The sequence below is a fragment of the Leptodactylus fuscus genome, chromosome 7 (genome assembly GCF_031893055.1).
Source record: "Leptodactylus fuscus isolate aLepFus1 chromosome 7, aLepFus1.hap2, whole genome shotgun sequence".
NCBI lineage: Eukaryota > Metazoa > Chordata > Amphibia > Anura > Leptodactylidae > Leptodactylus > Leptodactylus fuscus.
The window spans coordinates 57,859,783-58,003,961 of NC_134271.1; the positions used below are offsets into that span (position 1 = coordinate 57,859,783).

At 43.2% G+C, this 144,179-nt stretch overlaps 4 protein-coding genes across 4 annotated transcripts in view; 1 reads left to right on the plus strand and 3 right to left on the minus strand.

The window, feature by feature from the left end:
• The window catches only part of DYNC1LI2 (dynein cytoplasmic 1 light intermediate chain 2), a 25,195-nt gene extending 24,109 nt beyond the window's left edge, over window positions 1-1,086 (minus strand). The window contains exon 1 of the mRNA XM_075281956.1: window positions 977-1,086. Coding sequence (XP_075138057.1) covers window positions 977-1,062 — 86 coding nt within the window. The 5' untranslated portion in view covers window positions 1,063-1,086. The remainder of the gene's footprint in view (window positions 1-976) is intronic.
• A 24,998-nt stretch (window positions 1,087-26,084) lies between these two features.
• LOC142213558 (uncharacterized) lies at window positions 26,085-32,424 on the plus strand. Its single transcript, XM_075281927.1, has 2 exons — window positions 26,085-26,241; window positions 30,355-32,424. The coding sequence occupies exon 2, from the start codon at window positions 30,363-30,365 to the stop codon at window positions 32,031-32,033; it is 1,671 nt and encodes a 556-aa protein (XP_075138028.1). The 5' UTR covers window positions 26,085-26,241; window positions 30,355-30,362; the 3' UTR covers window positions 32,034-32,424.
• A 10,825-nt stretch (window positions 32,425-43,249) lies between these two features.
• TERB1 (telomere repeat binding bouquet formation protein 1) lies at window positions 43,250-84,198 on the minus strand. The gene is made up of 19 exons (XM_075283400.1): window positions 84,150-84,198; window positions 83,856-83,969; window positions 82,514-82,642; window positions 82,286-82,417; window positions 78,978-79,038; window positions 78,783-78,895; window positions 78,520-78,642; window positions 78,141-78,293; window positions 77,438-77,569; window positions 76,943-77,068; window positions 73,984-74,144; window positions 72,593-72,743; window positions 70,610-70,925; window positions 69,693-69,742; window positions 68,416-68,496; window positions 66,282-66,446; window positions 60,013-60,075; window positions 56,139-56,185; window positions 43,250-43,450 (listed from the first exon to the last, which is right to left on the minus strand). The coding sequence occupies exons 1-19, from the start codon at window positions 84,196-84,198 to the stop codon at window positions 43,250-43,252; spliced, it is 2,367 nt and encodes a 788-aa protein (XP_075139501.1).
• Window positions 84,199-91,934: 7,736 nt separating this feature from the next.
• On the minus strand, window positions 91,935-113,530 carry NAE1 (NEDD8 activating enzyme E1 subunit 1). Its single transcript, XM_075281953.1, has 20 exons — window positions 113,450-113,530; window positions 112,412-112,515; window positions 110,508-110,568; window positions 108,257-108,287; window positions 107,951-108,022; window positions 104,530-104,609; window positions 104,106-104,215; window positions 103,170-103,279; window positions 101,890-101,952; window positions 101,752-101,815; window positions 100,975-101,066; window positions 100,416-100,475; window positions 97,637-97,770; window positions 96,522-96,597; window positions 96,351-96,390; window positions 95,353-95,439; window positions 94,734-94,826; window positions 93,396-93,510; window positions 92,258-92,307; window positions 91,935-92,127 (listed from the first exon to the last, which is right to left on the minus strand). The coding sequence occupies exons 1-20, from the start codon at window positions 113,497-113,499 to the stop codon at window positions 92,018-92,020; spliced, it is 1,602 nt and encodes a 533-aa protein (XP_075138054.1). The 5' UTR covers window positions 113,500-113,530; the 3' UTR covers window positions 91,935-92,017.
• Between the last annotated feature and the right edge of the window lie 30,649 nt (window positions 113,531-144,179).

The window sequence follows — 144,179 nt, forward strand, 5'->3', positions numbered from 1 at the left end:
GGGAGGTCCTAGCAGTAACTTTGTATGCACAGTCGTAGAGGGGAGGCTATCAATCGCCCACTGGACTCAATTACTGCATCTAAGCATAGAAAGAAAAGAGAAATAAACATATAAATAAGATAATTCTTTAATAGTCCCACCGTTGGGAAACCTCAGAAATGACAAGTCACACAGAATCTTTTCTCACAAAACTATATATCAATCTGTACAAGCCCCACCTGATCTGTAACATGATGTCTACAGACTAGGCAGCATTTTCATAGTGGCAGCTTCCCTTTAATTATCGGAATATTAACCCATAATATAGATGTAAAAATTCAACCATTTCCTTAATAATTCAATCATATTTCTCCCAATTACTAGAATATAATATATTGTTAGGCCATGCCAGGATCACCATGGTAGTCAGAACGCCAGAAATGTAAGTTTCCAATGACAAAAAAGAAGTTGCAAGAAAACCGTAGATCCAGCGACCATACTGACATGTCAGTGACATTACCCACTCTGTTATGGCTGCTGTGTTTATTAGTCCCATTATGGGAATGCACCATAGACAGAAATACAAGACAAATAACCTGGCTTGTATATATGTGTGTGTGTGTATATATATATATATATATATATATATATATATATATATACACACACACACATTACAAATGTAGTGCAACAATATGGACATTCTCCAAGTATAACAGTGATTTGACTGATAGATGACTGACATATCCATGGCCTTCAGCTGATGGAGAACTACAACTGCCAGGATCTCTCTGGGACCACAAGCCCCAGCATGAACCCCCCGATGCCAGCTGTTAGTAGTCTCCTTCAGCACCCAGCCCCTTCCCCATTCTCAGCTGTCATTATGATAATGCCGGACAATGACATCTCCCAGTGACAGAGTAAACTTTCCGTCCACTCCCAGCTCCCATGGACGGCGCCATATCATATCCTCCTTGCAGTAGTGCAGGCTCCTCACCATAAACTCTGCCCCTCGTCTTCTTCGCCCCCCACTCCCGGTGCCTCCCCCCGGTCAGCGCCCAGCAGCTTCCTCTCCGCCGCCATCTTGCCACTGCGGCCACCACAAAGAATGACATCACCCGGTACTCTTGGCAGGACCCACCTTTGAGGTGACCTTTGAGATGCCTAAGACGAGATGAAACGCTTTCCGCTCCAGTGATTACAGAAATTAGCGGAAGACTAAAGAAAAGAACCTGGTAAAAGCTTCTGCAGTTTGATAAATGTATTCAGAGAGAATTATTGGTAGAGTCTGGGATCAGGCAATAGTTCGGCTAGCTTAGGCGTCTGGGTCTTCAGGACAGGGGTGAGGTCTTGTCAGGAGGAGCCGCCCTTATTCATACATTGCCATCTGGTGGCAGGATGGTGGTATTACATGATATAAAGTCCAGGCGTTCCAGAATTACACTGCGCACCACTGAAATTGCATCACCGAATATGTCAAATCTAGAAATTATGGACATCGCAGGATTAATAGATATTTTAATGATAAAAAATATCAATGATATCAAAATAAAATGATAAACAACATTCAACAAACAAGATGACCCTGTCTGCAGGCTTAGCTGTAAGGGAAGGTAATGAATGGCATGCTATCAATGAGGTTATTCGTCATTGTCATGTTATGAATGTACTTGGGCACACGAATCATAAACATTGGCAGCTGGCAGCTCCCTTTGCAATTGTTGACCAATGATGTCCCAAAAGATAATCCTTTAATAGTCCCACAGTGGGAAAATTTCACTATGTTACAGCAGCACAGTCAGTGGCGTAACTAGGAATGGCGGGGCCCCGTGGTGAACTTTTGACATGCCACTCCCCCCCCCCAACTGACACTGACGACCTCGACCGACCCCCTCCTCCGCACTCTATTATGTCCCTTAGTAAGCCCTGCACACAGTATTATGCCCCATAGTGGCCCCTGCACACAGTATTATGTCCATTAGTGGCCCCTGCACACAGTATTATGTCCATTAGTGGCCCCTGCACACAGTATTATGTCAATTAGTGGTCCCTGCACACAGTATTATGTCCCTTAGTGGTCCCTGCACACAGTATCATCCCCAATAGTGTGGTCCCTGCACACAGTATTATGTCCCTTAGTGGTCCCTGCACACAGTATCATCCCCAATAGTGGCCCCTGCACACAGTGTTATCCCCCATAGTGGCCCCTGCACATAGTATTATACCCTATAGTGGCCCCTGCACACAGTATTATACCCCATAGTGGACACCCATAAACAATTATTATACTTATGTTTCTTACCTGTTCCCCGACTCCTACGCTGTCTTCTCTGCTGCCGTCCTTCTTCTATGACGTCGGAGGTCACATGAACCGGGAAGCAGGCCGGGTTCATGTGACGTCAGAGACGTCAGACAAGTAGGAAGGAGGCCTGGCAGGATCGTGGAGAGGTAAGTAACAGTGTTTGTTACGTTCCCTTACCTCTCCCAGTCCGCCGATCATTATACTCGGGGGTCTGCAAAGACCCCAAGTATAATGATAGTATTTGTGGGGCTCTCGGTATCACTTACCGATCCTGGCCCAGCCAGGATCGGCAAGTAGATAGGACCCGTAACGGCCTATTAAAAAAAAAAAAACGCAGCGGTAGCGGCTGTCACCGGGCCCCCTAATGGCCCGGGCCCTGTGGCAGCTGCCTGCACTGCCTCTGCGGTAGTTACACCCCTGAGCATAGTAATACAGATACAGGATAACACACAGTAATATATTACGGAAGCAAACACACATAAGCTGAGGAGAGAAGATATACTAGGAGTCCATATCAGCTAAGGAACAGAAGAAGAAAGAGGGAAGACTTCATAATCATAATCATTAGTTCTCTGTGCGGAGTGATCTTCACTTGGTTTGATGTAGATTATACAGCCTGGTCGCGGTTGGAAGGAAGGACCTGCGATAGCGCTCCTTCTCACACTTGGGGTGAAGCAGACGGTCACTTACAGTGCTGCCAAGTGCCATCAAGATCTCATACATGGGATGGGAGTTGTTCTCCCGCATGGAGGTCACCACGGACAGTATCCTTCTGTCACCCACCACCTGTACTGGGTCCAGGGGGCTCCCCAGGACAGAGCTGGCCCTTCTGATCAGCATGTCAAGTCTATTTCTGTTCCCGGTTGATATACTGCTCCCCCAGCAGGCCACACTGAAAAAGATGGCTGAAGCAACCACAGAGTTGAAAAAGGCTCTAAGAAGTGGCCCCTGGACTCCGAAGGCCCTCGGCCTCCTGAGCAGGTAGAGTCTGCTGAGGCCCTTTCTTTGCAGCGCCTCCAGGTGATCAGCTCTGTCTAATTTATTATTGAGGAGCACGCCCAGATACTTATAGGTCCTGACTATCTCAATGCATGTTCCTTGGATCTCCACCGGAGTCGGAGCACTTCTCTGTTTACTAAAGTCCACTACTATCTCCTTGGTCTTCCCAGCATTAATCCTAAGGTGGTTCTGCTGGTACGATTCAACAAAATCCCAGTTTAAGTCTCTGTATTCCCTATCGTCGCCATCAGTGATAACTATAGCAGAGTCACCGGAGTACTTCTGTAAGTAACAGCTGGATGAGTTGTGCCTAAAGTCAGCAGTGTACAGTGTGAAGAGAAATGGGGCAAGAACTGTACCTTGTGGTGCCCCCATACTACAGATCACAGTGTCAGACACACCGTCTTGGGCTCTCACATACTGAGGGCGGTTTGTCAGGTAGTCTAGTATCCAGTTGGATAGATGATGGTCCACACCACCAAGGTTCAGCTTCTCCCTCAGTAGCCCTGACTGAATGGTGTTGAACGCACTGGAGAAATCAAAGAACATTATCCTCATAGTATTCCCAGGTTTCTCCAGGTGAGAGAGAGCTCTATGAAGAAGGTGGATGATAGCGTCATCTACCCCAATGCCCGGCCGATAGGCAAACTGGAGGGGGTACAAAGCGGGGCTCACTAGGGCGCGTAGGTGTGTCAAGACCAGTCTCTCTAGGACCTTCATCAGGTGAGATGTCAATGCTACAGGTCAGTAGTCATTGTAGCCCATCGGGTTGGGTTTCTTTGGGACTGGTACCACACAAGATGTTTTCCACAGTTGAGGTACCACTCCCAGCTTTACATGTGCGTAATAACGCCACACAGCTGGTCACTGCACATTTTAAGAACCCCTGCGCTTAAACCATCGGGTCCTCCGGCCTTGTCTGCTTTAATCCTCTTGATTTCCCTACACACTTGAGACTCTTGAGAAGTGCTTGATGGGAGTCAAGTCCAGGGACGCTGAAGGCCGTGGTAACACGTTTATATACCTCCCAACCGGGGCATAACTACCGGAGTGGTAGCAGCTGCCACAAGGCCCGGGACATTAGGGGGCCCAATGGGCCCCTGATGTGTTTGGTTTTTTTTTATAGACCATTACCTGCTGGAGTAACCCCAGCAGGTAACGGGTCCTATTTACTTACTGATCCTTGCTCCTGCTTAGGGCCGCCTGCACTTCTCCTTTAACGGCTGCAACAGTGAACAGGACCAGGAATCAGTAAGTGAGGCCAAAGACCCGCGAACCCCACAAACACTTCTGTCTTTATACTGGACAGTCTTTTCAGACCCCCCAGTATAATGATCGTTGGGCCAAGGGAGGTGAGGGAATATAAAAAACAGTGTAACTTACCGTACCTGCGCTCCAGCAGGCTTCGTGCCTGTTTGGTGATGTCACGTTGGCCAGGCTTGTCCCATGTCAAATGTTCGCATTGGAGCCCCGCCATTCCTAGTTACACCACTGCTCCCAACCATCCCGTATTCTGTGGGACAGTACTGGATTGTGGGCCCTGTCCCGCCCTCTGGGTCGGCGGGAGGTATGTGCCAGTTCCAACTCATCTGCGTCCGGAGAGGATGCAGATGATTTGAATACAATGGGGTCGTCCATGGACAGCACTTCCTGTTCTGCCTATGCTCTGGCCCCGGGAGCTGTAGGCGCAATGTCATGACGTCACTACCATCGCGCCTGTAGCTCCCTGTACACTCCAAGAGGAGAGAAAGAGCAGCAGGGAAGTGAGGAGAGGTGAGTATAAGTGATTTTACTATGTTTAAAGGCGCTCTATCATTGGCAAAAGTCATTTTTAACTAATCACATCCTTGCATAGCCTTTAGAAAGGCTATTCCACACCTACCTTTAGTATGTAAATTGCCTCAGTAGTGTTTGAATAAGTCCGTTTTTATTCACATGCTAATTAGGCTCCTCTGTGTATAGGAAGTTGTCAGCCAGCCCTCCTCTCTATGCTGTGTGTTAGAGCAGGGAGGAGGAGTCAGCAGCAACAGCCTCTGCTGCTCGTATACACAGGAGACGAAGAGCCTCTCCGTGCACGAAGAGACTTCTGGGGTGCACGTAGAGGCTAATTAGCATATGAATAAAAACAGTCTCATTCCAAAACTACTGAGGCAATTTACATACAAAAGTAAGTGTGGAATAGCCTAAGAGCTATGCAAGTATGTGATTAGTTAAAAATGACTTTTTCCAATGATAGAGCCCCTTTAACTGGGGAGGGCATTAGACTGGGGGAGATAAAGGGAGACATTAAAATGGTGGCAGATGTAGGATTGCAATTAAACCTGGGGGCAGATGTAGAGGAGCATTAAGCTGGTGGCAGATGAAGGGGGTCATTAAATTGGTGGCAGATGAAGGGGGGACATTAACTTGATGGAAGATGAAGGTGGGACATTAAACTAGGGGCAGATGTAGGGGGCAATTAAACTGGGGCAACTGTAAAGGAGCATTAAGCTGGTTGCAGATGAAGGGGTCAATAAATTGGTGGCAGATGAAGGGGGGGCATTAAATTGGTGGAAGATGAGGGGGGAATATTAAATTGGTGGAAGATGAAGGGGGGACATTAAGCTCGTGGCAGATAAAGGGTGACGTTAAACTGGGGGCACATGGAGGGGGATACATTTTGCTGGTGGCATATAAAGGGGACATTAAGTTGGTAGCAGATGAAGGGGAACATTAAGCTGGGGAAGATGGAAAGGGTGACATTAAGGTGGTGGCTACTGTGCCAAAGAAATATGCCTTGCATGCCGCTCTTGGTTGCTGACCCATGATCTACATCATAAATAGACACCACAGTAAAACTAGTCTAAAAAGTGCACCTGCAAAATATATGGGAAAAAATGAGGCAGAAGATAAATAACCCCCAACTCACCACCACCCTTACCTGTTCACTAAATTATAAATGTTAGAAAAATTAAGAGTTGACCACTGGGACCCTTATCATTTGTTAAAGAGGACCTTTCACCACTTTTGGGCACATGCAGTGTTACGTACTGCCAGAAAGCCGACAGTGCGCTGAGTTCAGCGCACTGTCGGCTTTCCCGATCTGTGCCCGGTGTAAAGAGCTTACGGTGCCGGTACCGTAGTGCTCTATGGTCAGAAGGGCGTTTCTGACCATTAGCCAGAGACGTCCTTCTGCCTCGCGGCGCCTATCGCGCTGTGCTGTGGAGCGGGGAGGAACGCCCCCTCCCTCTGCTCACAGCGCTCGTCCATAGACGAGCATTATCAGGAGAGGGAGGAGGGCGTTCCTCCCCGCTCCACAGCACAGCGCGATAGGTGCCGCGAGGCAGAAGGACGTCTCTGGCTAATGGTCAGAAACGCCCTTCTGACCATAGAACACTACGGTACCGGCACGGTAAGCTCTTTACACCGGGCACGGATCGGGAAAGCCGACAGTGCGCTGAACTCAGCGCACTGTCGGCTTTCTGGCAGTATATAACACTGCATGTGCCCAAAAGTGGTGAAAGGTTCTCTTTAAAGCTCCCGCTAGCCTCGTTGTCCCACAGACTTAGTGTTGTCATTTCAATGCTGAGGAGTGTATATTATAATATACAGTATTATTACATGACATCATGATGCTGTCCCGGTTGGAGGGATGTATGTCCCGATTTCAACTCAGATCTGCGTCCAGAGGACGCAGATCTGAGTTGAACACATATGCGGCTAAAGCAAGGAGCTGACACAGGTCAGCTCCTCGCTTCGCGCCTCTCCCGCTGACACATATGCGGCTGAAGCGAGGAGCTGACCTGTGTCAGCTCCTCGCTTCGCCGCTGCCGCCGGCTACTGGCTTGTAGACGCGATGTGATGATCGCGTCTACAAGCCAGTAGCCGGCGGCAGTGGAGAAGCGAGGAGCTGACACAGGTCAGCTCCTCGCTTCAGCCGCATATGTGTCAGTGAGAGAGGCGCGCAGAGAGCTGCAAGGGAGCGGAGGAGAAGGTAAGTGTAATGTGACTGGGGGCAGAGATGGAGAGGACGGCATAACACTGGGGGCAGAGATGTGGGGACATGAATCTGGGGGCAGAGATGGAGAGGACATGAATCTGGGGGCAGAGATGGAGGGGACATGAATCTGGGGGCAGAGATGGAGGGGACATGAATCTGGGGGCAGAGATGGGGGGACATGAATCTGAGGGCAGAGATGGGGGGACATGAATCTGGGGGCAGAGATGGGGACATGAATCTGGGGGCAGAGATGGAGGGGACATGAATCTGGGGGCAGAGATGGAGGGGACATGAATCTGGGGGCAGAGATGGAGGGGACATGAATCTGGGGGCAGAGATGGAGGGGACATGAATCTGGGGGCAGAGATGGGGGGACATGAATCTGAGGGCAGAGATGGGGGGACATGAATCTGGGGGCAGAGATGGGGACATGAATCTGGGGGCAGAGATGGAGGGGGGACATTAATCTGGGGGCAGAGATGGGGGGACATGAATCTGGGGGCAGAGATGGAGGGGGGACATGAAACTGGGGGCAGAGATGGGGGACATGAATCTGGGGGCAGAGATGGAGGGGACATGAAACTGGGGGCAGAGATGTGGGGACATGAATCTGGGGGCAGATGAAGGGTGTATATGAAACTGGGGGAGATATAGAGGGGGGACATATAATTTACGGGTGACTGTAGGAGGATTATACTGTGTGCGGGCACATGAAAAATTAACGAGTGGGTGGAGTCAACACAAAAGTGGGCGGGGCTAAATTTGCTGCGGTGCCCTACGCGCGCCGCACATTTTGTCCCTCTTTCGGTTCTTCAAAAGTTGGGAGGTATGTGTATGTCATCAGTTTGGTTTTCACGGACCAGTACATGATATACAAGCATAGGCTTGTATACCACCACAGGTTAGGATGTGTGCAAGAAACCCATACAAACTCCATGCAAATGTTGCCCGAGGTCAGATTTGAATGCAGATTGCCAGTGCTACAAAGGACGGGGGGCAGTCACCAGCCAGCCATAGCTACTGTATCTTGTGGTGTCAGAAATGTAAGCTCCTGAGCCCAATGCAAAATGTGTAACAGAGACCCCTCAACTATCACATTCTCCTTATTTAAAGAGGACCTTTCATTAGATTGGGCACAGGCAGTTCTATATACTGCTGGAAAGCTGACAGTGCGCTGAATTCAGCACACTGTCGGCTTTCCCGATCTGTGCCCGGTGTAAAGCGCTATCGGTCCTGGTACCGTAGCGCTTTACAGTCAGAAGGGCGTTTCTGACAGTTAGCCAGGGACACCCTTCTGCCCAGCAGCGCCTATCGCGCTGTGCTGTGGAGCGGGGAGGAACGCCCCCTCCCTCTCCTGATAATACTCGTCTATGGACGAGCTGTGTGAGCAGAGGGAGGGGGCGTTCCTCCCCGCTCACACTGTGCAGCGCAATAGGCGCTGCTGGGCAGAAGGGCGTCCCTGGCTAAGTGTCAGAAACGCCCTTCTGACTGTAAAGCGCTACGTACTGGGACCGATAGCGCTTTACACCGGGCACAGATCGGGAAAGCCGACAGTGCGCTGAATTCAGCGCACTGTCAGCTTTCCAGCAGTATATAAAACTGCCTGTGCTGATCTGATGAAAGGTCCTCTTTAATACTAATGCCATCTTAAGTGGCTGAAAAGAATACGGGCCCATCAGGCATTAGGGCCCGGGTTAGTGTCACAACAGCTGTAGAGCCACACCTTGTACACCACTGCAGTACATTACAGCCCATGGTTAGACCCAATGGATAGAAACATCCATGATATGTGCCAAAATTCAAATTTTTCCCATGATTACTTCCTAACAAAAAAATAAGACAACTGAGCCTCTTCAAAGCTTTGAGGTTTGGCTGCCAAGGGGAAGAGATTTTGTCAGAATGTTTTTGAAGTTGTTTAGAGACTTTGTGATTCTTTTTATAGACTCTTTAATGGTCCCAGCATCAATGGAAGTACAAACAACAACCATTTATATGGATATTAGTATATATAAAAAGCAGAACTGGATGTGTTTCAGTAATTTGGACTGTGGGAGGAAAAAAGTGTACCCGAGGTAAGCCATGTAAACATAGGGGAGTCATGTGATGCCTTGTCATTAATTTATAACCCAAATCAACTGTAAATTGTCAGCTAGAAAGAGTATAGTAAGAGTCAAGGAAAATAACACATAACTACAGGCGATGGCAATAGCAATGAAAAGTAATTTCAATAATAATAATACGTTTTATTTATATAGCGCCAACATATTCCACAGTAATTTGCAATTTATAGGGTTCAAGTGCAGACAAAGAAATACAGTACAGAGTGATAGTCAGTTCACACAATGAGACTGAGGGCCCTGTTCGCAAGAGCTTGCAATCTATGAGAAGCCTCAAATACAAAATTTCAATATATCAAATTATTCTAAGCCATAAAACCCCTTATGTGTAGGGAAATTCCTGTTGCTACGACTGACTTGTTCAAAGAGCTGATGGATTTATCGTAAAGCATCAGTCTATGCAATCTACATGAGATAAACATAAGAGCAGCACAAAACACCGACTGGTTCCTTGACTGAAACCAATGCAGCTCTGAAAGCAGAACTAGGTCAGGATGAGTTTTAGGACTTTAAATGTAAACTAAAATATTTTCATTCACTCTCACAAGTTGATTGCTACGTACGTCTGAGACACAGATGATGTCAGGTGAAGGATCAGGCATGTTGAATTTTATCATGTCTGATCCTTTGTGTTTCTGGGAGATAAGTTACTGCCTAATGCAGCGTTCACACTTGCGCACTGTCCGGCCTTTGGGTTTTCGTTGTAATCCCCAGAAAAATTGCATAGGGAACAGCTTGCCGGTGGTCAGTTTAAAAACCCATTCAACCCACCTGTATGCAGCCTCTACACGGTGGAACCGTTTTTTGCACGGACACAAAGTAGATGTCTGATAGTGGCTTAGTTCTTGCTTGTTGTGCAGATTTTTAGCCCACAGCTTGTGAATATATGTTGCATATTTTAAGGGTTTACCCCAGTCCGCTTTGCATGAGCAGTTTAACAGTCACAATAAGATATGTGATAAAATAAGCATAAATCATGCAATGAAATGCATGGAAAGCACTCAACAAATGAGTATTAAAGGAAGTGAGGATTTACTGTAGTCACATGTAATCACAATGAAACCCATGGCAGAAAATCTAAAGCAGAACCAACAAATGTGGACGGATCCTAAAGATTTAGATGATGCGCTGCAGTCATTTTCCAAAATGTGGCTAAACACCAGTAACTTGACTTCGACATCAAATAAAACCAGGCTCTGCATCGAGCTTCCTAATTTCTACAAGGCTGCAGTTGTCTTTGTCTATCATGAGGTGGCGCTGCATCTCTTATAACCAACAATACAAGTTAGGGCTTGGTCTCATTCTTTGAGTTCATTTGATTCATTTCTTTGTTTTTATATCTATATATTGAATATCATCTGGTAGATCAAGAGTCCGCATTCTGTTATCAATGTGTTATATTTTTAACATTGTATCTTTAAAAAATAGCTTTTCTGTCAACGTTTTATAAAACATTGTCTTAAAGTTTGAAGTTTGCTATAGATTACTTCAAAAATTGAAATCTTAAAGGGGTTTTGGTGTAAATATTAATGCCATATAGTCAAGTTTCTGACACCCCTGAAACACTAGCGATAAATAGAATTAAGGGGCCGCATCCCCTTCGTTAGTTACACTGTAACTGTACTGCTTGCTGCAGGGGCCCTTCATTCTGCTTATTGTAGGCAATCCCAGGGGTCGGACCCCCACCTAACAAACATTGATGGCCTACTGTAAGGATATTTATAAGCCTTTAAATGTACCAGTGACGAGTAAATGAAGCATTACAGTGTAGATGGGAAACTAGTGAATTTAGTGAAAGATTGTTGTCCTTGCAGCTTTCCGGTGTATAATATATCTATTTTATGTTATTATGTTATCATTATAGAATCACTTGCATGTCACAATATCCAGATGGTTGGGCCTACTCATCTGCTGACTTCAGGCCATTTGCCTCCTTATTATAGTGGCTTCTCTCTCCTCATTATTCAGGGTCTCAGTGTGGAGCTGTACTGTAGCTTCATTGTTTCCTCACAGCTATTGATAGACGCCTATCACTAAGGCGACCATGTTGGAATGCCTGGACCTTTTAAGGACATTGCAAGATTCCTGTTCTTCATCTGGTGTCTACCATGGTACTGCTGAGCTTTCGTAATCCAGCAATGATTTAATCTAGAGCACCAGGAAGCAGTGGGGTCATAATATGGGTGTTGGGGGAACAACAGGGGTCCCTAGGACTGGCAGATGGCACCAGCAATCAGTGGCATGTGATCATGGCCAGCAATGGTACAATGATGACAGGGTTCCCAGAGTATCAGGTGGCACGTAAAGCAAAGAGGTCATTTTGGACCTTCAGGTAACAATGCCCAGCAATCTCTCTTTCCTCTATAGATACTGTATACACTCCCATCAACAGAAGAGCCTGTATCTGGTCACCGCTGACCTAACACCTGTAGGAGAAAATAGTATTCTGACGCTCTCATAAGATTTACCATCCCTTGTTATAGTTGTGGTTTCTGTGGAGATGTTCTCTCACTCATGGAAAGGTTCTCCTTGCTCCTTATAGGTGCTGTAAACAGGACGTACTGGTGACCCTACACTGCTGCCTCCAGAATGCGCTGTAGCCAACACTAATGAATTCCAGGACCCTGTACATAGGATCCCGGAATTCTTTAGCGTTGTAACGTATGTGTAGCGGAACCTAGACACTATCGCCTCAGGCTGCTTCATGAAGGGTACACCCCTGTGGCTGCCTGTGTCACCCAAAATGTCTTGGTGTGTCACCTTTGATACATGTGTCCTAGGTTCAAAGGTTCACCGTCACTGACTTACACTCATAGGATGGGGCTAAACAATGAAAACAGCTATGCATTCACATCCATCATATCAACCATTAGCGAAGCTCAGCATGTACGCTTTTCAACAGTAAGTTCAGCATCTCTACAACTTTATGTACACTCATGTTCATCATTCTGCTAAAAAGGAAGTGTCAAGGCTCGTTCACATCTGTGCCCAGGGTCTCTGCTTTCAGGTTACCATTTCTTGCCCGAAACTGGGCAGGAGATGGAAACCTGCTGGCATTTTTCAAACCCATTCAAATGAATGGGTTTGAAAAGTGTCTGGCTGTGAGCGCAGGTGAGCGTTTTGAGTTCTCCGCGGCGAAATCGTTTTTTGTTTAACCAGACACAAAGTCGGACATACAGTACTTTGTGTCCGGTTTAAAAATAAACGGTTTTGCAGTGGAGAGCTCAAAACGCTCCCCGGCACTCACGGCTGGACCCTGTCTGACAGGTTTCCGTCTTCTGCATGCAGAAGACGGAAACCTCAAAACGGAGACCGGACGCTGGTGTGAACCCAGTGTCAGCAGTAAATTTGTTCTAAACCTAATCACAGAATCTCAAAGAGGCGATTCCACAGGCCTGTGGAGTTGATAGGCCAGACCTTCGACGCCTCCTCCGACTCTTTCATAAGTAGCGGACAGATCCAGTGAAATTTCTGTATTTCTTGAAAAATCTAGTGATATACTTTTGTAAATAAGTAAATATGCAAAAAAAATATACATCTAATTAATTATACTGTATTGATAATTGTATAATAGTTAATCATTGTATTTCAAAGTCAATACCTTTTTTCTAACTCCGTCTCCACCCACAACTGGTCCTGACTCTGAATCCAAGACTTTGACTGCACAACCCTGTCTCCAAATAGTCTTTGGAGCCCCACTTTCATGTAAGTCGCGGTTTTCTTCTTATTCAAATGTGGGAGAAAATGCTTTGCCTTGAAATCCAGAGTCTAAAGCTGGGTTCACATCTGCGTTCGGGGATTCCGTCCCGAAAAATGAAAAATGTGCAGAGTAAGGCAAGCTAAGCCAAGGCACACCCCATTTGTCCTTTCACAAATGATATAGTTCTGTCTGCATACAGCCACCACTACAGGAAGCTTAGAGCATATGAATGAGAGTTATATACATTTGTATGCAGTATCCTACCTGCTGCTGTAGTTAGCCCCTGTGACAATGTCATGGTAAGTAGGGCAAGCTGTTTAGTGCCAGGCTGACTCAAACTGTGGGCTCCAAAGCAGTTGCACATACTAGTGGCTACAGCCTCCCTTGGTAGCATCACTAGAAAGCTGAAACACAATCTGTCATTTGCTTTGTGCCAGATGGTAGTATAACTCAGTACTAAGGCTATCGATCACCATGGGACATGACATTGCTACATGGCAGTGTCCCAATGTACAGCACAAATATTCTTGGAACCATCATTATAATCTTAAAATGAGCCGTGGATAATAGCCATGAATAATAGCTGTGGATAATTTTACAATATAATTTAGACATACTAGATGTACATCTGGAAAGCAAAGCAATTGCTGGACCTTCATACAACCTCTATTTGCCTAGAGAGATAGAAGCAGCCAAGAGTTTTAATGGGGTGTAGTACATTGGGAAGTAAGGGAGAGACCGATCGGGGTTTGACATACATCTCCAGTTATAAACAGTCTTTACACACTAGAATAAATATTTAGCTTGCAGAGGATTGGCTACACACATAGAGATTTATGGAGCCAGCTTGTGGAATCCAGGCAGAGTCTGCAGAGCAGCCAGAGGATTGTCCTGACCTCTTATTGAAGGGATTTTTACAGAGGAAGATGAATTGACATGCAGTGCTTGTAGTGCAGAGTCTGGATTACATAAGTGAGGCACAGCCAGAAGTGTTGACTGTCATGAATATTGTCAGTTGACATTTCCTTCTGACCGCACATTGCCCTAAGAGACAAGGAGACACTGCAGCTTGTGATTGGCTCTGAAACGCGTCTCATGAAGCTATAGAATGTCTTCAGAAATTATACCATGGAGCGTATTTATGCAGGATCAGTATATATATATATATATATATATATATATATATATATATATCATAGTAGGGGAGACTAGGTCGAGCATGTAAACTTATCTCTTTAGCCTGGGTAGTAGAATAAGCCACATCTCTGTGGAAATGTCTTTATAAAGCGTGTCACTTTTTTTAGCCGCCATTCACGGGTGATAATTAGCATCTACTGGTTGGGCTCATGAATGCTACATGAACAGTACCATGATCATAGTCTTAAATTGTAAAATGTATGGTTTCCTAATAGCCCCCTGTTTGATATAATCCTTTCAATAGTAAGTAGATCATTATTGGACAGAATGGAAGATACAGGCCAAAAGCAATGGCTAAGCGTTCTCAGCAATGTCTGCTGTCTGCTGCATCAGCACCAGTGCTTGCAAGGGCACTTTGGGCAGGGGAAGTCTATGGTGATCTAAGGGAACATCATTTATGCTTGTCCAGGCAACTTAGGTAGACAGTGGGAGGCACACTTGGGGCTGACACTTGGTAGATGTGTGTAGTCTTTTTTTCTTGGTCTGGACAGCTGTACCTTGTCCATTCTGGTCACCCAAATGTGTGATAACATTAATTTTTTATCCCATTGCATATCCACTGCATCCGGTAAGAGAATCTAGCTGGCAACATTATATTGCTGTAATGTATTCATGTTAGGCTGGTCTTACACGACCATAGCTTAAGTCCGCAAATGGTCCGCAATTGAGGGTTTTCAATTACGGACCATTTGCGGACACATTATAGTCAATGCGGCCTCGTACACCACCGGATATTTTATCCGTGGTGTGCCGGGCCACAACCAAGGTCCGCACTTTTTGTAACATGTCCGCAATTCATGGCACTGCACGGACTCGTCCATAGAACTCTATGGGCGAGTGCGGCAGCTCACGGACATCTGCGGAGTGTAAGTTGATGATCAGCAACTAGTGTTCAGTGCTTCATACAGTGGCTATTGTACATGGACATCAGTAAAAATAGATCTCAGTATCAAGGCAGCCAAACTCATTGGGTCCATCCAGCTAGTGTTGCTTTGCAATCCGTTTTCTCAATCCACAAGGTGTCAGCATCAGACAGACTCTCCAACATAACAGCTTCCCTAACAACTGTGGTCTCCATGACAGGACCCCTATACTGCTGACTTTTGCTTTGCTTTATGTGGAGGGATGAGGGTGTTCTTTAATAAATATTTCAAATGGGTGGATAACTTCTTTATAAAACTATAGAAAAACTCATGTACTGTATACAGTCCATCAAACCTATATGTTATACATATATTTCCTGTTAATTTTCTGTAATGATCTAATTACATCATGTCTGCTGCTTTGCACTCATTGTATATAAATGCATTATGGCTGATTGCTCCTGGACAAAGCCTACACATTATATATTAGTGTGTGACTGTCAGATAATATCAGCCATTTCCCTCACATGATCTAATGCAGGGATTGTGTTACATCTCATTCACTCTTCTTGTTTTACATATTTTTGAAGATAACCTTGTGAAGTGTTTCATATTTGTGGATTCGTTATAGTGAAACACTTCCAAATTGGGAGAGAGCAATGAAGTCTCCTGGTCTAAACTGCACAAGCTCAACAGTGACCATGAGAACTAAAAATAAGTAGATCCTGGATGCAACTGGTGGTGTGGACGTTATACTGGAAACCACTTGCAGAGGTTAAACAGTCATAGTAATGCAATGGCTTATCTTCAAGCTGTTGGGCCTCAATCCAATATCTGCAACAGGACCCTTTCCATCTACCATGATGGAGGAGTTATTTTATCCAATGGTTTAGCTCAGTCAGCTCATGGCTGGGGTGTGAGTGCGAGGTGACTGTGGGGCTTCATCCAGCTTCCAGAGAGTAGATAAACATGTTCCAGCTCTGCTAGAAAATATAGTGTGTGAAGGAGAGAGAAGTGAAGTATTGTATGCGGCTTGCCCTAAGACAGAGATAGAATACTGCAGACAGTCATTGAGAGGAGGAGTTTGGAATGACTTAATGCAATTTTTGGACAGAGTCTGACATTGTCCAAGTCCTATGAGTAGAGACCCTGTTGTACCATAGGCCTGTTAGGGCCCTCCTGCCAACATACAGAGCAGATAGTTAGAAAAACAGAAGCTATCGGTACAATATTATCTTGGGCATATCCTACTGGAAAAACCATCACCTAGCTCACCCATTCGCTGCTACTTACTCCTAAGTCATTACCTGCACTAACATCAAGGGTCCTTCCAACTTCCACCTGGCTCATGAAAACTGAAGACCATGAAGAAGTGCCCAGGGGGAACTACCATCACCACATCAGATACTCTGCAAGTCTCTCAGCTCTGCACCAACCTAGGATGTGAGCTTGGGGATTTGGTTAAGTCTACTCACTACCTGTTACAACTACTACCATTTCTACTACAAATCCCAGCTTCTGGGTCCCCCCCAGAGGTTTGATGCTCCAATGCAGTGCATCGGCATCCAGTCACGGCATTCGGCTCCAGATTAGGCCCAAGTGAATGGGCCTAGTTGGGAGGGAGTGTCGCACCACAGATGCCGTGGCAGATTCAACTGTGGAATCCGTGGCAAGATAGGCTGAGTTCAAATGGAGTTTTTTGGTCCGGATTTTGACGCTTATGGGATTTGGATTTATGGCATTCACAGTGTGTCTGAACTGACATGTTACCTATATTCTGTGGGTTCATATGATCAGAGTGATACCCAATGTACTGTATATCGTTTTTGCTATTTTTTAACACTTAAAAAATCCTAGACTTTGAAAAAACTATTTTTTTCTTGAAGTCACCACGTTCTGACACCCGAAACTTTTAAAAATTTCCATATACAGCCTGCGTCTTTTTTGCAGGGTCAGATGTATCTTTTTATTTTTACCATTTTGGGGAATGTCTATTTAAAGACCTGATTATGGTGGATGTTAGGACAGAGTTAAATAAAGGGCATTACGTTTTGGTCTAAAATCACATATTATATTAAATAAGACTAAATTGTCTGAAAAGTTAGCCAATATTTAAGTGACAGATGCTGCCAACATAATGAGCTATAAATCCATAGCTAGAAAGGGGTTGTACAGGGTTACAAAAACAAGGCTGCCGCAACACTTTCTTCCAGAAACAGCATTAAAATCGCACTGCAATATAAAATAAAAGTGCTGTTGTATAATAGAATGTGATTTTAATAGGGCCATATGAGGCTACAGTTACGGTACATATGATATGCCATTATCCCCAAAAATCACCTATAGCTGTAATTAGTCATGATTTATTACAGTGGCACTCGAGCCTTAATAGTGTTCATGTTTAACGTATTATTAGCTATACAAAAAAAATCTCTAAAGGATCTCTAATGTCACCCTATTGTTGAGTGCAGTTATCATTTTTGTTCCCATATTAGCACTGCCATCCTGACCCTAATGTCAGTGAACCCTGATCTCCACCTGCTATGCTAATAGGACTGTCCAGGACTCCAGTTTGAACAAGCCTAAAGGTGTGACTTCAGTCCATTGTAATTGTAAATAGTGATTACAAGGTTATGTACAAATTTAGATGCAGTATCCCTCTTCTGCGCAGGTCTCACCTCATGACCCAGCAATGTCAATAGTATCAATATGATGGCAGTATTATCCAGTCTGTCAATGTGACTTGCAAGGTTTAGATTGCACAGGGTTTAAATATTACCTTCTGGACTAATGACCCGCTGTCCACACAGATATCATAAAGGCGATGGCTGTGCCAGACCTGTAATACAGCACTAATACAAATCTAGGAGACCCTGCTGTAACTACATATATGTAGGTCCTAGCAGCCTAACTCTAGCTTTGCACTAGCATTCTGATTTCCATTCTACGGGTGCACTTGGAGACGCAAAAAAGCGGAAACCCCATCCTCTTAAAAAGTGTTTACTCACAGACCCCATAGTCTACAATGGGCTCTGTCAGTTTCCGCCCGTAAAACACAGAGAGAAAATTCCTACATGGGGGACAAATCCCCGAACGGAGACTGAGTGCGACTGTGAACGTAGCCTCAGTTTACATGTAACATCATCTTCCACACCATCAGTTTCCCCTTTTTGCCTCATAGAGTCCACTGGAATATTACAGCATGCATTTAACATATTGGGCACACATGGCATGAATGGGGACTTATCTAGACAATGTAGACTTGCATGCAGATCTCATTTGTTGCAATGCTTGCATTTACAGACACACATTTAAAAAAAGCTGATGCCTTTAACTTATACATACAGAAGTATATGCATGTTTTTTATGACTATATAGAATTATGCATAATGATATGATATCTGCATTATCTGGTGTGAAAGCAGTTTAAGGCCTCGTACACAACTGCGTCGCTAATCTGTTCAGGGAAGTCCGCATAGGGACCCCCTGAATGGACTAACCGAACGCATCGGCAAGTGGTGTGCAGTGAAAGCACATGGACCCCATACACTATAATGGGGTCAGTGTGCTTTCTGCACGGTCTCTGCACGGAACATGTGGACAGAAAAGTAGTTCACGATCTACTTTCCTGTCCGCATGACTCATGCGGAGACTGTGCGGAAAGCACACGGACCCCATTATAATGTATGGGGTCCTACTGCTTCCACTGCACACCACTTTCCAAAGCGTTCGGTAGTCTGTTCAGGAGGGGTACCCATGCAGACTCCTCCGAACGGTTTACTGACGCAGAAGTGAACCAGGCCTTATATGCATTTGTATTACCCCTAATGCGAATTGCTGCATCAGGGTTGCATATATGTCTATTTGGTTCTATTTACAAAAACTGGTCAAATAGGGATTTATTGTTGTGATAATCTAAAAATTGCAACATGAGACCATAGTTGTTCCAAATATGTTTATTGAAGTGTTTTAATACTTTTTGTAATTACAGCCTGTACTTAACATAGAGAAAACCAAAAATGTGTTCAGAAACCTCACAAGCAAAAACACATCCAAAACCACATTAAAAATCTAAATTACAATAACCAAAACCCAGCAAAAGTGTTATGTGTGAGCAATATGTGCCACTTTAGGCTACATGTGACTACTACAAGTAGCCATGTGTACTTCAGTTGCATTTAAAGGAAGTCTATCACCAGGATATTAACCAGTCAAAGTGTATTATAGGATACATAATGCTGAGCAGCATCATACCTTAGATAATCCAGAAGTGGCACCATTTTCCTTGAAAAAGTCAGTTTTAGAAATATGCAAATGAGACTCAAGGGCAATAGAGTATGCGAGATCCCTTGGAGGTACCGACACAGGCATTGCAATGGAGCCTAATTTACATATTTGAGAAAACAGAATCTATTGGATTATCTACGATGGTGCTCAGTGTATTGTTCCTTACAAAGCGCTGTGGCTGGGTTGACATCAAGTTTCCAGGTGACAGACTCCCCATATACTAGAGCTATAGGCAATTTCATTCGCGACTCTTGTCATGCAAGCAAAGATCACAGTCTTGCCCTGCGACTGGTTCACAAATGTAAGCAAATGAAGTTACACTGAACCTAAGGCTGCTGCAACTGTGACGTATAGAGTAAAAAAAAATATCTTGCAGACTTGCAGTCTTGTAGCACCCATAAGGGCACAATGCAACTTCATTCACTTACATTGGTGAAGGAATTGCAGAGTGACAGATAAATCTTTGGTCACACAATGGGAGTTGTGGGCAATGTCTGTAAGACATAGAGGCCGATATTCACTTACCTTTCCCTACTCCCATCCACTGACACCTTTGCTTAGGTCTCCAGAAAATGGTGCCACTACTGGATTGTCTATGGCAGGGGTCCTCAAACTGCGGCCCGCGGGCCACATGCGGCACGCCAAGCACTTCTGTCTGGCCCCGCCGACAACGTCGGCAGGCGTGCATTTGTAATGAAGCTCCTGGGGAGCTCGGGCCAGGCCATGGAGCGCACTTCACTTTACCTATTGGAGGGCACCGCTCCCGATGTCTGTGCGACATGCTCTGCCTCCGGCCCACTGTTTAAAAAGTTTGAGGACCCCTGGCCTATGGCATCTAAGATATGTGCTGCTCCAGGGGTCACTGCAAATTACATACTAGATAACCAGATGTAATATTTGACACCCTCTGGTGGTTTACAAAGAAGCGGTGGTTGAAAGGAGTGGGAAAAGTAATCCAGTAGGTAAAAGCCTAGGGGAGGCATTATATGGTGTGGGGACTTGTAACAGGGGCCTCAAATATGGGCTCTTACAGTAAGGATTCAAACCCAAGACTCTTGCACTCCAAAGCATCAGTGCTGACTACTGAGCCACCGTGAGAAATCTCTCTTCCATGGTATTCAGAAAAGCAGTGAAATATTCCAATATCCTAGACTCTCTGACCCTGGCGTACAACTCTTCTTATTGCCTTGTTTACATCCCATGAAGCCCCAGCCTTAGGGTAAGTCCACACCAAGTTTTTTGGTCAGGATTTTGAGGCCGTATCCGCCTCAAAATCCTGACCAAAAAGACAGCTCCCATTGAGCCTCCGCCTCAGGTTCCGGTCCAAAAATCACTGTGTGAACTTACCCTTAAGTGTCCGTATCCACGTTGAAATTTTTTCCGCAATGTGGGCATGGGAAGCGCATGAATCCCATCCACTTTACAAGTACTGTAAAACGCTGCACTTTTTACCAAATCGTGGCGTTTCCGGCCCGTGGGGCCCCGGCCTTAGTCAGATTTCCTACTTTTTGAGGTAACTTGAAGAACTATCTATAAATTGACACAGCAGTGTGGGTTTAGTCAACTTCAGACACTACGGATATGTTCACATGTTGCAGTTGTACTGTGTTTTTGTATGTTCCCTTCACATATGTGATATACTTGGGTCATGGTAATATTTACTTGATAATTAATCAACATAATGAGTACCATTTTTAGCTGCACAACTATGATGGGGCCACTATATTGTGTGAAGGCAGTGATGGGGCTAATATCCTGTGGGTGGACATTAAAGTGTATGGGGCATTAGGGGGAGAATATTAAAGGGCTTGTCCTGGGTACACAATACAGGACCTGAAGCAGAAAGCTCTGCCTGCTGCCTACTAAATTAGGTATTTATGGCCTATCCTGAGTTAAGACCATAAAAAAATTAAGCCCGACAACCCCTTTAATATTCCTCTCTAATGCCCCGCAAATGTTAATGTCACCCCCACAGGATTTTAGCCACCACACATTATAATGGCCCCAACACTGGTCCCAGTGACAGTTGAATATTTATTTTTCTTTTTAATTAGTTTACATCTCCTGCTGGACAACCTCTTTAAAAGGTTTATCCATCTAATGTTTCTGTCAAATGCCATTATTCACTTTAGTGTAATTGTAGCTTAACCCCGCATTCACATGACCTAGTTTCAGCGTGAAACTTGGGACAATAAATAGCTAGATAACTACCATGTTTCCCTGAAAATATGACAGTGTCTTATATTAAATTTTCATCCTAAATATAGGACATGTCTTATTTTCGGGGGGGGGGGGGGGGACGACAACCCGCTCCATAAGACATGCAGGAGGTTAGGCGAGGGGAGGGGGAGGTAGGCTACTTACCTTCCCCATCTTCATAGCAGCGCTTGTGCTGCTGTTGATCGCGGCGGCAGAAGTGGTGGGCGGGGAGCCTCACTTTGTGGGCATTGCAGCCAGCTGAATGCTGTGCACTGTGTTCCATGTGCACAGGAAAGCTGGCTGCTGCCTCTGCCGTGGTACTGGCTGCTGTGGGATGAGCTGGGAAAGCCAACTCCCCGCAGCATATGCACAGCGGGCATCTCCCAGCTCATCCTACAGCAGGGACAGTGGATACAGTCTACGGTATCACAGCAGAGGCAGCAGCCGGCTTTCCTGTGCACACAGAACATCGCGCAGTGTTCAGTAGGCTACAATGGTTTTTGAGGGATGCCTTATTTTCGGGGGTACCTTATATTAGGCAATTAAACAGAAACCTCCCCATGCCTTATTTTCGGGGAAGATGACCTATTTTTGGGGAAACACAGTATACTGCTAGGAGTCCCTCTCCTTGTATGAATTGGACCAAGTTTCACGCCTGAAACTTGGTCATATGAATGTGGAGTAAGGCTGGATTTATACCGCATGCTGCTTATAACTGCAGTGAATGGTAGCACATGTTACTATACATTTCATCTGCAAGCAGGCAGTTTTAACACATTGGTGGGTCCAGCGCAAAAGTTTTATAAGTCGGTGCCTCCCATCACCACCACTTAGACATACCTGACCTGAACAAATTATAATGCCTCCTTAGGCTAAGTTCACACAGGAGTTTTTAAGTCAGGATTTTGATACGGAATCCGCATCAAAATTCTGCTCAAAAAACCGCCTCCCATTCACTTTATTGGAAGTCGGTCATTTCCTTTTTCTGTGAGCAGTTTGTTCCCACTTGTGGAAAAAAGAAGCGACATGCCCTTTCTTCAGGCAAACTCCGCGGCTGATTCAGTCGCAGACGTCCGCCTCACAACACTCCTTCATGACTACACCCATTCATTTGGGCCTAATCCGGAGCGGAATGCCACAACTGGATGCCGATGCACTATATGCACTGCACCAGCATCCAGTCACGGCTAGCCGTTTTGTGACTGTATTCTGTGGCGGCCTCCGACTCAGAATCCAGCCCAAAAAACTCCCGTGTGAACCCGGCCTTAGTGGTCCCATACACTATAATGCCTCTTAGTCACCTATCACGCAGTTAAATGCCTGTGCAGGTGCCCATGTAATATAATGTCCTCCCAGTAGCCCACACAAATGAACCACCAGTGGCCCCTTAGTCAATATAATACATTTTTAAAAAGCACTTGTCGAGGCCTGAATGGTGTAGCACAGAATGGACATCGCCGTACTTCAGCAGAACGCAGACAGATTTGAAATCGGAACCAAATGCCTGGATTAGTGGGACAATTCCTGAAATTCAGGGGGACACCACTGTCATAGGGTCCATGGTTAAAGCAACCCTGTCTGTATGCTAATGGACATCAATTTGAAAACCTCTGGTTTATTATTCACTCCCGTACATGGGCAGCATGTACTAGAGTGCATTCAAATAAAGGAAAAACATGGATAAATAAAAGCAACAAAAAATAGGGCCTTATTTATCTCTGGAAAAAAAGGCATAAAAGTAGTTTGAATAACCCAAAGGGAAAAAAAATTGTTAAAGCTCTCAAAATAAAAAAAACTGAAAATGTGTCCGGTCTTGTACCAGGAAAAAAGGCCTGGTCCTGAAATGGTTAAAATAAAAACCTCTTGTTTACTGGTTGATAGCATACAGGTGAACTGCCAAGTAATATGTGCATTAGTGCAATTAAAAACCGCATGTAGTTCTTCAGCAAAAAAGCGCCATGTAAATAATACGTGAACAGGAAGTAATTTTCTCTTTTCAGCCCTATGAGACTCACATTGAGGTTTTCCTAGAAATAAAGGGAGAAGCTGACTTACAGCCCACACATGAGAAGATGCGTCCATTGTAGCGTGTGATTGTTGGCCACGTGACAAAGCTGTGGACCAGAAAGAGGGGACACCTCAGAAATATAGCCAGCATTAAAGGGTTTGTCCCATCTCAAGGGTCCTATCTATACTGGTAGCTAGAGATGAGCGAGTACTGTTTGGATCAGCCGATCCGAACAGCACGCTCCATAAAAATGAATGGATGCACCTGGTACTTCCGCTTTGACGGCGGCCGGCCGCTTAACCCCCCGCTTGCCGGCTACGTCCATTCATTTCTATGCGAGCGTGCTGTTCGGATCGGCTGATCCGAACAGTACTCACTCATCTCTACTGGTAGCTTATATAAATTGAAGACTTTTACTAAATATATTGCTTTAGAAATTCTGCTTTATTTGCCTGAAATGTGACCTTATTCCTGCCATTGTTTACACTGCATTGCTATAACCATGGACCTGGGAGATAGGACAAGTGACTCTGCTGAGTCTGTTATCTCTCTATGTAAACACAAAGATAATACTGATCTGCAGAAGGATTGTGTGTCTCCTTGGGGGGAAGTGGGAGGAGAAATAAAGGAGGTGAGAATCAGACACTGCAGGCAAAGGTGAAACAAGGAGATGGGACAACCCCTTTAAGATAACACTTACTACAATTTACATCTACAATTTACTTTTTTGTGGGATTCTACTCTTAGGGTCCAATCACATGGAGTTTTTTGGTGCTGATTTTGATGCTGAATCCGCCTCAAAATCAGCCTTCAAAAAAACCCTCCGAATAAAACTCTTTTGGGAGGCTTTTTTTGGAAGCTGATTTTGAGCGGATTCAGCGTCAAAATCAGCACTGAAAATCTCCTTATGCACCTCCTGATTAAATGGTGTGCACGAGTTAGGCTGGGTTCACACTAGCGTTGTCTCTCCGTACAGGGATTCCGTTCCCCTCTCCACTTAAAAAATGTGGAGAGAAAAGCGCTGCAAGTAGCGTTTTTCTCTCCACATTTTATGCCCTTTTCAGGTGAAATCTGAGCGGGAGCAAAGCGGACCCCATTATAGTCTATGGGATTAACTGGTTTCCACGGGTAACTGCTTTTGTAAGCAGATTAGGTTTCCGTTCATGGATCCCCATGCGGATCCCCCGAACGGAAACCCAAACTCAGATGTGAACCTAGCCTAAGTTCGTTTAGATGTGTTTTTATAATCTATGAGCATTTTGCCTTTTTTTTTTTTGTTTTAAAAAGACACAATTGCCCCTCTTTAATGTAGTCTGACCTGATGGGCTCTTTTACATAGGACTTTTCTATCTGCATTTTTAAAGCGGAATGGGGAACAGAACCCCCAAGCGTTCACTGAGCACAGATATGAACATACCCTTAGACAAAAAATTAGCAAATTTACAAATTCATAACATTTTTTTTTTTTAAGTTTTTCCATTTTAATATCCTATTTTTGTCCATTGTCACTGATCCCTCAATATATTAATTTATTAGGAATCTGTAAAAACAAACACCACACAGACACAAAACCGCTGGAAAAAAAAAAGACCATTTCTGGGTTTTTTAGAATTTTTTTTCAGTGTGCATGTGAATGTAGCCTAAAGGGGTATTCTCATGAACATATCCATGTATGTCTTAAAGATTTTCTCTTCCCGTCTTAGTCTTTTGTCCTTATCGGTTGTCAATGGATACGACCATGAAAACAGGAGCTTTCTATGGTCTGACAATTGTCAGAACCCTGCCATTGTGGCTGATCTTTTAGTGCATGCACTGGCCATGCCTGATAAGGAAATCGTGGCTACAAAGTTAAATATGGTGATGTTTCTGGGGAAACAGCTTTAGGCTAAGGTCCCATGGGTCGTATCCACAGCACTAAAGCGCTGCGGGAAGAACCGCTGCGTGAACGCATTGCGCTTTTAAGAGAAAGTTCACAGAGTTTTCCTCTGCGGACTTTCTCTTAACATTATATCTACGGGAAAGCCGTCGGCGTTTCCGTAGATATAATTGACATGCTGTGATTTGCAAAGCCGCAACGGCTTTGCAAATCGCAGCATGTCCGCGCTGTGATCTTTTCCGCAAAATGGGGATGAGATTCGCATGAATCCCATCCACTTTGCCTGCACTGTACAACGCCGCGATTTTTCCCGCAGCGGAAATCGCGGCGTTTCCGGTCCGTGGGGCCCCGGCCTTAAGATAATGCCGTAGAAGAACCAAATAACAAATCCTAATAAGAATTGTGCCAGATGACACTCTCAGCACTGCTACATCTGTTCATAAATCGAGGTGAACATATTTTCTGTATTCCCTGGAGCGGTGACACATGCAGAGTTGCTGGCTCTTTAAATGGACTAAAGGCTACTAGACTCTCTCTATGCTTTTGAGGTCTTCAATACAGCAGATGTAGGGAGGGGAGTGAGTGTAAAAGGCAAGGAGAGGAGGGGGATGGTGAATACCAGATTGTACCTCTGAGAGGGGAGCATCTGTCACTCTCCATCTTGCTCTCAGTCCTAGCCCAACCACTCCTGGTTCTGCTGCATCTCTCACTCCCAGGCTTGGACACATCTAGCAGGTATGTAATGCAGCTTTGGATGGAAGTAGGGCTGGTACTGGGCACATAGCAGCTGCTGCTGGGGTATGTAGCGAGCTGGTTTGCAGTGTGTGTGCATATAGGAGGAGATGTGCAGATAGTGCTTGAAGCTAGATCCTTTGTTCTGTAGACCCTACTGCAAAGCTTACTGCAGCAATACCAGCGCTCATAGAGAGCAATCCTTTCACATACTAGTCCAAGGTAACCGGCTTTACCATACATTTTGCCGCATTGTATCAGAAATAGGATTTCTTTTTCCCTAATTTTAGGCATTTAGTATACATTAATACCTATTGTAGTAATATTCCTGCTGTCAATCTTTATCTAGTCTTCTACCCAACTGGAGCTAGACTGGGAATACTTCCCACCTCTGCAGCACACTCCCTCTATCCATGTGCTTCTCATACCGGTAGAGTGTCAGCTCTGCAGCCAAAAGCCAATACTATTGTATTATCAAGGACTTCTATGAATAACCCCCAGCCTGGGCACCTCACATCTAGGCAGGGGATCTGAAGGGTTAATCTCTGCAGCTGTGGTTTCTATTGGGCTCTTTGGCTGTCATCTGATTTTTGAGGGACTATTATTTCTTAGATTTTTTTTTTCTTCTTGTAAATTGTACAGCAGATGCCTTGCGTGATAATCTCAGCAATCCTACAATTAACTCCCCCGTATCTAATAATTGTAATTAAATCAATTTGCATCTGGTACATCCGATTTTTCTCCATCTGCTTGTAACAATAGATCTTAACCTTTTAAGGTTCTGACTGTGTCTCCACCCTGAGATGACAATGAAAGGGTTAAACAGTGCATATCGAATGCACATGTGCCATGGGAATATCCCAATCTCTATTGTTCTGGGCTTTAACCCATGCTTTGCTGGAAGGACCATTTAATAGTGACCATGTAATTCTTCTAGCTGACTATATGCACACTCATGGTTAATATCCGTCCAATACAAGACCTTTTATCAGCTGTGTGAATGGAGGCATTTTCATTATGATCTGGATCCAAGAGCAGTGTTACTTGGGTGATCTGGACAAGGTATTGGAGAGAAGTGGTGTAGTTAATATGGAATGCAATTATGCCAGGCGATAATTGTTTTGCAAAATAATATCTTCATAGGCCTTTAAGCACCTGTCATCTCCCAATTGTATCTGCAGTGTATCAGCTTTAGGTATTGTAGTTGAGTATCTGCTAGCCGGCTTATACTGGAAAGAGAGGCGTGGGGTGGGGGTCCTCCTTATTGTACAAGGACATAATACTCTACTATTTTTAAGCCCAAATTAAGATATACTTATTTTTTATTTAAATATTTCCTATGATCTATAAATTACGATTTATTATGCTGTATGTAGTATTTCAGTTCTAAGATTAGCTAATGAGAAATTGACCATTCAAAATGGCTGAACTGATCTGTGTGTGCGGGGGAGGGATTGGTGGTGGTTCAGTGAAATCATCTGGGACCCTTACGAAATGTATTTGATTTGCGGTCTTTTAGAAGTCTCAATCCTCGAGGTTCAAGTCATTTTAAGACTTTTCTATGCACGTGGTATAAGAACATGGGTGGGGAGGGATAAGACTTTACTGCATGTTCTAATTTGGTATTTCAGTCATTGTATGCAATGGTCAAGCATCTTGCTACGAGTGTGCACCCATGTTAATGCTTCAGGGCTGTGCAGACTGCGTGATATGGTGTGGATGGAGAGCACTTAGCTAAAATGTAAAGTGTTCATTTTCGGATTAAGTGGCAGGAATCTGGTTGGTGAGGAGTCAGATGCCAGCTGCCGGGTTCAGTCCACCTAATCTATGGGCACAATGGCTTCAGGTGAACTCATTCTGTCTTGTGGAGCCAAGGATGTGTGGTAGATCACTATGGTGACTGCAAGAACCAGTTATCGGTAATGACTGATGCAGTATGTGCCAGGAAAGCGGGGCAGGTTGTGTCTAAGCATGGATGGACACTTTAATGTGCACTGCTCTGTCCACTATAGGGAACTATGATCTTTTTTATTATATTGAGCTCCATATTGTTGAAGTGTAGATGCCAGAAAGATTCTGTACAGGTTGAACAATGCACTCCCCAGTCTTGCTACCATGTTGGATACCAAAGCTTCAGATTGAATCCAGTGGGCAGACAGTGTTTTTGACGCATAAACCCAATCTGCGTACTAGAAGTTATATTTGGTCACTTCACTTGTCTATTTTACTATTGACTACGGATTCTGTAATATACCATAGGACAAACTGTGGCCTATACATATGAGAGAATATAAGCGACTACAAAAAACATGGCTGCTATCTTTTGGAATTGGCGCCACTCGTGTCAGTTGGCCATTTTTGACACTGTCCATTTCTTCTCTTTGAATTTGCAACACCAAATGTTATTAATGGATAAGAGTGTTGTCATTCCTAAAAGGAAGCAAACCTGCTGTCTCAAACAACCCCCAAAAATTTAAGTTTTATGTCTATACACTTATCAGTTCTGATGACTTGTTTCTCCGTCATTCATGTACAAAATGACATGGATGTTGGGATAGGGTGTGGTGTCATAATGCAGTCAGTGTAAAGGTAGTCATTCAGCTGCCTGTACCCCATAATATACTAATATTGTGGATTACTGGGCTTGCAAACAGCCCCAAGCGAAAGCAATGTTCGGGACTATATTGGAACCTTTCCTTCCCTTTATATTGTATATTTGACTGGATAAGCTCTTAAAGGGGTTATGTGAGGAATAAGATATTTTTTTATTAATTTTTTTTGTAGCGTACTCTGCACCATATGAGCAAACTTGGTAATATACACCATGGTCCCCTGTAGCAATAACTTTTACATTAGAGCTGCGGCCTCTACTAATGCTCTGACTCTGGGTCACGTGACCGGCTCTGCTCTACTCCTGCTCATACACTAAGAAGAGCGGGTTCAGTCACGTGACTCGGGATCACAGCAGTGGCATAAGGGACAGAGAGACAAGATTTCCATCTTCCTCTGTAAGAAGTATCACAACAGAGGACCAGGGTGTATATTACAAAGTTTACTCATCTGGAGCAGTGAGTAAAAAGTTATCACCCAAATATGCCCTTTTCAAATATCCCAAACCATGATGTCTTGACTGGCTGCGCTGCATGTGTTACTCATGTAAATACTGTAGAGCTATGCCCTATGTGTATTATGATTACATTGAGTAGTGTTTTGACAAGTATTTCCGTCTTATAAAATAATGGCATATTACTAGGATATGGCCTCTTGGTCCCCTACATATCTACCACAATGAGGTCGCATTGCTGGGTGTTGCTTCCTAGCTCCATCAGTGCCATCCACATGCGCTACAGTTCACGCATGCTGGGTGTCCAGGCCGGTACAGTGCAGGGACAAAGAGAAAAGGAAATGCATCACTTAATTGGTGCTCTGCCCCATACTATCTTGGAATTGGTGGGGGTTTCTAAAATCAAGCCCCCACTGATCATAAAGTGATGAAATGCCCTAGTTATACAATGGTGAGATTTGGAGCAGAGTTTTCGCCCATTACAGACTCTGCAATATGTGGCTTGTGCCCCCCCCCCCCCCCCCAAGATATTTATAGTAATCTACAAATTGAAACCTTTGAAGTAACAGGAATCTTGCATGTATTTATTCAACAAAAACACACAATGTGTCCAGTAATGTATAAAATGGGTATACTTTAATTGGATCTATACAAATATCTTTGTATGCTGACAAATATCAGGAGACGATGGCCAATCTGCCAGGCAATTAAGAATCCAAGAAGCACAGACTAAAGTTCAGCTTCTTTTCTCTGCATGGAGGAGAAAACCTGGCCATCTGTCAAAGTTTATGGTTCATTAAGGAAAGTAATGAGTGGGTGAGTGGGTTACAGTAATGGGTGCTTCCATTTATGGGACTTGCACACTCTGTCCTCTGTGGCACCTTGGGGGATGCATTTGGCCATTGACCAATTGTGGTTCATGAGCCAAGACTGCGTTGGATGCCAGTTTTTGTGTTTTGTTTTTTTTTCTTAAATGTTTTATGATGGGAAGAGATTGCTAAGAATACTTGTATATTAAGCTAATGTTCTGATCATCTTGTTTTTCTTTGCAGTAATAACAATGGGGGCAAAATTGAGTAAGAAGAAGAAGGGATATTGCCTTGGCGCTGGCAAAGATGGAGAGTCTACAGAAACAACAGAGGTTGAGCAAAAAGAAACAGAGACCCAGGCGGGACAAAAAGATGCAGCAGAACCAAATGGAGAAAAACCCCATACGGACCAAACTCCTAACAATTGTGCAAGTGAAGAACAGAAAGACCAAGCAGAAAAAAACAGTAGAGAGGATCCATCTGGTGAAACTACCAAAGAAGATTCAAATAAAGACCAAAAGTCTGAAAGCAAGCCTGCAGCTGAACAAAAGAAGGTGGAAGAGCCTAAAAAAGAGCAAAATGAACCAGAACATGCCAAGAGTTCAAATACAACTCAGGAAATGGCAACGGAAAGTGGAAAAGAAGTGAAAAGTCAACCTGAGGAAAAACCACAAACTGGTCATGACAAAGAAAAAGAGCCGGTGACAAAAGAGGAGCCAACTAAGGAACCCACATCGGTAGCAAAACAAAGTTCCGAGTTGCAACCGCAAAACCAAGCCGTGCCCGAACCCTCAGCACCTGTACTGGAACCAAAAGAGGAGGTGGCAAAGGTGGAAGTTGAAAAGATGGAGAAAGAACAAACGCCAGTGCCAACAACAGAACCTATTGTAAAGCAAGAAACAAAAGAAACCGTACCGGTACCAGATTCTGCGAAAGAACCAGAAAAACTGACTGAGGTAGTAGAAGCATTAATCACAGAACATGCCTCTGTAGATCATGTATTGCAGGAATCCGTTCCTGCACCAGTAGCGGAGCTGGTAGAACATGGAGAACCGGAGCCTGCCAGCAAGGCAGTGGAACCTGAGCCTGACAGCAAGCTAGTGGAACCGGAGCCTGCTATAGACTTGGTGAAGCCTGAACCTGACCCTACACCAGAACCAGTACCTGAGTCCGTGGAACCAGTAGCTCCTGCCCAAGAAGTTGAAAATGTAGAACCTATGGCAAAGCCTGAACTGGTGCCTTGTCCTGAGTCTGAACAAATAAGTGAAACAAAGCCCGAGACAGAAGCTCTACCTGAACCACTGCCATCAAACGAAGTGCCTGACTTCACTGCTCAAGTTGAAGAAAATGTTAATAACCAAGAAATTTTAGAAAATAGAGATGAGGGCAAAGAAGTAATAGAAACTCTGGCAACTACTACTGTATCTGCCCCAGCAGTTCAGCCATCTGATCAGGATACCACTGCTGCCGAAACTGGTGCCTCTGAGGAAATTAAAATCCAGGATACCATCTCCACAGGGCAGAAAGTAGTAGAAGATAAGGAAATGAAGAATGAAGATAAGGAAGAAGAAAGTGACTCTGATAAACCACCAACAGAGCATGAGGAGAAAGAATGTAAAGATACAGAAGAGGTTCCTGTGGACACTTCAAAGGATGAGAAAGACCAAGCCACCTCTGAAGATACTACAGTCCATAATGCAGCTCAAGATAAGAATTCTGAAGATAAAGCTGAAAACCATGAAATACCTGGTGAAGAATTATCCAATGAAACATCTGTGCCACTTATTATTGACAAGCATGTCACTAATGGCTTGCCTCTGAAAGAAGAAGTGAAGGTGCATCTAGAAAATGGATGTGACAAAGACCTTCATGAGCTTAATGGGCAAGGTGAAAGTCATGAAATTGAAGTACGCAACGAATAAAAGCATGAGTTTTTATTGCTGGTTCCAAGGTTAAATGATGCAAACATCCACAATCTGGTGAACTGTAATACATTGTCTGTGACCAAATCCTCCATTAAAATTTTAGCATTTGGAAGCAAAATAAAAATCCACCCCGACCAAATCTTTTATTAGGGACTCAAACCATAAAATTCTGCCAAATTTATTATAGCCTAACTTATTGAGAGCTCCTAAATAGGAGTGGTATTTATATTCATGTTTTCTATTTGATGTTCCAAAAGGCCAAATGTAATACAAAAGAGTGACCAATGCCCATGAAAAAGTTTCTTGTGAGCTTATCCTGATGTTCAGAATGTCTTAACGCATGAACTTCACAATGTTTTCCACAAATAAAATGTCATATTTAAGTTTATGCAGTGAATCGCTTTATTATAGAAGTTTATTATGTTTGCTTTGTAATGTGAGGTTGGAACTCAAGGCTTGGAGGGGGGTCTACAGTATTGGGGTATTGCTGCTTAACCATGGTCAGAAGGGAGAGCGATATATCCAGAATATCCATATAAGCAGGCACCGCCATATGGAATTAACTCGGGGAGGGGGGGGGGGGGGCGGCATTTTTTGTAGTTTTTTTTTTTTGGGGGGTGGGGGCATTTTTTTGTATTTTTTTTTTTTGGGGGGGGGGGTTAAGTCATCTTTTTATTATATTATTAGAGATGAGTGAGTAGTATTCGATCAAATACCTCCCCTGCATAGTTATTGGTGTAAAAAAAACGCCAGCGAAGGTGGGAGGGGCATTGAATTGTTACTGCGTTTACTGTGTGGTATTCGACCGATTACAGCAATAACTATGCAGGGGAGGTATTCGATCAAATGCTACTCGCTCATCTCTATAGTATTACTATAGGTAGCTGCCAATAACTTACTCACTCACCCATCCATGCTCCTGTCCAAGCTGGCCTCTAGGTGGCGCTGCACTTGCGTGATATGGAACTGGGGTTCTTCTGCATTGGCTATTGGGTGCCCCCGGACATAGTAGCAGAGGCCAGCCTGGACAGGAGCGTAGGTGGGTTAGTAAATTATTCTCTACCTAATATAACTGGCTAAAAAGTATTTTTGTAACTTTCACAAAGCCAAACTAGTTGCTTTATAGATCTGATAATGGCTGGGATTTTTTTATTTTTTTCCTGACGCCCCATGCTGGAAAGCAAAAGCAGAGCTGCAGCTTTCTGTTGCTGAATAGGCTCAGTTGAATGTGTCTCCTGCAACTGAATTGATGCCAAGATCAAGCAGGACCCCCTATATTACTAGGGTGGGGTCCGAATCCACTGAGTGAACAGGCCCAAAAGGTTCCGTAAAACTAGTAATTTATTCTCTTAAACTTTGGGAGTCTAGTGGAAAGTCCTGCTCAGTGAATTGATCTGTAGCAGTGATGGCGGTAAGACCGGTCACTTGACTACTAAATCCAGGATGAGCAGGGTTTAATATAAATAATACACACACACACCCACCTGAAACACTTCTACAAGAAAAGCACATTCATTTTACGAAGTGACCCGTGTTTTACATATTTAATCAATGATGATAATTATGACTAATGAAAGTGCCTATGAGCAGCTATTTGAGACTGGGCAGAGGGCGCGGCTGACCGTAACATTCATCAATAAGATTAGGCTACATTAACTAGATTACATTCCATTCAAGTGACAGGGGCTATTCATGGCCCATCAAAATATACGTCCTGTTCTATTCTTGTCTGGTTTACCTCCATACATTAAGGTATGGGAGAACCGTGTAAACGAGTGCTCCTAGTAAAAAGTGGGGTGTGGGTGTTTTTTTTTTTTTTTGGTTTTTTTTTTCTAGTTCAGTTGTTGAGAATGTAGCCTGATAAGTCTGGAAGTTCACAGAACACCCAAAAACATTATTAGAGAGAGATCGGAAAAGAGATTACCGTATATGCTTTGGGTATATTCACACATTGTAGATTTAAAAAAACAGGAGATATACTGTAGAAAGCTTACTGTCGAAATCTCTCCGTTCAGTTGACTTGAATTGATTTGCATAACGCACATTTTGACAAGAAATTCATTGTGTGGACCCCTATATTGATGTATGGAAAAGAATTTCTGTATTTTGTTTGACTTTTACCATACAGTAAAATGTACCTTTAAAGAAAGCTGACAAAATGCAAAGATCTTGTCCAAATAAACCACACACACACACACACACACACACACACACACACACACACACACACACACACACACACACACACACTTGGATGGCATAGTCTTGCAATATGGCAGGTTTATTTCAGTGACTGATGTCAGGTGATAAATTAGTTGAGGTTTTGGCCTGTCTAGTCTGACTTTGCACCACCTATTAGGGCAGTAGTTCTCAACCTTTCTAATGCCGTGACCCCGCAATACAGTTCCTCATGTTGCGGTGACCCCAAACCAAAAAAATAATTTTGGTGGCTACTTCATAACTGTAAGAGTTAGTTCACAAAGGGGGCGGTATAGCGGATTTAGGCACTGAGAGTCACTGAGGGTCAAAACACGCTTGCCACGACTGTCACGGCTTCCCCCCCGGAGTCGGCTCATATTAATGGGCCGACTCCGGAGGTTGCTGCCGCCAGGCGGACGCCTCGGCTCACTGAGCCGAGGGATCCGCCTGAAGGGCAGCCCGCTTTTTTTTTTTTTTTTTTTTTTTTTTTTTTTTTCCCATGAGCGGCACGCAAAAAACAAGCATGGCGGTCTAAATAGACCTCCATTGTGAGGGGGCGGATTATGACGTGGATTTTGCGCATTAATTTGCCCCCTCTGTGCCCGTGTGAACGGGCCTTAATTTTGCTACAGTTATGATTCGAAATGTAAATACCTGATATGCATTATGTATTCTCATTGCTGCAAATCAAACACAATTTAAACATAGTGATTAATCACAAAAGCTCTCTTCCACAAAATCTGCTGAACCCCCCTAGCATGCTCACACAGCCTGAACCCCACTATTATGCTCACACACAGCCTGAAACACCCCCCATCTTGCTCACACACAGCCTGAACCCCACTATTATGCTCACACACAGCCTGAAACACCCCCCATCTTGCTCACACACAGCCTGAACCCCACTATTATGCTCACACACAGCCTGAAACACCCCCCATCTTGCTCACACAAAGCCTGAACCCCTCTATCATACACACAGCCTGAACCCCCCCTATCATGCTCTCACACAGCCAGGACCCCCCCATCTTGCTCACACACAGCCTGAACCCCCCACTATCATGCTCACACACAGCCTGAAACACCCCCCATCTTGCTCACACACAGCCTGAACCCCACTATTATGCTCACACACAGCCTGAAACACCCCCCATCTTGCTCACACAAAGCCGGAACCCCTCTATCATACACACAGCCTGAACCCCCCCTATCATGCTCTCACACAGCCAGGACCCCCCCATCTTGCTCACACACAGCCTGAACCCCCCACTATCATGCTCACACACAGCCTGAACCCCCTTTCCCCTCCCCTCTTGCTTACACATGCTGTCTCTTCTCTCCATCTTACCTTCCAGTCTCCATTTTTTTTTTTTTTTAAATGTTGATTGTGAGCCCCACATAGAGATCACAATGTACATTTTTCCCTATCAGTATGTCTTTGGAATATGGGATGGAAATCCATGCAAACACGGGGAGAACATACAAACTCCTTGCAGATGGTTTTCTGCCCTTGGCGGGATTTGAACACCAGGACTCCAGTGCTGCAGTGCTAACCACTGAGCCACCGTGTGGCCCCACTTTCCAGTCTCCATTCACTGCAGCTTCCTCTTCCTGTGTAACTCGGCACTGTCCTGAATAGCTCCGCCCACAGAGTCTGATCACATGGTCATGACATCATCACAGGTCCTTCAGCCCACTAGGATCTACCCTGCTGCAAAACGTAACGCGGCTTCTCAGCTGCTAAAGCCATTGGAAATATGTATTTTCCGATGGCTTTAGGCGACCCCTGTGTTTTGGTCGTTCGACCCCCGCCGTGGTTGCGACCCACAGGTTGAGAACCGCTGTATTAGGGTAAGTTCACACAGAGTATTTTGGTCAGGATTTTGAGGCCGTATCCGCCTCAGAATCCTGACCAAAAAGACGGTTCCCATTGAAATCAATGGGAGTCCCTCAGGCGTTTTTTCTGGGAGCCGGAAGAAACGGCTCGAGGAGAGAAGCGAGGTGTTCTTTCTTCAGGTCGTTTCACCTCGCGATTTGGTCTGAAGACACGCCCTCCTCCGAAATAGGCTCATTCATTGGGCCTAATTCAGAGTGCAGTGCGCGGCTGGATACCGGTGCAGTGCACCGGCTTTCAGTCGCGGCTACCCCTATTTTGGATCGGAACCTGAACCCGGCCTTAGTTGACTTACTTTGCACCAGGGTTTTATTGCAGTGGTGGTACACATTGTCACATCTTAATCCATGCTCCCTTCTTGCATCTTTTCAAGTTAGTAAGAAAAATTGTCTTGTATTGCACCAGAAATGTGATAAATCTGGTGAGGGAAAAATATTGTAGAATTGTCAAACACAACAGTAAATGTGGGCCACTGTGTATTGTCCTCCTGTGGCCACCAAGACTGTGAAAACTATATCCTGTGCTAGAAGTCTCCCTTTTCAGTCAGTTCATGGCTTACTATAGATCACTGTACTTGCACTAGTAACTGGCATGTTTGAAGATTCTCTATGAAAACTTTTTCTCCCAACCAACAATCCAGCTAAGGGCTCATTCATATCTGCGCCCGGGACTCCACTCTGCAGGTTTCCGTTTCCTGCACAAAACAGGGCAGGAGATGGAAACCTGCAGGACTCTTTCATACCCATTCATTTGAATGGGTTTGAAAAGTGTCTGGCCGTGAGTGCCGGTGAGCGTTTTATGCTGTCTGCAGCGAAACAGGGTTTTTTTGTTTGTTTTTTAAACGGACACAGAGTCGGACATGCAGTGCTCTGTGTCCGTTTTAAAAAAAAAAACGGTTTCGCCGTGGAGAGCTCAAAACGCTCCCCAGCACTGATGGCCGGACTCGGCATGACAGGTTCCGGCAGAAGACGGAAACCTAATATGGAGTGCCGAACGTGGTGTGAACCCAGCGTTAGCTAAGGAAAGTCCTTATTCCGGAAAGCTGGAGCAAGTTATACCTCAAATCTATGCCAGTTCCTGAATTGATTTGGTTATAACTCCTGCATTATGCAGTAAAGACTTCTGGGAAAGTCGGGCATGATGTTCAGGGTGCTTCCCATAGAGGGCAGCATAACAGAGGCAATATCTCCCTGTTTACATCTTGGGAGGCAGATTTGCATATTCTTCCCATGTTCCCTTGCAGTGGAGCAACTATGGCTGTATAAGTCTCCACACACCTGAAAAGGTGGTCTCTCCCTAAGGAAAGACGTTATCCCCATAATCCAGTTCCAGAATGGTGTAGATTTCAATTCTGGGATGATGAAACTCTTAATAATGTCTTTGTTAAGGCTGGTACTCAGAAAGCCAGTCTTAACATCTGCCCCCTCTAAAGTGTATTTCCAGCATGTACAGATATAGATCACTTCAAATGGCTTTTACCCCAGTTTTATACCATTTAGAACAGTAGTTTTGGTGTCCTCTGATACTGCAATGCTGCCAAGGTTATAGTTATCAAACACTAAAGACGCAGTTGGAATTTTTTTTTTATACAGTATAAACTATTTAGAGACCATATGTTATATATTTGTTTTAATACTGTGATCTTGGTAGCATACAAAAAAGCAAATTCTATACATGAAATCTTCACTGTGAATCTCAGCTTTCATGTGACACCAAACACATGGGTGTAGGTGCTATAAGTGTCACCCTCTATGCCTTAGAGGAGAGAACATTTCACCAGCCTCATACAACTCTCTGCCACAGCATGTTGTGATGGTGGAGTCATTGTGCACACTCAACTGCCGCTATCCATCTTTCATCATGCACATAGCTGTTCCAATACTCCATGTTGTACAGCACTATAACAGCATTCAGTGGTGTGCAGAAACTTAGTGTTTCCTTCCTGTTGGCATTAAAGCTTGACAAGTGCAACTGTAAATCCTAAATCGCACAGCTCTGATGTGTGAGACTTTGGAGAGCCACAGTTTAGCAATGCTACAGACCTAACTCCTGGATTTGTATGGTTCCCCTACACTGACCAGAGTTCACCTTAACCCTCTACAGTTATCTAAACTTGGTTCATTCAAACCATTTTATTTGGATTTCTGAAACCAGCCATAGGTTAGTATTATTTTGTGTCTTGAATAGCATAATATGACTTTTTTTTTCTCCTACAAACAAATTTTAGAAGTATGGTTTCCTTTATCATTCCATGATCTTTTCCATATACGGTAGATTCTTCACCTACAATGATCTTATAACAATCCTATTAATATTATAAATGTGAAAGTTTGTGGGTTTGTGTGTTTGGATGTTCAGATGTTTGTTCCTCAATCACCGAAAAACCGCTCCACTGATTTGGCTCAAATTTTCCACAAACATAGGTAATACACAGGATTGCGCAATAGGCTACTTTTCGTCACAATAACGCACATACGTTTTCCCCACGACCCACACAAACATACAACTCACATCACCATCTCTGCAAAATCACACACTTTGGCCCATAGCAAGCCCCTAAACTTCACATTCCTCTCTACAACCTAGCCCCTAACCACACACAATCACATTCACATATACTTCAGCACTTTCACACTCACCTTCACCATCCTGCAGGAGCCGACCTGTTTCACTCTCCGGGCCAGCCATCTTTACCGACCCCCACCACTGGGAGGATCCGTGGCTCCGCCCACCAGACTACTTCACTCTTTTCACACGCTGTCACGAGCATGGTTCCATACGCCGCTCATATGCCGGCTGCCACACATTGCCTCAGGCCGGCATACCATACAGCAGCGGAACCCGGCCGAACACGGCCAGCCGCACGTAACCCCCGTACTCTGCGGCTGGGAACACAGACGCCTCGGGTAACATCACGCGTGACTGCTGAAGCTGCAGTCACTGCTAAGGGCAGGGCCAGGGATGCAGGTAGCGGGAAAGAGGGGGGGGCCGAGGCGCAGAAGCAAGGCTGTTGCCTCCCGACCCACCATCCTGTAGGAGGGGCCCGCCACAGCCGCAAGGAAAGGGACGTGGGGGGGCACGGGCCGTGCTGCAGGTGGTTCGCGCCAGGGTCAGGGGGGCTGCGGAGGAAGTCGCGGGTAGGAGGGCAGAGGGCAGAGATGGGGGAACAAGAAATATAAGCAGTTCACCGCCACCGCCAACCCGTAGACGAAGTCGCGGGTAACTGCTAGTGATCTTATAAATCCAGATGCTTGGCAATACCTCTCCCCCTTCACCCTACTCCATCTTGAAGGTACTATCACATTAAGCCATTGTCATGTAAGAGCAATTTCATGCTTCTAAGAGACTGACCAAAGACCTCTGAGGAAAGAGACCCTGGAGAGAACAAAAGAATATAAGGAAGCTTTACATGATGGTCTATTCAACAGACAAGTCTTCCAATTCCTTCATAGGAACTAGGCCAAAATCCTATAATGGGGATCTGTTTACTCAGATAACCTGAAATACTGACAAAATACACACAATGAAAAGAGAAAAAAAAAGTTAGGTTCCTGTTTTATAAATCACTGATCATGATAGGATCCTTTGAAGTTCTAAGACGCTTCTTCTTATGAGGACTGTACTATTTTTAACTGTTTAGCTTTAAAGGTGTATCCTGCTGCGTAGTGGTTTAAAGGGATTGTACAAGAATGGAAAACATGACTACTTCCCTCCAAAAAATAGCGCCACATCAGGTTGTGTGTTGGATTGCAGCAGAGTCCCATTCACTTTAATGGAGCAGAGAATAGAAAAGCAAACCTAACCTATGAAACGTGGAGAGGTAAGGCTCTGGTTCTCACATCAATCATACTTTTTGACCCTTTAAGAATCTTTTACTATTGCTCAAGGAGTTTCTGTTACAGTCAAACCTCATTTAGATAGTTACAATATTTAGCATAACCACTGGTCTAATGACCTGAACAAACAGCAATATAGATCCCTAGGGTACTGATAGGCTAAGGCCCCACGGGCTGTATCCGCAGCACTAAAGCGCTGCAGGAAGAACCGCTGCGTGAACGCATTTCGGTTCTTTCTGCAGCGCTTTTAAGAGAAAGTTCACAGAGTTTTCCTCTGCGGACTTTCTCTTAACATTATATCTACGGGAAAGCCGCCGGCGTTTCCGTAGATATAATTGACATGTTGCGATTTGTAAAGCCACAACGGCTTTGCAAATCGCAGCGTGTCCGTGCTGCAATCTTTTCCGCAAAGTTGGGATGGGATTCGCAAGAATCCCATCCACTCTGCCTGCACTGTACAACACCACGATTTGCCCACAGCAGAGATCGCGGCGTTTACGTCCCGTGGAGCCCCGGCCTTATGGTGTTTTTTTTAGAAATGCAGCTACATTATGGCTGTCTGAATGAGGCCTTACCATTGAGGATGCTCCTTGAGGTCCAAGGGCCTAAAGGACAAATGTTATTGGAGTCATTCTGATACAAAGAGCGGTTGTTGCTTCCATTTGCCTTCTAAACAGATATGGAGATAAGATTTTGCAACCCATTGCAATGATGGAGCATAATATATTGGGAGAGAAAAAAAAAATGCAAGTGAGGCTAGTTTCAGATCTGCGCATAGTTCTCCATCATTCAGAATGACTGAGAGCCGGACTACCAAAACAGCAGTTACCCATGGATGCCGGGTGTTTGCCGTTTTATACTGAAACTGACGGACAGAAAAGTCCACCATGCAGGACTTTTCTCAGTTTTTTAGCGCTTTCTGTGAGTAGTTGGAGACTCCAGCACACATGTGAACCTAGCCTGAAAAGTAAATCAGTTTCTCATAGCATCCTAACTGCGACGCAACAAGAACTGTAATGTTTTCCATGAAAAACTGATGTTGCTAAAGAGATAACCATTGGGTCTAAAGGGGTAACTGTTGGGAAAAATTGGTTTCCGATTAAGCACTATTCACACAAACAGTTATGGCAGCTGTTTGACAACCATTTTAAAAACATTAACAATCGCAGATCACATCTATGAAGAATCCTTGAAAGTGGATGAAAATCAGCCTCAAAGATAGTCATCTGAATATAGTCTATGAGTTTATTGAGGGATCTGTAAAAATGTCCCATTTCTTTTGAAGGACTGTTTAAAACATACCGGAAAGATTATGCTGGTGTGAATAGCCCCACTGAAATAAAATTAATCTGAATGCAGCCGTGTGATGGCAGCCATAGAGCTTATTCACATGACAGGTTTTCACAGTGATGTGCTAGCCGTTGTGCAGCACATGGTTCCATTGAAATTAATGGTGTTTTCACATGATGTTTTGTTGGGTTTTTCTTTTAAACAGTCTGTGTCCCTTAAAATCCAATATATAATATGTCATGTTGGCCGTTTTACATGGATCCCTCCATAGATTATGAGGGATCTGGGAAAAAGGATTACCCTCAGATGTACATTGGCCATAAAAAATGTACTGATTTATGCCCAAATACATGGCCCAATTGTGTGAATAAACTCTTATTTTGCATTCGCACGTATCTGCTTTTAGATAAGAAGGTACATGGGCTAAAATATGTCTGAGCCCATATTCTACTAACAAGGTAGCTGCAGGCACTTGTTTTGATGAATGTCCACGCTTAATAGTATTGTATACTGTGTTCTTATCACCAGAGGTATAGCTGTAAGGGATTTGGAGGTAATGTAGAAATTGGCCCAAAAGAACCACTAGTATTATCAATGGCAGATAAATTGAGGGCCCTATTCCAGATTCTGCAATGATACCCAAGAGCTTCAGGTTGTGCCTGGTATCAACGAAGAATATCAGCAATAAAGATTTATTGGTAATAAGTGATTGTTACTTTATTATCCCAGCTTGGATACTCTTGTAGACCAGTCCAGTCTTCGTTCTTCTGTATTCCGCCTGCTTGTAAAGATTACTATAGCAAACCTTGTCTTCTTTTGCAAGTCATGGCATCTATAGCTGATCAGAAGGGGTAAAGTGTCTCCTTAGGGAAAGACGGTACACGGACTTACAAGACCGTGCATAACATGCTAAGAATTCTGGGTAAGAAATATGCAAATAAGAGTTCTTTAGTGAAAAAAGAGGAACTTGCTTGGATAGTATCTCTCTATAGATTAAAGGGGCTCTATTATTGGGAAAAGTCATTTTTAAATAAGCATATACTTGCATAGCCTTTAGAATGGCTATTCCACACCTACCTTTTCTATGCTAATTGCCTCAGTAGTTTTTGAATACGTCCGTTTTTATTCATATGCTAATTAGCCTCCAGCGAGCACCAGAAGTCTCATCGAGCACTCTCCGCTATTCTCTGTGTGTGAGAGCAAAGAGTCTGCTGCTGATGACTCATCTCCCTGCTCTCACACTCACAAAGGAGAGAGTAGCAGAGAGGAGTGCTCAATGAGACTTCTGGTGCTCGCTGGAGGCTAATTAGCATGTGAATAAAAACGAGCTCATTCAAAAACTACTGAGGTGATTTACATACTAAAGGTAGGTGTGGAATAGCCTTTCTAAAGACTATGCAAGTATGTCCTTAGTTAAAAATTACTTTTCTCAATGGCAGAGCCCCTTTAATACATGGTTTTTTTATAAACCATTTATTAATACTGGATATAGGAATATAGTATATAGGATACTAGATACTGGATATAGTATATAGGAAGCTACCTTCCTCCTTTTTTTTTTTTTTACCAATGAAGTCTGTAGCATAACAGACATGTTCTTTATGGCTGCAGTCCATGGTCTTCTAGCTTAGAACAGAGAGATCAGCTTGTGCAGTCATTGCTTTTTACAGTAAGTGACTTCACTGATAAAATATAGGTGGTGACTGACCTTTAACCTGCAAGTAGTGATTTATATGAAAACACTTAATGGTCTATTACTCAGTGTATGCTGCAGCGTACTGTCTAGACAAAATCACCGCTGCTATATAAATTATTTTGCTAAATTCTTCAGAAATTAAAGGTCACATAGAAGAATTACACTTCAGCCATCTTTCATATGTCAGGAATACAAACAATTGCACCATTTTGTGGATCCGTGCAGGCCAATTTATCCAGTGCTTATATCTAATCTCATGTAATATATGATATACAGTATACAGTCTACATAGTATGAGTCACTGCTGCCCTTGTAACTGTTTGTATTTTTTCGCTAAGTCGACATTTCTTCGGCCTTTCTGGAAAGGATATGACCACAAAATAGCATTCCAGTGGTGCCCAAACTTTTCCACCCCGTCCAGAAGATGTGCAATTTCTCTCTCGGTGAAATCTTTGCGTGTTCCCTTGTGAAATTGGCTTTGATCAGGATTTCTGGGGGTCTGTAAGTACAAATAAACATAGGAATTCTGAATAGACAGAACAAGTATTATTGTGTGTTCTATATTTGTGATAGTCTGCAACCTGCTGCTCTCCAGTTGCTGAGATGCTACAACTCCCAGTATAACCTGTCAGATGGAAAGTTATGGATTGCAGACCACTGTGCTACAGATATTATACCTTGAAAAGCCAGAAATGAATGATAATAACCAGGAGGACACCTTGTGAGTCATCCCGGAGGTCTGGAGCAAGAGTAGTGTTAGGTTCCTCTGCTGTACTGATTGAGATGTTCTGTATATATAGTGGTCAAAGTGCACAAATATTTAGCTTTCCTTAAACGTAAATAACAGTAAAACCGGTTACTTATAGACTAAGTAAATCATGTCTACCCTCTGCAAGTTACACCATGTGGTAATATCATAAAAAGGAAGGAGTCAATCTGGGACAGTGTATATAAATCCTCCATATGTCTGACAACAATAGAGGAAACCTATAACATTATCCATTGCTTGGTAAGGCACTAACAACATTTTTTTCTCCACTTATAAGTAATTCTCTTTATTTGAAATCAGAGGTTTACAAGCTGCTTTAGAGAACCTACAACTCAAACTCGGCTGGGTAAATGGGTCGAACAAAGAAAGAAATTCAAGTTGAAGGGCTTTATTCTTTATGTTGGCCCTTACCCCACCAGTAGCCCCATAATGGATAAATGGCCCCTGCCAGTTGTGCCTACACAGTGTCCCCATACAATGAATGGGGCATATCACTGACCTCATACAGAGATGATTGTTAGCACAGTATTTTCTTCACTGCTCCCCAGTTGCCCTCTTCCCCAGCTCTGTGTGTACTGCGGTGATGTGTCATGTGCAACTCATGCAGGAAGGAGCAGGAGGATTTGGGGAACGGAGAGGTAAGTATTGTTGTAGGCCGCTAGCCTAAAGTGGCCTGCAACCTACAAGTCAGGTGGTAGTATGGCCAGTTTCAGAACTGGGTCAGTACTCCTATTATCCCTGCTTGAGCAATCTGGTTGCATTTTAAACAATTGGATCGGCAAAACCAGGAAAAAGCGGCAGCCTCCCAACCCTGCATTAGGAGCCCCATGCAGCCAAGGGGCCACGTGTGTGAGGCCCCTGTTCTATAGCTTGCCCTTAAGGTGTCTACAGATATATGTTGGATACCAGCCCTAATCTTCTGATATGATGGGACCCGTTAACCATATAATTTGTATGCTGCTGTTCTAACTGTCCCAGTGGCAGTTGTCAGTAAAAAAGGTTTTGGGATCTTGAATGTAAAAATGCAAATTTTTTTATTATTATTATTATTATTATTATTATTATTATTACTACAGGATATAGGCTGTCAGCAGCTTATTCCCCATACCCTTTTAAGGGGGCGTTCACACTACCGTCGGTGTCCGACATGTAGTGTCCGCTCCTAGCGTCAGCTCAAAATCTGTCACGGACACTAGGAGCGGACACTAGATGTGTCCGTGACACCTGTCATTCACTTGAATGGGCATCGGGTGCGTTCTTTTGCACTCCGTGCCCGTCCTTCCCTGTCCGCAAGAGAAGATGTCCGACTTCTCAAGCGGACAGAGGAACCCTGCATGCAGGACAGATTTTGAGCGGACACTAGGAGCGGACACTACATGTCGGACACCGACGGTAGTGTGAACGCTCCCTAAGAAGACTTGCATGCTGAGCATGTTTATGGGAGAAGAGGGTCGGGAGGAATAGAGCAACAACAATCTAAGGTAAAAGGTAAATGACCAACTTTAGACAGGATCATTCAACATAGTGAGAAAGGCTCCGGTTGGATGAGCTGCTGATGTTAATCATACATACAATTTACATGTTCTTTACCCAAATATCATTATATACAGTCCTAGAGAAATTATGGAGTGAAATGTGCAAAATTAGCAAAAAAATCTGTGCAATTGACATGTTGGTAATAATAACACATTGATGGCAATCCATTGGTGTTGTTGCAGCATCTACAGAGGGAGCAGAGAGTACTAGAAGACATATGGCACAACTGCAAGACTAAATATAGAAACACAAAAGAAGACAAAGACTGATGACAATACATTGATCAGACCTAATTCAGACATTTTAGAAAAGCTTCATCAGCAGAACAGAAAGGACTATTTTTCAGATCTTTTTGGGATTTCAGGAGTTTTTGCCATCATGTGTTCTGTGATCTGATGGCAGAATGACACAAATGTCAGGGAAAATTAATGGTGGCATCTGTGCTCTATATAGGATTACTCTCAATTCTAAAGGTACATACAAATGTACATTAGGGGGATCGTATGGGATTAGTGAAAAACTCTTGTTTTTTATCTCCATAAACAGTAGTGTTGTTGTCTGTGGATTGTGCCTGGAGTTACATCTCAGCCTTATTCAAGTGAATGGGGCTGAGCTGCAATACTAGACACAACCTATTTCCAAAATTTTAAAAATTATACTTAACGTAGCCTATAGCTATTCATTGTTGGATTTGTGACAGCTCAGTATCTAAAAGTGGAAGAACACCGCTCTATATAAGCATATACCACGTACTGTACCTGAACTTCCAAAGTAAGAGGCTGGATGTGACTTATCTCTTGTCTTTTAGGAGGCGAGTCTCTATCACATTCTAAACCTGCTTTTATTATTGAAAGAAGAAATCCAATTAAAAGAGTTTGGGATCTTTCTTGATGCTTATCCAGTGGATATTGACTGTAGAGAGTCAAGTGTTGGCAGCATTGCAGCAAACTGTTAAATTATTTGTAGCCCTTATCTTGAGTTGCACTGATATAAGCAAAGTAACTTTAGTAATTTACACACAGGGGAGTAGGAGGATTATGGCGCTGCACCATTTAGACAATATACAGCCACTGCAGTTGTTTTTTTGTTAGATCTCCCCCTTACACCATCCATGCATGTTTACGGTGTTAGTCAGCAATGCCGGACAGAGCGTGACTCATTCATCCATTTTGCGGACATAATATCAGATGCTGTTTCCTGTAAGCCTGGCTCTTGCTGGCACAATTAATAGAGGCACTTTAGTTGCTATTATGGGGTGTCATCTGTATTAAGGGGTGGGACTTAAGTATTACACATTTACTGGTGACTGATCTGTGCATTTACTGTAATCCTTTCTGTCATAGTGGTAATTGCTGGGTGTGAATTGGCCTTTATTTGGGACTATATGGGATGAGACTTTCATGGAATGACCTATATGAGCAATCCACTGTCCCCCATAAAGTGTGTTAAACTGGTCACAAAAAGAACTGCCCATACAGTCCCCCTGGATGGTCAAAGTTTACTCAGAGCTTCTGGTAGGTGGATGTTTCGGAGGAAATCCGCCTCAAAAAAACGCCTCCAAACACTCACATTAGTTTCAGTGGGAGTCAGGCAGAAAAAAAAAACTAGAGGAAATAAAACTTACTGACTCCCATTAAAATAAATAGGAAATTTAGGAGGCTTTTTTTTAAAGCAGAAACTCTGCAAAAAAAAAAACTCTCCGTAAATATAAGAGAGTCTGACTTGAAAGGGAAGTCCACTGTCACTTTATGGTACAACCAATATACAGATTTTTTACATGTTCTCTGCTCTCAGTCATGTTAGCCTCGATATTGAGTAGAATACAAGGTTCCCAAGAAGCCAATACTATTAATCATGTTGGCATTGTCCACTGAGATAACAAGAATGTGTCTGGGACTAAGGCCCCACGTTGCAAAACAAAGCTACGTGTTGCGCTTTTTCATTGAGCTTTTGCTGAATTCTTTCTTCCCTTATGAAACACATAGGAAAAATGCTTTCAATTCCACAGCAAAGATTAACATGCTACATTTTTCTGCTTTTGCCCAACTCTTTTTTGTGTGCATGAGACTAGACAAGTTTTCATTCATTTTTTGCTGGTACTGTAAAACGCAGTGTTTTTTTCCACTGCATTTCGACAGTGTGGGGCCTTGGCCTGAAACAGTTTTCAGTTAAAGGAAGTCTACCACCACCTAAATCACTGACATGCCATTGTTTCTTTTGTAGCTTGGTATTCTGTCTGGGAGAGTCAACAAGCGGAGTGCCAGTGAAAACACACGGACCCCATAGACTATAATGGGGTCTATGTGCTGGCTGTGCGCTGACCGCACGAATCATGTGGCCAGGAAAGTAGATTGTGAACTGCTTTCCTGTCCGCATGATTCCTGAGGAGATCTGGCAGCAAGCACACTGGCACACCGCCAGGGTCGGACTGGGATGTCTAGGGCCCACCAGTGGAATTGTTTCACCGCCAGGACCCTGCAGATCAGCGGTACCGAGACAGGGCGGTTAAAGGTAATAACATTTTGGGAGCCTGCTACAGCCTGTATGGCAAGTGAACAGCATGGCTCCTAGAAATGTTACCATTACCCGTAGCTGAAGTGTCCTGGAAAAGCTGATCTGCAGAGGTCCTGGCTGTTGTATCATCACAGATGTAATATTGATGGCCTATCCTAAGGACAGACCATCAATATTAGAAAGATGGATAAATCCTTTAAAGTGGTTGTCCAGGAATTGGAGCAACTCATGTGGTGGGCAGGAGGTGTAAAATAAAAAACAAATAAATAAAAAAAGAATACTCATCTGTCCTTGGCGCTCCGTTTTCCGCCGGTAGTGTCTATTTGGTCTCGTACTGGCACTACTTTCTGGGAGTCCTGCACCTCATGTGATCGCTGAGACCAATTAGGTACAGGAACTCCAGAAATGAGGCCATGAGACTGAAACGACACAGGTGGGGACAACGGGGTGCGGGGGACAGGTGAGAAGGCTCTTTTTAAAAAATATATATATATTTTTACACCTCCCTGGCAGCCACCACAGTGATCACTCCAGTTTATAGACAACCTGTTTTAAGGGGTTGTCTGGGCCAAATATTTTATGGCCACTTCACTGGTCCCCCATAATGTATGGGATACAGTGATGGGGCCATTATACTGTGTGGGAGCAGTGATGGGGCTAACATTGTGCGGAAGGGGGATGTTAAAATGTGTGGGGCATATTAAAGGGGTTTCCAGGGTTAAACTTTTTTTATGGCCTATACTCAGGATAGGCCATAAATACCTCAAACCTCACATTGCAGAAACACAACGTCTTTGGATACTACAGACAAAAAAAATGTGTTTTATGGAACCAGCAAAGTGAATGAAATTTAATCAAATTTACCTCATCCGCACATTGCAGGAAAAAGATGTGGAACAGCCACAAACTCTAAAATGTGAGCGATTCTAAAAACATGGCTACTTTCAGCTGCGCAATTGGGAGAAAGTGCGGGGAAAAAAACACTATGGAAAAAATACATTAAGATTCGCCGCTATTTTTTTCCACAGATATTTTTTTTAGCTGCGTCTCACTGTTGGGCCTCATCCTTATTATCTCAATATACTGAGCATCATACTATAAGGCTGAGTTCACACAGAGTTTTCTGGTCAGGAATTTGATTCTATTGGGAGGGTTAGAGTTCTATTGGGAGGCTTTTTTGGAGGTGGATTCCTGACCAAATAACTCCGTGTGAACTCAGCCTTAGGGCTCGTTCACATCTGCGCCTGGTCTCCGTTCTGCAGGTTTCCATTTCCTGCACAAAACAGAGGCAGGAGACAGAAACCTGCAGGACTCTTTCATACCCATTCATTTGAATGGGTTTGAAAGATGTCCGGCTGTGAGCGGCAGTGAGCGTTTTATGCTCTCCGCCATGAAACCATTTTTTTAAAATCGGACGCAGATTCGAACATGCAGTACTCTGTGTCCGATTTAAAAAAAAAACGGTTTTGCGGCGGAGAGCATAAAATACTCACCGCCGCACCCGGTCTGACAGCTTTCCATCTTCTACATGCAGAAGACGGAAAGCTGAGAACGGACTGCCGAACGCTAGTGTGAACCTAGCGTCAGGCTAAAGCCCCATGTAGCAAGACAAAGCAAAAAGCGCTGCAGGAAAAACCCCGGCGGCAACACATCAGTTTTTCCTGCAGCGCTTATTGCAGAAACTCCGCAGAGGTTTCCTCTGAGGACTTTGTTTCCTTTAGGGTAAGTTCACGCGGGGATTTTTGGTCAGGATTTTGAGGCCGTATCTGCCTCAAAATACTGACCAAAAAGACGGCTCCCATTGAAATCAATGGGAGCCGGTCAGTTCTTTTTTTTCGGGGAGCCGGTTTGTTCCAGGTCCCGGAAAAAGAAGCAAGGTGCTCATTCTTCAGGTCGTTTCGCCTCACGATTCAGCCTGAAGACACACCCTTCTCCCATCTAGGCCCATTTATTGGGCCTAATCTGGAGCAGAGTGCGTGACTGGAGGCCGGTCCAGTGCACCGGCATTCAGTCGCGGCTACCCGTTTTTTGGTCCGGAACCTGAGGCGGCCTCCGCCTCAGGTTCCGGACCAAAAAACCCCGTGTGAACTTATCCTTATACCTATAGGGAAACTGCAGGTGTTTCTGTAGATATAAGTGACATGCTGCAATTTCCAAAACCGCAACAGTTTTGGAAATTGCAGTGTGTCCGCCGTGTGTGTTTTTCTGCAATGTGTGGATGGGATTGCACTCACTGCGTTCAGTAATGCATTTGGGGAGTCCACATGGGGACCCTCCCAAACAGACTACCGAACGCATTAGCAGATGGTGTGCAGTGAAAGCACACATAGACTATAATGGGGTCCATGTGCTTTCCGTGCGGTGTCCGCATAGAACATGCGGACAGAAAAGTACTTTACAATCTACTTTCCTGTCCACATGACTCGTGTGGACACCGCGTGGAAAGCACACAGACCCCATTATAGTCTATGGGGTCCACGTACTTTCACTGCACACCGCTTGCTAATCCGTTCGGGGGGAAGGAGGAGGGGGTTCCCATGCAGACTCCCCAAACAGATCACCGAACGCAGATGTGAACCAGGCCTTATACATATACCATATATACTCACACATATACAATACTATAGCACATATACATTTATATACATTCATATACCATATATGTCATATATATACTTGTATGAATACTATATATACACACATATATACATACACATTATTATAGCATACTGTATATACTCACACATACTTGTATACAAACATACAGTACTCACACAGTATACAAGTCACATACTTTACACAAATGTACACATATATACATATTAAACATACAGATTTTACAAAAAGAATTTGTGTAAGTGAAGGGAGAGGCCATTAGCTGATGCTGAAGAAGATACACTCGCTGTCCTCCGATGTTTACAGCTTCAGCATCAGCTAATAGGGGCCTCTGTGTGTGGAGGCAGATGCTTTGGCCAGGTGCCCGGTTGGGGCCCCTGGCCATCCCGATCGGGCCCCGACCAATGCATCTGCATTGGTAAAATCAAAACTTTCAGTCAGGGCTCGGGGGCCCATCGGGGGATTCCCCGGTTACCCGGCAGGCGAGTCCGAGCCTGCACACCACTTGCAGTTGTGTTCGGTATTCCGTTCGGGGGATTCTGATGCAGACTCCCCCGGACGGAATACCAACGCTGATGTGAACAAGGCTTTACAGTATATTCTAATCTAAGCCATTGAAAATCCATTTTGTTCCACAGGGAGACTGTAGTAGTACACAGTGCTGAAAAGAAGTCTACCACTTTGAAAGTCACTTCTAAAGCACTAATACGCTGCTGCAGGGGCTATTGTGGTTCAGTAAACTTACAGTACTATTTTTTAAAGTCAAAGTGCAAACTTCCTGCTCAGAAAATCAGCTTTGAGGCCGACGACAAATGTTGAGTTTTTGTTGCAGATTAGCCAAAGCGAGAAATGGATTGAAAAGGAATGGGGAATATAAAGGAATGACTACCGTATATTTATCCTTCCTGCTGAATCCATTCCTGGCTTTGTCTAAGAAGAAAAAAAACCACAGGAAACATTGCACCAAAAAATAACAAACAACAAAAACTCACAAAACGTGTGCCTTCAGCATTAATTCGTATGCAATCAACAGTTTGGTGCACATGGAACATGGCTACTACTAACATAGTGCTTGTTTTCACCTGTAGTCACTGTTAAGTGCTAGATGGCATTAGAAAAGGAGCAAACCACTGGGATTAGCACTGTAAGGGTCCATTCACATGGAGGAAAATGGCGCTTTATTTGGCGCTAAATTTGGGAAATGGGGTGGAATTTGGTGTGGAATTTTCCACGCTGAAAAAAAAAGCTTCCCATTGATTTCAATGGGTTCTGCTAGCTAGCACTGCTAGCTAGTGGGAAAAAAAGCTAGCAGAACCCATTGAAATCGATGGGAAGCTTTTTTTTCAGCGTGGAAAATTCCACACCAAATTCCTCCATGTGAATGGACCCATTGACTTCAATGGGTGCTGCTAGCTTTTTTTTCAACATGGAAAATTCAGCGTGGAAAAAAAAGCTAGCAGAACCCATTGAAATCAATAGGAAGCTTTTTTTCAGCGCTGAAAATAAAGTGCTATTTTCCTCCCTGTGAATGGACCCTAAATGGTGGGGACCACTGCGGACAGCATAATAAAGGGTGGGGGTCACTAGGGACAGCGTTATCTATATTGGTGGGGTTCTGCAGAGAGAATCATAGTTAGGGAGCCTTCACACGGAATATACGCTCCGCTCATTCTAAACGTAAAACTCGTTCAGAATGAGCGCGTAAAAACCAGCTCCCATTGATTTCTATGGGTGCCGGCATATGTGCATATCACATTGAAAGCAATAGGGAAAAAACTCTCCCATTGATTTCAATGGGTAGCGCATGTATGCCGGCACCCATAGAAATCAATGGGAGCAGGTTTTTACGCGCTCATTCTGAACGAGTTTTACATTTAGAATGAGCGGAGCGTATACTCCGTGTGAAGGCTCCCTTACTTTGTGGGGGCACTGACAATAACTTTATATAGCTGGGGAAGTTCTAGGAAGATAATTATATCCTAACCACTGCGTGTGTGGGAACTAGAGAATATTATACTATATTGATATATTATAATATTTATTCAATCAGCACTGAACTCACCTTCTTGCAGATATGCCGTTTTTGCACACTGGCTACTTTTTTTATTTGTTTTTCTTAAAGGGGTCAGTAAGATACCTGTAACAGATGTTTTAAAACGTCAGCTTTGTGTTCAGAAAACCCATTTTCACATACCTTTTTAGAAAATTCTGAATTAAAGGGGTATTGCTATCTGAAGGATCATATTAAGAGTTGTAACTTAAACTAACTGAAGTGTTCTAACCAATGCATTGCATTATTGTTTCATTTTTCTGAATATTTTCTCCTTAGTATTTACAGCTCATTGCTTACATTTCAGACCACCTCTGCTATCTATCAGCAGTGGCTGGGCTGGTGATGTCCTTGTTCCCAGCCACTACTATTCTCTTCTCTTCCATGTGATTGACGGCTAATGGAGCAATCTGTCAACTCTGCAAAGTGCACTTAGCACAACTAACAGTGCTTTGATCAGTGCCACTATTATGTCTATATGTAAACAGCACTCTGTAGAGGGCACTAATACCAAGGCTGTGGAGTCAGTAGGCCAAACCACTAACTTTTACTCCTATTTTTCCACAGCCCGATTCCAACTCCTGTTTTGACCCTGACTCCTTCATAAATGGCACCTGGAGTCTGTAACATTTAATATCTCTTCCAACGTTACTTTTATAGTCATTACCTGTGATTGTATGGATATACATATAAGGTTCTTAGCATACTATTTGATAAAATGGTGATTGCCCATCTGCCCAGACAAGGTGATCTCATTCAGATGGGAATCTACATTACACAAACATACCTCTCTTGGGCCTGGGTCTAGGTCTACACAGTGGATTCAAGGCAAGTAGGATTGAGACATACGGTACTCTATTATAATTAAAATAGCCTTAAACAGATTGGAAGAGTGCAAATCCAACATGGAGGAAGCCACACCACCACATGAACAATGCAAAGAGAAATAAAATCAGACAGCATCTCCAATGGAAAATAAATGTACACAGATGCACGCTGTTATGGCTGTATTCAGACACAAAAAAGCAACACTGTGTAGAGGGCGCTAAGACAAATGCAGACATTAGGTATAGAAAGTTTAAACTTCATTACAGCTATAGTCATTATCTGTGTATATAAATGTGTCGTTCTTAGTACACCATTTGATATAATTGTGAGACTCCATCTGTCCCAAGAAGGCAACCTCAATCAGATGGGAACCTATACTATGCAGACATAAATCTCTTGGACCAGGAACTAGGCCTTCTAGACTTGTCTGTGCTCTCGCAACTTGATCAAACAGTGTGCTAAGATCCTCAATTTATACTCACAGATAATGAGTACAATAGTAATGCTCTTTGAACTTCATATATATAATGCTTGCACATGTCTTGGTGCCCTCTACAGAGTGTAGGGGCTAATATGTAATATTACACCATCTGAAGGGACTTCTATGGGGCATTATACTGTATGGAGGGGCCACTATGGGACATTATACCACATGATGGGGCCACTATAAGACATTATGCTGTGTGAAGGGGCCATTATAGACTATTATACTGTATAGAGGCTACTATGGAACATTATACTATATGGAAGGGCCATTATGGGACATTATACCATATGGAGCTTCCACTATAGGACATTATACTGTATGGAGGGGCCACTATAGGACATTATACTGTGTGAAGGGGCCATTATGAATTACTATACTGTGTGGAGGCCACTATGGGACATTACACTGTGTGGAGAGGCCATTATAGATTATTATACTGTATAGAGTCAACTATGGAACATTATACTGTATGGAAGGGCCATTATAACATGAGGAGGGGGCCACTGTGGATCATTATTTTGTGTGGAGGTGCCACTATGGGACATTATTCTTCATGATAGTGTGTTTTTGCATAAAAAAGACAGGCAGTTTTCCAATAAAATGCATTTTGTGCAAACGCACCATGTGAATGCAGCTATATATCGAAGTGAAAGTACCAGTGACCTAGGACTTGATGCAGCTATAGTCGCATCCAGGTACATATTGTGTCCTGGGAACACATATTTACCACTAATTGAGAGCTGCACATGTCCTGTTCATGGCTGTTCACACGGGGTATTTTGGTCAGGATTTTGAGGCTCCTATTGAAATCTTTTTTCAGGGTGCGGTCTGTTCCGGCTCCCAGAAAAAAAGAAGCGACATGCACATTCTTCGAGGCGGATGCCGCGGCCAATTCAGCCTTGGACGTCCACCTAAAGACACTCCCTCCCGACTAGGACCATTCATTTGGGCCTAATCCAGAGTGGAGTGCCGCGACTGGATGCCGGGGCACTGCATCAGCATCCAGTCGCAGCTACTGGTTTTTTGGACCGGAATCTGAGGCGGCCTCCGCCTCAAATTCCTATCCAAAATACTACGTGTGAACCCGAGCTAATGGTGCAGGTGTGCCCTGGGAAACGGTAGTAAACGTATGAGTGCAGAAGCATTACAGGGCAGCACATCTATGTTATGGTTTGTGGTATATGATTTTAGTATAGGGGTTTTCAGCCTTACAATTATTGCATGGCACTAAAAGTACCTTAAACTAGGTTCACTTTGGCGCTGGGCTGTCCAGATTTTCGGAGGAACCTGAATGATGGAGAGCCCGACTGCCAAAACAATGGTTACCCACAGACACCCGAGGACCCCATATACTATAAGGTGTCTACTATTTTTATACTGAAAACAATGGAGACTTTGGCACAGATGTGAACTTATTCTTAGATGTGAAAACCTTTTAATGGAGGGGGTGCCTAATTAAGGACACTCATCAACAAAGAGATCCTGGTGTTTCAGGGAAGCCGGTTACTTTGTAAAAGGATTTCTACCAGATTACAGCTGATTATATTTGGTCCTTGGTAACAAGAAGTAACAAGAAGGGGAGGTCTAGAGAGGACAAACCCTTTAGGGCTCGTTCAATTGGGGCAAGAGTGAGTGGGCGGATTATGACGTGGATTCAGTGACATAATCTACCCCCTCACAATGGAGGTCTATGTAGACCGCTACCCTTCTTTTTTCTGTGAGCGGCAACATGCAACATACAAAAAAGAATTGACATGCCCTTTCTATAAGCGGTTTCCGCAGCTGAATCAGCCGCGGTGTCCGCCTCAAGACACCTTCCTCCACACTAGGCCCATTCATTTGGGCCTAATCTGGAGCGGAAAGCCGCGACGGGATGCCATGCATTACAGCGGAATCCACGTGTGAACTCAGCCTTAATGAAATGATAATAGTACCAGCTGGGGCCCTTACGAGAGCACAGGTCAGGCAGAGAAATAATCTGCCCAATTATTGATAAGAATTAGGGTATACATTTTTAATACATTTAGTGTGGAGATTTTATGGACACGTCTGCTGAAAGGAACACTTCATCCCCCTCAATATTTCTATGGCAGTTTTGAAAACCTATTAATAAACTGCTAAAGACCTGCATACAAAGTTCACAGAATACATGCAGTAACCTCTTCTGAGATTATATGAATCAACCATATTAGCAATGTACACAAAAGCTGCAGACTGACAGAGAAGCAGTATTAGAATGATATTTCAGTCAAATACTGCCCCCTAGTGGTGTATCCTGCATCTGTCTACATGATCACATACAATAGATATCTTTGTATCCATTTAGAGTCTTGTCTTTAAAATGAAAAACAAAGCCACTTTACAAAATGTAATTATTATGTAATTACTTTAATATGTTCATCAGAATATTCCAATAGTTTTCTATTTACAGCTCCTATGCATACAAAGGACAGACAGAAGGAGGATATCTGTAGGATCAGACTGTACAAGGTTGGCTGTCTACTACCATGGAGACAGATAGATATGGATAGGAGCTTCAGAAACAAAACAATGGGGCATTTTTAATTAAAACTTATTACAAAGTTCTTATTTCATTTTAGATAATGTGGAGCTGCAAAAATTGGTTGTGAATATGGACAAAGCCTTTAAACGATATTAACAAATGTACCTCAAGTAGTTGAAATTGTGTTGTATATTAAAGAGCCATCGCAAGTGCTTTGTGCGCTGTGACAAATTTAGCTCCACCCACTTCTACATTGACTCCGCCCATTCTCATCCATTTTTCTTTGTGTCTCCACAGAGTATAATGCTCCTACAGTCACCCTAACATTATATGCCCCCCACATTATAATGTCCCCCTCCAATTGCTGCACAGTTTAAACTGGGGGAAACTAGAGGAGGGCATTAAACTGGGAGCAACTAGAAGGGGATATTAAACTGGGACAGCTGGAGGGGGATATTAAACTGTAGGGGCAGCTGGAAGGTGACCTTAAATAGGGGCAATTACAGAGGGATAGGTCTGTTTAATATCCTCCTACAGTTGCATACCTCCCAACTTTTGAAGAACCGAAAGAGGGACAAAATGTGCGGCGCGCGTAGTGCGCCGCGGCAAATTTAGCCCTGCCCACTTTTGTGTTGACTCCACCCACTCGTTAATTTTTCATGTGCCCGCACACAGTATAATCCTCCTACAGTCACCCCTAAATTATATGTCCCCCCTCTATCTCTTCCCCAGTTTCTTATACACCCTTCATCTGCCCCCAGTTTCATGTCCCTCTTCCATCTCTGCCCCCAGATTCATGTCCCTCCATCTCTGCCCCCAGATTCATGTCCCCACATCTCTGCCCCCAGATTCATGACCCTCCATCTCTGCCCCCAGATTCATGTCCCTCCATCTCTGCCCCCAGATTCATGTCCCCCATCTCTGCCCCAGATTCATGTCCTCTCCATCTCTGCCCCCAGATTCATGTCCTCTCCATCTCTGCCCCCAGTGTCATGCCGTCCACTCCTTCATCTGCCCCCAGATTCACGTTCCACCTCCACATTAAACTTACCTTCTCCTCCGCTCCCTCGCCGCTCTCTGCCCGCCTCTCTCGCTGACACATGCGGCTGAAGGAAGGAGCTGACACAGGTCAGCTCCTCGCTTCGCCGCTGCCCGCCTCTCTCCCTGACACATGCGGCTGAAGTTGCTCGCGTGCTTGCTTCGCCGCTGCGTCTCTCTCTCGCTGACACATGCGGCTGAAGCGAGGAGCTGACCTGTGTCAGCTCCTCGCTTCACTGCTACCGCCAGCTCCTGGCTTGTACATCGCGTCTACAAGCCAGGAGCCGGCGGCAGCAGTGAAGCGAGGAGCTGACACAGGTCAGCTCCTCGCTTCAGCCGCATGTGTCAGCGAGAGAGAGACGCGGCGGAGAAGCAAGCACGCGAGCAGCTTCAGCCGCATGTGTCAGGGAGAGAGGCGGGCAGCGGCGAAGCGAGGAGCTGACCTGTGTCAGCTCCTTGCTTCAGCCGCATATGTGTTCAACTCAGATCTGCGTCCTCTGGACGCAGATCTGAGTTGAAATCGGGACAACCGGGACCGCGGGACATGTCACCCAAATCGCGGAAATCGGGACGGTTGGGAGGTATGCAGTTGCCCTCAGTTTAATGTCCTCTTCCAGTTACCCCCCCTTTATTGCCCTCCCTCCATCTGCCCCCAGTATAATGTCCACCCTTCATCTGCCCCCAATTTAATGCCCCTCCTTCATCTGCCCTAAATTTAATGTCCCCCTTCACCTGCCTTCTGTTTAATGTCCCCCCCTTCATTTGCCCCAAGCTTAATGGCTCCCTTCATCTGCCACCAGTTTAACATAAAAAAAACCAATAGAAGAATATGCAAATCTGACTTCCATGATGTAATTAGGATGTCAGTGCCTCAAGTATGAACACCATTAGAGGGTGCTGACTGAGAAGTGCAAGTCTATCCATGATGTAATTAGAAAGACAGAGTCTCAGTCAAACAACCCTATAGAGGGCGCTCCCCACTGACATCCTAATTACATCATGGAAGTCAGATTTGCATATTCTTCCCATGTTCCTTTGCATAGTGGAGCGCTCATGGCTTAATAAGACTCCACACACCTTAATGGTGGTTCTCTCCTTATGGAGTGACGATATCCCCTCAACCATAAAAAAAAAAAATCACTGATACTCACCTCTCCTCACTCCCCAGCTGCTCCGTTTGATGTCTGCCTCTCTGGAGTGATCAGGAAGCTGCAGGCGTGACATTATCATATCGCGCATAACGCTTCAAGGTCCAGAACACACAGGGGGACACAGTGGTGAAGCAGGAGCTGCTGCAGACAGCTCCTGTTTCATCATTGTATTCAACTCATCTGCAGATCTTTTGTATTGAAGACAATACAGTTGCAGGTAATAGCAATTCAATATTGCTCGCCCACCATACGATGTACACCATTGCACTACCTAAACCCACTGCAACACTCTGTATGGCAAGCAAGCAGCGTGGCTCCAGGAATTGTTAACATTACCTGCAGATGCACTGTCCTGGAAAAGCTGTTCTGCAGGCGTCCTGGCTATTGGACCCCACAGATGTAATATTGATAGACTGTCCTAAGAACAGACCATCAATATTAGAAAGCTGAACAAACCCTTTAAAGAAGTTTCCATCAATTTGGAGCATCCCATGTGGAGGACGGGTGGATGTAAAATTAAACTGGGGGCAGATGGAGGGGAGCATTAGAGAGCAAATGGAGGACATTAAACTAGGGCAGATGAGGGATGGCACATTAAACTGGGGGCAGCTGCCCCAGTTTAATGTTCCCCTCTAGTTGCCCTTAGTTTAATGACCTCCTCCAAGCTGGGGCACCTGGAGAGGCACTTCATACTGTGGGGCAACGGGAGAGAAACATTATAATGGTGTGGCATATAATGTTAGGGTGACTGTAGTAGCATTATATTGTGTGTAGGGAAATGGAAAAATTGATGAGAGCGGGTGGAGTCAACATAGAAGTGGGTGGAGCTTAAATTGTGTGCTGCACATATTGTCCCTCTTTTTATCCTTTGAAATTTGGGAGGTATGCGTAGCTTGTAGTTCACAGGCTCATTGTGGCCTTCAAGATGGGGAGTGGTAGAGAAGGAACTTTGACTTCCTGCTCTTCCAGTAGCAACAGCGGGTCGGGGCGCCACTTCTCCCTAATTCTGAGATCCAGTAGTATTTTTAACAACTGGATCACAGGGCTGAGGAGAACTGTCTGCATCACTTATTGAATCCTGCTCCTGCTCGCAGCTTCCTCTTCCCTCTTCAGCCTTCAATGAGCCCTGTGCAGTGCACATCATGTCATGATTACTTAATGTGTGGTGCATGGGGGCCCCCTGAAGGCTGAAGAGGAAGACTGCAGCGAGTAAAAGTCAATAGGGCTGTTACTGGACCTCCACTGCTTACTTTTTTTTAAAAAAGCAGTGGGGGTCCGTTGGGACCCCTTAAAGGCACAGGGCCCACTGTAATATTCATCGGTACCCTGGGGCACCAGTCCAAGACTGTCGCTAACATCCACATACTTTGAGGTCAGTCTACTATATGCAATAGTGGTATTCAATCCACTGTTTCTTCATTTTTCACCCATACTTTGACCTGTCTGGCATTGTACTGTTGACTAAGAGGCTAAGATCTGACTTGCATAATGAACTTGGCAGGTACTTAAGTGTATATTGTCTAATTCTTGTTAATAACTAAGACTTATTGTATCTATCTAATAGCTCACGGTTAAATCTTGCTTCATTCTGAACGTTCACTTTCCCTCTTTTAAGTGGCGTCAACAAAATATCTGTAAATATAAATTTACATTTATTGGTATAAATGTCCGGAATAGTTTTTTTGCATTTGTACATTACAATTTTCCAGTCATCTGTTAGTGGCAGATGATCAGTAACATTGCAGAATCTATTAAACTGGACAAGCCTGGAGCTGACCATTTACATGTTGCAATGTAATAAATGATAATAATTTGGCATTCCCTGTTTACCCCTGATATCACGGGTTACCTGTAACAGTTCAGGAGGGATCTCTTTAGAATTGAATGAATAAAGGACATAATTGATATATTTATAGGTTTTCAGCTTTCAGATTTGTATCTCCTTAAAGGTAACCTGTCAAGTTGGACCTGGTATCTAATCTGCAGGCAGTATGTTATAAAGTAGGAGGGGCAGCACAGAATGATATACTTAGGAGTCCAGTAGGCGGTCCTAATCTGTGATTGACAGCTATCTCTGTTTGCATGTTCATGTAAGGATATATGTCATTCATTGGGCAGGGCTGTCCACTCGACTTTAGGCACAGACATCTCAGGGGTTTAAATGAATATAACAGAAGTTACACTGATTCTTTTCTTGCAAGACTGTATATCAATCCAGCTACTCTATGACATGCTGCCCACAGATCAGACTGCATGTTCAACATGACAAATTTCTTTTAAGATGGGAATATAGAAAATAGACCAACATGGTCTGCTCAGTGGTACCGTAGTTGGCTTGGTGCCAGACAAGGAATGAATGAGCCTTCCTTCCAGTGTAGAGTTTAGGAGTTTCTACTATGACATAGTGATGGATGGATTGTGAAAACACTCTTGACAAATGTTGTACACAGTACTTTTCAAGTTTATAAGCGCTAGCTCTCAAATGTAATTTATCACTATATGTCAGCGCAGAAGAGATTAAATACTATATTTAAGATGTGGGAGTATTAATCGCTTCTGTACCACTCAAATCACTCGCTATGTCCTGTCGAGTCGTCTCCTGCAACACCTGTACAGATCAAACAGATGTGTCTTCTTGTGGGTTTTGTTGCAGAATTTACAAAAAATTTCTTACATTCATTTTCATGGATACTGCAGAAATGCATGTGTTAGAGGGCATTCACCTATATGTAATGCCTTTTTGCCATGAAAATTCTTGCCTCTGTGCAGAGGTATTCATTTTTTTCACAATATGCAAATGAGCAGTCTGGCGCACCGAGGGCGGTTCCATTACTCCAGACGACTATGCCCACACTGCTACACCTTACAAATTTTGTTACTGCCTTACTGTTTTCTGTAATACCGAATGTTAGCACTAGCTAGCAGGCTCTATATTAGTTTCTAATATAGGATAAAATGCCCCAGTTGTTCAGTGCTGACAGAAGAATATTTGCTGTTTTGGCAGAACAATACAAATGCCTAGAATTCTAGTATATTTATTGCATAGCTGTCAGGCAGCATTTGTAGTCACTGCTCTGAAACAGCAGATATTAGGATGGCCAAGATAGGACGAAACCTAAAGTGACATATAGCAAAGACTGGAGAGTAGGTCCATGACCAAACATGTGGCTGTCCACACGCAACAAGTTGTTTTTCTGGACAGGATGTATTTATCTGAGCTGCCCCTGCTGGGGTGTCTAGACATATTCCTTCCAGCATAGATAAGTAACCATGGAAACTGTCGGCCATGGCTCATAATAGCAGGTGGATATTTACATAGTACTGTATGACTGTCCATTCATTTCTTGGCTAAGAAATAATCCTTAGGATTTTTCAGGATTTCTCTACTAATATATCTATGTCTAATGCATCTGGTCAAACAGAACATATTGCCATTCAGCAACCTGATTACATTCTTCCCTTACTCATCATAGATAATATACGTGTGTAGAATTTCCCATTATACGTATTCAAGTTAAAGTCACTTAGATTCTCTAAGGCTCAGTTCACACTTTGCAGTTTTTGATGCAGTTTATATTAGCCAAATCTTACAACAGATACAAAAAGCAGAAATAGAAAGATTTCAATTATACTTTACCTTCTGCTTTGGCTACAAAAAAAAAATAAAAATAAATAAATTACAAAACTGCATTAGGCCCAGTTCACATCTGCGATCAGGATTCCGTTCGGGGAGTCTGCTTGGGGACCCCCACCGAATGGAAACCTATACGCATTAAAAAGTGGTTACCTTCTGGAAACCCATGGACCCCATAGACTATAATGGGGTCCATGTGGTTTCCGAACAAAACATAAGGAGAGAAAAGTCCTGCAAGCAGCACTATTCTCTCCTCATGCTTCGTGTGGAAACCGAGCGGAAACCACATGGACCCCAATAAAGTCTAGGGGTCCATGGGTTTCCTGAAGGTAACCACTTTTTAATGCTTATAGGTTTCTGTACAGGGGATCCCCAAGCAGACTCCCCAAATAGAAACCCGAACACAGATGTGAAACGGGCCTTAGGCTAAGGCCTCACGTTGCATACTTGTTGCAAATCTGGTCGAGATACTTTGGACTGTATCTTTCTTCTACAAAATACTCCTCATACTTCACCAGCATAATGGCGCATACAAGCTGCAGTTACAGTGAAAGTCAGACACATATACAATAGAAGAATTTCCCGATGTATACAGATGTAGCTGAGATAATCCGAACTTCTGCAATTGGTTAAACTGCTGCACTGTGATATCTTATCACAGAAGTCATTAAAAACATTGAAAAGTCATTGAAAAATGTTATTCCAATAACCTCTCATTGTTTTTTGTTGTCTTCTGTATTAAGATATCACACTGCAGCAGTTTAACCAATTGCAGAAGTTTGGGTTATCTCAGCTACATTTGTACCTCAGACGGATGCCTTGAAAACATTTCATTGTAAAAATATACCAAGCAAAAGCCATATTATTTTATATCCCTTTGACATACTCCAGTACCAGATCTGATCAGATTTTTGTCCATGCTGTGCAGAAAAACAACTAAAAAACTAATTTTTATTGCGGATTCTGCAGGAAAGGGCCATGGACTACATACATTCAGCACTGATCATCATGCAAAACCACCAATTCATTCTTAGCACAACTGTAGCAGAAGTCTGCTTGTCTGATTGCCGTGAATACTCTTGCAATTACACATATGATCTGCCAGAAATGTCATACTACTGCAAAACGTGATGTGGTCTGATTAGACACTGTGCCTTGCCATAACAGGATGTAAAAGTTCCTTCCCCTGATGCCCTATAAAAGGGCTCTCGGAGGCTACTTTTGAGTAGTGTACCTTTTGAAGAGATTGTTCACTGCTATGCCTCTATGACACACTCAAAGACATTTTGTTAAGTTAACAAACTTTGAGTTTTGGACGCATCATTGGACTGGGAGAAGCAAGATGGTTATTTCGATTAATCCCTCAGCATCTCGGATATTTTGACTTGCTAGGAGGAGTTGGGAGCAGTGGTTACATGAGAGCATGTGCACAAGTCGAACAGACTCTGAATCGCCCAGACAGACCACATGTAGAGAGAATTGCTTGATCTGCCAAAAACCACAAGAATCTCCCACATTTACTTTGTCCACTATTCAGACACAGATGGCACCTTCATTTACACACTCCTGTCTCTGCCTGAACCATTTGTAGACGCTTAGCAGAATGAAATTTTGCGTCACAGCGCTAAACCGTTATGCCGTTATACCGTTATTTGGAGTGGTGTCATGAATGAGAAACCTGAACTGCTATGGACCGGAACATATTGTCCTTAGCAATTAATTCAGGTTCTGTTTAGATTCTGAAAACGTTTGGTTTCAAGTATGTAGGCCTTGTGGTGAATGCTTCATTCAGCTACAGTAACAAGCATATGGAGCCTCCTGAACAGATGAGTGTCCCCCTAATCAATAAGTGAAGTAGCCCAACAGGAAAATTCCTGGTAAACTCCATCCCTGTGTGTGGGCGACTATTATCCTGCTGAAAAAATGCGAGTTGGAAGCTCTGCCACGAGAGGTAATATACGAGTATATATGGCTGCAGGATACCCTGCGCATATCACTGGCCTATTAGTATCCATTGTATCACTGCTAGTGGTGACTGTCTGTCATATGTCATGGCTTCCCACCAGTAGTTTGTACATTGTGTTACTTCACAGTAAAGGCAGGACTGAAGCACTCAACATAAGGCCTTTATATTTGAACCAAACTTTGGTTAGAACCCAAACAGAACCTGGATTCATCGCTAAAGATTCCAATCCATAGCAGTCCAGGTTTCTCATTTGTGACACCAATGCAAACAGAAATGACAGTGGCTGGTTGTTAATAGCAGGACACATAATGGGCGCTGTGACACCAAATTTCCTTACGCTAAGTATCTGGAAAAGGTCTAGATAGAAACAGCAGTGTGTAATAAAGATGACACCTGTGTCTGGATGGTGGACAAGGAAACTTTGGTGCTTGTCAGATCTTTGGTGCTAGTGCTTGTCAGATCATATGATCCTCTCAACTGGTGATCTGTCTGGACTATCCGGAGTCTGGTCACCTTGTGTGCTTGCCCTCACATAGCTTCTGACCCCAACACCTCCTAACAGCATCCTGCTTCTCTCAGTCTAATGATACGCCCCCATTCAAAGTCTGTTAGCTGGGAAAAATGTCTGGGTGCATAAGGCCAGGTTCAGACAGGGTTTTTTGGTCTGGAATTTCATGCGGCCTCCTCAGATTCCGGACCAAAAAACGGCTAGCCGAGACTGGATGCCGGTGCAGTGCAGTGCACCGGCATCCAGTTGTGGCACTCCGCTCCGGATTAGGCCCAAATGAATGGGCCTAGTCGGGAGGGAGGGTCTTCAGGCGGACAGCCGGCCGCAGAATCTGCCAGAAGAAAGAGCATGTCGCTTCTTTTTTCTGGGAGTGGCAGCAAATCGCTTGCGGAAAAAGGAACCCATTGATTTCAATAGGAGGCGGTTTTTTGAGCCGGATTCTGACGCAGATTCCGTGTCAAAATCCAGCCCAAAAAACCCAGTCTGAACCCGGGGAAGAAGTAAACTACCTAAAAACAGACTCTGAAAATCTTTTTGAGGGTAAGTTCACACAGGGTTTTGTGTCAGGATTTTGAGGCAGATACGGATCCTGACCAAAAAGACAGCCCCCATTGAAATCAATGGGAGCCACTCAGGTCTTTTTGTAGGGGAACCGTTTCTTCCGGCTCCCAGAAATAAGAAGCAAGATGCTCATTCTTCAGGCCGATTCGCCATCGCAATTCAGCCTAAAGACACTCCTGACTAGGCCCACCTCAGGTTCCAGACCAAAAAATCTTGTGTGAACTTATCCTAAGAGCAACAGAGAGGAACTTTTAGGGCCCGTTCACACGGAATAAACGCGTGTGTGTTTTGGCAAAATACACGTGTAAAAATAAGACTCCCAATGACTTCAATGACATTTTTTTTACACGTGTAAAAAAAAAAACCGTCAAAATATATGTGTAAAATGTCATTAAAGTCAATGGGAGTCTTATTTTTACACGTGTATTTTTTACACGTGTATTTTGCCAAAATACACGCGCATTTACTCCATGTGAACGGGCCCTTAGGGTAAGTTCATATGGGGTGCTTTGGACCAAAACCTGTGGCAGAGGCCGCCTCAGGTTCCAGACCAAAAACCGGGTAGCCACACTCCGGCTAATCTGGACGAGGATGTGTCTTCAGGCCGAATCATGAGGCAAAACAGCCTGAAGAATGAGCATCTTGCTTCTTTTTCCGGGAGCCGGAACAAACTGGCTCCTGGAAAAAAGACCTGAGCGGCTCCCATTGATTTCAATGGGAGCTGTCTTTTTGGTCAGGATTTTGAGGTGGATACGGCCTCAAAATCCTGACCAAAAAACCCTGTGTGAACTTACCCTCAAAAAGATTTTCAGAGTCTGCTTTTAGGTAGTTTACTTCTTCCCCGGGTTCAGATGGGGTTTTTAAGGGTCTCCGTGTGAACTTAACCTTACATCCTCTTGTAGAAAGACTCATTGTCTAGTCAGGCCGCACCTGTAATCATTTACATATCAATACCAAGTTTTGCAGCAATCCAACACTTCTATCTGTGTGCGGTATTTATTTTCAGTGAGTATATATCATTATTACATTCTCACACATACAATTCATTGCATTCCAACAACTCCTTCTTGGTTTTATTTTTTTTTTTGTCAATTAGTGTATTTAGAGTTATTCTACTGTTTCCCTTTTTCTACTATTTCTATTTTTACAAGTGCTTTAAATATCATTACTTTTGTGTGCCGCAGCTCTGGTGCCATACAGTAATTTGCTGTATTCTGTTCTATAATGTTCCTCCGCCTGTAGAATAACCTTGTGACGATCACACAAATTTGGACATCCCATCAAGATCTTGGTGCAGTTTCTGCTATTCATGACATGGCCTGTCACTAGACAGCCTGGAAAACAGATGGGAGATAAACAAATACAATAATAGTCACACAGGACATAATGTACTATGCTGAATCATTCAATTGCATCCATATACAGAGAAGCTGCAGGGGGACAACATTGTGGATGTCAGTGGTGGCAGATCTCTGATGTGGCCCCGGGTTAGTGATGGTGTTTCCTGCCTGATGGTGGTTGAGGTGCCCCATATGTTGTGGTGCATACAGGATTATAGGAAATAGGAGTGAGTGGTAACTTTGTAACAACTCATGTTTCTCTACTCGTCAGCAAAAAACATACATTTTCCAATTCATGTAGAATTCATCCAATAAAGGAAGTATAGGTACGTAAGACCAATGAGCTGGAGCAGGGTGTCAGAGATTTTTCGTCTAGAGCGACCAGGTCTTTGTCCTTGTCATTTTCTCACCTAAGGGTGAATTCACACTGAGTAAACGCTAGCTTATTCTGAACGTAAAACACGTTCAGAATAAGCGGCGTCTAAAGCAGCTCCATTCATTTCTATGGGAGCGGGGATACGAGCGCTCCCCATAGAAATGAATGGGCTGCTTCTTTCACTCCGTGCAGTCCCATTGAAGTGAATGGGGAGTGCCGGCGTATACGGCAAGCTCTGCTCATGCCGGAGCGTACACGCCGGCACTCCCCATTCACTTCAATGGGACTGCACGGAGTGAAAGAAGCAGCCCATTCATTTCTATGGGGAGCGCTCGTATCCCCGCTCCCATAGAAATGAATGGAGCTGCTTTAGACGCCGCTTATTCTGAACGTGTTTTACGTTCAGAATAAGCTAGCGTTTACTCAGTGTGAATGCACCCTAAATTTTGCTTTTTCTCCAAGTCCACAAATTTACCTACAAGGCTCTGGCTGTTGCTTGTGATCAAGTGTAGCTTCAGTAGCTAGCAACCACCAGGGTGCTTCGAAAGTCAGTCACTCCCTCACTTACCTGTGTGTTGCTGGCCAACCTCCCCCTGTCTGTGCACATAAGACACACATACCATTTCTCTTGGCTAGCGGAAAAAGGAACCCATTAAAATCAATGGGAGGCTTTTTTTTTTCCACGTGGATTTTGGCGCGGATTCAGCATCAAAATCAGTGCCAAAAAACTGTGTGTGAATGGACCCTTCCAATAGAGTTCTACTGAGAGCCTTTTTCTGGAGGCGGATTCAGTGTCAATATCAGGGTCAAAAAACTCAGTGTGCATTGAGCCTTAAAGAGCCACTGCATGACAGATTATCCTTACCATCAATTCTTGAGCACCAGGATCTATTTAAAGCTCCTCAAGGCAGTCTGTGCTTGAGTAATATAGATACATAGCTTGCTAGTTCCTGAGAAAATCTTCTGCTTGTGTATTAGTTTAAGCAATCTATCAATCACTAAAAATCTTTGTAATCCAACTGCTTCCTCTCTGTGATTTATTTTTTATTCATACCTGCTCTGCACGTACACATAGGCTAGGGGTACATGACAACTTCTGGCTGTGTGACATTTCAAATTACTAAAAAATGAATGTAGTCATGCCGAAAACCAGCAGGAATAGATTTCTACCAATTGTCAGGTTGTTGTCACGGCACCCCGTGGGTTATTATGCAACCACATGAAAAATAATTAGCTGAAATGTGGTAACGGGAAGTTGCAATTTTATGTTGCACATATACATGTCACCTTATAGCTTTAGCCTTACCCTATATTCACATGATACATCACATGGACATGTTAATTTAATTCTCTGTGAATGGAGGCTATTCACATAATCAATATTTTTACGGTTCATTGTAATGGACCATCAAAATATAGGTCATGCTCAATTTTTCACAGATCCTTCCATACACTGCAATGTATGAGGACATGTTCACCCATGGCTGTGTGAATGTAGGTTTACTGGCTGATTTTTGGTGTCTCCGCCTAACACTATTTTTAACATTGAGACATAAACTTCTTGGAATTATTCATATCTGAAATTACCTGAACATTGTAAAGGCTGTCGAGTGTCCAGAATGCTGCTAATCTCCTTATTGATGATATCAGCACAGATCACCATAGGATCTAAAAAAAGAAAGTAGGAAAAAAAAATTATCTAATTGTTAGTTAATCCTTTAAAAAATGAGATGCATACATTTTTGACAATATTTGGTAAAAGGGAGCTATTTGGTAAAATTTTGCTTTACAGTGCTTTAATATGAGCAGAATTGTACCTTTATGACCACAAACTAATGATGCAACACAGAGATAATCATCTTTTTATGGATAAGTAAATCAGCCTCAAGTGCACTGATTTGTCAGATTTATCTACAGACAGCTATAAGTACTCTGAATGTCACTGAATGGTTGTCCAATGTTGCTCATTTAGCAGTGAATTACATTTTCAGTCTTTGCCTGTATCATAGCTGTCCTTAGGCAAATCTAGTAAATCAAGCCCCGCCCCTTGTGCACTTGCAGGATGGTTTACCTATCTATAAATAGATAATTATTACTGCATTGATTCTTTGGTTTGTGGTCACAAAGATATATTTCTGCTCCTATTAAAGGACCCTACATAGCACTATTATTTGTTTAGGTCCCACAAGCACAAACTTAAAGAATACTCTGAAGACTTATCTCCTCAGGAAAGCCGACAATCTTCAATAGTCCTACTGCCACCACATCACCATCTGAACAGATTCTACCCCCATCTACTGTCTTTATACCCATATACATTGTAAGCCCTTGCTGTAAAAGCTGGTCACTTTTTGTATCAGCTGGGGTCCATGTGCTTTCCGCAAGATCTCCACATGAGTCATGTGAACAGAAAAGTAGATTGTGAAGTACTTTCCTGTCCGCATGATTCGTGCAGACAACGCGCGGAGAGCACACAGACCCCATTATAGTCTATGGGGATCCGTGTGCCCTCACTGCACACCGCTTGCCATCTGCATTTGGTATTCCGTTCAGGGGGGTCTCCATGTGGACTCCCCCGAACAGATTACCAAGGCAGATGTGAACGAGGCCTAAGCTGTCACATGATATCTATCTATCTATCTATCTATCTATCTATCTATCTATCTATCTATCTATCTATCTATCTGTCTGTCTTGTTGGGTATACAAATTTGAGAGCCAGATTTATTTTCCATATGTAGTTGTTTGATTGAGGAACTATTATATATCCATGTGCACCTGAATGTTATAATTGACTGAACAATATATTCATATTATATTTATTTTACATGCTGAACTATGAACCTCTGTCATTTCTTACTTTACCTAGACTCTTCTCTTGTCTAGCTGAAGTTGACTGTTTAGCTCCGTTTAACCTGTAATAGAAAAAACATAATGCTAAATAAATACAAATTTACAGATCTGGGTAAGAAAAAGCTTCTTGCACTCTGATGCTAGAGTCACACCAGAGATGTCTCTCAGTTGTGCTGGTCTACAGAAGACCAAAAGAACAGAGACAGACCACTAAAATAGCGGTTACACATGAACCCTGCATTGACTACAATAGGGTCCATCGGTGCCTCCATTTTTTTTAAAATGAAACAATTTTCAGCGGACACTGTAATAGTCTCCAATGAAGACTCCAGTGTGGATGTGAACGTAGCGTGATTTGTGACTAATGGAGTAATGCTGACTGTACACATGCAATAGCTGTTACACAGTAGTCTGACATGATGCTGGCTAACATTCTATGTGCCCAGATGCGGAGAGGGGAGATACAGTATGTGATGCCAGACAGCTTTGGTGCTAGCTAATCTCCCTGAGAGCAAAAGTGTCACTTCCCAATTCATATCTTTCTTAATATCTGACTTCGCCCCATTTGCTTAGGAAACCCCATTACAGATTAGGCAGGTTTGACCATCATCTCATGAGTATGCTATTGTTCCTAGAGTAGAGTTGTATGATATTATAAAATCATAGTTCTTTTTTCTAGAAACAACACTACTTTTTAGGCATGAGCTAGTTCCCCACGACAAAATACATTTGCATGGAAATACCTTATTACGGTATGATATAGTGGACAGTATGATTGTCATCACAAAAAGATAATGCTACTATATCTGGCAAGTACTGAAATCGGACAGAAGGCAGCAAAGGAAGTAGGAGATGTCACTGTTGAAGTTTGCCAATAGCTTTTAGAGACAAACAGCTTCAGCTGGAATTCAATGTGCAACATACTGTACCTTAAATTTCTGACAGAACATGCTTGAGGACTAGTCTGTGCGGCTTCTCCTGACAGCTCCCTGTGTGGCAGGGGGGAATCATTATGTAAGTTCTCCGTCTCATGATGTGGTAGCGTCTGAGTGACTGCATCCCTGGAAGTAATGTTATTTCTGGAAGAATCTGACCCGCTCCTCTGATCTCTGATTTGTAAATCTGCATGGGTCTCTTGCACTATATAGCTGTCATTGCAAGTTTTACTGAGCCGAACTGATGTTGATTCAGTGGATTTCTGTAGTTTAGCTGTTTCTAAATATATCCGCTGTCTTACTTTTTCCTAGATAAAATAAACTTAATGTTTATGAAGAATGAGCAGAATATATTATACAATACTAGAAATGTTCTTTAACCACTTCAGTACCGGGCCAATTTGTAGTCCAGGACCAGACACGTTTTAGGTTAATTTTGTATGAGCAGTTTTAAGGGCTGTAACGTTTTTCTCATACGTCTCATTCAACTAATTTTTGCGTCTTTTTCCGGGCACACATAGGTCTTTATTTTTATGTTGTTTTTATTTTTGGATATGTTTTAATTTTTTTCTATATCCGGGAAAATATAAACAAAATATGAGGGAAATTGTGTCTGGTTTTCACTTTTATTTTTTATTTTTATTTAATAACACAAAGTGAAACTGAAAAACGTTATAAAATAGTTTTTCCTCTCCATTATGATAATTTATATTTTGTATGGTGTTGCCAGGGGTGGGGCTATAATCTTTAATAACGGCATTTTATTGGCATATTATTTTACTTATTTTTTAAATTATTTTATAAGAGACCTTTGGGGACATCTGATCACTTGTTTTTTTGTACTGGAGGCTGATTTCTCCTATAACTGGGGCTGATACATTTAGCCTCAGTTTCAGGAGGAATACAGCCTCCTGCACGCTGCTATACACAGTATACAGAGCTGATCTGGGTCCTGTAGGACCCAGCAGCTCTTGCAAGACACTGAGCTCGGCAGATCACGTGACCGCCAGGTCAGAGGGCGGCCCCATCATGGCGGCGCGCATAGCTGTGTATATAGTGCTCATTGAGTGCTATATACACAGCGATTATGAAGGCAGGGATGGGAATAAACCTTCCCTGCCTTCTCTCTGGGAGCTCCGGCTGAAGTTACAGCCGACTCCCAGTTTCAGCAATTGCACGATCTCGTGCAATAGCTGTGTTCTGACAGGACCTACCAGCACGTCCTGTCAGAACAAGGCAACCACTATTGTATATAGTCTATGGACGGTCCGGAAGTGGTTAAGTTTTTAGACCAACATCAACACCTAACGTAATAAACAAAAGGTGTGTCAGCTCACTCACATGTCTTCTGGTATAAATGTCCATAGATGTTAGGGTATATAACCTCAGTGGAAAGCCTTAGAAAAATGGAAGATGCACGGAAAATCCAGCCTCTCAGCCCAAGTTGCAAACATGATCATCCAAAATGGAAAAGTCCAGCATCAAATTCCTTTAGTAAAACTTAACTTTTATTGTGAAAAGTTTTTCTGAACATAAAATGTTCCATAAAATATCAATAAATATTCATGATGGCAGAGTTGAATACGAAAAACGTCCGGCTACAACATCAACACCTGGCAAAGCTGGACAGATGCCAGCTCCCCTTACGCCACCTGGGTATTCTGCGGCTCAGAAGAAAAATCACAAGCTAAATTTAACTCTGCGTGTACGACATATTCCTGCTAGTGGAAAAAGGAACCCATTGAAGTCAATGTGAGGCTTTTTTTCCACGTGGATTTTCAGCGCCAAAATCCTCACCAAAAAACTCAGTGTGAATGGACCCTAATATAGTATAATTATATTTTTGTATAATAATAGAGAAGCATACCTGTGAAATTCTGTCTTTGGGTCTTTCATCTCCCTTAGCCAAGCGCTGTGCTGTAATTGGTGAATCATTTAGTGATTTCTGGGCAGTAATGTGATTTTGATGCTGTAATTCTCCATGGAATCCTGGTGTTGTGGAATGGTCACCTACGTAATTTGGGTGGTTTACAAAAGCAGGACGCTGGGGCATAGATGCAACAACTGCTTTTACATGTTTAGAAGCAACATTCTCCCTTTTCTTAGGTTCCTCAATATTGTTTATATTCTGTGAAAAAAATGGAATGATTACATTATCTGTACAACACTGAAATACACGTGTTATATAAGTAAGGGTTAAAAATAATAATAATAATAACTGTGGCTATGATCAAAACTACCATCCAGGTGACGCTAAGCTCATACGAGCACTGGGCTGTCTGTTGATCTGGTCCTTCAGAGAACTAGAACAACGGATAGGCAGACCAATACAACAGCAGATACATACAGAGCCCAAAGGACCTTATTAACTAAAATCAGATCTTTTAAGCTATAACTGCCAGATGAAAAAGTCAAACTTGCAGGACTTTTTCGTCTCGCGATTTTGGACAAACTCTATAATAGCGTCTCCAAATACAGATATGAACGCAGCATTAAGCTTGTAAACAGTGAAATAGGAAGCAGTGATCTGGGGCTGCTGTTTGCAGTGTCCATATTTCAGTGGTCCCCAATCAGTGGCTCTTGAGTCACATGTGCCTCACGACCCTCATATGTTTTCACACCGATATCTGCAAATGTCTGCGATTTCATGATTTATTTTTCCATGTTTCCAATTCCAATTAAATGAGTCTCCCAACCACCGCAAAAATTAAATATGGCTCATAGTGTTCAAGATAGTGTTGGATACCTCTGACTTATACTAAATAATTGGTTTAGATGGCTAGGATGTTATACTACAAGCTGCAAGGGAGTGATAAAGCTGTCTGCTGATTGTTGGGCCAGCTTCAAGCTGAAGAGGGGCTGCCAGTAGCAAGACGTTATCTCTTCTCCAGAGGGTCCAACCACTGGGACTTAACTGATCACGAGAACCGGTGTGTTCTGCACTCTGGTTAGAATGGAGCACCACACTGGAAATACACAATACTGCTCGATTCATGTCAACTGAACCACTCACGATATCTGAGCACTATGCTTTGGTATCTCCAATTAAAATGAATGGAGCTGGGGGGGGGTACATTTCCAAACTCTTACTCCATTCAAATTGGTGTGCAAAACACCCCAGTTCTCATGATCATGGGGCTCCAGCTGTCAGAAGTAATTCCTGTTACCGGAATAACCCTTTAAGCAGCTCCTTTGCATGAAAAATAAATATACAGTACTCAACATGCTTATCCCCAGGAAATATCTGAGTTTGACTTTAGAAAAGAAGGGGTATCTGAATTTGCCATATCATCAGAGCTAAACTGAACAAGCTTATTTAGATTCTAGTTTAAGTGGCTTGCTATAAACACACCTATATACATTCATACCTCATTATATTGTTGCTGCAGATTTTGTATTTTGTGAAATATTTCTTCAGCCTTTGCCCAATAGTCATCCATAAAAGTGTCTCTTTGGTTGTTGTGACTTGCCGCTGGACAAGGATTTACATTTGGAACATGTTCCTTTAAACTGAGAGACAATGTTTCAGCTGTGTGTAGTGTAAAAGGATTGAACGTTAGTTAACTTATTTTATTACTGAAAGTTAAAACAATGCATGTATGTAACATAAAAATAGTAGTGAGAGCAGCCACAGGCGTAGACCATGCAGTGTACAAAACAAGGAGCCTCATAGGCAGCATTCTTATATATCTTCCATAATTAATACTAAGGCCCCGTTTACACGGGGCAAGAGGGGGCGGAGTTTGGCGCAGAATCCACGTCATAATCCGCCCCCTCACAATGGTGGTCTATGAAGACCATTAGCGTTCTTTTTTTTTCTAGCAGCATGTTGCCATTAGCGGAAAGAGGAAACGAACTGCCCTTTCTTCAGGCGGAATCCGCGGTTCATTCAGTCGCGGCATCCGCCTCACGGCAGCACCCTCCGGCCTACTCCTATTCATTCGGCAGCTGCGACAGAATATGCACACGCAGAATTGAGTGTGAATTAAGCCTAATATTTTTCCTTAGAAGGATTCAAAATATTGACTTATGAGTGACTGAACAGCTGTTACTTAACCCATAAAGGACGCAGGGTAGTTTGGACATTAATGCTCAGCGTATTTTTTCATATTTTCCATGTCCGCTTAACAAAGTTCATAACTTTTTTATTTTTCTGTTAACATAGCTAAGTGAGGACTTATTCTTTGCATGTCGAGTTGTCCGATCCCTTTGCGCCATTTTTGGGTATATATAATGCTTAATTAGCTTTTGTTAATGGTTTTGGTCAGTCCATGTGAAAAATGACAATTCTATCATAATTTTTTTGCATTTTGTTTTTATGCCGTTCATTCTGCATTAAAAATTATGTGGCAAATTTGTGCGATAGGTCATTACGGTGAGGCAAGTTGTAGTTTTAGATTATACCGATTTTTGGTATGTGGGACTTTTTGATCACTTATTATTGCTCTTTTTTGGGAAGCAAAATGACCAAAGTACATTAATTTGCACATTGCGGTATATATTATTTTCATGGTGCTCACTGCAATGTATAACTAATGCAATTATTGGATAGTGCAAAATTATATGCACATGGGGATGCCTAACGTGGCTTTTTACATTATGTTCTTTACATTATGGATTTTTTTTTACATTTTTAGAGGGTTTTTTCTTTTTTATTGTTTAATTAGTGTTTACACTTTCTTTTATACTTTTTCAACTTTTCTATTTTTTCCTGTCCCACAAGGAAATTTGACCCCGGGATCTCTTGATCCCCAGTGCATTTTACTGCAATACATTGTACTGCAGCACATTGCACATAGGCTTCCTATGTGTAATAGGGAAAGGCAGCCAGGATGTCATTGATTGTCCTCCTGGCTGCCATGGCAACCGCTTGGATGCCACCACCTCATCATGGAAGGCTATCTTGACCACAACTACCCAGATGCATGATCATTATTGATCATGGCATCTGAGGGTTTGAACTAGTTTCGTGTCTCAGGTGTGTAATACAGCTGAGACCCAGAAGTCATGCTGCAGATCTGTTATGCCTGTGGCATGAAAGCGCATTATTATGTAGCATCAACTGTACGCTTAGTGGAACGTAATAGTGCAGTGCAACGCAGGAAGGGATTAAACACTCCCATACACACATGCTTGGTTCTGCTGTACATGCATGTTTTTTCAATGGGCATAGGGGAGTAAGCCTCTGCCTTAAACCTATATGACATATTCTGTTGTAAATCCAATGTTAAGAAAAAAGTATGCTGCTTAAAGGGAGTCTGCCATGTGGTGAGACATATTACACAAGCAGCACGATTTCATAGGTCAGGACCACATGAATGTAGCACTTTTTTCCCTATGCAATGTCTCCATTGCAAAGATATTCATTTCTTAATAAATATGACAATAAGCACTTGAGTTTGGGTCCATTGCACCAAACTACCATGCCCCACACTGTTCTAATATGCTCTCCTTCTCTTCTTTATTCTTTGAGTGACAGTGCCAGGTTGCTATGCTGAAATGTTGCCTGGCCCTGTGTTCTTGTGTTCATGCTGGTGTATTAGGGCAATGTCGGACATAGCAGTTTGGAGCAATGGAACAGCCCTCAGTGCTCCAGACTGCTCATTTTGTGTATGAATTTTCACGGGGAAAAAGACATTACCTTCAGATGAGCCTGACCTATCTAATAGTGTGGAAGAAAAAATATGTATAAGCGTGTCAGCTCACTTACGTGTCCTAGATAATAATCAGGTGTGGTATCCACAATAATAATCCCGTGTTGTAGTCCTCTTTTCGTTGGTGCGATTTGCACGGAGACCAGCCTCTCAGCCCGAGGTAAATAGTAAAGAGTTGGACGATGTATCCAGCAAACACCTTCTTGTTTAAAACATAGCCTTTAATTTAAAGTATCCAGAATAAAACAAACTTGATAATTGTATTTCAAAAATGGTGCATGATGACAGATGGAGAGAACGACGTCTGGCTGACGCGTTTCGGAGCACTACAAGGGCTCCTTACTCATAGCCAGCCATAGTCCAACTCTTTACTATCTAATAGTGTTGCTGGTTAATATGCTTCACCACGATGACAAAATCTATTTAAGTAGTATATATTTTTTGACGTGGGATTTACAGCAGCGTATGTCTTTCAGAGGCACATATTGGTAAGTCCTCCTGGTGTATACCTCCAATGTACACTGCAGGTGCAACTTTACAAATCTCATTCTCAGTTTCATACAACTGTTCCCTGTCACAGCCAGATCTAGCATTGGGAAGAAGGAAGGTATAGATTTTAGAAACATGCAAAAAATCCCAACCACTGCTGTGTGACCCATTTGTGAAATCTTACTAATATATCTGCAGTTCTGAAGGACGAATGTCGCAGCTTTGTGTAATTCGTCATCCTGTGACTCAGCCAGCACCTGAATCATAAGTGGCAGTCCATTGCTTTTCAGTAGTTCATATTGATTTGTCTCTGTGGATGTTAAGAACAGATCACATAACAGTGCTGAGCTTGTATTTGATCATTGCTTCACTGCTGTGAAAATGTTATTGTGCCTGAGCCGTAACGTGAATGTTTTCGGTAAACAGCACAGCATGCTGATCAATAAAATATGAATGAAGAAGAAAAGATAAAAACACATCAAACCATAGTTATTTCCTGGTGAGTTCTCACAATACCCGCTGATATTATCTGTAAAGACTCTGTGGCATTAACTAGTGGGAAATATAAATGCCTATGAAATAGCAATGTGCCGTTTTCCTTTTGTGTCTATGTAAATTACTAAAGTGGGTAGCGCTCCCATGGAAAATGTGCAGATAAAGAGTTCTGGAGGACACATACCACAGTCTTCAGTGAGGTGTCCTACAGTCAGTACAATGCTGAATTTGTCTTCTGCTTCCAGCGTTGCATGTGACAAAAGGCTTACCAGACTTGATATAATGTTGTGTTTTGAAAGGTGATGTACAGATTTAGCTGTGAGATAAAAACATTGCAGTAGAAATGTTACTACATGTGCTCTAATAATACAGTACATTGCATACCATCAGCCAATAGTGGCATCCACTTGACTAGACATTTATTTTGCTATACAACGTTTTGTCAGATATCTGAAGCTTAGTTTAAATATACACTATACAAAAATTAGACAGAATTAGTACATCTACCTCAATGGGTTTAACTGCCTATCTCTATTATTACCATAATGTGTGATAAGATCATTATTGCCCTGTGGCTAAGCCATTCTCAGTCCACCCATGCATTAAGTATATAGTTATCAGTATTACCGTGTTTTGTATGGTATGAGTGTATGAGTAGAATAGGACTGTTTATAGAATAGGACACTTTATGCATGGTGCTAGGCCAGGTCCACACTGGGTAACCATGTAGTGGTTTGCCACATACAGTTCTTATTAACACCCTATTGTAATGAACAAAGCCAACTAAATACAGTTCCATTGGATATACATACTGTATTGGGGCAGATTTACTAATTCTGACTAATTCATTATTTTTGTCCTGTAGAAACGTAGTCTTTTTCACTTACCATTTTCAGCAATACATGCATCCAAAGTCTTTGTCACCATTATAGCCAGTCTGGAGTCCACTGTTTTCAATTGTATACCATTCACCAGGTGGGAGAGGACTTTAGCCAATATATCCAACCCACCAATAGAAGCAAAGTAGTCCTGGGCAAATTCTAATAATAAAAGATTATTTTTGAAAGAAAAAAAAGTCTATTAAAGTCATACTGTTGATTTTACTACCTGCAAACATTCAAGATATAATGTATATATTCATATAATATAAACCTGGACTATCTTGATTGTTCTATTTCTAGCTTTGCTGTAATAATGAATATAGATTTTACCTTTAAAATGAATTTTTGACAAAACATGACAGTGATAAGGCTGCCACGGACTTACTACTATTTGCAACAGTGAGCCCAATCAGGGAACAGATAGGACGGGCTACGTCATGTTGGAGAGATTCCTCAACCCATTGACTCGCCTGTGGAAATGCTGAACTGCAAAGCTTCTGGTTCTCTTCTGAAATAGAAACACAGAATTAATAAGTTATAGATTGAAATGTAAAAATGGCAACATTCGCTGCCATCGCCCTTCATGGTTGAATAAACCTTATTCATTCACCTGTCAGGAGAAGAACAGAGAATATGAAGATCCCTTACCATTCTGCGGGTTATTGACACATGCACACAGTGCACTGCAGACAGATGACCAAAGTTGATATTGAGGATTTGTGTTTCCTCTGGCCAGATCAATGTTACATGTCAACGTTTTGCTGAAAAGTATTAAAATAAGATATGTAAAAAAAATTGCTTTAAGGATATCATTGGATGTCAAAAATCATTTACATAATTTACCTAAATAAAAGGAGAAGTATATCAATACATCCTGATTCTCTAGCAAGGCTCTGACCAGTCTCTGAAAAAAAACAAAACGCAAACCAGTAAAAAACTTGGGCATTTGTGCATGCTGTATTTGTTAGCATGAGTAACTTATCACAGTACAGCTTAGATTTTTTTTAAGAGCAGAAAAACTAAAATAAAAGCTGTGCTGTGATTGGTTACTACAACTCATTCCAAATTATTATGCAAATGATATTTTTCTCTGATCTTCCTAAATGGCCAATGTAACTGACAGTCAGTATAATGTTAATATCTTCAACCATTAGAGTGTAAATTTAATTTTATTGGACAATTTTCACCAATTAAAAAATCTAAACCTAGTGTTCCAAATTATTATGCACAACAGACTTTTTAAACATTTTATAGGTTGTAAAGAACTGAAATTGGTCATTTGTTGAATTTGCAGCATTCACATTTACTGAAATCAAAAGCTATTTCAAAAACATCTTAATAGGTCAAGTTACATCTTACTACAGGACCCCTTCTTTGACATCACCTACATAACTCTTGCATCCATTGAACTTGTGAGTTTTTGGATAGTTTCTGCTTTAATTTCTTTGTGAGATGATCTAATAGCCTCCCAAAGCTGTTATTTTAATGTGAACAGCCTCCCACTCCCATAGATCTTTTGCATGAACATACTCTAAAGGTTCTCAATCAGGTTCAGGTCAAGAGAGGATGGAGGCCACATCATGAGTTTGTTTCCTTTTATGCCCATAGCAGCCAATGACTCAAAGGTATTTCTTTGATGCATGAGATGGTGTATTGTCATCCATGAAAATCATTTTGTTATGGAAGGCACGGTTTTTCTTTTTGTACCATAGAAGAAAGTGTTAAGTCAGAAACGTTATATAATTTGCAGAGGTCATTTTCACACCTTCAAGGACCCTACCAGCTTTATCTCCATGATTCTGGCTTAAAACATGACTCTGCCAGCTCCTTGCTGATGTTACAGCCTTGTTGGGACATGATGGCCATCCACTACTCCATCCATGTGGACCATCCAGGGTTGCATGGCATTCATCAGTGCCATGCACTGTTTTAAAACTAAATGTATTTCTGTGTCTACTGCAACCATTTCCGCTTGTGAGCACTATTTGGGGCTAGCCATGTAGTAGCTTTATACACAACTGAAAGCCTCTGGAGGATCCTACACCTTGAGGTACATGGAATCCTGGAGGAACCCAGCAGCTTCAAATACCTGTTTGCTGCTTTCTAATGGTATTTTAGCAGCTGTTCTCTTAATCAGATTAATTTGTCTATCAGAAACCTTCCTCATTGTGCCTTTATCTGCACGAACCCGTCTGTGAGCTGAATCAGCCACAAATCTCTTCACAGTATAATGATCATGCGTAAGTTTTTGTGAAATATCTAATGCTTTCAAACCCTGTCCAAGGTATTGCACTGTTTGAAGCTTTTCTTTCCCATATTGCTTGAAACCTGTGGCCTGATTAATAATGTGGTATGTCCATCTGAGGCTGAAGAGCCACGTTGAGAAATCATGAAGAAATATTTACTAAAATTGACAACTGAAGCGTGGTAAGAGGTCCTCTTAAAGGTCACTCTATTAGAACTGATTATTACCTCCACCCATTTAATCATATTTAGTCAGAGAGTCACAGGCATACACTGCATCCTCCAGTCCAGTGATTTATATGGGTGATTGCTTTGTTTGTGATCTGTATGATGTGAGATAAGTTTTATTGTGACTCTTTCTAAAGAAGTTTAGTTAATAATGTGGCCATTGGTCCAGAATAACCTGTGGACCCCTCATCTATGGCAATATATATTTTGATAGAATACCACAAAGTACAACAAAACTGAACAAAAATGCAACATTTCAAACTATGCAAAACAGGGTTCTGCTAAATCACAGTAAAACATTATTGCTCTGTCCTAGGCCCTATTGTCAGAAATTAGATATAGACAGAGAAGGACGACTAACTTAGGGAAAAAAAAAGAACTGGGGAATCAGATCGGATATCAAGCTAGTGGGAGTCTGCTGTTACCTGGAAGGGAACAACCTAATGTCAATTTAGGTCAGTCTCTCCTTGTGATCCTCTAAGCACTCTGGGGGAATCAGAATTTGTGAACGTATCAGTAGAGTTGTTCAGTAGGGCTGTAAGGTATTCCATTTTTCTTATACTGTATATGTGATATATATGCAGGGTTCCTCTGTCCGCTTGAGAAATCGGACATCTTCACTTGCGGACAGGAAAGGACGGGCACAGAGTGCAAAAGAACACACCCGATGCCCATTGAAATAAATGACAGGTGTCACGGACACAGCTAGTGTCCGCTCCTAGTGTCCGTGATAGATTTTGAGCGGACACTAGGAGCGGACACTACATGTCGGACACCGATGGTGTGTGAACGCTCCCTAAGATGTTTTGGCAACTTTTCTCCATATTATTTGCCATGTGTCAGGTGTCAATGGTTGGCCCCAAAAAATCCTCCTTTTTGATTCATATATGGGTGCCTCAGCGGTTCATCGGGGAAGGCGTTTACTAAAATGTTATAAGCAGCAGATATCAGACCCCTTGTAGAAGTCTCCTATATTCAAAGATTCTCAAAGGTAGTTGGGGCAGAGACTCTGGGGCGAACAAATAGGGAGCATGTCAAATGTAAGGGTTAGTAGAGGTAGTGATAGTAACAACTAGGGTCCAATAGGAAAGTAGATCTTAAGGTTTCAAGAATCTCCAATGTCCTCTGGTTTACCACATCTCCTAAGTGGAATATACCCTTTTTGTACATAGGTTTTGATAAAGTACTGCCAAGGCTGCCTGGGAAAAGGAGGTGGGGGTTAAACAAGAAAGAAGGACTGGGGAAATCTTTTGGCGCAAATCCACCCTCTCCCTCCACCATCCTTTAATTTGCCCCACCAGAGACACATGTGAAGATGGCTATATTAGGAAGTTAGGAAGCATCGGTGCCATCCACATTTCCTCTACTTCCACCTTATACCCTGAGACAGCCACTTGCAGTTTCAGTTGTAGCTTGTTGCAAATGCTGTGAGTCAGGAGTCCACCAAACAGTGTTAGAGGTGGAGGTGGAGCCCAGTGCTTATGAATATGCAAAACCGATATGTCACAGCGTTCACAACACATTGCAACACTACAGTATATTCCCAGATAACAGACACACTGTTGAAACCAGCATATGCCACTTCTTCACACTGTCTCAGATAGGGCAGCATAATGTGGTGACAGATTCCTAATAATAAACTGTGAATGAAAGTTTACTGGCGACTGAGAAAGACTTACTGTTATTAGAAACTAGGACAAGGAACACATAAACACACATCCGTTTTAGGTTTATAGAAGATTGCTCATCGGATAAGATTGTGTTGATATCTTCAAAGAGTGCTGATGTGCACAAGGTTTGCTGACAATATACTGAAATGAAAATCAAGACGATGTAAAGACAATACTTTTTGATATTTAACAAGTTACTTGTCAGGAATTGTCAGGTACAGTATAAGACATCTTTACCATTGCTCTCTGCCAGAACTGCAAGTGTATATAAGGAAGCTCCTTTTAATATAGAGTGAGTACTAGATGTTGATAGGTTATTGAGAAATATTAAGCCACCAATTTGTCTGAAGTAGTCACATGCATCACCTGTAAAACAAATAAAAAAAATAGGTGAAACCCATACAAAAGGGGAAACCTATTGCTCTATCAAAAGGATTTATTTATGGGTCTTGTATTTGGAAAACCTTTGAAAAAAAACAAAAAGTGACAGTGACAGCTCTGTGTGCCAAGCAAAATATTACAGTGAAAATATATTGGAGCGAGTACTTTCAATTCCAATACAGTTCCATAAATGGTGCTATCCAAAAATAATGTAAGAGTGGCATTGGGACAATGATCATACATAGGTGGTGCAGGATGAACAAAAAGAACCTACACACTCAACATGACAAGGGACCCAAACTATCTATAGCTGAAAGGGCGCCCAAGTGTTTGCCAGCGTTGTCTGCAAACTGTGGGCACTTTAATGCGCACCACTTACTGAAATTTCGCTGGGCAACCCCTATTTTATACACCACATTTTCATATGAGAGAATCTGGCTCATGTGAGCTCACACTGTAATGACCACCACTGTGAGCAGCAACCGGCTCCCCTACCATTGTGGGATGGAGTCCATCAATTCTGTTAGACATATAGACATGTGGGTATACATACTCAAATGATTCCCTGATTCTCGCAAACTCCTGAGGAGTTCCATGATTATTGAAGAAACTAGTGGGAAGATGTAAGAATTTATTTTTTAGACAGAATTTAACAGAGTGCCTTTTGGGGCGGAACTGGTTAGGGCAGAGGTCCTCAAACTGCGGCCCGAGGGCCACATGCGGCCCGCCAAGCACTTCTGTCTGGCCCCGCCGACAACGCCGGCAGGCGTGCATTTATAATGAAGCTCCTGGGGAGCTCGGGCCAGACCATGGAGCGCACTTCACTTTACCTATTGGAGGGCACCGCTCCCGATGTCTGTGCGACCTGCTCTGCCTCCGGCCCACTGTGTAAAAAGTTTGAGGACCCCTGGGTTAGGGGGTGGGAGTCATTGGGAAAATTAGGTAGAGAGTAGAGTAATCTGTATTTACACCAGGTAAATACATATTTCCCTTGAAGTACCCCTACAGAAGATTTGCAGCATTACAGAAAACCCCAGTAAAATCAATACAGTCCACAGTGAAGAATGGCTCTTAACACTATATAAAAGCAAATAAACCCTTTTCACAAATCGAAGCTTATAGTATCACAAGGCAGACTTGAGCTTCTCATCTGAAGTTTCGTGTGTATGAATCTAGTTAATGTACATAAGTTCCTTACTGTTATCCTGGCAAATAGAGCGAATAGCCACCAAGGTCTCCTTCTGAGAGTCAGGATTGCCCATTTGAAACTTTAGACATTCTAGTAAGAGGTTGAGATCAGTCTTCATTTCTGCTAAAGACAGAAATACAGAAAATAATGTTTTGGATGTTTTTCTCCCATAAGTATGTGTCCAAATTTATTAATAAACATGGCCAACATTTTAGGCAGCAACATTTAAGCTCTATGGAGTATAACACATTAATACATTCGTTTTGAACATATGTTCAATGTTCTTAGATACAGTCATCTTACCAAACAAGGTTATGTTCCTTCCGTGATTTGAGGTCTCTGTAGTGTCCATGTTCTATACAAGGAGACATTATAAGGTATATTAAAGCAGCACTTCAACTAAAACGCGTCACCTTATTGCCTTTCACTCTCTGCACTTGTTTTATGTGCAAGATGCACTGCTTTTCCAAGCAAATGTGACAGATCTTTTGCCGGTGGATCTGACGGTCCCCCTATGGAAATATGAACACAGAGTGCATACGGGGTTTTTTGGTCTGGAAACTGAGGAGGAGGCCGCCTCAGTTTCCCGACCAAAGAACGGGTAGCCACGACTAGATGCTGGTGCACTGCACCGGCATCCAGTCACGCATTCCGCTCCGGATTATGCCAAATGAATGGGCCTAGTCAGGAGGAGGAGGAAGTGTCTTCAGCCGGTTTTGTGAGGTGAATCCGCTTGTAGAATGAGCATGTCTGTTCTTTTTTTCCGGGAGCCAGAACAAACAGCTTCCAGAAAAAAGAACTGACCGACTCCCTTTGATTTCAATGTTAGCCATCTTTTTGGTCAAGATTTTGAGGCGAATTCAGCCTTAAAATCTTGACCAAAAAACTCCATGTGAACTCATCCTAATAGTATACAGCAAGGCTGTTAAATAGGTGTGTGATATTTGTACACATACCATATACCACAGTGTAAAGCTTATCTACAGTAGGCTGAGAATGGTATATAGCAATGTGAGAATAGTATACAAAAATGTAAAGGTAATATACAATAGGCTTAGCATGATACCATATATAGGAGGGTGAGACTAGTATATAGAAATGAGACAATGGTATACAACAGTATAAAAGTAATATATAACACGCCGAGGTTGGTATATAGGCAAAGACTTAACTTGAAGCTCCTAGGCCCCAGAGTAGAATCTGTTATGGGGCCCCTAAATACTACATGCCATTAAGAACTGTGGTATATTTTATATGACAGAGGGACCTCTGCCCCCCCCCTCCCTTCAGGTACTAAGACCTGGTAATGACTGCTACATCTGCACCCCCTGTATATAGAGTGTGCGAATGGTATACTACAGTGTAAAGGTAATATACAGCAGGCTGAGCATGGTATATAGGATTGTGACATTGGTATACCACAGTGTAGAGGTAACATACAGCAGGCTGAGCATGGTATATAGGATTGTGATATTGGTATATCACAGTGTAGAGGTAATATACAGCAGGCTGAGCATGGTATATAGGATTGTGACATTGGTATATTACAGTGTAAAGGTAACATACAGCAGGCTGAGCATGGTATATAGGATTGTGACATTGGTATACCACAGTGTAAAGGTAACATACAGCAGGCTGAGCATAGTATATAGGATTGTGACATTGGTATATTACAGTGTAAAGGTAACATACAGCAGGCTGAGCATGGTATATAGGATTGTGACATTGGTATACCACAGTGTAAAGGTGACATACAGCAGGCTGAGCATGGTATATAGGATTGTGAGACTGGTATATCACAGTGTAAAGGTAATATACAGCAGGCTGAGCATGGTATATAGGATTGTGAGACTGGTATATCACAGTGTAAAGGTAACATACAGCAGGCTGAGCATGGTATATAGGATTGTGAGACTGGTATATCACAGTGTAAAGGTAATATACAGCAGGCTGAGCATGGTATATAGGATTGTGAGACTGGTATATCACAGTGTAAAGGTAATATACAGCAGGCTGAGCATGGTATATAGCAGTGATGGCGAACCTATGGCACGCGTGCCAGAGAGGGCACGCAGAGCCCTCCATGCTGGCACGCGTGCGGTCGCCCGGATCGCTCACCAACAGGGAATCCGGTACAGGATTCCCCGTTGATGAGCGATCACTGCCTTCAGTTGTATGTGCAAATGCACATACAGCTGAAAGCTGTCAGGGTTGGCCGCGGATGGCGCGACCGCGGCCTACACTGGCTGCAGAGTTTGACCTCTGCCCCGACGCGGGCGCGATGACGTCATCAGCGCCGCCAGTGACAAGAAGGTGGATGCCGGCGGCTCTTCAGGGGTGAGTATGAGAGTGGCTCACTGTGTATATGATGTTGGGGGGAGCGCTTATAATACTTGGTGGGGTGTATGATACTGGGGGGGAGTGTATAATACTGGGGGGGCTTACAATACTGGGTGGGGTGTATAATACTGAGGGGAGTGTATAATACTGGGGGGAGTGTATAATACTGAGGGGGCTTATAATACTGGGGGGAGTGTATAATACTGGGGGGGCTTATAATACTGGGGTGGCTTATAATACTGGGGGGTGTACTAAAGAGCATATAATACTGGGGGGGGCCTATTTATAAGCACACAATACTGTGTGTGGATGCCACTGTGGAGCATATAATCCTGTGGGGGGGGGGCACCTACTGCGGAGCATATAACACTGGGGGGCTACTGTGGTACTGTGGATAATATAATATTGTGTGGTGGGCCCACTGCAGAGCATATAATACTGTCTGGGGTCCCCTCACTATTTATATCACACAGTATCTGTTTTATAGCAGACGTGATATTAGTACAGGATGTAAGAATATTACACGGTAACTATAAAACAGATCCTGTGCGATGTAAATAGTGAAAATTAATTGTTCAAAGTACCAAATGCCGAGACCTTTACATTTCAGTACAACGTTGTTTGTATTATTGAAAGCTCTGTAAAGCCCCACATGACTGTAATTTTTGGTCAGTAACTGTCCGCAATTGTGGATCCGCATAGTATTAAGTCTATATTGTCGTGTTGGCACTCCGCAAAAATTTTGTGGGTTTTGGGTTGCAGTTTGGGCACTCGGTCTCTAAAAGGTTCGCCATCACTGGTATATAGGATTGTGACATTGGTATACCACAGTGTAAAGGTAACATACAGCAGACTGAGCATGGTATATAGGATTGTGACATTGGTATACCACAGTGTAAAGGTAATATACAGCAGGCTGAGCATGGTATATAGGATTGTGAGACTGGTATACCACAGTGTAAAGGTAATATACAGCAGGATGAGCATGGTATATAGGATTGTGACATTGGTATACCACAGTGTAAAGGTAATATACAGCAGGCTGAGCATGGTATATAGGATTGTGACATTGGTATACCACAGTGTAAAGGTAATATACAGCAGGCTGAGCATGGTATATAGGATTGTGACATTGGTATATCACAGTGTAAAGGTAACATACACTACAGCAGGCTGAGCATGGTATATAGGATTGGACATTGGTATACCACAGTGTAGAGGTAATATACAGCAGGCTGAGCATGGTATATAGGATTGTGACATTGGTATATCACAGTGTAGAGGTAATATACAGCAGGCTGAGCATGGTATATAGGATTGTGACATTGGTATATCACAGTGTAGAGGTAATATACAGCAGGCTGAGCATGGTATATAGGATTGTGACATTGGTATATCAGTGTAGAGGTAACATACAGCAGGCTGAGCATGGTATATAGGATTGTGACATTGGTATATCACAGTGTAGAGGTAACATACAGCAGGCTGAGCATGGTATATAGGATTGTGACATTGGTATATCACAGTGTAGAGGTAACATACAGCAGGCTGAGCATGGTATATAGGATTGTGACATTGGTATATCACAGTGTAGAGGTAACATACAGCAGGCTGAGCATGGTATATAGGATTGTGACATTGGTATATCACAGTGTAGAGGTAACATACAGCAGGCTGAGCATGGTATATAGGATTGTGACATTGGTATACCACAGTGTAGAGGTAACATACAGCAGGCTGAGCATGGTATATAGGATTGTGACATTGGTATATCACAGTGTAGAGGTGACATACAGCAGGCTGAGCATGGTATATAGGATTGTGACATTGGTATACCACAGTGTAGAGGTGACATACAGCAGGCTGAGCATGGTATATAGGATTGTGAGACTGGTATACCACAGTGTAGAGGTGACATACAGCAGGCTGAGCATGGTATATAGGATTGTGACATTGGTATACCACAGTGTAGAGGTGACATACAGCAGGCTGAGCATGGTATATAGGATTGTGACATTGGTATACCACAGTGTAGAGGTGACATACAGCAGGCTGAGCATGGTATATAGGATTGTGACATTGGTATACCACAGTGTAGAGGTGACATACAGCAGGCTGAGCATGGTATATAGGATTGTGACATTGGTATACCACAGTGTAGAGGTGACATACAGCAGGCTGAGCATGGTATATAGGATTGTGACATTGGTATACCACAGTGTAGAGGTAACATACAGCAGGCTGAGCATGGTATATAGGATTGTGACATTGGTATATCACAGTGTAGAGGTAACATACAGCAGGCTGAGCATGGTATATAGGATTGTGAGACTGGTATACCACAGTGTAGAGGTAACATACAGCAGGCTGAGCATGGTATATAGGATTGTGAGACTGGTATACCACAGTGTAGAGGTAACATACAGCAGGCTGAGCATGGTATATAGGATTGTGAGACTGGTATACCACAGTGTAGAGGTAACATACAGCAGGCTGAGCATGGTATATAGGATTGTGACATTGGTATACCACAGTGTAGAGGTAACATACAGCAGGCTGAGCATGGTATATAGGATTGTGAGACTGGTATATCACAGTGTAGAGGTAACATACAGCAGGCTGAGCATGGTATATAGGATTGTGAGACTGGTATACCACAGTGTAGAGGTAACATACAGCAGGCTGAGCATGGTATATAGGATTGTGAGACTGGTATATCACAGTGTAGAGGTAACATACAGCAGGCTGAGCATGGTATATAGGATTGTGAGACTGGTATACCACAGTGTAGAGGTAACATACAGCAGGCTGAGCATGGTATATAGGATTGTGAGACTGGTATACCACAGTGTAGAGGTAACATACAGCAGGCTGAGCATGGTATATAGGATTGTGACATTGGTATACCACAGTGTAGAGGTAACATACAGCAGGCTGAGCATGGTATATAGGATTGTGAGACTGGTATATCACAGTGTAGAGGTAACATACAGCAGGCTGAGCATGGTATATAGGATTGTGAGACTGGTATACCACAGTGTAGAGGTAACATACAGCAGGCTGAGCATGGTATATAGGATTGTGAGACTGGTATATCACAGTGTAGAGGTAACATACAGCAGGCTGAGCATGGTATATAGGATTGTGAGACTGGTATACCACAGTGTAGAGGTAACATACAGCAGGCTGAGCATGGTATATAGGATTGTGAGACTGGTATATCACAGTGTAGAGGTAACATACAGCAGGCTGAGCATGGTATATAGGATTGTGAGACTGGTATACAGCAGTGAGGTCAGTATACATACGAGTGGGCTACAGGAAGGTGAGGCAATCAGAGCTGTGACTGGTTGCTATGCAACTACCAGTGAGTTCTTCTTGGCAGGTACAGAGTGTCTTCAGTATAGACCCCACTAAAGGCCTGGAAGCTGTGATCTTACTGACTGTCATGGACAAATCCACCAGAGTTTTTTCTGCTGTAGTTTTTCAGACATGGTGGTAGAAGGTCTCTCTACCTCTGCCTATTCCTGCAGGGAGAAATGGAGAATGGAAAAGTGCAGCTCTCCCATATCTTTAATCCATCTATTTATGTTCTACCAATCTAGTACAGTTTACTGCTTACTACTGTGTACAGAGTGTGTACAGAGTATAAACACTGCATAGAACATCCATCACAGGCATGTGCCAGAAATAAGTGGCTATTCCAATGTGCATTGGATTGTGCAAAATCAGTAAAGGGGCAACTCTGAGAATATGTTCTGACTTCTGGTTCTTGTAAGACGTTCTTGTGCAAATCACACATTGTCTTACAGAGGTGGCAGCATTTCGACAGGTGTAGCGGAATGACGATCCTATGCTGGTGTATTTCTTCAAGTTTTTTGTTTGTGCAATGAAAATTTTCCAATATTTTTTGCATCAAGTTCTCACAGTTTTCCAGATCTCTGCTTGGATCCCAAGCTGGCAGCATACTGGTGCACTTGGAAAGAGTTGTACTAGATCACATTGCCATTTGTTTACAAGGTTGGTAGTGTAGAGGTGAATGGGGGTGTATATTCAATAGCAGAGACACTTTCGAGCTTCAAGGAATCATAAGGAAAGATATCCATATTCATATCCAAATCAGGAGGCCCCTATACACATAAGGTGACTGTGTAAACCCTTCAAAATTGGAGTGTTCGATCAATAAATATCAAGCGTGTATGGTCAATACTTTTCACAGTATACTGGTCTAGGCTCAAAATAACATCCAGTGAGCCATTTACACTCGCTCCTATGCTTACGTTGCCTGGTCAATATAAAACCTAGTACAACAAAAAGGTGGCATACATAGCAAATAATGAGATCTGAATGTATGGATAGTGAAATTGAATCGGTCGTAATACTCCACATTTTGTCTGCACCACTGCAGCCTCTACCTAGCTTGTGAGCTCTGCTGCCTACTTGCCATATGCAGCAGACAAGCTGGGGCTCACCTGGAGAGTAGGTTGGAGAGATGAGTGTATTTGTCACAGACAGAAAAGCGCTATAGATTTTTGTGAACTTCTAATAGTCGAAAATCGACAAGAATTTCTTTTCACTGCTGGACCTTGGGGTGTCCATATAACAGATATTTACCGTATTTTTCGGACTATAAGACGCACTTTTTTTCCCCAAAATTTTTGGGGAAAAGAAGGGTGCATCTTATAGTCTGAATGTGCCTGGCCTGGCACCCGCCGTAATAGAGAGGCGGATGCCGGGGAGGGATAGACGCCTGGGCCTGAGACATCGCTACGATCCTCTGCCCTGCCTGAAGCCAGCAGCGGGAGGAGTGATGCTATTCTGCTCCTCCGTCCCCCCGCCGCTGGCTTCAGGCAGGGCAGAGGATCGTAGCGATGTCTCAGGCCCCGGCGTCTATCCCTCCCCGGCATCCGCCTCTCTAGTACAGCGGATGCCGGGTCTGCAGTCTGTCAGCGGCCTCTTCTCCCCCGGGGCCGGTCCCCACCGGCCCCGTACCTGTAAAGTTGCAGGCCGGCTCCTGCGCGGCGATATCGCAGGAGCCGACCTGTCCGGGTGACAGCCGGGAGCCTAATGAGGCTCCCCGGCCTGTCACTGCTGTATTAGTATTGCGGCTGGTCTCTATGACCAGCCGTAATACTAATAGACAGAATGTCCCATAGACGGCAATACACTTGTATTGCCGTCTATGGGACTTGCAATCAAGTGACCGCAGGTTCAAGGCCCGGGGGTGGGGGAATAAAATAGTAAAAAAAAAACAAAAAAAAACTTTAAAAATATGAAAAATAAAAGTTCTAAATCACCTCCTGTCCCTAGAATATATATATAAAAGTAGAAAATCATATGTCATAAACCACCGGGTTTTTTTTCAATACAAGGTGATCTAAGCAATAGATATTCCCCAAAATGGTATAACTAAAAAGTACTTCTGGCCCCGCAAAAAAACCCCACTCTATGCATCCCCGTACAGCTGCAGGGTCACCTGTCAATGTGGCCTTGCAGCTGTTGCAAAACTACAACTCCCATTATATTAAATATTTTACCATTTTTTTTCCCCTATTTTCCTCCTCTAAAACCTAGGTGCGTCTTATAGTCCGAAAAATACGGTAACTGTACACGTTCTTGGATAATTGTTTGATGTGAATGCGAAGGAGATGGTTCAGCCGCACAGGTCTGGCACATTCTCAAGCAAAGGACATTCACTGCTGAAGCAATAAAAATAATACTCACAATGGTTTATATGGAGAATTTTTATTGAAGAGAATTGTTTATTGAAACAATTCTAACTTGGAAAGACCTAACAATGCTAATATACAGGTAATAATGGAACAGACAGTCTACAACTGGAAGGTGGCAGAGGTTTGTAACATGGCGTTGTAAATAAAGCTGTTATTAAATATGACAAACTGTTTAGTTATTATTTTGATGGCTTCTTGTGCAGCAGCGCCTGAAATAAAAAATAGAAGAGAAACAATAATTCACTATACTTACATATTTAAAATGCATAGGTGTATTGATGCATGATAATTATATATCTATATAAACATAAACAGTCATGTGCACAAATGTTGTAATACCTCCTAAGAAGGAAGCAATGGTGTGAGGTTCAGCAGCTCCATATCGACAGCTAGAAGACAAAGAAGTTGTAAATGGTTAACACTATGCTACCAACAGTCAACTTCTGACCTACATCCTGCAAGACAGTTGTCCAGACCAATCTCATCACTCTCCAAGCACAAAGAACCTGAGTGTCTGTTTAGCCAGAGGGACTCCATCTATAGCTAAATTTAGCCTGTTCATCCATGCAGTTCGCTTTTAAGTGACTCTGCTGAAAACACTACAGCGAAAATAATATAGCATTGTTACGTGCTGGTCTGATACAGTCAAAGGGTCAAATGTCTAAAGAATAGGCCTACGTCACATAACCATGGTTTCCAACCTTCCATTTGATAAACAAGGACACTTTCATGTATACAGTTCTGATTCGTGATTTGATAGATATAGAAAAGCTGAATTTGTCACTGAATAGATAATACACAATGGGGGAGATTTAGCAAGCACAATGTGCCATAATTCCGGTGTAATAACATGCTATGAACCACATTTATCAAGTACTTTAGAGACATTAAACTGGGGTCAACTGGAGGAGGATATTAAACCGTGGGGGTAGCTTGAGGAAGACATATCTGCCTCTAGTTGCCCTCAGTTTAATGTCCCCCTCCAACTACCCCCGCTGTTTCATGTCCCCTTCAGCTGCCCCAGTTTAATTTCCCCTCTAGTTCCCCCATTTTAAACTGGGGCATCAGGAGAGGGACTTAATACTGTCGGACATTTGGAGAGGAACATTATAATGTGGAGACATATAATGTACAGGTGTAGGAGGATTATACTTTGTGGGGGCACATGGAAAAATGATTGAGAATGGGCGGAGTCAGCGTAGAAGTGGGTGGAGGTAACTTTTCCGCGGCACGCATAGCCCTCTAGAACCGTTTCAATTTCTCATATGGCCCCATGGGAAAATTAATTGCCCACCCTTGGTCTAGTCTAATTTGCACTGCCAAAAACAATACTGGTAAATGTACCCCCTTTTTCAATAAATGCTCCTTCTTTACAGGCAGCACTGCTGAAAAGGACTCCCATACACAGCATCATACCGGTAGAATAAGAAATGCTAAGGAAGAAAAGGAAGAAGCACAACAAACACAAATCACTTACAACTCCTGTATATAGTCGTCTTTCACACTGAGTGATAATCCGTACTCCTGGAGAAAGCCATTCAGACAGGTCTTTAGTTTCCCAAAATCACCATCTACCTGGTAGTTATAGACACCTGCAAAAGAGACACCAGTCTGTATTTTTAGCCATTACATCTTAAAGAAGTTCAGGAACAGACATTAGAGTATTCTGGGTGAATAGTGCAGATCAAATGCACTGAGCACTGTGAAATCCTCAGATCGCTACAGCAAAGAAGCTTGTGAATCTTGGAAAAAGCTATTCTAATTTATTTCCTGGCAGATCTGTTTGCCCCCATGGTTAGCCCATTATAGTCACAGGACACCACAACCCCACCCAAAATAAGCTACTTTATTCCAGCTATTGATTACTGATCCAAATGTCATTATTATCTCTCCTTAGACAAAACTCTCATTTTATAGGGGTTGTTATTCTTTTGTACTGTAAAAGCCCGAAAGCAAAGCAGCCCCCAGAACTTTAAAAGAAACAGTCATCAGATTTGGGCCATTTCACCAGCAGGAGTGCTAAACCTGGTAAACTCATGATTGGGTGTGCCAATGTGATGTCTTGGCAAACAAGAACCTAAACAAGGCCGTCATTGTCCACTTATTAAATCCTGACTCTGGAAAGGACCTCATAGGCTGTCTGTCAGTGCTTATGCATATTACCATAATACACAACAGTACATTAGTATTGCAATGTATTATAACAACAATCAAAAGATCACATTGTCTAGTGTCCAATTTCCTTCTTAAAATGCATTTTGTCAGAAATGCTGCTTTTTGTTTACCTGGCCTTCAAAAAAGAAAAGAAGGCATAAAAGTGGGAAAAAAGTCAGAGATACCCCAGAAAGGCATAGCTTGCCCTACAAAAAACAAGCCCTCAGCTAGTTCCAATAAAGAAAAAAAAAATGTCTTACCTGTAGTTTTCCTTGGGTCTGAAGACAGCACATACATATATTCCAGTCTGTGCTGCATGAGTGGTTCTATCACCCATACAATACATTGCAATACTAATGTACTGCAATATATTGTAACATCTATTGACTTCTTTTGCAGGCTTCTATGTCAGCCTGTAATAGAAGCACAGCAATGATGGGCCTGGGCACCTTCAACAAACTCGCGGCTGGCGAGGTAATGGATCATTACTTCCTGCTGGGGATGGCAATCTGAGACAACATGGCAGTGGCCACGTATCATTGGACTTCAGATGCCTTTGTCACATTTGCATACAAAAGAGATAGGACCACCAATTTAATGCGAGCCGTTTTGTTAAATCCATTTCATAAATTTTTTATAAAACTGTCTGAAGAGACTTTACCTGGATATCTTCCATGCTGTTTATAGAACCTATCCACAGCCCTCAGCATCAAATAGAAGACAATTTCATTGTCTGGATTCTCCATAAAGGAAACTGGAAGAAAACAATAGTGTCTTAGCAGATATAAAGGTAAGTTATTCCCACAATCCCTGTCTGTACACAATGATCGCAGATTATTTAGCGATATTGTTCCTTTAAATACAATAAGTGATGCAATAATAGCAGGCTCAACAAGGATAAACAGAGTTAAAGTCCAGGTTTTATGCAGTTTTTGAAGTCAAAACTAGAATTGGATTGATAAAAAGAAATCTGTTCTTCATAAGAGCACACCTATTAGGATGCACCTAGCTTTGGCTTCAAAAACTGCAAAAAAAAAACCAAAACCAAAAAAACCTGAAAAAACATGACTACATTTACGTTTGCAAAGTGCTGCGGAATATGTTGGCAATATACAAGTTAAATAATAATACACCAGTCCATGGGTTGTGTACAATATTGCAACTTATTTCTATTTAAATGAATAGGGCTGAGCTGCAATATCACAAGTTGGCAGGTGTGATGTTAGTTCTGGAGTAAAACATCCATTCTTCTCCTATCATGTTGTTCTTAGCCTTCTTACCAATATCATCCTTTTTAGCAGTGTCTATCCCATATTCTTCAGCTAAAGATCTGCATCGGACTAGTCGAAGGAAAGCACAATTTCTGCCTGAAAAGTAAAGTCTCTCATGTAATTCAACAGACTCACAATTTAAGAGCGCAAACTTGGGCTAGATTCACACTTGCGTTGAGCTTTCTGTCGTTTGGGTCCACCAGGAAATCCGAATGACGGAGAACCTGTCCACTAAAACAGCGGTCACCTGCAGTCGCATAGACTATAATGGGGTCCACCAGGTGTCCGTCACCTTTTTTTTATACTGAAACATGCAGAATGAAAAATCCTCCATGCAGGACTTTTTTCTCTGCGGATTTTCGGCAGAATCTATGGTGGACTCTGACACAGATGTGAACATAGCCTTAATATTAGTGGATTGAAGATTCTAGATAACGCATAGTAAAGATTTAGTCTCCACATCAGCCTTACAAGTTGGAATATAAAAAGCAGAATATATTGAACTATGACATTTGTAGTCAACACATAATGAGCTATTCTATTAACCCCTATCTTGCTGATCAGTGGGGGTAATTTACTCAAAGGGACCACCAGAGCTGAATCTCCAGCAATCAGACCCTTATCTATCCTGCAGAAAGATGATAAGTTTGTATTGCAGGACAACACTTTTAAAGAGGATTTCATCATGAAAACAGGTAATATGTTTTTAACACCTATAATGTCACGTCCTGTTTAAGCAATTGAAATAAAGAAGAAAATAAATAAAAGGGCGATATTCCAGTCACTTTATTAAGACTGGTACAAAAGCATGATACAACTATATCAGCATAGTCCAAAAACATAATATACAGTAAAAATACTGTACGCTATTAAAATAAACAGCGCCATCTGTTGGTCATTGTGTGCATTAAATTATACGCTATGACTATGTTATTAAAAAACAAAAATATTTATTGATCACATCACAGACGAGGCAAATAATCTTAAGAAATATGATAAAAACTTACAGAAAAGACGGATATCTTTTTCGGATATGCTTTCCGGGGGCTGCAAAGAAAATTTAATAATACTATGTTACTAAAAGTTATTATGTAGCAAACAAAAAAAATAATATGAAGTCTCGGTGAACCCTAAAACAACCATAAAAAAGGAAAAATCTTACTACATTAGAGACTTACCCTGCCAATGGACTGTAGAAGTTTAGAAACATAGTTTTCCACAGTAGCTGCATCACTCTTTGCTTTCTCTCGATACCTGTAAGTCAACAGTAAGCACTGGTTCATTTTCTAGAAGGTCTGTGTTATCCGAGATTACTCTGCAGGGATCAGCCATCATGAATATGTTGTCCTCACTCTTCCCCAAAAACAAATGTCAAGAGAAAGAAGGACTGGTCATGCAGAATTTTAGCATGCCCAATCCTACGTCTTCACAGTAGATAAGCCACCATCACAAGAGCCTGGCAGATGGTGGTTTATTCACCTTCAGTGTGCATGTGTATAGTAATGTCAGCAAGAAGAATTATTAGTAGTAAAACAAGTGTTTAGCTGACAGCTTTTAAAGGTATATGGGCTTTTTAGCCCACAGTTGTACTTCAAGGTACACTTTATAAAAACTCCAACGCTTACATGGCTGACAAAAGAGAACAATAAGAAATTAAATAAGATTAATGTTTGGTTTGAAGTCTCTGTCAACTTCCTAATATTGTACTAGACCTTCAGGCTAATCTTCTAGTTGGAGATAGGAGTCTTGGTATACACCTATATATGGAAGTTACTGGGTAATGTATTTTGACTTGTAGTTTTAGTTTAAGACAGCAAAACTCTGAAACACTGAAATGCCCTTATATTCAATGTGTAGCCAATAAGTAACCTCTATATCCCATAATAAGGATACATAGTAAACATCCCCCAATAGAAGTCCATGGAATCTAAAAATACAAACCTACAATAAAACTTCATAAAGCTCTGTATTCTCCTTACAGAAGACATTCTAGTCTGCATTGCTTTCTAAAGGGAGAATTCAGAATGAGATTTTATTGACATTGAAATCTGTGATTTTTTTTTCTTATTTGTTAGGGACAAATACAATAATCATGTTTGGGCTGATTTCTTTCTGATGGTAGTGGTCTTGGCCTTACACACAGCGGCCACTCTAAGGTAGCAAAGCTGCAACATAAGAAAATGATAGACAAAGCTACAATACATGCAAATGATGACACAGGGACAGTAAATAGTTTTAGGCATCATTTTACAAAATACAGAACATTAGCTGAAAATAATGTTAAGAAACTCACACATTCTGCAGTTTAATGAACTTATCAGAGTCTGCGATCATATCTGGAATGGTTCCTCGTAGGGGTAGATTCCCCTTCCCTTCAGATGAAGTAAACTCCTTAACAGCTCGAGCCAAAATCCAAAAGTCAGAAGACTGGAAATAAAGAGAAAGGAATTCATGGTAAGCCTGAAAGGTGATAAATTTTAAACATGTTCATATTCTATTTTTTTTTTAATTTTTTTTTTAAAGCCCTCATCTTTGTATCTGCACTTTCTTAAAAGTACAGTAACAATTGAAAGAAATTGTGCCTCCACAGAATTTACATTTTATATGAAAAATTGGATTTTTAACTTACTGCAAAATCTATTTCTCAATAATATCATTAGGGTATTCATATAGGTAATCACCATGGTTATAGGCCCAGGTCCATAGACACTGGGCTAATCAGTTTTATACGGACAGCAGTAGGAGAGTAAAAAGATGAAATAAAAAGACAAACTAGCATATTTTAATCTCAGGGTGAACAATTTAAGAACAGCAGCATCGATGCAAGAGACAAAAAGGGCGGAATCCGTGTTCCCTAGTGAATCCAACAAGAAAGTGATTTTTGGTAAGTACAAAAGTCTAATTTTCTTATTAACATCATTGTGGAACGCAGTACCATGGGACATTCTAAAGTCCTACAGGGTGGGAGGAGAGTGCACTATGCGACAAGAGTACAGTGTGACTGGTTACAGGGCCAAATGATCCAAACTGACAATAGGAGAAGACAAGTACAGACCTGTCAGGGTCGAGTGAGTGTGGACACTGAGGCCTTGGAGACATTGAGTCAGGTGCCTATATACTAAGAGGTACCAACTGTGAGAGAGGAACATCAATCACAGGATACCCCTGATAGAAAATGACCATCTGGAAATCGAAGCTGTGCAGGAATTCAAGTAGAGTTAGGAAAAGTAGTGACAAAGGGCTCTGGTATGTCCAGGTGGACAAACCGCTCAGGCACAAAAGAAATGCTCCCTGGAATAAGGGGGAGAGGAGGAAGATGGCATCAGTTAACAAATCAGAGGTCACCTTTAGAAGAAGAATCATTGTGACATATTTTCTCTAAAGAAGACTACCTTTGAAAGAAAGGAAGTACCTCTTGAAGAGGACAACAAGGCAGCTTGCCCAACAAGGTGTCCAGTGTACACTGTGCAGATGAATGTGAAGACTACTAGGAGGGCCAGCAATGCCTACTGGATCAAGGCCAGGGTCCATAAGATGCCATGACAGAGAAACACAAGGGACTTATTCCCAGTAGAAGGATGACCCTCTTGAGAGAGAAGGCCAGATATGCAAAAGGAAAGAGATGGTCGAAAAACAGGCCTAAGGGATCCAACCCAACACACCTACAGGAAGGAGGATTCCATGTGAAAAACGCCCCCATAAGATGGTCACCAGAACCAGCAGAATAGGCATTTTCCCATCAACATATGGAAGCATCACAGACTGGAACGCCAATATGAAAGAATAGTCTCACAGAGACCTAACAGAGAGGCTACAGTTAGGTCAATAAGGACTATACATGGGTAAACCCATTTAATGTGTTGGCTGTATACCTTCTGCCTTGACTCACCCCACCAGGGGGTGCTGGACAAGAAAGAAGGGGAAGAAGCAACAGGAGAATGCTCTACATGAGAATACCTGACGTGAAAGAAGGTTGCAGTTCAGTACACGGCAAAAGTCCAGTTCTGCAAACTGCACTCAAACCAGACCGGAGGTCTCAAGGAAACCGTTGGAAGGAGGGGCAGACTCATAAATTAAATGCCTCCTGGTTGGAGTGGATCGCGGCACCATTGGACGCAAGTGGAGGTGGAATGCTCAGGAGCAGGAAAAAGCTAAACTGCTAAAAGGAGAGAGCATGACATCCCAAACCTCGCTGTCTGGAACTCACTGCCCTCCTAGTGGCTGAAATTCTTCTCAGAAAAAATTCCAGGAGATAGTATTTGAACCTTGGTTGGAGGGATAATGGTGAGGTTGAAAACCTGCAGTTTTTTAAAATTTAGGCGAGAATAGCAACCCTTTATTACCAGGTAGTGGACAGAATAGCATCAGAAAGCACTCCCTCACCCAAGAGACCATGAAAACCTTCCCAGGGGAGGGGAAAGAGCAACCAGAGACATAAGCGGATAAAAAAAACACATGCAAGAGGAACCAGCCCTTTGTATCTTCAAGATCATCTCCAGGAATAGCACTGTTATGTGGTCTTCCCTGACTGTGTCCAATGCAATGGAACAAATTCTCTTCCCTCTCTGGGAAATACAGCATCTAAGAGAGTGTGGCACCATTTATTCTTTCCTACAGAGGAAACAAGCCTCTCCTCTCTCTATTCACTGAGTAAAGAGAGCCCAGCTCCTACTCCCTCCACTCAATTGATTTTCTGGGTAACTAAGGATAGAACTTCTCTAGTAACAGAGAGTGAACATCAAATTAGCTAGAAGGAAGGCACCTAGAGCAGAAACTTTAGAGAGGTTTTTCAGGCAGAAAACAGCAACATTTTAAATAAAGTGCATTACATATTGGTCCAGAATCACATACTCTATTAAAGAAACACTAAGGTATATGAAAAGTTAGTGACCAATTTGTGTTGGATTATCATATATGCTGGATTATTGCAAGTTCATAAAAAGATATATAAATATTTCTACTAAGAGAAAGACAACTTTCAGGCAGTTCTGCATTAAAACAGGTTACACAAAACATAACTTTCTCAGATTTTATCTACACTGTTCTTAGTTTGATGTGCCCTTGGATTTCACCTGTTGAGTGATGTTTGTACACTGCTCATCATTAAAAATTTCTTCAATGTTGCTGGGGACCTGAGAAAAATAAAAGCAAAGAATAAGACATCCAAATCAGACAAGGAAAATAATAAAAGGGCGCCAAAATGTTAAGTGTAATGGGTTGGCACACCTGTGGACAAATTACGCTTGGCCAAATGCTTGGCTGTCCAAGAGGAAAGTATTAAATGCTGCTCTGCTCATTTTTTGTTTCTTGAGCAGGCTGTACAGTGCACATATCTCATTTTGATATTGTGGATCCCTCCAACAAACAAGGTAAATGTGGAGTTAAGGGGTCCTGCTACCGGTAGCAACTAATTAAAGAGGTATTCCTGAACTAAGGTGTATCCAAAGTCTATGATGTAAATGCTTGATAAGTGCAGAACCCTTATCTATTGAAACTTCCATCCATCAGACACTGATGACATATCCTATCAGATTTGGAACTCTGCTCAAAGCAATGAGCATATATCACTGGTCATTCTTGATAATACAGAGCATGAAACGGCAGAATATTTTACTGGACATGAATACATACCTTTGTTGTATTTAGTGCAGTATTAACATTCCTCACAGCTTCCTCAAAGTTCTCCTCATCTTCAGGGACTCCATTTTCATTCCTCAGGATGCCTGCGATACCGGATCATGAAGTTAAAGCCCTATTTGGTTTTATTCATAAGTCCATTTTAAGCTAAGGTGATGTGGCAACTTTGCCCACAACTCCCGTTGCACAATGTTGCATAGTGCCACCAAGGATCACTTGGTGGCACTATGACTCCTTTGTTAATGTAAGTAAATGGATTTGCACTGTGTCCCCAAGGGTGCTGCCATTCCACTTCATCTTCATAGTCAGACCTGTAGCTGAAGCTAACTGAAGTGTTTAACCCAATATACTGATTTATCTATCTTGCCCAATACAGCTAAATTTCTCTCCTCATTGTTTACAACTGGTTGCCTAGTTTACAGACCTACTCACAGACCGGGATACTGACTCCTGGCCATCTATATTCTCTTCTCTCATTCTCACTGCATACTTCTTCCAGGTTTCAACCAATTATAAGGATAGATAAGTTTCTATAGTAGAGTCTTGGTTCTCTGTGTATGTAAATCCAGAGAACTAAGATTTAGCAGGAATTCCAAGCTGGAATGAGCTGAAAACCAGGAAGTGGAGAGGAAAGGAGAGAGAAGGGCAGCGGAAATCCTAAGACAAATCCTGACAGAATCCCTTTAAAAAAAAACAACAACTTTCAATCTAATACCACTCTTACATGCAGGGACAGTCTATGCAAGAGGAGCCATGGTTAAAAAAACATACCTTGTCGGATGAGTTCTCGAAAAGCTTCTTTTTCTTTGTAACTCTTTGGCGTTTGTCCTGTGTTCTAAAAGAAAAGTAAGGTGTTCAGGAGAAAGTGAGGACATTGGGAATCCTGCAGAAACCCGCCCAGAATCTTACCTCTCTACGCCATTTCTCTAAGTACTTGGCCACAACAATAATCCATGGCGTGTGACTGTGATCCTAAACGTGGAATAAAGGTAGCAATAAATTCATTGTATAGATAATGCAGCAAACAGATCCTTCACATTATATAAATTCATATGAAGAGCTCAACGGAAAAATGGCCTAAGTCCAAAAATCAATATTGTGAGAAAAACGAAATTTAAAGTTTTAGCCTAAAGCAAACGGGCATTATTGTGGAATATATCTATCCAATGTAATCAGCTAATGAACACCGTTAATCCTAATCATAAATTGTATTATTTATTAAAAAAATTGCAGCTTCATGTATAAATATTATTTATTTAATATTATTAATTAATTACTACTATTATTAAACGATGAAGAATAATAATTACCTGCCTCCCTTTTCGGCGCTAAATATGTGCAAAAGTCGATTTAGAGCCTTTTAAACAATAAGACAAAGTTTTTACACTAATATAAACAACAGACCGGAAGTCACGATTTCAATGAAAAAATGACCAACGAGAGTGAAGTAAGTAAGTTTGTATTGGACTTAGGCCATTATTCCATTGAATGTAAATTCTTCTGCATTAAAATATATGGACTTAGGTCATTAATCCTAGGTACCTTGTAAACCCAATGCATAGAACGAGGTACAAAGAAGCTTTCTAGGTAATAATTTGAAATATGACAAAATGTGGACTTAGGCCATTTTTCCGTTGAGCTCTTCATATCATTATTAAATATTCTGGATTATCAGACAATTTGGCATCCATCACATCTACTGATGGTAAAATAAAAATCTTCCCCTTTAGGGCTTATTTTCTAAATACAAAACCTACTAGTAACCAGGTGATTGCTGCAAATTCACTAAAGTCATTGTTACTGCCAAAGGAAGCTGTGTGTACAGTATCGTCTCTCCATGTCAATAGGAGATCACAACTGAACGGAAACTTTAATAACATGGAATGTAATATATGGATATTTACAGATGAAACGAATGTAGATCCAGCATACACCAGGTGATGAATCAATAAAACTCAACTTTTAATTTCAATCCATAAAAACAATCTTCAGATCCACAGGGAATGAGAGCGGATACAGAGTATAACAGAGCAGCTACGCGTTTCAGAACATTGTTCCTTCCTCATGGCATGAGGAAGGAACAATGTTCCGAAGGTCCACCTGTTTCCGTGCATCCAAGCGATGTAGCCGAAATGAAAGGGTGAGCTGGATATTTTCAATTATCATTAATATATGGATATGCCCAATACCTTTCTCTCCATACGATCCAGGTTGTATAACTGGAGATGTTCGCGGAGCTCAGTGAAGGGCTGGTCCAGCCTCAGATCCTCCAACGCATTATCTGGATGAGATTCTATAACTGAAAAATCAAAGAAAAGAAATAAATCTCTATCAGTTAAATGTCCTTCCTAAGTTGTTTTGTGTGGATTCTTAAGGGGACTGCCCAGTTAAAAATAATTCCATTGCAAATGACATCAATTTGCACTCCTCTGTTGAGTTTTCTGCAGACCAGGTAACCATATGGATTTGGCTGCCTGTGAGAGAGGGTGTTCTTTACTGCCCAATGATGATGTGGAGTGCCCCCCCAGTACTCGTCTATGGACGAGTACTATCAGGAGGGGAGGGAGGCGTTCCTCACCGCTCTCACAGTACAGCGCAACAGGCGCTACTGTGAGGAAGGGCGTTCCTGACTGACTGTCAGAAACTCCCTTCTGACGGTGAAGAGCTACGGTACCGGCACCGATAGCTCTTCAGCGGGGGCACAGAACGGCAAAGTCAATAGTGCGCTGAATCCAGCACACTGTCGGGTTTCTAGCGGTGTATTAAACCGCATGTTCCACAGATGGTGAAAGGTCCTTTTTAAATAAAGTAGATTAGAAACATTTAATCTGAAATACATGACTTTGGTTTGAGAACCTTAATATTATATTCAACAGAGGTATGGTGCTCTACTCAGGTCACAAATGCTGAATTATACTCGCCAATGACAAATTCATACCCAGCTTTCCACAAATCCTAAATAGCATAACATTTTTTGTTAATATACAAAGTTAAATCAGTCACCAAACAGGTAGCCATGACTTAACAGAAGAGAATCTAAATAAAATACCACTTAAATTTATAGCACATGTCAAACTTCATAAAACACCTATACAGATAAATAGATAGAAAGACAGATCTCTTACCAGTATGTTCTCTGACAACTATTCTCATGTAGCCAACAAAACCATATGATCGGCAGATTAAGAGAGGAATATTAGAGCTCCAGAGTGTTTCAGCCAAACGCAACAAAGTGCTGGAAGAGATATTAACTTCAATAAGTTTAGGATCCACATCCCTCATGTTGGGCCTCATTCGCATGTCGCAACACAGACAGCACATAATGTTTGTTTCGTGTGCAGTCCATTGTTTATTTACTTTTGTTTTCTATATAATTCTATGTTTGTTATTATCTTTTGATCCATGAAAATAGATGACATACCAACACCATTCTTTTTTTTTTTTTTTTCATAGACCCAAAGACTTGCAATGCTATAAGTAGATCTACATCAGGGATTAAAAAACAGAAATGCTTCTGTTTAAGGAACTCCAGGAAGTGCTGAGACCTACCTCTCCGACAGCTGAGTGGCAATCACTAAAGTGAACTTGCAAAAGAATGATGGATCATTGTCTAAAACTTGGTCTGGATTCTAAAGAGTAAATAAAATGAAGGAAGTAAAGAATTAAACTGTAATATTATACTGTACAGATCTTATTAACCATGTACATTATAGACTAGACCAGTGAGGCGCCCAATCTGCAACCTAAAACCCACTAAATTATCACAAAGTGCCAACATGGGAATTTAACCTTAATCCTGTGCGGATCCCTGCAATGTTATTATGACCTGTAATAATATCACGTCTGCTATAAAACAAATACTGTGTGATATAAATTGTAAAGGGTCCCCACTCAGTCCAATCTACTCCACAGTGACCCCCACATAGTCCAAATTGCTTCACAGTGGCCACCACATAGTATAATCTGTTCCACAGATGGCTGCTCACAGAGAGGGCTATAAGTGCCACCTCTGGCACCGATGCCATAGATTCGCCATCATGGCACTAGACAAATGGTCTACTATTTAAAGGGATTATTCACATTTTTAAAATCTATGGCTTATCAGGGAGAAATAAAGCTTACCAATACAGTCCGTGCACTAGCTAAGCTAATATTATTATTAATAGATAACCAGCTTCCCCAGAGGCCGGAGGATTACGAGTGCAGTAGGCTGCTGGCAGGGGTGAACCTGCCCCTTTCACCGCCCGAGGCGAAGTGCAGGAAGCTGCCTCCCCCCGGCCGGGGAGGGGGCGGAGCGAGGGCGTGGCTTAGTGGAGGGGTGTGGCTTAGCAGAGGGGGCGGGGCTTAGCACCGTTCACCGGCAGAGAGCAGGCCCGGAGACTGCCTGCGCTCTGCCTGAGCGTGCGGGGAGGCTGCTGGAGCAGCGCTGCTCCAGTGGCCTCCCCAAACCACCGCTCCGTGCTAAGCCAGTCCAGGACAGCTTGTCCTGGACTGGCTTAGGTTAGCAAAAATGCCGCCCTCCCTGAGGCCCTGGCATAGCGCCGCCTGAAGCGCTCGCTTCAGGTCGCCTCATGGGAGGTGCGGCACTGCTGGCTCCCTGTTGGCTCATATAACATCACCAACTCTGATCTTCTCCATAGAGAAGATCAGAGTTGATCATGTGACGAGAGTCGCGGTGTCAACAGGGGAGGCAGGGCAGGGTTCTGGGGGACCTGGTTTCTACTCAGAAATTTATTGAAATAAAATTAAAAAAAACTGCATTTGCACCATTTTTTTTAAAGTTTTCATTTTTGCTTGGTTCACTGAGCACTAAAAGTCTCATGTTCTTTATATTATCAATACCAAATTTATATGTTTTTATTATGTTTTACCGTATTTTTTGGACTATAAGACGCACCTTTAGGTTTTAGAGGAGGAAAATAGGGAAAAAAAATTTTGAAGCAAAAACTGGTAAAATATTTAATATATGGGAGTTGTAGTTTTGCAACAGCTGCAAGGCCACATTGACAGGTGACCCTGCAGCTGTACAGGGATGCATAGAGCGTTTTTTTTTGCGGGGCCAGCTGTACTTTTTAGTTATACCATTTTGGGGGATATCTATTGCTTAGATCACCTTGTATTGAAAAAAAACAGGAGGTGATTTAGAACTTTTATTTATTTCATATTTTTAAAGCTTTTTTTTTTTTTTTTTTTTTTTACTATTTTATTCCCCCCCGGGGGCTTGAACCTGCGGTCACTTGATCGCAAGTCCCATAGACGGCAATACAACTGTATTGCCGTCTATGGGACATTCTGTCTATTAGTATTACGGCTGGTCATAGAGACCAGCCGCAATACTAATATAGCCGTGACAGGCCGGGGAGCCTCATTAGGCTCCCGGCTGTCACCCGAACAGGTCGGCTCCTGCGATATTGCCGCGCAGGAGCCGGCCTGCAACTTTACAGGTACGGGGCCGGTGGGGACCAGCCCCGGGGGAGAAGGGGCCACGGATACTGACCCGGCATCCGCTGTACTAGAGAGGCAGATGCCGGGGAGGGATAGACGCCGGGGCCTGAGACATCGCTACGATCCTCTACACTTTATGAAGCCAGCAGCGGGGGGACGGAGGAGCCCCTGCCGCTGCTGGCTTCATGAAGGTCAGAGGAGCGCAGCGATGTCTCAGGCCCCGGCACCTGTAATGGCGTCTATCACTTGCTGGCTTCCGCCTCTCTATTACAGCGGATGCCAGGCGCCACCTTCAGACTATAAGACGCACCCTTCTTTTCCCCAAAAATTTTGGGGAAAAAAAGTGCGTCTTATAGTCCGAAAAATACGGTATTTCCTCTACAAAAATGAAAATTTGGAAAAAATGGAAAAAAACTAAACAAAACTATTTTAGTCACCATATTCTGACTCCCATAACTTTATGTTTCCATGTATGGAACTGTGTAAAGAATCTTTCTTGTGGGTTAATAATAGGCCATACATTTTTTAAAAATTTTTTTTTATAAATAGGGAGTCTACATCACCAAAATCATCTACATGCAATGTTTTGTGGGGATGTGGGTGATATAATAAACAATGATCATGTTGCAGAAAAAAATCAAGTTGTAATCTGTATGCAAATGAGCTATTCAGTGCAGCCAGGGTTAGTTTCCACCTGCCAGACCACCATTGTTTGCCACCCAGTGCAGACCTCTAACATAAAGTTTGACAGGTCCAACAATGTGGTAACCACAGGCAAAAATGGGTGCTCAGATTGGTGCAACCACATTCCTGGGTAGACTGAACACCCAAGAAAATTCATGCTTTTGTTGCCGAAATGTTCATTATTTCAGAATATGCAAAAGGGCAATATTTGAGCATCAAGGGCAACTTCCTGGCTCCAGACTGCTATTCCCCACACGGATGTAATATGCTAATACAAGAAACACAAGAACACTGGGCTAGGAGAGATTTCAGCATAGCTCCCTAACCCTGTCACTCAAAGGTCATGTTCATGCAGAGTTTTTTTGCAGGCAGATTTTGACGCGGACTACTCCTCAAAATTCATCGCAAAAATGCCTCCCATTAATTTCAATGGGAGTCACTAGCAGTTTTTTTCCGCTAGCGACATGCCCTATCTTCACGTGGATTCTGAGTCAGCCGGGGCGATCGCGGCTCGAGGCACCCTCCTACTTAGGCCCATTCATTCGGGTCTAATCAGGAGTGGCATGCCAATGCACTGCATAGCCGTGTAAAAAAGCCAAGGGGGGGAGGGGGAGGGAATATTGCAGCAGTGTGGGGCATAAGCAGTCTGTAGCAGTGGAGCCCCCTCTGTGCTCCATACTTGTCATTTTCATATTCTGAAATAAATGAATATCTCTGCAACAGAGTAAAAAGCATTACTTTCAGGTGAGCCTAACCTATCTAATTAATATACTTAACCTTGGTGACAGACTCCCTTTAATAGCAGTTACTAAGATGCCCACAGCCCTGGCAGGTGACCAACCTCAGCTATGAAATTGCCTGTGACATCTTCATTTAACTCTTGCAAAAGTTCCATGGAGGTCTGAGCCCGGCTCTGTTATATAAAAAGAAATGAAAAAAGAAATGAAAAAAAAAAAGAAAAAAAAAAAAAGCATAGAATAAAATGTCAGCAATTTATTGTATTTGAAAGATGGTGGAATACAAACTACACAGTGAAACATTACATGTTCCACAGCTTCCTAGGATTTATAGGAGTCCAATAGGATGGTCCTTAAACCACAAGAAGGTCACTATCATCCAGGCGAATGAAACAGAGACTTCAGCTTACCTTTCCAATACTACTTTTGTTGAGGAAAAAGCTGGAGAACAAACAAAACAAAAAACATTAACATCTATATAAATAAATCAAATAATGATATATCACACTACAACTCATACCTAGCAGTTTCAGAATTTCTGCTTTACATTACAGTTATACATAAGACTAAGGCCCCATGTAGCAGGCCTCAGCAAAAAAGCGCCATTGGCCGACAAATGGAAAACCTTGTTAGCTCTGAAACATTTGAACAAAACCTTTTGATGGAAAAGGGCTGAGGGGAAAAGCTGTGGCGGCCTGCAGTGCTTTTCACAGAAAGTCGGCAGAGGTATCCTCTGCGGACTATAGGGTTTCCATTATACCTATGGAAACGCTGGCGGTTACCCTATAGGTATACTTGGCGTTCTGTGATTTCCAAAAGCGCAACAGTTTTGGAAATTGCAACGTATCAGCTGTGCATATTTTTCTGCAGTGTGTGGATGGGATGCAATACAATCCCAACCACTAAGCAAGGACTGTAAAACACTGCATTTCTTTCCCAGGGCCAAACTGCAGCATTTACACCACATGGGGCCCCAGCCTGAAAGGCTTTTCTAGATATCTGCTTATGTTAGAAGGTTCCCCATATTATAGCCACAAGTTGATCACAAGCTATGACCTCCAGCGATTGGCTGCAATCTATGGCATCAAGAGTTTATATCATTATAGCAACACCCAGGGGAAAGGAATAGTATAGAGGTTGTCATGTAATGTATAAACACACTAGATCGTCTACAATGAAAAACGCTTCTTGTAATCCTTTAAATCAAGATATTAAAGGGGTTATCTGGGGAACAAAAATATCTAGTTTTTCTATTAAATAGAGCATTAAATCTCACTTACTAACATATATGCTGCATCCTTGTCGAGTAGAGATGAGCGAGTAGTGTTCGATCGAGTAGGTATTCGATCAAATACTACGTTATTCAAAATATTCATACTCAATCGAATACTACTAGGTATTCACAGTAAATATTCGATTCAGGGCCAGCGTTGATTGGCCAGATGCTATACAGTGTATAGCATTCCGCAAATCAACGCTGATTCTTCAACAGGCTCGTCCTTGCTGGTCAGGAGAGCAGGCTGTTACGAGCAAGTTTACTTTTTCTCATAGGAATGAATAGACCAGCATTGATTGGCCAGTGTACAGCATTCGGCAAATCAACGCTGGTTCTGCCGGAGGCTTGTCTGTGAGGAGGCGGAATCTAAGATCGGACTACATTGTGGTCCGATTTTAGACTCCGCCTCCTCAGATGAGCCTCCGGCAAGACCAGCGATGATTGGCCGAATGCTGTACACTGGCCAATCAACACTGGTCAATTCATTCCTATGAGAAAGAGAGCCAGCTCCCTCATAACAGCAAGCAGCCAGCTCTCCTGACTAGCAAGGACGAACCTGCTGCAGAACTAGCGTTGATTTGCTGCAGGCTTGTCTTTGCTAGTCGGGAGAGCTTGCGGTTACGAGGGAGCCGACTTTTTATCAGCACAACTGCAAGCGCTGTGCAGTTAAAGCACACGGTCCCCATAGACTATAATGGGGTCCGTGCACTTTAACTGCACAGTGCTCCTCCTAAATACTCTCCTCCTGCTACTCGTGGACTTAGTGACTCTCCTTTAGTCGAATAGTGGTTTCCCCTGAAACAAGCATTTTTTCCCCATAGACTATAATGGGATTCGATATTCGATCGAGTAGTCGAAAATTGAGGCTCTACTCGAAACGAATATCGAATCTCGAATATTTCACTGTTCGCTCATCTCTATTGTCGAGCCCATTGTGAGCTTTGTACACTACTACCAGGGGGCTGGAAGTCATGAAATTTTCAGTTTTCCTTCCTGAAGTATCGACTCTTGATCAACCCCACTCTACCCCAAGAACAAGCAGGAAGAGTAAAGTGGGAACGGTCACGTGTTCAAGAGTCAGTGTGTCAGGACACCTGGGAAAAAGGCACAAACCTGCAGTACATACATATACAACAATCACGTGATGAGATCAGCGCCATATATAGAATAACTGATCCAAGATGTTTTAGGTACATTAAGTTGTTATCATTGTTGTCTTGCATGTATGTTCTCCACATGTTTGCATAGCTTGCCTCCAAGTACCCATTAACTCCCACACCCATCCTCCCCTCCCATCTCCCAATTTTCGACAAGCACTGAGAATCCAGACTGGCTTCAGACAAGACTCAAATAAAATAAACTTATTTTACAAAAGTAGAACTTACTTGTTACCGACATCCTCTCCACTGACCACGTTACCGTCCACAATTGTGAATGAGCCAATACCTGCAAAGGAGAGGAATCTGGGTCAGACAGCCATATGTATTAAAGGGGCTCTATCAGCAAAATCATGCTGATGGAGCCCCACATATGCATGAATAGCCTTTAAAAAGGCTATTCAGGCACCGTAAAAGATATATTACACTACCCCCCAGTTTTAAAATAATACCCTAAAACAGAATGTGATAAACTTACCGAACGTGCACGCTGGGCAGGCATTCAGGGTGCGCTGTCTTCTTCATCCACGCCTCTTCTTCCTCCGATGTCCTCGGGTCCCGTCCTCCTCCGGCGCTCGCTCGCGGACACTGATAAAAAAAAATAGCCTGGGCGCATGCGTAGTAGCCGTAGTAGAAGCAGCAGCTACTGCGCATGCGCCCAGGCCATTTTTTTATATCAGTGTCCGTTCGCGAGCGCCGGAGGAGAATGGGACCCGAGGACATCGGAGGAAGAAGAGGCGTGGATGAAGAAGAAGACACACCCTGAATGCCCGCCCAGCGTGCACGATGCGTAAGTAGATCACATTCTTTTTTAGGGTTTTATTTTAAAACGGGGGGTAGTGTAATATAACTTTTACGGTGCCTGAATAGCCTTTTTAAAGGCTATTCACGCATATATGGGGCTCTAGCAGCATGATTTTGCTGATAGAGCCCCTTTAAATGTAACTAAAGTTTTGGACAACTTTTGATTTTATGGCCATTTGTGTCATAAATATATTTAGTAATATCTTTATTAACACATTTTGGCTCCTTACTGTGAAATCCTGAATCTCTTTATTCTTTTCCTTCCTTCTCTATTGAGAGATACAGCTGCTTCTCACTGTATACGGTGTATGGGCTTGTATGTGTAAAGCCGGGCAATAAGGGTGGGGAGGGTCACTTCAAATAGTTATATCTCAAGGATTATAAAAATGTAAGCTTGCAGTTCTACCTGTATTATTTACAGACATATTACCAGTGAAAAACACAGGATTGAGAGAAGTTACATAAAAATATCCCAGTCCTGACTGTATATTCAACAGGTAGACCTGCAGTGGTATATGAAAGATGAGAATCTCTCCAAGTGAGATACAGGTCTCAATGACAAAGCAAGGGAATGAACAAAGAAATACTGGATTTCACAAAAAGGAGACAACATTTGTTAATAAAGTTTATCTTAGAAAAAGTATTAATGACAAAAAATACTGCCAGAAAATAAAAAGTTGTTTCATGAAGACTATTTATTATGGTATCCACCATTTGTCTGACTTTACTGTCAGTCAATAAGCAAAACACGGACAAACAGGACCATTAGTACAGTATGTGATCCGTAATGGCCTGATTCCCGGACCTCACACAGGTCAATGTTCTGGAAGTCAATGCAGTGGACAGGGAACGCGTGCAGACTCTCCTATTCAAGTAATAGTTGCAGAGCACTAGCCCCATCCATTGCTATAGCAGTAGCTTTGGAGAATTCCAGCGCTCACGCTATTACTTGAATAGGAGCAGCCTGACTGTATTCTCTAACCACTACTGGACTTTCCGGCACCCAGACACTGTCGAAACAGTTGATCTATGCAGAGTCTAACTCGGGCCCCTACAGATCATAAAAAAACGATCTGGGGCCAAACAACACCTTTCACTCCATGGTCCTCGGGAAAGAGGAAGAAGACAGTAGGTGAGGGCATATGCTGTTCAGATAATGCTGCAGTGGAAGTAGATACACTGTAGATCGTAGTAGATCGTATATCCACATGCAGATACACTGTAAACACATATCCATACATACAATATATGTATACATTGTACATCACATAAATACATATGTAATTGTATGTTCCTCTCGGCACAGGGAACAGCAGCTGGTCACTTACCTGGTAACACTAAGTTCTTCAGAATCTCTGTGCCAGTGGCTGTGGCATTTACCAGGCAAACATGAGCCAATTCCAGAGCTTCCTGCCCATGGTCACCCCATAACCTGCACACAATAAATACACAATGCAGTCATGTACATTGCTCGAACGTGTATTCTCCCTATTATCACTTGGTACCTGATGCTACAATCGTGCTGCTGCACAGAAGCGAGTTAAGTCCTATATGGCAGCAGCAAATGCATGAATAGTGCCAGCCAAAGAGGTGCCATGAATTCTGCTACTCCATGAACAGCACCAGACACAACGCACTCATACACGGGGACACAATCTGGTTGGCTCCAATAAATGACGCAAGCCAATTGGCAGTCCGTGAATGGCTACACCCAGACACTTTCAGAAATAATGGCAGGTAGAGTGACCCCATAAAAAGTGCCAGCCAGACCTCCCTAAAAGACACCAGTCAGAGCCCTCCTGGGAATGGCGCCAGCCAGGGGCCCTCCAGGAATGACGCCAGCGTGCGCCAACCACAGCACTTCCATTAATTGTGTATCTATATGAAATGGAGCTGGACAGAGAACTTCCATTAGCGACTGTGTCTGGAAAAAGAACCTCCATAATTGGGGCTAGTCGCGGACTACTCCTGATGGACGGATTCTGGGAAACTTTTTCTGATGGAATTCTGGGAATTGTCATTTTTTCCCCGGAGACTCTCAGGTAATCCAAGTAGTGTCAAAGTTAGATAAATAATATGAAACATTTCTGAAAATGACACCGCATCTGCATACTCTGCCAAATATCTATATAGTACTATAGTATAGCTACTATATAGATATATTATAATCTATATAGTAGCAGCCATGATACACCCTATGGATAAGCTGTGCATAGGAACAATACAGGAGGAGGCACAGCCATAGTATGAATGGGGCAGCGAATACACAGTGAGTGCAGCAAGCCCCTGCCTGCACAGGCACTATACACTCCCCACACTGCATCAACCACGATAAACCACCCAGAAAGCATCTACAGTCACTGTACCTGAGCTGCCTGTCATACTTCTGCTCCTTCACCACTGCTCCCTGCGCCATGATTTACCCCGGAAGGAATAGAACACAAAGCCGATCCCACTCTCTAACAGCAGATGGCGCGCCTGCACACAAACACACGGGCGCACTCAGATTGCGATAAGAGCTACTAAACACTACATTCGCCGGCAGAGGGCGCTCAAGTCACATAACATCAATTTAGGTCAAAGAAAAACTCTTCTATCAGCCAGTAGATGGTGTTAGCACAGCGTAGATCAGATCAGATCATGCGCAGACGTGCAAACAGCCAGCAGATGGCGCCGAGTGAAAACTTATGCGCACCTCGCTTGTGAGGTGGCGCTCACGTCAAGTGTGTACAAGCTATGACTGGATCTCTCCTGGGACGCTGGTGAGTTGTGTACTTGTGTAATGTAATAGTCATGTGTTCATGTACTTGTGCAATGTAATAGTCATGTATTCATGTACTTGTGTAATGTAATAGTCATGTGTTCATGTACTTATGTAATGTAATAGTAATGTGTTCATGTACTAATGTAATAGTAATGTGTTCATGTACTTGTGTAATGTAATAGTCATGTATTCATGTACTTGTGCAATGTAATAGTCATGTACTTATGTAATGTAATAGTAATGTGTTCATGTACCTGTGTAATGTAATAGTAAGGTAATATGATAGTAATGTATCATTTACCTCAGTGCTTGTGCGTGTTACATGAATCCTTATCTGTGTTTTCTAGATATTTTCGCACTGGATTTATATCCCTATCTGTGATTTCTGTGTCACTACAAAGCCCAGCATTTCATGCCACTATATTTACAGCGCAGTTTATCATTTCACCAAGTTTTGTGACTGGATATTGCTACAAATTTCTGCATATTTTGCCTCTCTAGTCATGTGTAGTACTACAAGTCCCAGACTGTACCTCTCTATTGTTGGCATCTCCAGAAGTCCCATCACATACTGCCAGTTTATTTGTATGTTTAGCTTTGGTTTCTGTGTGATAATACCACTTTAATATCAGCTTCAGGGATGTAACTATAGGGGGAGCAGTGGTAGCAATCACTACCGGGCTCTGGAGCCTGAGGGGGCCCAAAGGCCTCTCTACAACATAAGAAGACCCCAGTATTATAGAAAGCACATGGACAGTGGGGGCCCCATTACAAATTTTGTTTTGTAGCCCAGAGTTTTCAAGTTACACCTCTGGTCATATATTTTTATATGTGGACCTAGAAATTCTAGCATATAATTCAACATATATATTGAATTATGTGAGCGACATCATCAGAATGCGCAAACAGCTCCCAGAGCACATAGGGGCAAATGGTGAAGCAGGTAGCGGACGGCTCTCTGCTTCAACATTGTATTTAACTTCTCTGTGTCCTCCAAGCATACTTCCCACTGACCTGGACAGCAGGATAGTACCCAGAATCCAGGATGGTAACAATTCTAGTCATATTACACTGGTCAACAGCCAAAATGTTTTGGGCATCAAACCAGTTGTTCTTAACTAATTTTGGGGTGCTGAGATTGAAATTGATGCTAAAATTTTAAAATTGGCTTTACTTTTCATGATATAGACGTGCATTTTATATTTCTATTTATGTTTGGTTAAGAAAGCCTACCACCTGTATTTTGGCTGCAAAATAGGCAACCAGGAAAAGAGTTGGGCTCCACACATATGCTGTAATACATGTTCTTCAAATCTCAGACAGTGGTTGAACCGGAAGAGACAGTCTATGCCATTTGCAGTTCCAATGGTCTGGAGAGAGCCATCTGACCATAGTGACAATTGCTACTTCTGCAAGGTGCCTCCAATTGGGAAAGGAATTTCAAAAAGAAAGAAGTGGACTTTACAGTATCCGAATATTCCATCTGCGATACGCCCAGTAGCTCATTCTGAAGAATTGCCAGTTCCAAATGCTCCAGAAACATTCTCGCTCGATTCCACTGACGAAGAAGAAGAAGGAGTTTGTCATGAACCATCTACCTCGTCAGATCCAGACTTTCCTGCATCACTCTCCACTGAACCGCACCTTATATCGCAAAGTGAACTTAACGATCTTGTTAGAGATCTAGACCTGCCCAAGAGTAAGGCCGAGCGCTTAGGTTCCAGACTTCAACAGTGGAATCTGTTGGCAGATGATGTTCGAATTTCTTTCTTTAGGAACCGTCAACAGTCTCTTGTCCAATTCTTCTTCATGGAGGGTCATCTTGTTGTATGCAGTAACGTTTGTAGTTTAATGGATGCTCTCAAAATCAGCTATAACCCCGATGAGTGGAGGCTATTTATCGATTCATCAAAGCTAAGTCTTAAAGCTGTCTTACTTCACAATGGCAATGCACTACCATCAGTTCCAATTGGTTATGCTGTTCACATGAAGGAAACCTATAACAACATGAAAGAGCTCTTGAGATGCATAAACTATGATCAACATCTGTGGTGCTCTGTGGTGACTTGAAGGTGGTAGCGCTAGTGCTTGGTCTACAAGGAGGATACACTAAGTACTGCTGCTTCCTATTTGAGTGGGACAGTCGTGCAAGGTCAGAACACTTCAAGAAAAGAGACTGGCCACTCAGAAAGTCACTGCAGCCAGGGGCTAAAAATGTTATGCATCCAGCACTTGTTCAAGCAGGAAAGATTCTGTTACCTCCTTTACATATCAAGCTTGGTCTTATGAAGAATTTTGTAAAGGCAATGTATAGAAATGAAGAGGCATTCAAATATCTCCTCTGTAAGTTTCCAAGGTTGAGTGAAGCGAAGATAAAAGCAGGAGTCTTTATTGGTCCTCAGATTCGTATGCTTCTTCAAGATGACGAGTTTTACCATTTGCTGCGTGGCAAAGAAACGACTGCATGGGAGGCATTCAAGTTAGTCGTGACTAATTTCTTGGGAAACACCAAAGCAGATAATTATGAAAAGTTGGTTGAAAATCTCCTGAAGGCATATAAAAACCTGGGATGTAACATGTCTTTAAAGATTCATTTCTTACACTCTCATCTAGACTTCTTTGCACCAAACTGTGGAGCGGTGAGCGATGAACATGGTGAACGATTTCATCAGGAAATTGCGACTATGGAAAAGAGATATCAGGGTAAATGGAACCCATCAATGCTTGCAGACTACTGCTGGACAATTATCAGAGACAATCCCATGTCTGAATACAAGAGACGTGTGTAAAGGAGCCGAATAGCAATTCAATAAGGATCTATGTTCCAAAGTTCAATAAACATACTTCATTTGTAAAAAATTCTTAGATATGACTATAAATTATAGTTGATTTTAGATAGAACTAAGTTTCCTAAGAATATATTTCCAAAATTTTAAAAACAGTAAACTTGCACCTCTATTGCAGAAGTAATAAATATGTATCATATTCTATACAATTCACAAAACAGTAAAATGAGAACTCTTCGATATCATAGAAACTAGAGCCAATTGACAGTTTTCCTTCCTTTTCCTTTTTATTCAGCACATAAAAATCATTAGGGAATGACTCATTTCATTTCAGAAACAAACAACTTTTGAAAATTTGTTGACCAGTGTTATCGTCAGCTACCTTGTAACTAGCAGTGATGTCCGACATAGAACTAACCACTGGGTACACCAGAACTGAGCAATCCTTAGCACTCCAGCTGTTGTGAAACTACAACTCCCAGCATGCATACTTGCTTAGCTGTTCTCGGAACTCCCAAAGTAGGAAATGGAGCATGCTGGGGTTTGTAGTTTCACAGCCAGTTGGAGTGTGGAAGGTTTTGAGATTTGGTAGGGGGGTCACAGCGGTCAGATCTTAGAAGTAACCCCTGTGGTTGCTAAGAACCCATTCCAGGGTACTTTCATCCTCATTTTAGGGCTAGGGATATATGGGATGGGTCCACTGCAGAATATCCATATTGGACATCCCTCAATAAACCTGACAATAAATAAAACTCCAAAATCTGTTGGTTTTGCTGTGGCTTTCAGATGCCATCCCAGTGTGGCTGTCCCTGCTTTCAACCTTTGTTTTGGGTGCTCTGACCTCTTACATATATGCGCTGCACTGCTATCCTGAATTGCTACTGATGGATCTATTAGCTGCCATATTGGGACTACTACAGTGCATAATACAAGTGCCTGTTCTGCATCTCCAGCCCTTCTGCCTGCCTTAGTTTATAAGAAAAGATTGTGCTCTCCATTGTCACTCAGTGTCACATCTTGCCCATTTCATCCTTCACAATGCTAGAGATTGGAAGGCAGGAGATAGGGGCCGAAAAGAGGGATAGAGGCTGAAAACAGGAGAATAAAAGCAGAATACAGTTCTAAGCAAATGTCTTTGGTGGGTTACAGCCACAGAAAGATTTGCAAATACTGAATTAGAGGATCTTTACTGCGTTTACATTTATGAAGAAATCAGAGTATTAGAAAACAAGAGGTGTCAGCAGGGCCCCCACTAGGACAGTACTGCTAGCAGAGGTCTGGTCACAGTTCTAAGGGAAAGGCGTCCAGCAGAAATGAAACTCATGGAATTGTTGTCTATATAAGTGCTTTGGGCCCCTTTTCCTTAGAGCTGTGACTGGGTAGGCCCGGTGCTCTCATGTCTCAGCCAGACAGACATGTTGGCGGAACTGACGCACGCAGCAGCAGGGTACTCAAACCTCACAGTAATTCAGAGGAGGGAGCCATAGACTCCTTGTACCACAAAGCCCTAAGAAGAGACACATGACCCAAGGGATGTCCGCATCTCACCCCAGGTGGCACAAGTCAAAGTCGCACTACGTTTGGAGCGCCAGGTAAGGTGAGTTCACTTTTCCTATTATGGAAAAAGGAGCAATTTTCATCCAATAGAGAAGGAACTATAAGTACCATTAATGGGAGGGAGGGGGGGGCAATGCATCTAAGGACTCATTGGAGACACTATTACTCAAAAAAGTGGCAGTAAGTGCTCTATTAATAAGAAATAAAAATTAAAAGAAAAAAATGGAGGTCTTGTGAGCTTTATTTATTTGTTTATTTTAAAACATTATTAGTTAATATGAGGTGCTATTGAAAGGGGGTGGCATTGGGAGCACTATTAATTGACAAGTGGTGCTGGAGGCCATTACTGCACTATAGTGGGCAATGCCAGGCACTGGGGTGCATTATTAGCTGAGAGGGGGCACTGAGGTTACTATTGACAGGGTGCACTAGAAACTAAGAGTGGTAATGTGGGGTGGCAAAGTTGTGTCATGGCTAGAAGAAGACATGGTGGTCTGACCGAATGGGAGAAAAACAAGAAAAACAAAAGATGTCACCTGTGAGTCACAGATTTGCCTGTAGATCATGGGCTGTCCATGTCAGTCACTAAATTAGTAGGAGACAAAAATTTGCCTGTGTGGAGGACTGAAATTCCTAATGGCAGCCCTTCGAGTCAGTAGTTTGGTCTGCCAACCCCACATCTCTGCACATAACTCTCAGGTCACATGGATACTATGGAGTATAATACTGCGTGTAGGCACTTATGGGGCACTATACTGTGTGGGGGGCTGCATGATGGAGAAGGCTAAAAAAAAAGAGTAATGTTTTACATGGGACTGTGTCCTGGAGGGGTCTTTGGTATACTGCTGGTATCTAAAGGGGGGGGGGGGGCATAACAAGTGTCTTGTGGGACCTGGTGCAAACTATTGTTTGGGCCCCCTGCCCCCAGTGGTGGCCCCCACACGGTCTAAGGGTGCATTCACACTACGTATACGGCAGCTTATTCTGAACGTAAAACACGTTCAGAATAAGCGGCGTATAAAGCAGCTCCATTCATTTCTATGGGAGCCGGCATACGAGCGCTCCCCATAGAAATGAATGGGCTGCTTCTTTCACTGCGAGCAGTCCCATTGAAGTGAATGGGAAGTGCGCGTGTGTACGGCTCGGCATGAGCAGAGCTTGCCGTATACGCCGGCACTTCCCATTCACTTCAATGGGACTGCTCGCAGTGAAAGAAGCAGCCCATTCATTTCTATGGGGAGCGCTCGCATACCGGCTCCCATAGAAATGAATGGGAAGTGTCCGGCAGCCCTGCTGTAACGCCGGTGTGTACGGCTGTGATACATGCTGGCGTTCCGTAGTGTGAATGCACCCTTAGATGCTCAGCAGTGTATGTGTGTGTCCAGTATTATATGCCCAGTAGTGACCCCCCCTCCACATAGTGTTATATGTCCAGCAGTGCCCCCCCCCACCTCCAAAGTATTATATGCCCAGTAGTAACCCCACACACAGTATTATATGCCCAGCAGTGCAGAAAAAAAAAACAAGCTGCCTTTTCCTCAGGCGGAATCCGCTTCTGATTTAGAGACGGTGTCCGCTTCACGGTAGCACGCTCCAGGCTAGGCCCATTCATTTGGGCCTAATCCGGAGTGGAAAGCCACAACGGAATATGCATACGCGTATTTGCGTGTTAACTAGGCCTAATATGCCCAGCAGTGGCCCCACACACAGTATTATAAGCCCAGCGGTGTCCCCCCCCCCCACACACACACACAATATTATATGCCTAGCAGTGGCCCCACACACAGTATTATAAGCCCATTGGTGTCCGCACACAGACAGTATTATATGTCCAGCAATGTCCCCCCCCCCCCCCCACCACCACAGTATTATATGTCCAGCAGTGCCCACACAGTATTATATGTCAGCAGTGGAAACCGCTGTAGGTCATCCCTCTAGCAACTCCATTCTAGACCGTCACTAGTGAGGTGAATAGATTGGAGTTGCTGGAGGGAAGACCTACCAGGAACAACTCCATTCTAGTCGCCGCCGTGATCGCAGTACTTCATGAACTACTTTCCTCTCCGCATGATTCGTGCGGACATCACATGGAAAATACATGGACCCCATTATAGTCTATGGGGTCCATGTGCTTCCATAAGCTCACCGCTTGTCAATGCGTTCGGCATTCCTTTGGGGGGTCCCCATGTGGACTCCCCGAACGAAACACCGAATGCAGGTGTGAACCAGGCCTAAGCAGCCAATTTATGTGTAGTAAGACCTGCCCACTTCCACTTTGGCTCCGCCCATTCCCATCAATGTCACTTTGTGCCCCCACGCAGTGTATTGCCTGTACAGTGGCCCCCTCTAGTTGCTCCCACAGCATATAGCCCCCCTCCAGTTTTCCCCACAGTACACAGTCCTCCTTCAGTTGTCGCCCAGTATATAGTCCTTTTCCAGTTGCCCCCCAGTATACAGTCCACCACCAATGTACCTAACAGTATACAATCCTCCTCCAGTTGCCCGCACAGTATACAGTCCTCCTCCAGTTGCCCACACAGTATACAGTCCTCCTCCAGTTGCCCCCCACAGGAGTCAGAATCCATTTGGGTTGTAAGCTACCTCTGGTATAACAGTCATATTTCAGCCATGCTCCAAGTGGTGTGATCCAAAGAAAGGGGTGACCCTAGCCTTTTTGCTATTTTTAGTTTTGTGATGGGGCCCCCCTAATTAGGACCCCCCCCATTGGCAGATTAACAAATGCCCTTATTTGGTCCCCACATAGTATAACACCCCCTTTATTTGGCCCCCACACAATATACAACTTCCTTTTTCTTGGCCCACCACACAATACATGACCTCCTTTTTTGTTCCACAACGTGATACCGGAACCCTTTTTTGGCCCCTCACTCGGTATATGACCCCCTATATCTGTCTCCCAACCACCAGAGTGTTCAGAGGATTTTTTAAAAGACGACACCACACAATAAAGAAGCCATAGACACAATGAATAAATTAATCTAAGCTTTATTACTATAATAAATCTAAAATAATTAGAAACCATCCAGTATAATTTATAGGATTTACTGCATAAAATAGTGTGAACCAGAGGAAGGCGAAAAGAACCCCATATAAGGGGGAAAATTTCCTTCCTGACCCCAAGTCCTGGTGATCGGCTACTCCCTGGTTCACTGCAGTGATGACACTGGATGGGGCCCTGTCACACACATATATATTATATCTACACAATAACTATATAATATCTAACTTACACTGTACTATATGTTATGGCTATCACTAAGTGTACCTATACCTATGCAGTCTATAGAAGTCTATATTATACTAAGCTTATACATATTTTTGCATTTTTATTTCCATATTATTTGTCCTTATTATACCTATGCTAAGGGGGCGTTCACACTACCGTCTGTGTCCGACAGGTAGTATCTAGAGATGAGCGAACAGTGTTCTATCGAACACATGTTCGATCGGATATCAGGGTGTTCGCCATGTTCGAATCGAATCGAACACCACGTGGTAAAGTGCGCCAAAATTCGATTCCCCTCCCACCTTCCCTGGCGCCTTTTTTGCACCAATAACAGCGCAGGGGAGGTGGGACAGGAACTACGACACTGGGGGCATTGAAAAAAATTGGAAAAAGTCATTGGCTGCCGAAATCAGGTGACCTCCATTTTAGACGAATAGTGGATTTCAAATCCGGGTCATATGAGAATGTGAACTTTGTGACTATGAGACAGGGATAGCTGTACAGGCAGGGATAGCTAGGGATAACCTTTATTTAGGGGGGAATGTTATTAAAAATAACTTTTTGGGGCTCTATCGGGTGTGTAATTGTGATTTTTGTGAGATAAACTTTTTCCCATAGGGATGCATTGGCCAGCGCTGATTGGCCGAATTCCGTACTCTGGCCAATCAGTGCTGGCCAATGCATTCTATTAGCTTGATGAAGCAGAGTGTGCACAAGGGTTCAAGCGCACCCTCGGCTCTGATGTAGCAGAGCCGAGGCTGCACAAGGGTTCAAGCGCACCCTCGGCTCTGATGTAGGAGAGCCGAGGGTGCACTTGAACCCTTGTGCACCCTCAGCTCTGCTACATCAGAGCCGAGGGTGCGCTTGAACCCTTGTGCACACTCTGCTTCATCAAGCTAATAGAATGCATTGGCCAGCGCTGATTGGCCAATGTATTCTATTAGCCTGATGAAGTAGAGCTGAATGTGTGTGCTAAGCACACACATTCAGCTCTACTTCATCGGGCTAATAGAATGCATTGGCCAGCGCTGATTGGCCAGAGTACGGAACTCGACCAATCAGCGCTGGCTCTGCTGGAGGAGGCGGAGTCTAAGATCGCTCCACACCAGTCTCCATTCAGGTCCGACCTTAGACTCCGCCTCCTCCGGCAGAGCCAGCGCTGATTGGCCGAAGGCTGGCCAATGCATTCCTATGCGAATGCAGAGACTTAGCAGTGCTGAGTCAGTTTTGCTCAACTACACATCTGATGCACACTCGGCACTGCTACATCAGATGTAGCAATCTGATGTAGCAGAGCCGAGGGTGCACTAGAACCCCTGTGCAAACTCAGTTCACGCTAATAGAATGCATTGGCCAGCGCTGATTGGCCAATGCATTCTATTAGCCCGATGAAGTAGAGCTGAATGTGTGTGCTAAGCACACACATTCAGCACTGCTTCATCAAGCCAATACAATGCATTAGCCAGTGCTGATTGGCCAGAGTACGGAATTCGGCCAATCAGCGCTGGCTCTGCTGGAGGAGGCGGAGTCTAAGGTCGCTCCACACCAGTCTCCATTCAGGTCCGACCTTAGACTCCGCCTCCTCCGGCAGAGCCAGCGCTGATTGGCCGAAGGCTGGCCAATGCATTCCTATGCGAATGCATACTTAGCAGTGCTGAGTCAGTTTTGCTCAACTACACATCTGATGCACACTCGGCACTGCTACATCAGATGTAGCAATCTGATGTAGCAGAGCCGAGGGTGCACTAGAACCCCTGTGCAAACTCAGTTCACGCTAATAGAATGCATTGGCCAGCGCTGATTGGCCAATGCATTCTATTAGCCCGATGAAGTAGAGCTGAATGTGTGTGCTAAGCACACACATTCAGCACTGCTTCATCAAGCCAATACAATGCATTAGCCAGTGCTGATTGGCCAGAGTACGGAATTCGGCCAATCAGCGCTGGCTCTGCTGGAGGAGGCGGAGTCTAAGGTCGGACCTGAATGGAGACTGGTGTGGAGCGATCTTAGACTCCGCCTCCTCCAGCAGAGCCAGCGCTGATTGGTCGAGTTCCGTACTCTGGCCAATCAGCGCTGGCCAATGCATTCTATTAGCCCGATGAAGTAGAGCTGAATGTGTGTGCTTAGCACACACATTCAGCTCTACTTCATCAGGCTAATAGAATACATTGGCCAATCAGCGCTGGCCAATGCATTCTATTAGCTTGATGAAGCAGAGTGTGCACAAGGGTTCAAGCGCACCCTCGGCTCTGATGTAGCAGAGCTGAGGGTGCACAAGGGTTCAAGTGCACCCTCGGCTCTCCTACATCAGAGCCGAGGGTGCGCTTGAACCCTTGTGCACACTCTGCTTCATCAAGCTAATAGAATGCATTGGCCAGCACTGATTGGCCAGAGTACGGAATTCGGCCAATCAGCGCTGGCCAATGCATTCTATTAGCCCGATGAAGTAGAGCTGAATGTGTGTGCTAAGCACACACATTCAGCACTGCTTCATCACGCCAATACAATGCATTAGCCAGTGCTGATTGGCCAGAGTACGGAATTCGGCCAATCAGCGCTGGCTCTGCTGGAGGAGGCGGAGTCTAAGATCGCTCCACACCAGTCTCCATTCAGGTCCGACCTTAGACTCCGCCTCCTCCAGCAGAGCCAGCGCTGATTGGTCGAGTTCCGTACTCTGGCCAATCAGCGCTGGCCAATGCATTCTATTAGCCCGATGAAGTAGAGCTGAATGTGTGTGCTTAGCACACACATTCAGCTCTACTTCATCGGGCTAATAGAATGCATTGGCCAGCGCTGATTGGCCGAATTCCGTACTCTGGCCAATCAGCACTGGCTAATGCATTGTATTGGCTTGATGAAGCAGTGCTGAATGTGTGTGCTTAGCACACACATTCAGCTCTACTTCATCGGGCTAATAGAATGCATTGGCCAATCAGCGCTGGCCAATGCATTCTATTAGCGTGAACTGAGTTTGCACAGGGGTTCTAGTGCACCCTCGGCTCTGCTACATCAGATTGCTACATCTGATGTAGCAGTGCCGAGTGTGCATCAGATGTGTAGTTGAGCAAAACTGACTCAGCACTGCTAAGTCTGCATTCGCATAGGAATGCATTGGCCAGCCTTCGGCCAATCAGCGCTGGCTCTGCCGGAGGAGGCGGAGTCTAAGGTCGGACCTGAATGGAGACTGGTGTGGAGCGACCTTAGACTCCGCCTCCTCCAGCAGAGCCAGCGCTGATTGGCCGAATTCCGTACTCTGGCCAATCAGCACTGGCTAATGCATTGTATTGGCTTGATGAAGCAGTGCTGAATGTGTGTGCTTAGCACACACATTCAGCTCTACTTCATCGGGCTAATAGAATGCATTGGCCAGCGCTGATTGGCCGAATTCCGTACTCTGGCCAATCAGCACTGGCTAATGCATTGTATTGGCTTGATGAAGCAGTGCTGAATGTGTGTGCTTAGCACACACATTCAGCTCTACTTCATCGGGCTAATAGAATGCATTGGCCAATCAGCGCTGGCCAATGCATTCTATTAGCGTGAACTGAGTTTGCACAGGGGTTCTAGTGCACCCTCGGCTCTGCTACATCAGATTGCTACATCTGATGTAGCAGTGCCGAGTGTGCATCAGATGTGTAGTTGAGCAAAACTGACTCAGCACTGCTAAGTCTGCATTCGCATAGGAATGCATTGGCCAGCCTTCGGCCAATCAGCGCTGGCTCTGCCGGAGGAGGCGGAGTCTAAGGTCGGACCTGAATGGAGACTGGTGTGGAGCGACCTTAGACTCCGCCTCCTCCAGCAGAGCCAGCGCTGATTGGCCGAATTCCGTACTCTGGCCAATCAGCACTGGCTAATGCATTGTATTGGCTTGATGAAGCAGTGCTGAATGTGTGTGCTTAGCACACACATTCAGCTCTACTTCATCGGGCTAATAGAATGCATTGGCCAATCAGCGCTGGCCAATGCATTCTATTAGCGTGAACTGAGTTTGCACAGGGGTTCTAGTGCACCCTCGGCTCTGCTACATCAGATTGCTACATCTGATGTAGCAGTGCCGAGTGTGCATCAGATGTGTAGTTGAGCAAAACTGACTCAGCACTGCTAAGTCTCTGCATTCGCATAGGAATGCATTGGCCAGCCTTCGGCCAATCAGCGCTGGCTCTGCCGGAGGAGGCGGAGTCTAAGGTCGGACCTGAATGGAGACTGGTGTGGAGCTATCTTAGACTCCGCCTCCTCCAGCAGAGCCAGCGCTGATTGGTCGAGTTCCGTACTCTGGCCAATCAGCACTGGCCAATGCATTTCTATGGGGAAAAGTTAGCTTGCGAAAATCGCAAACTGACAGGGATTTCCATGAAATAAAGTGACTTTTATGCCCCCAGACATGCTTCCCCTGCTGTCCCAGTGTCATTCCAGGGTGTTGGTATCATTTCCTGGGGTGTCATAGTGGACTTGGTGACCCTCCAGACACGAATTTGGGTTTCCCCCTTAACGAGTTTATGTTCCCCATAGACTATAATGGGGTTCGAAACCCATTCGAACACTCGAACAGTGAGCGGCTGTTCGAATCGAATTTCGAACCTCGAACATTTTAGTGTTCGCTCATCTCTAGTAGTATCCACTCCTAGTGTCCGTTCAAAAAATCTTGCACGGACATTAGGAGCGGACACTAGCTGTGTCCGTGACACTTTTCATTAATGTAAATGGCGATTAGGTGCGTTCTTTTGCACTCCGTGCCTGTCCTTAGCTGTCCGTTTGTAAAGATGTCCGACTTTTCAAGCGGACAGAAAAATCAGACATGTAGGTTTTTTCTGTCCGCTTGAAAAGTTGAACATCTTTACAAGCGGACAGTGAAGGACAGACACGGAGTGCAAAAGAACGCACCCGATCGCCATTTAAATGAATGAAAAGTGTCACGGCCACAGCTAGTGTCCGCTCCTAATGTCCATGCCAGATTTTGAACGGACACTAGGAGCGGACACTACCTGTCGGACACTGACGGTAGTGTGAACGCCCCCTAATCCTATTCCTGCGGTATATAATCCTATTCTATATATAATTTTTAACATTTTTTTTCTTTCTTCAATTTTTATACTATTTTTCATTACTATTCCTATGCTAATCTTATTCCTGTTATATCTAGTTTATCTTATATATAAAGTCTAACATTTTATATTATACACCTATAGTCTTAGTTTTTTTAAATTACTTTTTTCAATCTCATACTATCTTTATCAGAACTACACTTACACTAAAGTATCATTCTATATATCATCTTACTTATCATACTTTTTTTTTTTTGCTTTTTTATATTTTTTTATTTTTCTACTATATTGTATTATTACACTTACATTTATCTTATTATACTACACTTACTACACTAAACTATCCTTCTGTATATTATCTTACTTATACACCTATTTTATTTTTTTTTATATATATTTTTATATACTATATTGTACTATTACACTTGCACTAATCTTATTCCTATAGTATATATGTTATCTAATACATAATGTCAGTTATTTTAATCTATATATTTTATATTTAGATTATATTTATTTTCTTGTATATATACTATAATATTTTTATCTTATTTCTGTCTTAGCCTAAAATTTATAGCTTATATACTTATACTTATATCACACGTATGATATTTTATGACTATTTCTGTTAGTTTTTTACTATTTTTATTATTTTACTTAGATTATCTTTACCATACTGTTAGCTTAAAGGGGTTGTCTAGGAATTGGACCAACTCTTGTAAAGGCCGGGGAAAATAAAAAAAGAAAAGCACCCTCACCTATCCCTGGCACACTGTCACCCGCCGCCTGTGTCTGTTCAGTCTTTGCTGGTACCTGGATGCTGTAAGTCCTGAGTCCCACGTGACCACTGAGATCAATCAGTAGCCGCAGCAGTCACTGGTAAGTAATCGGTGATGGTGTGAGTGATGTCATTGGTTCCCTCTCCTGTGGCTGCTGAAGCCACTGATTGATCTCAGCGGTCATGTGGGACACAGGACTTACAGCATCCGGGTACCAGCAAAGACTGAACAGACGCAGGCGGTGGATAACAGAGCACTGGGCATAGGGACAATGAGTATTTTTAAATTACACCTCCTCTGGCCTCCATACAGATTGTCCCAATTCCTGGACAACCCCTTTAACTTGCTATCCTGGACAACCCCTTTAAATGCTATACTATATTATAGTTATGGGTTATTTTTCTGATTTTTTTTATATATATATATATATATATATATATATATATGAACTTTATATTTATAATTATTCCTATCTTGCCTAGTTTCTACCATATATGACCACTATCACTCTTATTATTATGTTGTATCTGACTTTTTTTAAACAAAAAAAAAATTATTGTGACTATACTTACCTATACTAAATTCTACGTGTGAAGGAGGCGATCCTGGCCCTGACTCTGCGGAGGATCCGTCTTACTGGGATGCAGGACCAGGCGCAGGAATGTGTTTCCTCTTCTTCTTCTGAGGCCTCTTCTTTTTCCTCCACATCTTCCGTTGACTCTGAGGCCTCTTCTTCTGATGTTTCTTCTTCTGGAGCCTCTTCAGATGATTCCATCGCGGATTCCTACAAATAAGATGAAGTCACAAATTAATATAAATCCTTTTATTTCAGATGAATGTAAGGATAATATATGGATCTCTATGATATAATATAAATATGTGGAGACATCACTTACATCGTCCTCCTCGGGGGTCCTAAGGCCGTCGTCCAGATTCACATAGATTCACTGCAATAGATCAAGTAATGGTTAGTTTTCCGTGTCATGTAATATTATTACCATGTGTAGTAATTTAGTGGATCTTTAAGAAATTGTGAGAAGATCCTGCTCTATAGAGGATCTCTGGTGCTGGTGTAATGGAATGAACATGTTATGTGTCAGGATCTGGATGTGATCAGTCAGTAACATGTGGAATCACAGAATAAGAAGAATCTGCAGAATTATAGACTCAGAGATCTTCTGGGCTGTGGGTCACATGTATTTATTACAGTCTATTCTTTACAAGGCTCTTACCCTGTCCTCAGAGTCTTCATCTTCATCCTTGGAAAAAAAATATCTTATTAAATAGAGTTCTGGATCTGAATCCAACCAAGTACAACATATGCATAGAGTTTGTCTGTTCTCCTGGTCTTTACATGAGTTTCCTCTACACTCCATAATATACTGATATATACTGATATTCCTATAAAACTGACCCTATTGTATATGTGTGTGATATAGTGACATTATATAGTGACGGCCATACATCAGTGCCGCGGGGGGGAGCGGGAGGGTTTGAAATGCTAGCTCAGAATATCGCTTGTGACTAAGTCAGACACCCTTGTTGTTCTTCAAAATCTATGCCTCTGATGATATGTCCGGTCATTGCAATAGAGACCGAAACATTGAAACGCCGCAGGCAGAAAAAATATATAGGTAAATATTCCTCAGTTGTAGGCAAACATTCCTTAATTAGGCAATTGGCCAGTAGTTTGTTGTTGGGTTCGGTGTGCAGCATCTAGACCTTACCTAACCAATATACAGGTGTGATCGCTAGTATTATATAGGACTAGGGGGAATACTAGTCATGAATTGCAAACTATTGGTGTTCCGTCCCTGTACCAAATACTTCTGATAGGCATCTTCTTTTTGTATCTGGCCAATATATTAATTGTGGTGGGGAGGGATAAGAATATTATAATTACTCTCTATCCCTCTTAGGTTGTTACTAGAGAAGCTAGAATCGGTTCTGCTGATAGAAGTTACTATCTCCTAGCACTGTATTCTAGACTACTATAGTCTGTTTTTTACGAGTTGTTACAATTTTATCTTTAATTATCTAATAAAGATTTCATAGTTTTAAGCGTCCCTTGATAGATATTCGCCTATCCTTTTTTGTTTTGGACATTATATAGTGAGCCCCATCGTGGGCAGTGACTGATGTGTATGATGACAATTTCTATAGAGCGCTACAATACAGCACAATAAGTAACACAATTGTATGATATTGTCTTATGTGGGGAGGGGGCAGTGAAGCGGATTTTCTGTAATATCAGATATAGACATGTATGTGATGTGACAAATATGAATATTATATCATATTATGTCCTATGTTATAATGATTTTCTGATGTCACTTACGTAGATCTCGATGATCTGTATTTCAATGAGCATTGCCTGAAAAAATATAGAAATGAAAATAACATGAAACACTGGCGAGTTGATTTACTTCCAATGTGAACAGAGTCTTAACCCATCATTTCCCTTTGCTATTCACATTGGAAGTAAATTACCTCGCAGTATGTTAGAGAGTAAAATTGTATAATATGATGTATAAAGATAAGATAAGATAACCCTTTAATAGTCCCACAGTGGGGAAATTTCAGTAAAGTGTTGCTTTACATAGTTTTTTTTTTTCTCTCCTCTTCTCAGATTGTCTATGTGAGATGATAATGTGGTCACGTGTCTCTAGTGTAGTGTCGTGTCTGCTGGTGTCACTTACATATTCCTTGTCGCTCCTCTGGATGTGCACCACGGCGAGAACATGGTAATGCTGCAAGAAAAAGTGTTATATTTAGTTGTTCTGAGTTACATATGCAAAAAATGGCCACAATTACATAAAGTTCTGGTCATCAAAACTAATATTATATAATGTTTTAAGGTTATTAACCCCTTCCCGACATGCGCCGTAATAGTACGGCGCATGTCGGGTCTGTAACTATGGCGACTGCCCGGGAGCCGGGCGGCCGCCATAGCCGCCGGGTGTCTACTGCTTTAAGCAGTAGACAACCGGCTCTAATGCCTCCGATCGGTCCCCGGAGGCGCCGCGGTCAAAGGCGCCGGAGGCGCCATTTTCCCGGCGGCGCATGGGCGCCGCCATTTTGCCCGGGATCGCCGGCTCCTGGAGCATGCTCCAGGGCTGACGTCCCGTTGCCATGACAGCCGGGAGCCTGTAAACGGCTCCCAGGCTTGTCTGCAAATCCTCTCTTTTGCAGGCTGGTCTATGCAGCCTGCAAAAGAAAGGATGTTTTTTTGGAATGCATTGCAATGCATTAGCATTGTAATGCATTGCATTAGTGATCAGACCCCCTGGGGTTCAACACCCCTAGGGGGTCTAATAAATGCAAAAAAAATAATATATATATATATATATATATATATATATATATATATATATATATATATATATATATATATAAAGAAATAAAAAGTATTAAAAGTTCAAATCACCCCCCTTTCCCTAGAACACATATAGAAGTAGTTAAAAACTGTGAAACATATACATGTTAGGTATCCCCGCGTCCGAAATCTCCCGCTCTACAAATCTATAAAAATATTTTTCCTGTTCGGTAAACGCCGTAGCGGGAAAAATAGTCAAAAGTGCCAAACCGCCGTTTTTTTTCACTGTTTTGATTCTGATAAAAATTTGAATAAAAAGTGATCAAAGCAAGAACATTTCCCGAAAATTGTAGAACTAAAAAGTACACCCGGCCCCGCAAAAAAAGACGCCCTATGCATCCCCGTTCACTTACGTATAAAAAAGTTACGGCCGTCGGAATATGGCGACTTTTAGGAAAAAAATTTTTTAACACAGTTTTGGAATTTTTTTTAGGGGTCAAAATGTAAATCAAACCATATGAATTTGGTATCCCTGGAACCGTACCGAAACACAGAATATAAGGGACATGTCATTTTGGCTGCACAGTGAATGCCGTAAAACCAAAGCCCGTAAGAAAGTCGCAGAAATGCATTTTTTCTTCAAATCCACCCCATTCTGATTTTTTTTCCTGCTTCCCAGTACATTATATAGAATAATTAATGGTAGCATCATGAAGAAAAATTTGTACCGCAAAAATTAAGACCTCATATGGCTCTGGGAGCGGAGAAATAAAAAAGTTATGGGGTTTAGAAGGAGGGGAGTCAAAAATGAAAAACGAAAATCAAAAAATGCCATCGGCGGGAAGGGGTTAAAGCAGGAGTGTAACAGAGTGAGAGAGTTGGGGGGTCGGAGTGAGAGGGAACTAGTGTAGAAGCTGCACAGTAGGAAGCTAACACCATGTAAACAAATGCAGTGGATGCCAGCATCTGCCAGAGACACCCAGAAATCACTCCAAACACTGCTAAAGGTATATGGACGTACTTATTAACCCATTACTAGCACTAACGGAGCTTTCTGAAAAAAAAAAAAAAAAATAGATTTTCTGCCCGGAAAACCCCTTACTCAAACCAGACTTCTTGAGGCCATCTTCTAATGTAGAAGACCACTTTTCAGTGCACTCTGTGTCGTCGTCTGACACAGGTCGTCTGAGGTTTTCTTGTATTTCTCAATTCCGTGTATTGTAGGCATGTTGTATATGTTGAATATAACACTATAGACAAAGTAACAACTACAGATAAAATACCCCGACAAAGACATTGTAGGTGAATCCGGCCAGCAGTGTCATTGCCATAATGGTGGGGGCATCGTAGGTCTCCTCTTCCTCTGGAAGGCGCTCAATGTCTCCTTGGCTTGGCTGGCTCCTGAACATAAAGATATTGTATAAGGATATATAAGGGATAGAAGATGTGATACAAGATATGTTGTGTTCATGTAGTGTGCTATATATAATTCTGCCACACTTGGAAGCTGTGAATGGGAATACATGAAATCCTATTCACGAACATGTGATATCAATGTACTGGCATAAATATCTGCACCTGCAAAACCATCTGAACAGAAAGATGTGCATTAGATTCACTAGGATAAACACTCCTGTCACTGCCCTTTATACAGTACACCCAGACTCCCCTATACAGTCTTCTTGGATGCCATTGGACTCATAACGTACTTTATAATTACATTTTATAGGATTAATATGTAAACCTTTCACCTCAGACATTTGGCATCAGTGAGTGGCTACACATATTTCACTATAAACAGGGTTACAATATGGATACCAGTCCATAAGGACCTGTAGGTGGTTTATTGTCTAAAATATACCTGACAGGTTTCCTTTATACAGAGACTGCAGCACCTATAGGGTTTAAAGGGATTCTATCATTAAAATTGTATTTTTTCTGCCTACCATGTCAGAATAGCCTTTGAAAGGCTGTTCGTCTCCTACCATTAGAAGTCTTCTCCACGCCGCCATTCGGTAGATATCCCGGTTTTCATCGTTTTTTAAATGAGTTCTCTTGCAGCACTAGAGGCGTCCCCAATGCTGCGAGAGAAATCTCCAGCACCGCCTTCATTTTCGTCTGGAAGCTCCTTCTCTTCGCGTCTTCTTCTGGAGCTGGATTCAAACTTCTAGGCCTTGGGCAAAGCCAACTGTGCATGCCTGCTGCCGGACATGCACAGTTTGAACCCAGTGCTGGAAGAAGATGCAAAGAGAGGCCGTTCTAGACGAAGATGGAGGCAGCGCTGGAGAGTTCTCTCACAGCATTGGGGATGCCCCCAGTGCTGTTTGAGCGCTGGGGACCGCCCCAATGCTGCGAGAGAGCTCATTTGCATACCGACGAAAACCAGGATTTCTACCGTACGGCGGCCTGGAGAAGGCATCTAAAGGTAGGAGAAGAGTAGCCTTTCTTAAGGCTATTCCTACGTGTTAGCGAGAAAAAATAAAATTTTAATGATAGAATCCCATTAAAGTCTGTCACCAGGGTGAAGCATATTAAACCAGCAACATGGTTAGATAGTGTTACATCCAGGTGAGCCTGACCTATGTAAATGTCTGCCTCTGTTGATGAGATATTAATATTTTTTACAATATGTAAATGAGAAGTTTGGAGCACTAAGGGCGGCTCTGTTGCTCCAAACTGCTCGGCCCCATATTGCTCTAATACACCAGTGTGAATGTGAGAACACAGGGCCTGGTGAGATTTCAGCATCGCTATCTCTGTCACTCATAGAGAGGTGGGGGCATATTAGAGCAATGTGGGGAGGCAGCAGTTTGGAACAACAGAGTCGCCCCTGGTGCTCCAGTTTGGTCAATTGCATATTGTAAAATAAATGAATATCTTAGCAATGGAGGCAGAAATTTCCAAGGCAAAATATGACATTCAGGTGAGCCGGATCTATCTAACTGTGTTGCTGGTTAAATATGATACACCCTGGTGACAGACTCCCTATAACAGTAGGAGGACGGTGTCATTTTTTTGCCCCCCCCATGGACCTCAAAGTGGTTCTATTATGTGACTTGTTCCACCACAACAAGCCGACCTGCAGCTGCGCTAGGAAATAAAGATGTTATTTCTCTGGTAATGCGGCAACACAAAAAATAACTTTTATTTAAAAAAACGTTTTTTATTGCGCAAAAGTAAAAAACATAGAAAAGCTATAGCTCTGTGGTATCGCTGTAATCATACCGAACCATAGAATAAAGGTGACGGGTTATTTATAACACATGGGGAACGGAGTAGCGCAACCCCCCGCCCCCACAAAACAATGAACGCCCAATGGTGAGACCCCCAGTGATCAGATACTTGTAACCTCCCTGTGGATACAGAATAAGGGTAATTGTGGGAAAACCTCTTTAACATCCAGTTCACATTATACCTTGCCAGTACCATAGATGTGCCAGGTAGTGCCCAGTACATGCCCATCACATACCAGTCACATGACCTTGTCACTGTAAGCAATTAATATCCCAGACACATGGAAAATTGGAGCAAAAAAACAGAATGTGAACACGGATGTATAAAATATGTCGGCCATTTTAGCCTAACTGTAATAAATGTGCTGGAAACATCGCTGACCATTGACTAATATACTGTAATAAGCCCGGCAATGTGGTTGTCCCTGCTGAGCAGTGCTGCCCCCTTGTGGAATACAAACAGCTTCCCTGTTGTTCAGTTACAAAATGACCCCTTATGGAGGAGTATATACCCAGAGCTGTCCATTAGCGCCCTCTATTGAATAACCCTGTGCATGGCGCTGTATATGTGCTAGTTATCTATAGTGTGATGGACGGGTCTAAAGAGGCCAAACTGGACACAGGTCACCTCTGCTTATATACACTGTGTGCTATGGATGTATTACCCTGTGTGTAGTGTATATGGTGTGTGGATTAGGACTTACCAATCAGTGGTGAAGATGGTACCTGCAAAAAAAAATAACACAAAGACACAAAACCACTCACAGACACACACAGAACAACAGACAATACCAATACAAAGAACAATAAAGTGCCTATGCGGCTCCGCAATCCAAAATCTCCAAATCGCTCCTCGTGGTACACGAGACGCTCCGATCCTGCTACAGCACTGACTGGCAGCTCAGTAACAAGTGAGCCGAGAATTCAAATCATAATAAGTCATAACAGTCAGTGCAGGTGCCGCAGCTGATCAGCCGCATGGCAGTTACATGAGCGATGTATCCAATGGCAAGTATAGATATAGAATATCACATGTATGTATGTGTGTATATATATATATATATATATATATATATATATATATGTATATATATGCTAAACATGAATAAATGTCTTTATTTTTCTGGCATTATAATTTTTATATATATAGAACCTTTTATGTCGTCTGCAATGTGACATATTATATACTGCTGCAGAGATACACAGTGCACTTGTATGTGCCCCCGGGGCCAGAGATATTCGTAATGTTGATTTCGGATACTGAAGTGTCAGAGAAGCTGGCCTCATACAGGGTTGGACTGGGGGGCCCTGAGTCTTCACTATTAGTCCTTGTTATGGGGGCATTTATGGGGCCCTACTGGACCTTTACTGCCTTATTTTAATAGACAGTGGAGGTTTGGTAAGGCCTCTACCCACTTACCCCTCCTCGATCTTGGCCAGGCCACTTCCCCTGTACGTCGCGCATTACGTCATCACAATGTAATGCACTGTGCATGGGGCCCAGGCTGACGCGGGAAGAAGAGAGGCCACAAACAGGACCGGGAGAGTTAAGGGATGCTGCCAGGTTCTTCTAGGTTTTGCATTTCGCTTTTAATAACCAGATCGCAAAACCAGGGTGAAATGGCGCCGCCGACCCAGTTCTGCTGCTCGTAGAACAGAAAGCCACAGGCTTCATCCCCATAAAGGGTACTCTATACTGTATGGGGACCATTGATAGGGCTATTATATTGTGGGGCAGGGAGTCAGTGATGCAGGGCAATATCCTGGATGATGATATAGGGGTCGTCCAAACAAAAATGGACAACCCATTTAAAGTTTAAATAACCTGGGGACAGTGAAAAAAAAGCGCACTTCCCTATCCCCTTTGCTCTGTTGTCATGCGGCACCTCCCAGTTCAGCTGTTCCCGCAGTGTCTTCCGACGTTGTGCACCATGGGTCCTCTTTCTTCAGCACAACGCCAGAAGAAACCCGGGAAAGCAGGCGAACCTGGAGGTGCGGGACGACAGGGGGGCAACTGGGACAGGTAAGTATGTATATTTAAAATTTTGTTTCACTGCCCACAACAGATTTAAACTTTAAAAGTTTAGCCTGGATAACAGTTTAAAACAGTTGTGGTTTTTTTTTTCTTTTTTATTAAGCCAAGAGATGTGCTGGGATGTAACAACCAGTATGGACTTCTGGCAAAAAAAGATAGCTGTTTACCGGACAGGGCTGGGAGGACACCGGAGCATCAGGACAGGGGGTATGTTTTCTGTTTAAATTTAAAAAAAAAAAAAAAAAAAAAAAAATTGTACTGCACAACCTTTTTAAAGTGTAAGGTAGTATATTAAATGAGTTGTCCAGGCATAATTTTTTATGGTTTATCCTCAGGACAGGTCATAAATACCTGATCTGTAGGGGGCAGATACCCGGCCCCTGGACCGATCAGCTGTATGGAGCCACTTCCAGTGCCCGTCCTTTACACAATACGTGGCTTGAAGCAGAAAGCTCTGTCCGCTGTATATTAGCCCGTACCATCACTGCATCTCAGCACTTATCGAAGTCAGTGAGATCTAAGCTGCAGTGAAGGTTCCAGGCTACAATACAGTGGGCGAAGCTTTCTGTTTCTGGCCCTCTGTTGTGTACGTGCACCGAAAATGACTCCATACAGCTGATGGGGCCATGTGTCAGCCCCCCCCCCCAACAATCAGGTATTTATGGTCTATCCTGAGCATAGGCTGTAAAAATCATTAAGCCTGAACAAACCCTTTAATATGTCCCACACAGTTTAATGTCCTCCCACAGGATATTGGCCCCCATATCTTCCCACACATTATATAATGGCCCCACATTATATAATGGCTGCCACGAAGGTGTAAAAATTAAAAACAAAAAACAAAACACTCACCTGCCCCCAGCACCCTGTTGTTCTCATGGCGACACCTCATTTCTGAAAATCCTGTACCCAATTCGTCTTAGCGGTCACATGAAGTGCAGGACTCCCAGTAAATAAGTGCCAGCACAAGACTGAATGGACACTGGCAGCGGACAACGGGGTGCTGAGGACAGGCGAGTATGCTTTTTTGTTTTAAACCTCCCACCTGGCACATACGTTGTTCCAATTCCTCGACAACACCTTTAAGGGATTTATCCATGTTTCTAATATTTATGGCCTGTCCTTAGGATTGGCCATCAATATTACATCTGCAGGAGTCAGGATCAGCCAGGACCTTTGTAGATCACCTTTTCCAGGACAATGTGCTACAGCTAATATTGACAATTCTAGGAGCCACACTGCTTACTTGCCATAAAGGATGTAGCAGTGGTGCACTTGTATGGCAGGTGAGCTGCATGGCTCCTGATACGTTATTACCTTTAGCCGCCGTGTCTCTGTACAGCTCATCTACAGGGGTCATGGCGGTGGGCCCTAGACACCCCAGTCCGACCCTGTTCAAAACCATACACGGTAATTCCAGTCTGTAGCAGTGCACCAGAATTTAGATCTATGCCATTTAGGTATAGATTCTAAGAAATATTTTGGGTCAATGCGACCTGGCCTGACCAACCACCCACTCCACCCATTTTTGTGGAAAGGGGAGATCGAGATGCAGGGAACTTGTTGAATCCTTGATACAAGATAAAGTCTTGCACCAAAGATGCAACACATTTTCACTCCTCTATGACAGTTTTTGGTAACAAATTATTAACTGTGCTCTTGACAAATGAAAGCTGTGCTGTGATTGATTGTTACGGGCAACAAAAACCATTTTCTTTTAGACCATAATCATAATCTGCTCCATTATCTTTAAGAACTGACTGATCCCATGCCACCTAGTATATTCCACTCTATTGTCATGAGATGTCATTGTTATTCACATCGTCAGTGGTTTTACTGCTATGGGTGATCAGTGTCCACATGCTATTCAGAATCTCTGGAAAGCTGGATGATAAGCCCATTAAACCATTTAAAGTCGTATGTTTCATATGTTCATGTTCTGAGAATTTTGTTGATTATTGGAATCCAGTGACTACATTTTAGTTTACAGTTGAAGGTGTACCAGAGGCTTCTGTGCTCACACTTCCCCCTGGGTATATGGACCGGGTGTCTCTGATTTTGTGTTGTGAGGTCCAAGTTTCCGCTGTGTGAAATTTGCTAACAAGTGCAAGCCTCCTGCGGCAGCCACTTCACGTGGAAAGTATTCTACACATGCGAGGACTCCAGGGAGTGTAAACACACACGTATTCATACCACAGCCAGGAATAAATATGTCACGGCCTGAACCCTCTTCTCAGCACGTGGGATGTAGACTCCGATATTAACTGCCTGGCTGCTGGCCTGAAGAAGGGTCACAGAAGTTGGTGTTTGTGGTGCACTGATAGGCTGACTACTCGCCTTTCACATATGACTGCAGACTGTCAAAGGTCAAACATATTAAAGAGGAAATCTTCCAACATTAGAGAACTGTCAGCGGATTCCATGAATAACTGTGAACTTAGTCTGAGGGTGCTCTAATGCCTTTCATTTCAGGAACTGCCTTCAACTTTTACTCTTCGTTTACATCTGTGTTCGGTATTCCATTTGGGGAGTCCGCATGGGGACCCCCCCCCCAAACGGAATACTGAATGCAACTGCAAGCAATGTGCAGTAAAACCACATGGACCCCATAGACTACAATGTGATCCGTGTGCTGGGCCGCGCGCTGTGGGCAGGAAAGTAAATTGTGAACTACTTTTCTGTCCACATGATCCCTGCGGAGATCTGGCGACAAGCACATGGACCCCAGTATAGTCTATAGGGTCCATGTGCTTTCAGCTTGCAATTGCGTTCCGTTCGGGGGGGGGGGTCTCCTCATGCGGACTCCCCCGGACGGAATACCAACGCAGATGTGAACGAGGCCTTACTTGCTAATATTTCAGCACCTATAGAAACCCCTATGCGGCGTTTTTCTATCCCTTTAAATGGGAACAAATAGCAACCTGAAATTGGCCACCTCTCACTTGGAATCCCAATACAGTCACATAGGCTGCCCTAATAGTCTATACAACCTTGGTTATGAGTAATTAATCTTAAAGGGGTATTCCCATGTACAAAATCATATCTATATTTGTAGATAATTAAAAGTTGTTTTTTTTTTGTAACTCAAATTTTTATTGAAAAATTTTTCTGTTTTATACAATAAGAAAAGACAATTACAAGTAACAAGGCGAACACCCGCCCTGCGAACAAAAAAGCACACAGTGCAACACAAGAAAAGATAAAAACAAAGAAAGCAACATAGAGAAAAAACAAAACAAAAAGGGGGGGGGGGGAGGGAGTGGGTTAGTGGGACAGGTGGGTGGGGGAGAGGACTAAACATAGAGGGTGAAAGGGTAGGTAGGGGTGAGTGTGAGCAGTCAGGAAACCAGCGAGAGCGCTCGTCAGGTCAACCATACCACAGCCAGTTAGGAAGGGCTCGGGAGCAACCACCGGTCAAATACTTGAAATGAACAACAAGAGTATCAATCAGAGGAGGGGTCAGAGCCCAGGAGCGTCCGGTACTCTGCAGACTGTTGGAACCTGAACCAGTAGAACCAGGTTTTGATGTACGCCTCAGTCGTACCATGCAGGAAAGACGTGAGATTTTCCATGTGCATTATCTCGTTGACCTTCGAAATCCAGAGGGAGAGAGGAGGAGGATCCACTCGTTTCCAAAAAAGGGGGATACAAGCCCGGGCAGCGAGGATCAGGAATCTAAGCAGGGAACGCTTAAAGACCTTTACAGAAGACTCACAATGATTAAGGAGGAACAAGGCAGGGCCCAAATGGTGAGAAGTTTCAGTAAGCTGGAGGGTTATCCGTTTGACCCCCTCCCAGAAGGACGAAAGGGCAGGACAGGACCAAAAAATGTGTAGCAACGTGCCTTCCTCGTCGCCACAGCGCCAACATAGTGGGGAGACCTGAGGAAACATAGCATGGAGTCTCGTAGGAACCCTATTCCATCGGGACAAGATTTTGTAGCTGGCCTCCTGGTGGCGAGAGCTGATGGAGGCAGTATGAGAAAGGCAAAAAATACGCCTACGCTGTTCCTGAGAGAGGGAAAGGGATAAGTCAGATTCCCATTTCAGCAAGAACGGCGGAACAAAGTCCTCCGGAGGTTCAACCAGGATCTGGTAAGTGAGCGAGAGGGAGTGGCGGAGGGGGCCAGCGCCAACACAAATCTTCTCCAAGGGGGTAGGTTCGACACGGAACTCAGTAGGAGCAGGGAGAGAATGCAAAAAGTGACGAAGTTGCATCCCCCGCCAAGCATCCAAAGGGGGCAACTCAGGAGGGGCCTGGGAGTTCAAAAGTGTATTCCATCCCCCTGCGTCCTGGAAGTGACAGGCACGAAAAATCCCATGACGGCGCCAATTACGGAAAACTCGATCAAACATTCCAGGTGGAAAGGCAGGATTGCCCAGCACTGGGAAAAAAGCGGAATCCTTAGGGAGGAGAGTGGAGCAAACAAGGCCCCTGGAGCAAATCCGAAGCGTGAGACCAAGGGTAGGGTGAGAAAAGAGAGATGACAATGAGGAGGAGTCCAACCATGGGGCAACCTGCAAAGGGATAGGAGAGAATGCCTGTTCGATGTAGACCCAAGGTTTAGAAACAGCATGCCTACACCAGTCCACGACACGAGTCAGGTGGGTAGCCAAATAATAGGACTTCAGGTCCGGAAGCGATAAACCACCACATCTCTTGGGACGAAAGAGAAAAGCCTTACTCACTCGGGCGGGTCTGCCCGACCAGATGAACTTCAGTTGGATGGAAGTGAGGGATCTAAGAAAAGACAGAGGAATGTGAATGGGAAGCGTCTGCATCAAGTAGAGAAGACGAGGAAGAATGTTCATTTTAAAAATCGCGCATCTCCCGAACCAGGTAAAGGCTCCAGTGGACCATCGAGTATAATCAGCCCTGATAGACGCCAGAAGTGGGGGGAAGTTGCAACGAAAGAGATCTTTCGGATCCGGAGTAAGATAAACCCCCAAATACTTGAGAGAAGTGGGGGCCCAATGAAAAGGGAAAGATTGACTCAATGAGGTGGCCGCTGAGGAAGAAAGGGTCACATTAAGGGCTTCCGACTTCGAAAAGTTGATATTAAAGTTTGAAAGGGTCGAGTAAGCCTGAAAGGCGAGCATCAGAGCCGGAAGAGAGACATGCGGGGAGGAGAGAAAAAATAGCAAGTCATCTGCATACGCCGCCACTTTATATAAACGGGAAGAATGAGCAGCACCTGAGATGTTCGGATCGGCTCGAACCTGGCGGAGGAAGGGTTCAAGAGTCAAGACGAAAATGAGAGGCGAAAGGGGGCAACCTTGCCTAGTGCCATTTCGGATAGGGAAGGACTGGGACAGTAAACCGTTCACCCTGACCATCGCTGTGGGGAGAGAGTAAAGAGCCATGATCCAATTCATCATGCGGTGTCCAAGACCAATATGTAACAAGGTCTCTTCCATGAACCGCCAGTTGACCCTGTCGAAGGCTTTCTCGGCGTCAGTTGAAAGAAGCATGAGAGGAGAGCCGGATTGTTTAGCCCCATACATGAGGTTGATAGCTTTGGTAGTATTATCTCGAGCCTCACGGCCGGGTAAAAATCCAGCTTGATCCGGGTGAATAATATTTCCTAGCAAGGGCGATAAACGGGTCGCCAGGATCTTGGCTAAAATTTTTAGGTCAACATTGATTAGCGAAATGGGGCGGTAGTTAGAGCACAGAAGAGGGTCTTTTCCCGGTTTGGGGATAACCGCTATGTGAGCACGCAGGGAGTCACGACAAAGGGCTGAGCCATCGGTGAGAGAATTGAAAACTTTCAACAGTCTGGGGCGGAGTTCAGGGCCAAGTTTCTTATAGTATACCAAGGTAAGGCCGTCTGGACCTGGGGCCTTACCCGTTGCCATACTGGAGATAGCTAAAGAAATTTCCTCTTCAACAATAGGAGATTCCAAGGCTGTCAAGTCCTCCAAAGACAACGACGGGAGACCAGAGGAGGAGAGATAAGAACGAATGCGATCTCGGAACTCCGTGTCAGGGAGAGGAGAAGGGCCAGAGTCTACAGAATACAAAGAGGCATAGTAGTCCCGAAAGGCAGCCGCAATATCAAGGGGCATGTATAATCGAGTACCCTGGGCGGAACCGATGCATGAAACGTAGGTGGAGGACTGCTGAACCCGAAGGGCCCTAGCTAGGGAACGCCCGCTCTTATTTCCAAACTCATAAAAATGACGTCTGCATTTAGCTAGAGTACCCTTCACCCTATCAGTGACGAGCGTACGCAATTCTTCTCGGGCGCTGGCAAGCTGGGAATAAACATCAGGAGTGATTTGGCGCTTATGAAGGAGTTCCAACGAGCGGATCCGCTGCAGCAGAGATTCAATACAAGCCCGGCGTTCCTTGTTTAAGCGGGAACCATGTTGCAACAGAATACCCCGGATAAAACATTTGTGAGCCTCCCACACCATAGGAGGAGCAATCCCCGACAATTCCTCCCTCTCAAAGTATTCCCCCAAACGGGTCTTAATGTCATCCAGGATGGTTACATCATCAAGAAGTGATGCGTTAAGCTTCCACTGACGCTGGAAGGGAATAGGAGAGGACAAGGAAACAGACAAAGTAACTAAAGCATGGTCGGAGAAAGTAATGTTGTCGACTTCCGCAGCCAACAAAGAATGGAGATGTTGGTGACGGATAAAGAGGTAGTCAATACGAGAGTATCGGTGATGGACCGGAGAGTAATAGGAGTAATCCCTATCCAATGGGTGGAGTAACCTCCAGGAGTCCACAAGCTGGTGGGAATGAAGGTCCCTCTTAACCCTCCTGATGAGTGAGTAAGGGTGAGAAGAGACGCCAGCAGAAGAGTCCAATGAAGGGTCCAGGACCAGATTAAGATCACCCCCCGCCACCACGAAGCCCTCCACAAAGCCGTCCAACAGCCCTAAGTAAGAACTAAGGGCACGACCCTGTCCCGAGTTAGGTAAATACAAAGAAACAAAAGTAAAAAGTTGAGAGGAGATACGACCCTTTACCATAACAAGTCTCCCCTCAGAATCAGTGCGAGTCTCCAAATGTTCCCAAGGCAGGGAGCGAGAAATCAAGATACTAGTCCCTCTGGATTTCGGGTCAGGAGAAGAGCTATGATATGCATGAGGAAACCAAGCATTAGTCAACTTGTATGGCTTGGTAGAGCAATGGTGAGTTTCCTGCAAAAATACAACATGAAGGCGCTTACCTTTGAGCAGATTGAAGAGTACGGAGCGCTTCTCTGGACTATGAAGGCCTCTTACATTGAGGGAGCCAACGGTGATGGAGGAAAGGCGATCAAGCGGAGGCATGGAGGGAGACGGGTTTTCCCAGCTCACACCCTAGGAGCAGAGGGGAAAAAAAAAAAAAAAAAAAAGGGGGGGGGGAGAGGGAGGGGAGAGGGCGAAGAATTGAAGAGGGTAAAGGGAGAGGGAAAGAAAAAAGAGAGGAAAGTAACAGGGTAGAGGAAGGAGAGCAGTAAAGAAAGAGGGGGGGGGGAAGAAAGGAGAAGGAAAAAGAACCAAGAGTAGAACAAATCTAACTACCCCTAGACAAATGGGCCAGGGGCACAACAACAGACAGGAAAGATTGAGGGAGTAAGAAAAGATGGGGGGGAGAAGTGGGCCCGCAAGCACCACGAGTGTACCTGGTAAGGAAAACCCTATGCCCCTACCCCCAACAAAATGTATAGGGATAGGAAGCACAGGGCTACAAAGTGACTCTAAGGTCCAAATAACAACGTTGTATAAAAACACAGCAATATCAACAAGGGCCATCTATAAAGCCCAGCAGGCACAGGATCAAGAGGAACAGAGTAGTCACAGAACAAAATAAAATAAACATAGTGAAAATGTCCACCAACCGCGAAACAAGTCCAAGACCACTCAACATAAAAGGATATCAACACTGTCCTATGGGCAGATCAAAGACCGGTGGCATGAGGGATCATGCTTCAATGGGAAGCTGAGCTGAGAGATCTGGTTGACGGAGCGGAGACCCAGGCGGATCCGGTATTGGAAGACGTTGTGGAGTTGAGTTTCGCCGAGGTCTCTCTCTAGAAGCAGCCAAAGAAGAACGCCTGGAACCGCGGCCGCGCCTGGATATAGTAGGGCGGGAGGAATCCAGAGCAAGCCAGTTCGGGACTGAGACATCCAGGCACATCCAGGGAGGCAAACAAATCAGGCAAGTCCGCCGGGGAACGGACAACAATCGAAGACGAGCCAACACGAACAATCAAATGGAAGGGATGACCCCACCTATAGGAACCTCCACAGTCCTTAATCAGAGTCAACACCGGCTGAAGGGCACGGCGCATAGCCAATGTGCGGGATGAAACGTCTGGGTAGAGCTTGACAGAGG

Bases quoted from the DNA above. Each gene is read 5' to 3' on its own strand.
- LOC142213558 (XM_075281927.1), top strand. From the start codon at position 30,363: ATGGGGGCAAAATTGAGTAAGAAGAAGAAGGGATATTGCCTTGGCGCT.
- TERB1 (XM_075283400.1), bottom strand. From the start codon at position 84,198: ATGGACACTACAGAGACCTCAAATCACGGAAGGAACATAACCTTGTTT. The intron at 78,294-78,519 runs GTAAGTCCGTGG...TTTTATTATTAG, and splicing joins GCTCACTGTTGCAAATAGTA to AATTTGCCCAGGACTACTTT. The intron at 70,926-72,592 runs AATTACAGCATC...TTTATTTTATCT, and splicing joins AACACCAGGATTCCATGGAG to AGGAAAAAGTAAGACAGCGG.
- NAE1 (XM_075281953.1), bottom strand. From the start codon at position 113,499: ATGGCGCAGGGAGCAGTGGTGAAGGAGCAGAAGTATGACAGGCAGCTC. The intron at 104,610-107,950 runs GTTGGTCACCTG...TTTACTCTTTAG, and splicing joins CAGGCAATTTCATAGCTGAG to AATCCAGACCAAGTTTTAGA. The intron at 95,440-96,350 runs GTAAGTTTTTAT...TTTACTTTTCAG, and splicing joins AAAAGATATCCGTCTTTTCT to GCAGAAATTGTGCTTTCCTT.